The 144,179-nt window shown below is 38.9% G+C and overlaps 1 protein-coding gene across 1 annotated transcript; it reads left to right on the top strand.

The window, feature by feature from the left end:
• Positions 1-39,308: 39,308 nt before the first annotated feature.
• Positions 39,309-139,323, top strand: ENTHD1 (ENTH domain containing 1; the record flags this gene model as incomplete). The annotated part of the gene is made up of 6 exons (XM_082850467.1): positions 39,309-39,657; positions 55,966-56,109; positions 77,475-77,593; positions 96,921-97,044; positions 126,024-126,422; positions 138,725-139,323. 6 exons carry the CDS (start codon positions 39,309-39,311, stop codon positions 139,321-139,323), a joined length of 1,734 nt encoding a protein of 577 aa, XP_082706593.1.
• Positions 139,324-144,179: the final 4,856 nt, after the last annotated feature.

Genomic DNA, 144,179 nt, shown 5'->3' with positions numbered 1-144,179 from the left:
TCAATTGAGCTGAGACTTGTGGACAGGTAGAGGGCACGTACATCACAGATAGAGAGAGAGGTGTGTGCAGGAAGGAACTGGGGAACCCAGTGTGTTCATTATAGCCATCGGGAATTGGCAGGAGGCGGCGTTGGTGTTTCCATTGGGGGCAGGTCATGGAGGGCCTTGCATAGCATACCAAGGACGTTGGACTTTATCCCAAGGGTGATGGGAACTCACTAAATGTTTTGATAATATTTGCATTGGAAAATGTTTAATCTGATGGCAATATGAAGGATTGGAGGGCAGGATGAACTGGAGATGAAGAAACTATTACAGTAGCCTTGGCCTGAAATGATGAGGGTCTGAAATAGGACAGTGGGGGGCTGTGCTCTTTCTCTTGGCATTGGGCCTTTGCACATGCTTTTGTCTCCATAGTAAGTGCTTTACATGTATCCTCTCACTTAATGGTGTCTGAACCTGAGGGGTAAGAACTAGCATTATATCCATCTGACAGATAAGGAAATTGAGGCTCAGAAAGATTAAATAATGGCCCAGGTTCACATGTATCAAAAGCTGGTGGAGCCAGGATTCAAATCCAGCCTGTGCACGTCACTGATATTGTATACCTTGTCTTAACTCAGGAGAATCACTGTGACTTTTTGACCAATTAGGAGTGGCTAAAAGGCAGAGAAGAGTCTAGGGCAGCACCATCCAGTAGAAATATAATGCAAGTCACAGAGGCAAGCCACACATGTAATTGAAAATATTCTAGTAGCACATTAAAAAGTAAAAGGAAATTTTTCAAAATAATTTGTTCTATTTAATAAGTCCAAAATATCATCACTTCCATGTGAAATCAGTATAAAATATTAAAATATTTTGTCTTCTTTTTCTGAACTAAGTCTGGTATGTGGCTTACACTTACAGCACATCTCAGTTTGGACCAGCCATTTGTGAAGTACGTGATAGCACATGTGACCAGAGGCTGCAAGACTGGGAAGCATGGGTCTAGAATGGCTCTCGTTTTTCTGCCATGGACAATGTAGTAGATGGCAATGACATTTTTGGAGATAAGGGAATATAGGAAGAAATGATCACTGGGAAAGAGTTTGAAATGTGAAATATCTAAGTAGAGATTCCCAGTCAGGGGTTGAATACATAGGTGTGGATCTCAGCAAAAAGGTCTGAGTGAACATATACATTTGGGAGCTATTCTCATCTAGATGGTTGTTAAAACCCCGGATTAGAAGGAATCACATGGGGAGATTATGTAGAAGGATGAGCCTTTGGAAACAGCAGGAAGGCATGGATGCCTTGTGCAGGTGAAGGAGTTCATCTGTAGCAGCAGATGAGGTATCTCCCCTTGAACAGGAAGGAAGGAGGACAAGGTGAGTGCGGATACAGAGGGTAAGTCTGTGCAGGTAAAGGGTGTGGGGAGGGGCAGGTGGTAGGCCTTCTGACCCTTTGTTGCCAGGGGTTCTCCTGACTCATTCTGACTCATTCTACTTCTTTCTTCTCTTCTGTGGAGAAATGAACCCTAGCTTTTTATATCTGACTGCTCACAAAAGCTTTATGTGAAAAGGGGAGGAAGAGGAAAACAAAATATGAATATTTGTCTAGCTGGGGACCAAAACCAAGATGAGCATTCGTTTCTCCTAATTGCCACCCCATTCTCCTTCTCTCTTTCTTTCTCTCTCATTGAACTTTTTATTTTGAAGTAATTATAGACCCAAAGGAAATTGCAAAAGTAGTACAGAGAGTTCCCTTATACTCTTTATCCTGCTTCCCCCAATGGTGATAAAGGTATCACCATAGCATAGTATCAAAACCAGGAAACTGACATTGGTACAATACTACTAACTTCTTTTTTTACCACTTCCTAGAAAGAAGTAGCCTGAATAAAAGAATCAAAATGATGTAAGATGTAATGTCCTACCAGGTCAAGAGCTTTGTGTGTGTTCAAGAGGTTTTATCCCTGTAACTAAATGACATGCATCAGACACCGCACTAAATGCCCCCGAAATGCTCAGGCCAAAAATACCTTCTTACAGACATTTGTAATTTGCACCAACATTATTTGGTTAAACCAGACTCTTCTCTGTCTGTTTGGTGGTTATCTCATTATGGAGAACAGCAAAGAAGAATAGACTGTTCTGTTGTTCCCATCAGCATCTCTAACAAGGAATGTGTGGCTCAGAAAAGAGAAGCCATATGCCCAAGACTGCACCATTTTACGACCTGGGTCTCGCTGACTACAGCACTCTAGTTCAGTTTACGACATCGTGCTATCTCTGGGTAGATGGCTATTTCATGCCCCCATCTACACAGAGGAAAACCAATGGATTAGGAGGGAGTCAGCATTCAGATAAGTGACTCCATCCAACGTTCAAGCAGGGAGGATTTCAGAGGAACCCACGGCACCCAACACAATAGATTCCTCAATAAATACTAAGAGGTTAATCGAACCAGCTCACAAAACAAAGACCAAAAGGAGACAGGCACATTCCTCAAAAGCAGGATCAAAGAAAGAAACAAGAGTCTCTTTGCTTCAAGGAAACAAAAACCAACGAGAGAAAATTAAGCCAACTTGAAGAGAGCAGTAGCAGTCCATCCAACCAAGGTATGGCCAAGGCGAGTAACACATTTATTCACAGAGAGTGAGAGAGTTCTGTGGTATTTTCACTGCAAGTGATAATTTGTTAACGGGTAAATATGCAACGACTTTCTTTCTCCCTTGGAGATAAATGAGCTCACATTCTCAGAACAAAACAAAACAAAAATACAATATATCTGGCAAGAGGTAGAAGACAGAAAAAAGAAGTAACTCATCCATTAAGATCTGAAAAGCAAAGGAAATACATATTTCCGGTAGCTGGCTGAAAAGAGTTTAGCCTTGACAATTCCTGAGCAGCTGAAGAAGGAAAAATTTAGCAGGAATAGACTGAATAAGGGTGGTCAGGTGCCTTGAGGCTGAGCGATCTCTATAAAATGACATTTCTCCTACACGGGCTTCGTATTTATTTTGTGTATCTACACCTTCCCTTATATCACAGAGTATTATATGTGTGCTATCAGTAATAAAATAGCTTTTGTCAAATCCAAGAAGACAGGCTGAGAACAATTTGCAGCTGTGAAGACAAACTAAAGGGAACAGGACACAGGGAAGGGGTTTTGTAATGCATTGTAGCCACTGGAAAGGGTCTTCAGCCCTCAAATGCCAAGACAGAGCAGCACACACATGATGAGAGAGGAGGAAATAGCTGAAAACAACTCAGCTCTACAAATGCTGTTATCAAATAGTCAAGTGGAGGGGAAAGAAAATCTCTTGTTTGGTGGACTGCCTCTGCATCGACCGGAGTTCAACTTCAGCCAAGAGGTCTGTTTTGTTGTTGACCTCCCCCTAACCGTGCCACTCGGCCATTTATATCAGACCCCGGCCATTGGTTTGGGGATGAATGGATGCAGCCTGCATTTTGAAATCTGTGCAGATGCTCAGACAGGCCCTTCTCTCCAGGCAGACAACATGAACCCCACCAGATATGACTTCAGCTCGCCTCACTTTTTAGCTGTGGAAGTGTGAGAAATTCCTCCTATATCTAGTCCACTGCAGGGGACTATTTTTATCAGGGTCTTTCAAGCCCAGCTCTTAGACACATCAACAGATATTCCCACAAAAGTTCCATGAGTGGACAATGAAATAAACCCAATGCCAGACAGACATACACACCCAGGCAGGCAGAGAGGGTAGGAGTCTTGTCACAGCAACATTCCCCAAGATGACTCTGAACTGCAGATAAGCTACTGGGGGCAGCGCGGCCGCCGGGGCAGAATTAAAATGAGATCAGCGGGGCATCTGGTTTCCCGTCTCTCTGCAGCGTTCACAGAAGTGATCATGAAAAAAGGGAAGAAGCGAGGAGGAAAAATAAGGAGAGACATGGCCCCTTCTGGGGAAAACAATTCTAGTCCTGAATTCTCAGCTGTGCAGTCCACCTCAGAAGCCGGTGATGGCTTCTACTGAGCACCGGGTGACAGACATGCTGAATTAGAAGCAGGCTGGAGCCAGGCAAGGGGTGGCAGCTTCTGCCTCAATCTTTCTGCTCTCCCTTCCCCACTCCAGTCACGATAAATATATTTATACTCACTTGATCATGTCAGCCAGACAATGCTCCCCTAATTGGCAGTGATCAGGGTTTCAGAATTGCTTGGGTGACCCGCTGTCTCTCTATCAGGCAGAGCAAGAAGGGGCTGCTAACACGGTCCCCATTAACAATTTCCAGTGGAATAAAAAGTTCTCCCCCGACTCGTGCATGGCAATGAATTTTCCTAACAGCTCCTAAAGCCACCCCTTGAGGAACTCAGGCTTACATGAACCTGCCCAGCATAGAATGATTTTATAAGTCTTCCCCACCCCTGGGCTTGAGTGCACAGAAAAAAAACCATAGCCACTTCCTTCTGCTCAAGTTTCTTTTGTTCTTTTGCATTTTTTTCTCTTTTCTTTTATAGGGCTTATATGGAGCTAACTGTCATTTTTGGTTCTCGGTTCTTTGCAAATTTCGGAGACATCTGGCACACAGTTTACTGCATTTGCCAGCTCTGGTGTTTGTAGACATGTACGCAGTCGCTGCTGCGTGTGCATGTGGACACACCACATGCATAACTTATGCGTGCATAATTTGGAGCTTGAGTGCCTTGGTATATTTTGACGTGTAAGGGTGAACCGCAATACTGATCATAAGTAATTGCTCAGTAAATATTTATTAAATGAATGAATGAATGCACCAAGAAGGCAAATGCCATTCATTCATTCATCAGATATTTGAAGGCCTCATATGTGCCAGGCTCTGGGCAAGATGCTGGGTGTTCTGTGATGCATACTCAGTCCCTGCCCTCAGGGAGCTCACAGTTGAAGGGTGGGAGGCAGGCACATAAACAGGCAATTACAAGACGTCTAAGAGACACAGGGATACAGGCTCGTGTAGGGTAGCGCAGAACTCCAAGGAGGGAGACCTGAGTCCATCTAGGGGAGGGGCTGAGGCCAAGGGGTCTCCTGAAGGTGGTGAGGCTTACGCTGGGACCATAAAGGGTTCTGGACAAAGAAGACAGCACAATCCATGGCAAGACACAAGAAACAACAGGGTCTGAGCAGAGAACTGGAAGCCGGAAGATGCTGTGGGAAAGCACGGAGGCAGGGACTGGATCTGGGGGAATGGTTCTGGGAAGAGTCAAGGAAAGTAGCTTCAACTATCTCAGTTAAGGACCGGCTTTTTCTGGATTCTGCCAGAATGCCATGTACACACACACCTGAAAGCAGAATTTGGACCGGCTTTCGAAGCTTTGCTGGGGTGCAGTAAGGACATCTGGTGGCGCCCTGAGCCCGACGTTGACGAGCTGTGTGAACCTGAGAAATGGCCGGCCTCTGGATCAGTAAACTGAGGGGGTGGACTTCGCGGGCTCTGAGATTCCTCCCAGCTTTTATCCTGTAAGTTGCCTAGATTCTCTGAGGTTTGCAGAGAGATCACACCTGGGCCTGTTCCATGGACACACTGTGTGGCTCTAAAGGAATGAGGCTACTTCCAAGCAGTATCACAAAATCACTGTCTTACTGTATGGAGCCAGTTAGGCACATTGAGTGCAATTTCGCAGAAATCCCTAAGAAGCATTCACAGGAATGTACTGCATGATGGAGATGTCCTACTGTCCCCAGCCTGGGTCATGGTCTCATTAACTCAATTCTGAAGACCCCCAATTAAATTCATAGCATGGATCTCTGTTTGATTTAATTTCTGTAAAGCATTACTTAGCTCACATCCTTTCTGCTCCAAAATTCTCAACGATTCCACTTTACTTCTAGAATCAAGCCCCACAACCTTAGAGTGGCATTCAAGGCCATCCCCAATCTAACCCCTACCTTAGCTGCTACAACCTTCACCTCAGCCTGTGGACCCCTAGCAATGGCATCCAGGAATGTTCCTACCACTTTGCCCTTTCTCACTGCAGTCCCCCGCTAAAGGTCCAAGTCAAATTTAAGTCCATCTCCTCCAGGAACAACATCTGGTGACCACTGCCCTTTTCTGAATCCTGTGTAGCACTTACTGACCATGTAGTTCATTAGTGACTATTAATTTTACTTTGTGGTTTCTGTCTTACTGCCCCGGCTAATTTGTAAGCCCCAGGGGGTAGGAACCTTGCCTCTCTCCTCTTTGTAGTGTACAGGACCTAGCACAGTATCCAGCTCATGGAAAATATTTGCTGCTGCTGCTGAGTTTCCTACATTGTAGCCTCTAGGAGGCTACTGAGTAACATCCATGGGAAGTGTGGTTGCTATTACTGTTATCTTAGTGCTGTGCGTTGAAGTTTTTTTCCTTCTTGGAAAATAAGGAACCTCGGAGAGAGTGGTTTGGAGCAACCGTGTTGGAGTGATGAGAATGTGAAACATTTCTCCCACGATTCATAAACAGTATTTTACATGCATCATTTGGGAGCTTAAAGTTTATCCGGGAATGAGCTATTTCACAGATCAAAAGGAGCATATGTGCAATCCACCAGGAGGAATAATCTCTCTGCTAAATTTAAAGGGGAAAACAACTGAACACCCTAGCCTGAAAGTAGAAGTGGTTTAACATCACCAGACCAGAGAGGAACATGAGAGACTTAATTTCTGGCCCCCAGCGTTCAGGTTTTCTTGTACGTGTTCCATCGAACAGCACACAGGAATTTTCACAAAAGAGGAACTGGCATGAAATCAATAAGGAAAATCACCATTTCCTTACTGATCCAACAGCATTTAAGGAAGCTGAGCTCTGCCAATGTGTACAACTGTGCAGAATTTGTAACTGGGCAGTTAAAACCACCATCTAAGCTGGCAGCTGTGATTTTCCCAGAAGTAGAGCTTCAGGAAGAAAAATAGCTTTTAAACGTCAGTTCCATTTTTGCAGATTGGATCTGCTCATGAAAAATTGTTTTAAGTTCAGGGTTTTTTTTTCTTTTCTTTCCTCATTAGTAAAGGATATGATGATTTCTTTTTACCCGTATGGAAATTCATTCATTTACTCAACAAATATTTATTGAACAACTACCGTGAGGCAAACACTGCTTTAGGGGCTGGGGATGCAGATGTGAACAAAAGAGGCAAAGTCCTTGACCTCATGGAGCTTGTCTTACTTAATAAATAAGTAAACAGATAAGTAGATATCTTAGTGGTTATCAGGCACAGATAACCGAAATAATGCTAACATCTTACTGTATCTGGAAAATTAATTTCCAGAAAATTAAAAATTAACTTAATTTTTAATTAACTCCTACATGAATATTATCTTAGCTCATGTAAGTCACATATATTAAGGGGTCTTTCGAAAAGAATAACTAGTAGGGAATATATGTACTGCCCTCTGCATACAACATTGACATTCCCTACTGACCTTCAACAAGACTTACGTCTTTGAGGAGCATTTCTAGGAGAAGGATTTGTGCCAACTTGTATTCGCTCCATTACGGCGCAGTACGGCACTGAGGCTCTCACAGGGGTCCACACTGGAAACCTCGAATTCCTTCTGGGCTCTTCCTTCTCTTTTCATCCTATTTCCCAACTCTGGCACCCCTCTCTACTGGGTCTTTAAACCCTGTCTTTTAAATATGCCTAAAATGACTCCCTTCTTTCCTTCACCCTCTCCTTAGTGAGGCTTTACGGTCTCTCTCCACGACCCCAGCATCCTGCTTTTCCTCTCTGACTCCAGACTCAAATGCCTCCAGTCTCCCCTCTTCACTGCTTCCAGAGCGATTTGTGTAAAACACACCCGCCCCACTCTCCCTGGACCTGCAGGATGGAGCTCAGGCTTCTTGGGCTGGTCACGGTGGGCCCAGCCCCAGCCAACCTGGGCAGCTTTGTGTTTCTGCATCCTCCCCAGATCCTGGCCCCAGACATACCAGCACCACAGAAGCTAATGGTTTCTTCTTCCTTGAATACTCTCTTCCTTTTCTCCCCTGCCTCTCTTTTTTTGTTTTTTGGCTGCGCCGGTCTTAGTTGTGGCATGAAGGATCTTCGTTGAGGCATGCGGGATCTAGTTCCCTGACCAGGAATCGAACCCGGGCCACCTGCATCAGGAGTGCGGAGTCTTAACCACTGGACCACCAGAGAAGTCCCTCCCTGCCATTTTTAAATATGGCTCAAAAGTCACCTTCTCTGTGTAGCCTTCCTAGACCCACCAAGCAGGGCTGAATTCTCCCTCCCTTCTGCCCCAAGGTTATCCTGCCACCTTCTCACTTCAAGCACAGCATCTAATGAAAGACTTGGACAATGTTTTGTTTACTTCCATGTCTTCCCTCCCAAGCTATAAGCTCCTCCAAACAAGGCATGTCTCATTTGTAATCTTAGAGGCTAGCACAGTGCCTGGCACATCATAGGCCCTCAACAAATATTTGGTGAATGAATGAATGACTTCTGGTCCTGTCTGGTTTGGCTTGTACTGAATTATGCATTTGAGAATTAGTTGACTATGGCAATATGACAGAATAAAACCAACTGACAAATATGGTAAAGAACTTAACTTTGATCTTATGAACAATAGTTTTAAATATTTGAGCTAATGTAGATGATAAAGGATTCCAAAACCAAATTTGCCTAGACAATATTTCTGCGTGTAGTAAATCTAGAGATGGTTGAGAAGTTCAAATACATGATTACAGCATGTAAAACAGAACGATTAAGTAATCTGGATCACTACCGCAGAAAAGAAGCTTGAAGACACTTAATAATGGTTTTTAATGAAAGGAAAGATTGTACTCCGAGGATGGCTAAACACCTTCCTTCTGCACATACATAAAAGAAGAAGAAATAAGAAACTAAGTGCTACAAAGATTAAAGTGATGGGAATTCCCTGGCAGTCCAGTGGTTAGGACTCCATGCTTCCACTGCTGGGGGCCCAGGTTCGATCCCCGGTCAGGGAACTAAGATCCTGTGCGCCGCGTGGTGCAGCCAAAAAGAAAAAAGAAAAGAAAAGAAAAAAGATTAAAGTTAAAAACAAAAGAGAACTCAAGAGTTTCCTGTTGGGGTGTGTGAGCCCGTCTGAAGTTACTGCTCCAAATAACTCCCATATCTTGGGGGCTTGCTCTGAACCAGGCATTGTTCTAAACACTTTACTGCGTATTATTTCATCTGCTCTTCATAAAAAACCCACGGGCGTTAGTTTTTGTTATATTATTCCCATTTTACACGTGAGGAAATGGAGGCACAGGGTGGGATAAGTAACTTACCTGGGTTGTACAGCTGGAAGACAGACAATAGAGCTGAAATTCCAGCCTGGGGTGTCTGGCTCCTGAGCCTTCGTTCTTACCTACTCAGCTTACTGCCTAAGGCTGAGATCTGTGCCAGCCTTCCATCTGAGGATGGAGGCCTAAAGCCAACCTCACTGGGACCAGTTTAAATTTAAACAGGAAAATCCTGGAAAACATTAATTTTCCTTCGCTGCCTGGGCAACTGTCTTGTGGGCTGCATTACACAAATGTGTGGTGTGTGGTGTGTGTGTGTGTGTGTGTGTGTGTGTGTGTGTGTGTGTGTGTGTGTGTAGAAGTTAGAGTATCCATTTTTCTTTTCTTTATTCTGGTGAGTTGGCCTACCAGCTCTTGTCTTCCTAATGAGACAGTAAGTTGTTTTGTTTTCGGCAGTCAGCGTACATGGTTTAAGCATCCATGCACCAATACGTACGTGGTGCATGTATTTATCAGACCTGACATAAGTTGAATCAAATTTACATATTATGGTTTTACTTTCAGAGTGATGGAATTTACTCTTGGTGCTGAGAAGCCAGCATCTTCCTCCGTCTTATTTTTTTACAAGGCGACCTTGTTGAACTGGCCTCAGAGACATAAGCGGTGGGGTTACTGGTAGCACAGAGCAGGGGCGGCTGGCTGAGCAACCCTACCGTCTGTGCAGGAGGGAGTTAGCACTCGTGTGATCTGCAGAGGAGAGCGATCAAGCCCTGAGCTGTACTCGGGCTGCAGGAGCTGGGAGGCCGGCTCAGGAGAAGCCGGGCGGCCCTCAGGAGCCCTGTGAAAAGGATGTGGATGAGTCACCGGACTTTTCAGGTTGACTTAGATGACTTCTGTTGATTTTCTTCGAATTTAGATGTGTTATCAGTGTTCACACGTTGGGCATAACGGGAAGATGAGCGAACACTTTCTTGATAGAGACTGACGTTTGGCAGGGTTGTGATAAGATTTGGGGTAAGATGTGACTCTGCAAGAATGTCCCGGTCAGCACGTGTGGCATGTGTCCCCGTGTGCACTGGGGCCTCATGGGGGCACGTCAGCGTGTTCTGAGCTGGGAGGAAACCCAGCGTGACAGGCGCGAGTTTTTTCTGTCATTGTGCACAGGTTGGTCTGGGTTGATATTTACCATTTTAGGGCATCAGGAGGCACTGCTAATTTGTCCCACTTTAACTTCATGGTCTGGGAAAAGCACTTGCTTTCTAACCTCGGGTCCTCCACGATAACCAGAACCATGGTTGGTGCCTTGCTCAGGTGTTTGAGTTCTAGAAGCTCACTTGACCTCTCTGGCCTCAGTTTCCTCATCTTTAAAATGGATATAACCATGGAACCTACCCCGCTCGGGTCGGGTTCAATAGACAGATGTGTCAGGTGCAAGAACAGTTCCTGGTACTTAGTTTGCCCTAAATTCGTATGTATGTGAATGCATGCATTGTGGCCATACGACTTCGTATTTGACAGAGGCCGTTCCACAGCTTGCACAAAATAGGCGCTTGGTAAATATTTGTTAAATGTTGAAAGGATTAGAGGAACGGATTTAGTGGAATACCTGTGTGGTAACCTGTTCTGACTGCTCAGTAATCTGTAATTCAGGGACAGACCGACGAAATTGGATGTTAAGATTTAATCTCCCGTAGAGAAATAGATCAAAAAAGGCAGAGTGTTCAGCAATCAAACATCTCTGCAGAAGAGAAGGGAGACAGGACAGTTCTGCACGAGGATCACAAAGGAACTCGCCTGAAGAACTGAGTTAGGGAATATCACACTTGAAGAAGAGGTAGCAGGGTCCGTGACTCTAAATCAAATCAACAGAAGTCTCCAGTAGAGTAGAAAACAAACAAACAAAGAAACAAAAAAAAAAACCCTTAAAAACTACAAAATACATGCTATTTTTTGAGTCTACAAAAATAAATAAATATGAAAAACAGGAGTCAAATCCCTGATTTGACTGATTTTCTAATAATGACAGCTTCAACTTGAATCATTTCATTTAAAAAACAGAAAATGAACACTATAATATTTTAGGCACTGATACAGTATGATAAGAGTGCCTTAATTTTAGATTGAATCATATGAAATTGCCACTTCTTTTGGTAAAAAATGGTCAGACATTGTCAATTTCATATGGTTCAATCTAACATACTTAAGCTAATTGACACTGAATTAAAACTCTTAATATTATCTTGCTCTTTACTGCCTTTTGACTATGACTATAAAACTAAATTGGCCAATTTCCCCCATCTCCGCCTCTTTTGCCTCTTAGAAGTTGTGCACAGTAGCTGCTAAACAAATGCCTTGTTAATTGAGTAGTGTTTTCTTTTATCTTCTCTCAAAAATTAGGCCGAAATTTCGCTACACTACCTAATGCTGAGACTGCCCTTAAAATATAATTAACAAAGTGTTAGCTTTATTTCATGTTTCATGATTTAGATAAATCCTCTCTGTTCCTCGTTGGGACAGCACTGGGAAGCTAATTAATACATTACTGATATGCTGTAGAGGCAAACAAGACTCTACACACCCAGCCATGACCAGAATAAATTCAGGTCAGAAATATTTTTGCAAATAAGGAAAAATGTTACTATAAAAATGAGACATTAGTGTTTATATGACACATCTCTTTGCATTAAGACATATTATACACTCACAAGTGAAGCAATTAGTAGAATCAGGCAGCCTTCTTCTGAAGGTACCAATCACTTAGGGCCCGACATGGGCATCCAAAGTGTCCTGCGTTGAACTAGAAATGATCACCTTTGGGGCCCCAGGACTGAAGAGCATCATTATTATTCATATAAGGTTTCATAACAGTTGGGATTGGTCCCAAACTTAGGAGGGTTTACTGAAATAATTGAGCAGGCAGCATGAAATGGTTTTCAATTCAGAAAGTGAAGAGCTCCTTCTATGGCGGAAGAGACGGAGAAGTTCAAGAAGGAGTGTGAATTACCTGTGAGTTACTGCACCTCCTTGGGCCTCAGTTTCCCCATATTTGTTAACTACCTCCTAGAGGACAGTCATTCTTTTTTTTAATTTTTTTTTTTTGCATCTTTATTGGGGTACAATTGCTTTACAGTGGTGTCTTAGTTTCTGCTTTACAACAAAGTGAATCAGTTATACATATATATATGTTCCCATATCTCTTCCCTCTTGCGTCTCCCTCCCACCCTCCCTATCCCACCCCTCCAGGCGGTCGCAAAGCACCGTGCTCCCTGTGCTATGCGGCTGCTTCCCACTAGCTATCTGCCTTACGTTTGGTAGTGTATATATGTGAGGACAGTCATTCTTTATAGCATCTGTTGCTGCATGGGGTCATACCTTCAAATGCCATGCATTTCTTTGCGGGGAAAAGCTAGAGCTCTAAAATGTATTATTTTGGTTTTGGTTGACCCAGCGCTGTGAGAGCAGCCACATTGCGTAAGCAGAGTTCTGAGAAAACAGAGTTGCTTTCATTTTTCAAGCAGTAGAACCACAATCATCTCTATGTTTGGATCCTTATACAAATTAAATATATGGGTAAGAGAAAGCTCACAAAATCAGCAGTTTTAACCTTTCCCTCAATGCTGTGGATTTTTCTTAGAGGTATTTTTTGGAGCATGGAGCGTGCACAGTTCTGCTCGATTTGTGCCCTCTAATGAGATCCCAGCCCTAGGTGATGTGCTCCTACAACGATGTCTTCATGTTAATTACATTTTAGAATGGTTAGGGCAAGAATAGTTCCAAACATACTTGAGGTAATAACTAGTCATTTATCCAGAAGGTTAACAGTTCAATCAAAGAGAGAAAAAAAATTAGCATATCTTAAGAAAGAGTTCAAGTGGTTTTGTACAAGAACTCTCATTTAAGTCTTCAAGAATACTTAAAATACTGATAAGCTAGGTAATTCTATATTTCCTTTTTTAACTTGTTGAAAGCCCTCGATTTCAAGGTGCAACATCTGAGAACAAGAAGCGTCTGGCGGGCTTCCCTGGTGGCGCAGTGGTTGAGAATCTGCCTGCCAATGCAGGGGACACGGGTTCGAGCCCTGGTCTGGGAAGGTCCCACATGCCGCGGAGCAAATAGGCCCATGAGCCACACTGCTGAGCCTGCGCGTCTGGAGCCTATGCTCTCCAACAAGAGAGGCCGCGACAGTGAGAGGCCCGCGCACCGCGATGAAGAGTGGCCCCCACTCACCGCAACTAGAGAAAGCCCTTGCATAGAAACGAAGACCCAACACAGCCAAAAATAAACAAACAAATAAATAAAAATACAAAAAAAAAAGCGTCTGGCAAGTGAAGGGGAGAAAGTGTGTAGTCAGGGAAATTGGCTGGAGTTTTAGGTTAGGGGTCTGTGCCAGGACTGCCTCGCACAGAGTCTGAGAGTGGCGGGGTGGGCAGCTGATGAAAGAAGAGAGGCGATGCTAGAGAGATTGGCATTGGATGAGGGCTCTGGGCCAATCTTTTATTATAGTAACAACACAGCTTTAATCCACAATAACAATAAATCCCTCAAATAATTGTATATCAAATCACTATAAACAAAATTACAATCTGCTCTCATCAATGCAGTTTCCATAACAGGTCTGATATTTTCCCCAAATTCCCATTTTTCTATGATTTCTAATGAATACAAAAGAGCAGCAAGTGGAAGCTATACCCATTGCTGTTTGTTTTAAGTGACTGAAGTTATCTTTCTTTTAGAAAGGCATAGTATTTTAATTTATTTTAAAAATATTTATTGAGCACCTATTATGTACTTGGCAATAGTTATATGGCTAATCATTTTAGAGACGATTCCTAAAAAAAACTTTCTGCTCTGGCAAAGGTAAAGTATTAAAATAATAAAACAGCTCAAGGATTTTTTTTAAAGGTGCTAAACAGTGGTACATTTTATTCTCCAAGAGCCCCACCCTTTGCACAAGGAGTTCCTTTCAATATGGATGCAATGCAAGGTGGAATTGTGTGGATCACAGTCTGTGGACTATTGATTTCATTGGGTACCATATTCAGTAGATAAAATACAGCTAAGCTGTGGCACGAAGGATGACTTTTCTAATTTAAACTACAGGAAAACTTTGAGACTGAAAATCAGGTTAGAATAAAAGTTACTCAACTCACTAACTTTTATAGAGGATGGGGTCTTTTATGTTCATTTAAACATATGAAATAATTGCAAATGAAAAGTACGAAGAAGAATAAGAACGCTCTGTGTACCCACCACTCACAGGGTTTTTATGAGTCTACTTCATAGACCCTGTTCCATTTCATAGGGTCCAACAATTAGCTGTGCAAGTAAGTACATTATCATATCTGAGACCAGCCTCCGGGAATAAAGCCTTTTTGTAGGACATTTTTGGTCCGTGGAATTCTCTCCTTTATCCTCTGGCCACTTTACTTTGACCTCTTATGTCCATTTGTGGCGGGGAAGAGGGCCTGGCAGATGCTAGGATGGCCCTGCCCTTCAGCAGGTTGCAGGGAGATTGATACCCACATAAATAATTCTAAGGCTCATATGAGTGCTGGGGAGAAAATGATGAATTCTGTCTGGGTAAGAGCTGGGGATAGAGAGTGGGTTTGGGGCTAGCCCTTGAAGGTTGGCTGGGATTTCGGAAGGTGACTGTGGGGAATGGGGACACTCAGGTGGGAGTGAAGGCCTAGTTCCAGAATGGTGAGCAGACACAGTCCTTGGACCAGAGTGTATGTTCTCAACGGAATGGGTGTGCTTTGGCTGTAAAAAATGTTGAAGAATTCTAGCTTATTGATGAAGGGGTCAATGCCCCAAATTCTCTAATTTTCATTTCCAACTGGGTCACCAAGTCTTATTGAACTTTTATATATCTTCCAGCTGCTTTTTAAACCCTAAAATCATGCAATACAGTAATAATTTACTTTGAGAGAGTGTGTTACAGTTTACGAATGGCTTTTTCAGTACACATTATTACATTTGATCCATATAACAGCCCTGTGACACCACAGGCTCATCTCCACAAGCTATTTCCTTTGAAAGTAACCACTGGTTATAGAAACTACTAACTATGGAAATCAGAAATTGTTTTCCACTGGCAGCTTTATTGTGTTAGAAGCACAAACCAGCATAAAGTCAGCAATCTGGGAGAAATGAAAGGAGGGGTCCCAAGGTAGACAGAGATTGAGACACCCGGGAGAATGGTGAGATTGTGGTTTTGGAAATGGAGAGTGAAGCAGAGGAGACAAGAGCACAGCAGAACTTAGAGGATGGAGTGAGGGGGTGGTGGTCAAATACTGGGTGGGCCGTGGTCCTTAGCGCAACAATGAGCACACAGCAAGCGCATGGTCAATACCTGTTCACCCACGTATGGGCTTGTGTATATCTTGAGCAGTACCATGGGAAACACAATTCAAAGATCTACAATGGCGGCTTTTAGAACATGGATACAGAATGAAATTAATATTTTTTATAATATTTTCTCATTTTACATATCTGTTCTCTTTCATTCTACAACATTCCCATCTAATCGTAACTTTGATAAATTTTTTAATGCACATACTGAAATGGTGCACTTTTGCAACTACTTTATAGAAGCTAAAACAACCAGCACACTGTGATTGTTGTAATCAAGCGGGAATAAATCTTACTGACGTAGGATGTATCAATATATCCTTTTAGCCTGCTGCAAATCAGTTTACTTTTCTACTTAGAGACATGATGTGAAATGAAATTAATCCAGTCGCAGCAAAGCGAGTGCATTCAGTTGAATAAATCCCTTTACGTGGAAAAGAACTTTGTTTTGCAGCTCATTTGAAAGAAAATCCACATGGCAGTATAATGTCTTCTCTGGAACTGAACAAATGCATTTATCCCACTTTTATTTACAGTTAAATTCACATCAGAGATATTTTATATGACAGTACACTCTGTTGCCCTTAGGTGAAGGTCACAGTGAAAGCATTTACAGGACAACTAAAATTTTACAACAGAACTTAGCCTAAGGACCGTTGTTCCAACTAGACTATGAACTTGGCAAAGATTGACAACCCCTTCGAGAGAAAAGAGACGAATAAAAACCAACAAAACCATGTATATCCTTTTATATTCTTTCTTCTTTGTTTTCCATGGTCAAAAGGGCAATCTACACCCAGTGTATATATATATATATTTTTGTGTGTGTGTGTGGTATGCGGGCCTCTCACTGTTGTGGCCTCTCCTGTTGCGCAGCACAGGCTCCAGATGCACAGGCTCAGCGGCCATGGCTCACGGGCCTAGCCGCTCCGCGGCATGTGGGATCTTCCCGGACCGGGGCACGAACCCGTGTCCCCTGTATTGGCAGGCGGACTCTCAACCACTGCGCCACCAGGGAAGCCCCACAGCGTATATTTAATAAATACTTTATGATGGTGACTATCGTGAGCAGGCAACACTTGGAGAGGGTCCAGAGACAAACAAAGGGATGAAGAGGTTGGGCAGAGACTCTTAGGGTGACACGCTAATGGAACTGAGGTTCTTTAGTCCAGAGAAGAGAAGGCTGGGTTTGGCAGCTTGAAGGTAGTTGGCGTTATTTATCATTACTGAATGTTAGAAAGCACATCATATGCAGGGTAGGATGAAAGAAAGTTGACTTACATCCGGTAAGGTGGTTTAGGGTTAGGAATACGGAAGCAGTTTTGACTTAGATGGATTATAAGGCATCAGCACAGGTCCTTAAGAAATCTTACTTTGGAAGTTTTACAGTTGAAGAGTAGGTCGTCTTTCTGAAATGAGTTAGGTGCCGTGCAGTAGGTAAATGACTCAGAGGACCTCTCAAGTTCTATTCCGCTTCTTATCCTGTGACTTTTCAGCAGCCAGTATCAGGATCTGACTTGCTTCTTGCCCAACTTTCACCATAGCTGGAAGCCCTTGACCTCTTCCCGCAAGTCAGCCATACGGTACACTCAGCCCTAAGCCTTTCTTGGTTGGGAGGGATTTAAGAAGCTCACTCTAGCTGAACGCTCAGCTAACTGTCATCAGGTCACCCCCTGCTGCTGGCCTGGCTCTGAAGTGTCCCAGTTCTAGCAAGTGGGATTGCGCCTTGCACCTAAGTCCACTTCTTTTTTTTTTTTTTTTTTTTTTGCGGTATGTGGGCCTCTCACTGCTGTGGCCTCTCCGGTTGCAGAGCACAGGCTCCGGACGCACAGGCTCAGCGGCCATGGCTCACAGGCCCAGCCGCTCCGCGGCATGTGGGATCCTCCCGGACCAGGGCACGAACCTGTGTCCCCTGCATCGGCAGGCGGACTCCCAACCACTGCGCCACCAGGGAAGCCCCTAAGTCTACTTCTTACTGGATCTACCTGAAATCCACCCGTGTCTTCCTATGCTAACACCCAAAATCCTTTCTTGCTTTCCAGGTCTAACGTGATTTTGAGATCACACCTAACCTCTAGTCCAGGACTGAAGCTTTGTCTCTTTCCAGCCCCTCCCTCCCCCTACCCCAGCTCAGACATGGTGTCCAATCTCTGAACCCCAACCCTGCTACCTAAAGCTGGCAGTCTGTGCACAGAGCACTGGTTACAATCTCCCTGAGATCTCTCCTCTCACCTGTGGCTGGATTCTCTACTTCACTGCTCCCCAGGCCCCCACTGTCATGACTCAGGCCACTGCCAATCCGTTTGCTCTTCACTTGACCACGTGATGACCTGCCCCATGGCTTCATTCTCCTGCCTTCTGCTGTGAGCCGTTGCACATCTGAGTCCCTCTCTACAAACCACATACCTCTACAACAGGCCTCCTCAACCTCGTTGCCATTGACACGTGGGACTGGTTCAATCTTTATTGTGTATTGGGGCGGGAGGCGTCCTCTGCATTATAAGGTCCTTAGCAGCGTTGCTGGCTTCCACCCACCAGATGCCAGTGGTAGCCCCTCTCCCCCACCTCCAAATTGTGACAACCAAATATGTCTCCAGGCATTGCCCAATGTCCCTGATGGAGAGGGGGTTTCAAAATTATCCCCTGTTGAGAATTCTTGCTCTGTAAGAACCCAGAAAGGCAAGAGCATTTTAAAACCAGTTATAGATACTTTGAGAAATAGCTGGATGTATCTAGAATATTTAAATGCAGATTAAAAAATTTAACTAACAAATCTAAACTATTAATAAACACCAAATGGAGTTTTGTAAGTTTTGTATTACGACACAAGGGGTAAAGTGGGTAAAATGGGGTTATGGTGGGTAAAGTGGGGGGAAATCCCTTCACCCTAGATCCATTCTCCTCACATCTTATTGTGCAGAAGAATCACAAGAGGACTTTTTTAAAAGTTCAGATTCTGATTCAGTAGGTTTTAGGCAGGGTCTGAGATACTCAGTCCTAACAGGCTCCCAGATGATACCAATATCATTGGTCCCTGGACCTCACATTGAGTAGCAAGGCCCTAGATCAAAATCACTACTGAGAGGTGGGGGAGGGGCTATTCGAATCTTAATGATTACAAGGTCATAAAAGCAAGATTCAAATTTGCATTCGGAGGACAGACTATAAAAGTGTGACTGTTCCCTGCACTCTTCTATAATGAATAAAACTGTTCTCAGAGATGTGTTTTGAAATGTGACATTTCTATTAGCTTGAAATTATAAATATTATACAAGCCACCTGCAAAAACCTGTGGACTGCTAAATTAGCTTGGCAAGACTTTGAAAGGTTTCCAAAACTCTGATGGAAATCTAAATTCAAGGTCTTTGTAGTCCTTGTTTTAGGGAGGAAGAGACTAGGGGTGAGGATGGGCCTGGGGGAGGGGATGGAGAGAGGAGAATCATTTTAAACAGGGCCTTGCAAAGAAACAGATTCATAGAACTTCCTCAAATTACAAATAATCGTGTGCTGAAATTATACTGACACCACATGAAGTTACTGCAACCCCAAATCAGATAACTCAATTATAGCTATAAAACAGTTGCAAAAATGAATGCTATTTACTGTAACGTATAGCGATCAGGGTAATCAAATCTTCTGAAGGCTGTCAAAAGCCTAATATGAAAACTTCCTCCTCTCATATAATACTGCCTCTGAGTAACTTTGACTTGGAGTTTTGCAGACATCTGACTCACTGTTGCATACCCTTGGGAAGGAAAGGGCTATTCACATTTGCTCCTAGTTTACAGTTAGAAAGAATGGGGCTCACCAGTTTCTCTAAAGATGTAGATAATAAAGTCCTGACACTTTTGAGGTCTCTTCCAGGCCAGTGTTGAGACTATCTATGCCCTCATGCCAGCAGCTAAGTATTCACCTTGGGGAGGGAGAACTAATATCCTAGCTCTGAGATGTATTGATGGGCTGTTATCAATTTGATCAAGCGTAATAGAGTTAAATGTCTCTCCATTTAAAACTCTGTGTTTTCTTTTCTTTCTTTCTTTCTTTCTTTCTTTCTTTCTTTCTTTCTTTCTTTCTTCCTTTTTTAAGAAAATCAATAATGTAAGTACAGAATAAGGATGAACTGGCTTAAGAGTAGTGCATGGGAACTCACGGGTATGAGTTGACCACAATTTCAGTATGTTCACAGTCAGCAGTGTGACTGACATGAGTGCCAAAAAGGCTAATGCAATCTCGGGCCATATTAATAGAAATATAGGGTATAGATCAAGGGAGGCAACTACCCCATGGGATTCCGCATTGGTCAGACCACTCCTGGAGAGCTCTGTCCCATTCTGAGCACCATGGTTTAGGAGGGGCCTTATGTTGGAGTGCATTGGAGGTGAACACTTAAAATGATGAGAGCATGTAAAACCACATTATAGGAGGAAGAGTTAAAAGAACAAAGGATATTTATGCTTGAAAAAGAAGACTTAGGGGGACATGATAAGAAGTGAAGGAAAAACAGGTTATCTGGGAAAAGAGCTTGAGGTACAGTTTCCAGTGGCACAAGTTTAATATCTGGATCCCCAAGGAAACAAATTCACAAGAGCCTTCTCTACTCCTTGCCACTTGCAAAACAAACAGATCTTCAGCAAAGAAGACTCTACTCCTCCTATGATATCCTTGAAGTATGAAAATTTGTGGATAACTTTATGCCCCTTTGCCGAGCCATCTCTATCTGCCTGCAGACGCACCTCCTTCAGGAAGCCTTCCCTACAAAGCCCGGCTTTGGGCCACTTACCCTATCTCCTGGGTGTTTGCCCTGCGGTAGCGTTTGCTTTCGTTTGTCCTAGTTTCCCTAAGAGCTTGTTAGCTCCTTAGGGAAAAAGACCCTGTTTTCTTTTTGTTTTTATTACCCTAAATGTTCTCAGTACCTCTGGGTACTGTGAATTAGGGACTGAGGGGATGTCTGCTGACAGTAGCCAAAAGATGAATTAGAGTCACCAGACAGGTAATTTTTTTTATAGCGTCTACATGACAGAGCATTACAGCAGGCTCTCTTGATGATAAGAACACCTAATTGACCCTTCACTTTATGGAGTAATATAAGCTGACAAAGTTGGCTGTGTAGTAAATCTTACTTTCCACTACATCTTGCATTTTAAAATCAAAGTTGTGTGTCCCTGCCACTATTTAAGAGCCCCATCTTCCTTGTGTCAGGTCTTGGGAATTACTCTCCAGCTAGGAGAGTATCTGACTTCACCCTTCCTCTTTCTTTGTTTATCTGGATATTTACAGGGTACCTGGTGTCAAGCCACAGCATCACACAGTATCTGGTTTGTGAAATGAATGAGTCGTCTATTTAACAATATTGGTCTAAGAAATAGAAATTCCACAAATGAGTTTAAATGAGAAAGCACCATGTTATGCATTTTAAAAATGAGAGATTGCACATTTATGTGATGTCAAAGATATAATAAACATGCTTTGGGGGTAGCAAGGCACGACTCTTCTTAAGTCTCCTGTGTAGTGGGTTAAAGAATGGTATCGTTTCACTCAAGGACAGAGGCATGGACGGGGCGCTCTGAGTCATCCACGAAGCTGAGAATAGAACCCAGAACACAGGAGCTAAGTTCATGCTCTGTCACTCTCATCACTGGACAGTATTACCTCCTAAAATCCAACGACCTGACACGGTGCAGAGCAAATTATACACTTCTCTTCAAGAAGGTGAGAGAACTCCACTCACCAGCCTAACGTTCAGTTAGAGGATACAGCGAGCAAAAAGACAGGGCCCCCAGTTTTCTATCATCGGCTGTTAATCATAAATAGAGACCGATGCCTTCCTGGTTACTGAGGTAGCTAACCTGTCTGTGCTCATAGCGCTTGGCTCGGGTGATTCAAACGGCCAGCAGCAGGGTGGCTCCTGTGATGCGTAGAACACCTTTAGTTCTAAGTTTCCACCGTTTGACAACTGATATTATAAAACCTTGGTTTACTGACATACGGAGCATGAGAATTTTCTGCTTGTTTTATCTTCCTGGAGAGACCCCAAATTAAACTGGGGTTATATCATGGATTTTGTATACTTGGCAACATGCACTGCAGACGCTTTTTATAAAACTGTAACAGAGGCTAACGTACAAAATTGTCCTAATTATACTGACCCAAAGATTCTACAAATACCCCCAAAGGAAAGGGCTTGGTCATGTCCTTTCTTGTCTCAGGGCGTCTGTGTTTGGTGCTGTGGGTTCTCTCACGACTCTCCGATTTCCAAGCACATTTCAAGGACATTAAAGGAAATAACTGCTAATGACGAAAAATCAGGTGGAAGATTTGCGTCCTTCAAGAGAAATAACGTTTTTAGAAGGATAAGGTCTATCAGCCCCAAATAAGTCCATCAGCAGTCTTTATTTCCATATTATATTCTGAACTACCCAAGAAGAATCATAAACTATCACGGCACGTCTGTCGGATGCAGAGCACAGAGTTAGAGCAAAATTGCTGTGAGACAGCCAGCCCTGCAGGAAAATGAGGCAACCAGCAGAACGACACACCAGCAGCCCACAAAAGCACTGTCCATGTTGATAGTTTCTAGCAGGATCTGGACGTTGAAAAGGAACCCATCTAAACTGGACGCCAGCTCTAATGACCTACAGGGCAGGGTGAAAGGTCTTGCCATCTATCGCAGAGAAAAGTCATTTCCCTCTGCTCAGACTGTGGGGGGCGGATTAGGAAGTTTGCAACAGAGAATGGAAGGGGCTTCCGAGAACATGTGATCTAACCTCTCACTCGGCTGAGAAGGAAACTGAGGCCCAGAGAGGCCACAGTGTCATGTTCAAGGTCACGCAGGTAGTTTCCAGTAGAGCCAGAATTCAGATTTCCAGAACCCCCATCAAGGGTTCCTGTGTCTCCAGAATGCTGTGCCCAGACCAGAGTAGTAGAAGGAGCCCTGGGCTACAATTTCACAGCCTAGGTACTGAGTCTTGGCAGACGTTAGCAAAATTACCTTTAGCAAGTCACTTAAACTCGCGAGCTTTGCTTTTCCCACTCTGCAACATGAGAGGCAAAATATGCGGTCTGTCTGCCTCAGAGATCACAGGCAGATCAAATGAGGTAATGTGTGAGAATGCTTTTTAAAGCTTTATAAGGCTGAGGGCAAAAAAAAGACTCTTCAGATAAAGGCTGTTTTTCCTTCTGAGAATATATGGATGGACTCTTGGAGGAGGAGGAAGGAGATGGTCCACTGGAAATGCTGTGTAAAGGTGTGTGTGGATGAATGCTAGACGTATGTTTTACCCCTGCGGAGAGTTTCTGTAGCTTTCATCAGCTTCCTAAATGTGTCTCTGAAACTACTGTTCACCTCTAGCTTCACCACCGCCAGTAAGAACCCCTGTGCTATGGATATCAACACATTTATGATCAACCTAAAAGGTTGATATAATGTATTAAAATATGATTTAATGTATGGCTGGGATCTTCCTGCTGGCTTTACTAATTCAACAATTCACATTTTTAGAATATAAATCCGTTTGGGGGAGGGGAGCTAATCTGACCTCACACTTTGCTCGGTAAACTGCTAAAAATCTATCACTTATAAAATGATGATGAAAATTCAAATTATAAATCAACCAGGTTTTTTTCTAATAGTGTACTTCCTTAGTAATATTTCCTACTTATTTAAAGACTTTTCTTTAAAATCATATTTAACAAGAGAAGTATCTACTTATTATTTACTGGGTTCCTACTGAGTTTCCAGCAGTTTGTTTCCAGTATTTTCCCATAAAGCACTGGACAATAGACACCAATCATAAACCATTTGGAGGCTGCTACATTAAGCTCGTGGTTCTGGAAGGCTGAGAGGTGTGGAGAAAAACAAATGAAAAAGTATTATTCATGACCAGTTGGTCAATTAGCCTGCTTTTCATTAAAAAACATAAAAAGGCAGAACCAATTTAGCAATGACTATGTTGGAAATGCATAAAAACATTATTAATGTTGGACTTTTTTTCTCACTTATTTTTAGTTCTCTTTAGAAAATTATACTTGAGAGCTTTCTGTAACGGCAATAGAAAGAGTGAATAAGACAGCACTGGAACCATTTTTTAATGCTAATGAAGGGGTAGGGACCAACACCTGGTTTGTGAGGCCTTTTCTGTGTACAGTTATGTGTTTCCAAAGCCATAGACTGACTTATGGAATATCTGAGTGAGTGAGATAACCAACCAGGAACGTTACCTACTAACAAGACTCATCCATCGTCCCATAAAGAAATCCAGTGTGGTCTTTTACAAATCTGACAATGGCTATACACTTGTGTTTTAGTGGTAAAATCTTACACAGTACAGTAATGTGAAAAATAAGAGGTTTTTTTTTCCCCCTTGACTATATCAAAATATCACCTTTTGCCCCAAGGCTCTGAGATCTCCTAACTCCCCTCTTGTATTATTCCTTTCAGTTTTTTTTCCTTCCTCTTCCTTTATAGTTTTATATTTTTCAATCCTAGCATTATCTCTGCTGTTTAAAGTTTCTTATACATAACCTTGAGCTATAGAAGTGCAATAAGCCTACTCATCTGTGCTTAATAGAGTGCTATTATCAGATGAACCAAACCTAAAATACATTTTCGTAGCAACACTTCCAGATTTTCAGTAACTTAAAATAACTTAAAACTTGGGTGGTGATAGGATGGGGTGGGGGCAGGAGGCTATAACTGATTTTCTTTCAGTTCCAATTGTGTTCCTTCCCATCCCATGTGCCAGGAGTCTTCAAGAGAATGCTCTGGAATCAGACCGCCTGGGTTCAAATCCAGGCTCTACCACATACAAGTTAAGTGACCTTGTGCAAGTTACTTAACCTCTCTGTACCTCAATTTCCTCACTTACAAAAGAAGGGTGATATTAGCCCTTGTTTCATTGTGCCGTTAGGAGAAGCAAATGAGTTAATACCTGTAAAGTGCTTGGCAAATAATAATAACAGACACTGTTTTAGAAAATTTATGTATAACAGAGAAAGACAAATATCATATGATATCACTCGTATGTGGAACCTCATATGTGGAACCTAATTTTAAAAAATGATGCAAAGGAACTTATTTACAAAACAGAAACAGACTCGCAAATTTCAAAAACAAACTTACGGTTACCCAAGGGGAAACATGGCAGGGGGGAGGAATAAATTAGGAGTTTGAGATTAAGATACACACTCTACTATATATAAAATAGATAACCAACAAGGACCTAATGTACAGCACAGGAAACTCTACTTAATATTCTGTAATAACCTATATGGGAAAAGAATTTGAAAAAAAATGAATATATGTATATGTATAACTGAATCACTTTGCTGTACAACTGAAACTAACACAACAGTGTAAATCAACTATACTCCAATAAAATAAAACAAAAAACAAACAAACAAAAACCTGTACGTGTATAAATTATTTAATCTTCAACACAATATGATGAGATAGGTACCAATATCACTCTCATTTTATAGCTTAAGAAACTAAGGCACAGAAAGACTAAGTAACTTGTCCCTATTGGCCTAGTTAGTAACGGAAGGATTGGCCTCGAACCTAGACCATCTGGCTCCACAGCAGCACTCAGTAAATGTTACTTATTACTATCATCATCATCAACATCAACATCATCATTATCATCAACATCATCATCATCCTTGTTATCACCTGAACTTAAACACTCAATAAATATCTGCTGTTGCTGCGGGTAATGATGAATGCGTATGTCTAATCCTTCTTCAAACTATACTAAGATGTATATGACCCCCAATGGAATAGTTGAGTTAGGCAAGGATTCTAAAGACTCACTAAAGCTAGTGAGTGAGGTTTGTTAGGAAGTAGGATATTACCACAATGCCTAAGTGTGATCCTGTCAGATCACTTGTTAATTGCAAAGGGATCCCTGGAGTGAGATGACGACCTTGAGCCACAATCAAACTGAGTGTCACAAATAGAGGGACAATCTGGCACTAAGTGTCTCCTGATGAGATGCAATATGGAGCACCTGTAAAATACGTTCATTTGAAATCTAATCAGTGCTTCAGTTCTAACTTGGAGTTTACAGGGAAATACAGGGGATAGAAGAACAAATTAAATGACACCATGAGACAACAACAAGTCCAGGATGTAGGACATTCTACAAGATAATGCCTAACCTTTTCAAAAATATCCAATGTTGAATAAAAAGACATAAAACCCTAATGCAAAAATGTATTTTTCTTTTTAAAAATTAGATCCTAGTTTTATGGACAATATTTGGGGGATAATGGTTAAGGTTAGATATGGTCTAGATATTAGATGATATTAATGAATTACTGTTCATCTTCTTAGGTATAATGATTGCATTGTGGTTATGTAGGAGAATGTTCTTATTCTTAGATGTTTACTGAATTATTTAGGGGTGAAGTATCATTTTGTCTGTAACTTACAAGTAGTTCAGAAAGAAATACATATAGATAGAACAAATATGCCGAAAAGTTAGCAATCGTTGAAACTAGGAGGTAAGTATAGAGGTATTCACTGTACAAATATTTCATCTTTTCTTTATGTTTGGACATGTTATTCACTTTCTTCGTAAGATGTATGTCTTATATCTTCTTTGGAGGGCATGTAAGACTTTAATCTTCACGTACTTAGTAATAGTTTCTTTTAATTCTCCAAAATGTTTGCTGCGAATGCATATTTTTTAAAAAACCTGTTTTTTTTTAAAAAAATTATTTACTGAATTCCTATTGGCTCAAGCTTATTGAAACCAATAATATTAACATTGTTGAAGAGAACTCAGTGCCTAGCACAAGGCCTGACACATAGTAAATGCACAATAAGTGTTAATAAATGTTCATTTGTTAAATGAGGCTATATTTTCCTAAGAATTGTAAAGAGGCAAAAAAAAAAAAAAAAGACATGCACACACACACACACACACACAGAGGGCTGTGTTGTTCCTTTACAAATCGAGATATGGTGGGCAAGTACTTGAGATGGACAAATGGGGGTCAGTCAACCCCATCCTTTGATTCAAATAGCTTAGGTCATAAAGATTCTTGACCAAGTTTTGAGTTTGTTTTATGAGGGCACAAAAATGAAGCCTGTCCCTAGGACTAATCCAGCAGCAACTCTTGCTTGTTTAAGAAATCCTGATGGAATCACACTTAATGACACATTTTTGAACAATTGTGGACTTTTCTTGAGCCAGGAAAAGAAGCAAGTTCTGCTAGAGTGCAGGCGTGAGCCCCACAAATCGCCAATACCCGCAGGTGTTGTTCTCTGAGAATCAATAAGTATGTGGGAACTAGGCCATTTTCAGCCCCTCCGGAAGGCAAGGGCTCTGAAAGAGACGGCCTCAGGCGGTAAGTGAGATATATTTCATATAAGAAGTGGGAAGAAAATGATCAAGGTTCAAAGAGATAACTGATACTGATATTACCCTGTATTTTCACAGCGCCTTTTTCCTAAGCCATTTCATATCTATGTTAACTCATTTATTCTTACAATATCCCTATGAAATAGACGTAGAACAATTGAAATTTTAAAAAAAGATAAGGAATTTTCATCAGAGCCCAAGATATAGAAGATATTCAAAAGGATATTATATTAGCAATGGAAATACTTCTTCATTTCGAACAAATCGATCACCTCCTTCCCCTCTGCTTCCGTAAAGTCATTTTAAAAAGATGAAATCTATTACAATGTAGGGAGAATCAGATTACAGTTTACTACATGGGAGACACTCCAAGTTCAATCTAAAAAGATAGTTTTATTCAATGATATAGGGCTGTCTCCCTTTACCAGAAAAATCCCTAAATTTCTCCAAAAGGGTGCAAATCAATTTTTAAAACTTGAAATTGAAATTCACTTAGATGGTTCTCAATTTACACAGTGCCCTTTATTTAATAATGGATCCTTTTGTGAAGAGGATCACTTTAAAATTATTTTTAAAATGTGAAGTTTTATAAACAATCCTGGGTTGTTAAAGCAGGGTACACGTATACTGAATGTTCTTTCAGAAACCGAAAGGAAGGAAAAAAAAAAAAAAGAAAGAGGACCCACTAAAGAACAAGTAAGTCTATGATAAATGTAGTTGTAGAGGATGAAAGGTTTTTCACCCTGAGGTTTCCCACCCTCAGATGACAGGACATGAGCACATGTAATCTTTCCTATTGGAGTTTTAGATCCTAAACATTTTCCCACCTCTTAATTCCTCTGGGGGTGTATATTTTCAGTAATGTGCAGATGAAGTTACATATACTTTATTAACAATTCCAAGTATGTAAAAATGATAGTTTTAAGTTGGCTCAAACTTTGGTGTGTGTATTCAATCCTCAGGTTTGAGGGCGGGTGGGGCAGAGAGTGTCAGAGAGTTGTGTTCAGGCTCAGTGCCTGAACTGGAGACCGTCTTAGGGACACAGTGTTAACTGTTAATAAAGAGACAAAGACAGACAACACTCTCTCAAAACCTATTTCAACGTAGTTTTCTTTTTGTAAAGGAACCCAAACTGGTGTGCTTTGTAAAGGCACCATAAATACTAACAGAAGTAGAAATGCAAGCCCCAAGAGAAATCCTGACCACGCAGTACTGGTATTCATTCATTGCTGCTCCGCCTTTCACCTGCCGCCCTCCGCTCCCCGCCCCCCCAACCCAATTTGGAATAAATGCTGACACTGGTGAAGTGGAATTTCACCTCTGTAATCCCAGGATCCAAAGTCTTTTCCTGAGATGGCTCAGAAGCCAATTAGTGGAGTCTTTTTGTGTAACGGGCTGGGTAAGGAGCAGCCTAGTTCATTCGCTAGAAGTCGAATCCTATCACCACAAACACTGTTACAGAAAAAGATGTAGAGACTTTTGGTGATGAACCGAAAATTAAAACCAATATTTACAGAGCCCATGGGATTCATTTAATTAGATTGACTCCTAGAGAACATTGTGCAAATAATAAAACTATCCAAGATCTCTAGAGCGTGTGGACTGATGGTGTATAATAACATACCTTTCAGAAGAGAAGAGGTTGAGTCTATGCCTTTGACACTGAGTTATTAGAATCCTTTCTTGCAACAAGGAAGATGAATTCCAACATCAAAATGTCTGCATTTCAGAGTACAGATCCACCTTGTGCTGTCTTCCAAGTACCACACTAACCCAGGGCACAGGCTCGCAGATCCATTGAGTGCCTCCTCCTCCCCGGCTTCTTCTTCCCTCCCTCAAACTACCCCCAGCCGGCCCTGCAGTCTGTGTGCAAACCACACAGGAACTAGCAGATACAGGGCTCCAGAGAGTTGGGCGTGAGCCTTAGGTTATGTGGTTTTGTCTTCTTGCTGCTGGAGTAGAACTAAAACGCAGGAGGTTCACTGAAACACTTTTGCTTCCTTATGCTTGGTTTCAGTTTTAACAAGTTCGCCCCGAACGATTATGTTCACATAAGAAAATTTCTAATCCTAGAGATGGTCCGTCAGCAAGATGCTGCTGGTCTTAAGGAAAATGCATTTTCTGAGTCTATCCAAGCACCCAGAGGAACATTAGGACTTCTTAGTGGAACGTTGTTAATACCATCCCGGATCACTCACAATGTTAAAATCCCAGAAAAAAGAAAATGCTTTCTTAGTGAACTCAGCCCATAATATTACCCTTAAGTAAAGACAGAAGAAAAACTTACACCAGGATGAGTTCTAATCCCAGCTTTGCCATAGTCAGGTGTGAGCTGGGGCTTGTTACTTAGATTTGGGGGATTTCATTTTCTCCTGAGTAGGTTGGACTAAAATATTTCTGGGATTTGAAGATTTTTCACGACCTAACGTTTTTGTCACCTTCAACTTCCTTAGCTCTTACCTTCAAATTTATAGCCAGCTCTCTTCTTTAAGCTCCTTCCTCCCATACCAAGTGTAACTTGCGAAGGCCTCTTCCTCTGTCTTTGCCCTTGTTAGAAAACGGATTGCCAACGTTGCATATTTTGCACAAAATTAGAGACATTGCTACGTGCTAAGTGGCACCGTTCAGCATTGGGTGACTAGACCCAAGATAAAGAGGGAAGTACTGGCTGACAAGATGTTCCCAGTGTGAATCCCTTAAAGGCTAAGAAGGATGGTATCAGATAAGACAACTTGGGAGTCTCTGATTTAAACCTATTCTCCATTGTGAAATGGTATCCTTTTCTATCTCTTTGCCCCTTTATACCTAAACTTTGCTCAAGATTTTCTTTTGGGGGGGGGGAATTTCTCCTTGGTTATGATCACTCAACATTTTTATTGAAATAGAAAAGAATCTGGTGTGGAGTCACTAGAGTACTTGGTCATAGTGGGTGCTCAGTAAATGATTGGTCAAATGACTTAAAGGAAGGAATTTGCTCCTCTTCCGTCTGTAATAAAGAACTTCCTTTTTATTAATGCAAGTTTGTCAAATGTTCTTAAATCCAAATTGCATCTGAATAGGGTCCCCACTACTTCCACATGTTATAAAGACAGACTTTTCAAGATAACAACGATTTTAAAACAGCATCTCCATGTTGGCCTCAGTGTTCTTCAGTCTCCAGATTCTAAGGGCCTTCTTGGTGGGATCACCCGACAGCTCCATCGCTAGTTTTCAAACACTGAAATCCTCTGGCCACAGTCCTTATCCCGAGCCAGTGGCTTTGAAGTGGGAAGGAAGGGGACTGTTGACTAGGGCTGTACAGGAAGTGCCGTGGTGTTCTGAGCACCAGCGGGGAAGCTGCTTTCCCACAGGGCAATGCCCCCAGGGAGCAGAATACAACCCTTTCCCCTCCAAGTATGGCGCCGACGGCAGAACAGGAAGATCTCACAGAGATGTTATTTTGGTAGTAATGATCTGCAGACATGTTACAGAGCATATTGGGCGGGAAGCAAGGCCCCTTTAGTGGTTAATTTCATAGCAGCTCTGTAACTGAACTGGTGCAAAGGCAGAAACTGAGAATAAAAACCCTCATGTAAGATGCCAGCAACTCAGTCCTCACCATCACAGGACGCTCATAAAAATATAAGCAAAATCAGGAGGATTAAGACATATATGAAATCTGGACTTATCCACCATGGAGAAATTTTCATTTAAAACCATACTTGTTTAAAATTTTCCAGCAATTCCTTTTGACAGGTCATTGTTGCTATCAGAACTTCTTATTTATAATTATGTTTAATTTAAGTAAAATGTGGTACAATGTGTACTTTTCATCTAATAGTATGGATTCAGACATTCTCTTTTTATTCATTCAATAGATAATGTTTGAACACCTACTCCTCGTTAGGCGTGTTCCAGGTACTGGGAATGTATCAGTGAACAAAACATAGTCCCTGACCTCCTGGATTTCACATTCTGGTAGAGGAAGGAATAATACATACATCAGATGGCTGTACTGCCACAGAGAATTATAAAATGGAGCAAGAGTCATAGACAGTGTGACTGAAGCAGGGGTTGTGATTTCATTAGGGGATCAAAGGATATTTGAGCAAAGTCCAGAACAAAGTGAGGGATCCGGCCTGATGGTTCTTTGGGGAAACAGCTTTTGTAGGTATTGAGACTCGCAGGGGCAAAGCCTGAAGGTGGAAGCAAGCTTGATGCAGTGAGTGAGGTGGCGAGGAGTCGAGATGGACGTCAGAGAGGGAGCAGGGGCCGAAACACGTAGGGCCTCACTGGCTGTTGCAAGATCTTTGGATTTTATTCTTGAGTGAGATGGGAGCCAATGGAAGATTTTGAACTAGAGAATGATATGATCTGACTTGTGTTTTAAGTTTTTCAAGTCTCATGCTGATCACTGTGTTGATAATAGATTGTACAGTAAGAAAGCAAGAGAAAAAGCAGAGAGAGCAGGTGGGAGGCTACTGCAACGATCCTGGCAAGAGATGACGGTGACTTAGGACAGACGTTGGAGAGTGATTGAATTCTGAATATACAGGGTGACCATAAAGTCTGGAGCCATAGATATTATTTTATGTGTATTAGAAATGTGGCATTGATAAACCGTTTATTATCTATGGAGCACATGTAACCCAGACTTGGTAGCCACCCTGTGGCACAGGTGCACTCACGGACACGATGTGCAGTGTGAGAGACAAAGATATACGTCAGTGGTGACCCCAAGGTTCGTGGCCCGAGAAACTAGCAGCAAGGATGTGTCATTTCCTGACACAGGAGTGACTGTGGGGTAGCAGGTCTGAATTCCAGATCAGGAGTTAGATTTCGGACATATTAAATTTGAGATGTCTATGAGACATGCCAGTGGGGCCGACAAGGGAGTTAGACATATGAGTCTAGAGGTCGAGAGAGGTTAGGGCTGGCGATGAAACCTTGACTGTTGTTGAGAGACGGAAGGGTGTTGAAAACTATGAGACTGGATAAAAACACCCCGGAAATGAATACAGACAGAGAGCCGACTCCTCCAAAGTCGAGAGGTCAGAGAAATAAGAGGAAAATTGCCAAGGCGATGAAAAGAAGCGATGTCCTGGAAACCAAGTGAAGAAAGCTTTGTTCTCTTTTATAGAACTCTGAGTTCAGGAAAAAAAAACAAAACAAACCCACACCAAGTTATCGTGGTAAAATGATGTCTGTATTTGGTGGATGCTACAGTATTGCAACTAAATTATGGTGCCCCCAAATGGAGGAAAGCAGACAAGAAGAATGTCTTTACACAATGTTTCTCTAGTGGAGTTAAATCCATAGGTTGGTAGCACGTGAGCCATTAGCCTGCCTGATCCACTCCGTCACTGTTACTGGCCTCTCCACCTGCATGGAGACCACCGTCTTCGAGTTTGCTCTGTTCTCTTTTTTCCATCTGCCCCTTCAGTCAACTCCTATATGCTGGCTACTCTCAAGTCTGTGAGCCCAGCCCAGAACCTTCTCCTTTATTCCAGTTATTTCTACTCAGCTGTCTCCTGGGCATCTTCCCATGGTCGCCCCCAGACACCTCGCATTCAAAATGTCCAAAACAGAATTCAACATCTTTCCTGCCAAATCTGTTCCTCAGAACGTGTACATATCTAGGTGAACTAGCGACAACCATTCACACGAAACAGAAACTTGAGAGTCACTGTAGACTCCTTCTTCTCCCTCACTCCCACATGTATCTGGAGCCAAGTCCAGTAAATACTACGCTTTAACGTCATATGCAAAAGTCCGCGTGTCAGAGAAGAATGAGCAGAGCGGAGTATGGCACCAGGCCCATGACTTCTGCTTTGGTTACGGCTTTCATCACTTATTGCCAGAACTATTATAAACTTCTATTCTATTTCCAATCCCTCTGTTCCTGCTTCCAATCTATTTTTCTGAACACACCAGGAGATTTGTTCTAAAAGGAGGAAATGAATGGGTTTAAAAAGAAAAAATTGGGGTCTCTGACCTCAAAATATAACAGGTAGACTTGTGACTGAGAAGGTCAATGAACCTCAACATCAAGGACAAAGGTTGGTTCTCAGCATAGGGGAAAGAGCATAGGATTGCATGCAGGAGATCTGGGTTCAAGTTCCAGGTAAATCCTTGCTAGTTGAATATTACTGGGGAAGTCATATAACCTATTTGTTCCTGCAAACTCAGCTCAGGTTCACTTCCTCCAGGAAGCCTTCCCTAACTGTGTGGTTTGGACAAATTCCTTTTTGACTCCCATAGCAATCTATACTTGCCTTTATCATGGTAATTTGTCACATTTACTGACGTATTCCTGTTTATTAGACTATTAGATTATAACTTCCTTATATTCTCATGGCTCAGAATAGTGCCTGGCTCTAATGTAGAATGATGGCATGTGCCTCAAACTTAGCACTATTATCTGTAAAATGGGATAATAACACCTACATTTCAGACTTCCTTTGAAATTTACATAAGATATGCATACAAAAAGTCTTCATAAACTATAACTCTAGGTAAAAGATACTTTTGGTTTATTCCTCACTCCTTTATAAGTCCAACACCTTACCATGGCATTCAAGGTCCTGAACCACCCATTTCCAGGCCATCTTTTCAATTTCCCTCTGGCTCCTACCCCCACCACTCTATATTACAGCCAGCTAAGTTGGTTATAACGTAACAACTTCTTTCATATCTCCTATCTTTTTAAAATATATTTATTTTATTTATTTATTTTTGGCTGTGCTGGGCCTTCGTTGCTGTGCGCGGGCTTTCTCTAGTTGTGGCGAGTGGGGGCTACTCTTCGTTGTGGTGTACGGGCTTCTCATTGCGGTGGCTTCTCTTGTTGTTGGGCACTGGCTCTAGGTGTGCAGGTTTCAGTAGTTGCAGCACGCAGGCTCAGTAGTTGTGGCTCATGGGCTTAGTTGCTCCACGGCATGTGGGATCTTCCCAGACCAGGGTTCGAACCCATGTCCCCTGCATTGGCAGGCGGACTCCCAACCACTGAACCACCAGGGAAGCCCCATATCTCCTATCATTTTGTATTACACTTACCTATCTACATGTCAGTATCAATAATGCAGGCTGTTATTATAATAATTATGATTGAAGCAGTAGGAACCAAAAACAAAGGTAACTTTCATTTACTAAGCATTTTCCTATTCTCTAAATCTCTTTCCTTCCATTCCAGTCAGTATTCCACTCAGCCACCACGGTTCTTTAAAACATGGGTTTGATTACATTTTCAATGCCTACTGGATAAAATCACCTGGTTGTACAGACAAGGTTCTTCATGATCTGAATTTCCTCTGGCACTTCATCTCCCTGTGCTGTTTCACTAATAGTCTGTGACAGCCACGGTAACTACAGTGCTTGTAGTTTTACCAAGATAATAGGCTCTCTCAGCTGTCAAGCCGTTACTTATGACGTGCCCTTTGCCTCTAATGGCTTCCTCTACTTTGCCTATCTAGAGAACTCCTGTCATCCTTTAAGATTCAATTCAGATGTAAACTGTTCTCTGAAACCGGCCCTCAAATACTCCTTGGTAGAATTAGATGCTCTCTCTTCTCCCATTATGCTATACACATCTTGTCGCAATCTTCTGGGATGGTGCCTGTCACCTCCACTAGCCTCGAAACTCACCCAGCATCGAACTCTGTCCTCTCTGAGTCCTTGCTGCTTTCGGGGGTGCCTGACACATCGTAGGTGCCCAGTGAAGGTCAGTCGAATATTTCAAGCACTACCCATCAGTGGTACCTGAGGCCCTCATCGGAGGCACTCCGTCACTGCCCATCACACACACTTTTCATCTCTAGTAATCTACTACTAGAGATTACATTCTTTGTCCTTTGAGATGAAAATCAGCTGTGGACGCTGTTTCCAGTCAGTTAAAATTACACTAGTAACACAAATTGTAAAATTTATTATTTGAATGAAGGATTAGGGCAGTGCCACAGCCCAACAGATCATGAAATGAAGACATTTGCCGTCAAGCCGCGGGATACCCTCAAGCGGGGCTTATTTTAACCCTCGAGAGCCCTCTCCTCCGAAGCCCTGGGAGCGGCAGACTTTGCCTCTGGGAAAGGCCGGCAGCGAGGGGTCGGAAGTGAGGAAGCGGAAGTGGGAACGGGCGTGGGCGCTCTGGCCCGGTTGGAGGAGGCGGGGCTTGTGTTGCGGAGGGAAAAGCCCGGAACCGGGCGGCTGGACGTTCTCCTCCGGTAGGAGCCCCTAGTGTGGGGGTGGGGAGGGACGGGGCCTGGAGGAGACTGGAGGGGTGCTATCCCGCTGCCCATCCCGTGCTGCTTCCCTGCTCCGGCCGGAGGCAGGCGGGAGGGCGACGAGGCCCGCAGGCCTGCGTGAGGGAAGGTCATTATTGTGTGACGCCATCACGTCACTCCCTTCTTCTAGAAGCTTCTCCAAGCCTCCCGCTCGCAGTAAATTCCCTGAGGGCAGTCGCTGGGCTGAGTCGTCTGTGTGACCCAGTGCCCTCCACAGGGCCTGCCTGGAGCACAGTGGTTATTCTGAAAAGATTGTTGAATGAATGAAGCGAATGCCAAGGAACGACCCTGGCTACAGGCAGTTGATTCTCCCTCTGCCCTTCACGTTAGAAGTTCTTTACAGGACATCTCATGTCTTCCCCTCAACAGTCTTCCCTAGGTGATTATTCCTTCTGCTGCAGACGGGGAAATTGAGGCTCAGAGAACTCCTTAAGCCCGAATTAGGAAATGGCAGAGCAGGACCTCAAATCCGTGCCTCTGGAATCCTAATTAAAGTAATGAGATGAGGTACTGAGTGCCTAGGTGTGAACACGTTGTGAGCATTCAGTAAAGAGTAGCCATTTACTCCAGAGGGTGGGGACTGTGTCTTGTGCACCTGTTTCTCCATTTCTTGGAAATGGAGTCTGTCACATGGTAAATTCTGGAAAATTAATAGTTGAGTGATTTAATGAACACACAGGAGGGACTCAAGTTAGTTTGACTCTTGCAATGTTCTTTCCATCAAAACAGCAACACCTTCTAATGCTGAGATAGTCTCTGTAATCCTTCTTCTATAATGATCTTGGCCAGATCTTATTTTCTCCTGAGTTGATCTCATGTCTACAGGCAGAACCTGTGTAAACACAAGAGCTGTGCTGTCCTCATAGCACTACCCTAAATGTGTCTTTCCAGAGATGCGTCTTGGTACTCAGCCTCTTAGATGCTGTTGTCATTGTTGTCCTAAATCTTTGGAAAACGTCAGTTTAGCTCCGCAATCTTTTATTCTCAATTCTGACATCCAGAAAGTTTGAAAACCAGTTTTTTTTCCCCTAACTTATCTGGCCACAAGATCTGAACTGAAACAGCCATTTGTCTTTACTTATTCCAAATATTTGCAAATTATTTTTGCAGTCATGTTAATGTGTTTGATTGTTCAGACCTTGCTTAATTTACCCCAGATCTCACTGTGCGTATCATGTAATATGTGGTTGTAGGCATGGCATTACCCTTCAAAAGTTACCCCCCCAAAATTGAGTTTGAATTCCATGACTCATTTGGCCTCAAAAGATTAGATAAGAGATTGTGGATCCATATTTTAATGTCACTTGACAACTTAAATGCTCTCCTGTTATGATGCAGGTAAAGTTGGGGGAGAAAACAGCCTTTGCCAAAGAATTGTGGAAGTGGGTAAATGTAATAAGAAAATTAAGAGATCTTTTTATACCTCATCATTTGTTTATTTTAGAATCATTTAAGGGAGAAAGCTCCTTAGCTAAATGATGTTTTTGAATGTAAGGAGCATGTTTTATATTTCTTATATCCTCCGCAAAGCCATATAAATGGTAGGTACTCAAGAAATACTTGCTGATTGATTTGAAAATGTTTGCTCAAAACTCTAGAGTTTTACTTGACAATTACAAGAGCTAGATTATATATTTTAAGTGTCATGTTTATAATTAAAAGCTGTAGAATCAATTCAGGTTTATCCCAAAGCAGTATCACTCTACCACTTGGTCATTCACTCAGTGACCTGTTTCTTGAGTGCCTGCTATGTGCTAGGTACCTGTTTACACAGTAGGATTACACTGGTAAATAAGACAGTCATGGTCCCTGCTCTCAAGGAATTTCCAGTTTGGTAGTGAAGAAAGCCAAGAGAAAATAACAGACATATAACTATGCATCCTGATAAGTATCATGAAGGAAGTAAACTGGGTGCTGAAAAGAGCATGATGGGTAGACCTAAGTAGTAAGTGTGGTGGGTGAAGGCCTGTCAGAGGGGGCAACCCAGGTTTATGATATGAAATATCTTACTTCTCTCCCTTTCTAAATATTACAGGGATTTGGGTAGCCAGACAACCAAAATTCAGGTGTGAAAATTTACCCTCTTGGGCACTACTTTTGTCTGAGATGTCACATCACTGTATTTATTGATATAATCTCAAAATTTTGAAGGACTGAGTAAACTGAGCATTTGCATATAGTCAGGTGTCTAAAACACATAGTAAAACAACATATAATTTACAACTAACACCAATTTATTGAACTCCTTGTTAGCTTGAAAAGATTTCACTAGTAGAATGGTGTCTTACATATTCTTTGTTCATGTCACAAAGTACTGTACGTTAGTAAATGATACTAATTCACTTATCCAGATATTTTTCCTTGTGGTTTTTTGAATGGTTAGGAATATGTTTAATTTTGGTATGATGTCCAGCACATCCATTTGAAACTACTCTATTGGATGGAAAGCTATTATGTAGATAGTTTTCTTGGGCAGAAAGTTCATTTATGAAAACATTTTTAAAAATTTTAAAATGAGGGTTAGAGAATAGAGGAAAACCTAAAAATTATTTTGTCCCTCCAAAATATACATAGGTATATGTATGGATATATTTTCTGGATAGGTAGTTATCCAGAAAAGAAAAAGAGGGTTTTAAAAACTGTTGTTTAATTCCAGCAAGTTATGATTCTAACAGGGTTTTGTTTTTGTTTTTTTTTTAATAGACTTGTGAAGAAACAGATCAATATTCGTTGCTCTAAGCCAGTGTCACCGTGTATCTCTGCATTGAGTGAGCTTGGTAGAGGGGGAGAAAAGGACAATAGAAAAAGAAAACCCTTGTGATTGAAAATTTTAATAGCTTATTGAAACACATTGTAAATCGAGTTTTCACTGCAGGATTGAGTCAGATAAAAATGTCTGTGCTTGAAGTGCAAACAAGAGAGAAAATCAGAAAATTGTAAAAACACATAAGTTCTCTTTTTCTTCCTAAGGTTGATGATAGTCTCTTTTGGAGAAATCTTAATTAAACAGATAGATTTTCTATCTTGTTTATTTGAGGATGGGTTGGACTTTTACCAAAAAAGATTACTTATCCCCTTCTCTTATTTTTTAAAAAAGAAGGGATAGTTTATTTAGGATGCTTCTGAAAATTTATGTCTTCCTTAAATACATACACAGAAATTAATCAAGCCTGAGCTAGGAATTGAGAAGGTCAAGGAAGAGAAACAAAACTAAAAATAACAGACAAATTTGTTATGGATTGTAACATTTTTCTTTTGTATGTGTGCAGCGTCTCTAGTAAAATCTGATTATGGATTGTTGAGGCTTCAATGGGTCTGGATGCTCATCAGGGCATCTTTTTCTAAAGCTGCGTAAAGAAAGTAATTTAACCTTTTCCTTAAAGTTACCAGCCTTACGAGGACTAAAATATTGGTTTAGGGTGCCATGAGTTAGCTGTGGAGTGCACTAAGGACAATTACTTGTCTTAATAGTTGATGACCCTCCCCTCTTTTAGATTAACAAGAAAACAGACCATATTTCGGTCTGATTCTAATGACTTGTAAGTTCTAAAAGGGATACAACCATAGGGTCAGTTGATGATTCTAAGACTCAGTTTTCACTTAATTACTCTCAGGACATAATATTTTTATACATAACAACAAATCTTAAGCAAGAGATGTCACAGTGCAAGTTCCATTTTCTTATAGTAACTTGTCCACTGTCCATGTAATGCTTTATAATAATTTTATTTCTGGCCAAAGAGGTTCAGTGATACTTTCAATGGAAACTTTTAGGTCTAGAAAGACCACCTATATTTCTTTAAATAACATAGGCCAGTCCCTTGTGAGAGATTTTCCCATATCAATCCTAGGAACGTGTATATCGTACCCTCAATTCTGGCTGATGTAAGTGAGGCACTGATTTGGAAACTAAAGCTAGCTTTTTCAGACTGAATTGATCTTCTGTAGACATTTAAAAAAATATTTAACTTACATATTGTTTGTGCCTTCCTTTGCAGGAAATTGATACCTTGTCAAGGTGGAGATTAATCATTTGTATTTGGGAGCAGCAGACCTGGGGACCAACTACCTCTCAAAGGTTTTATAAACCAATCACATAAACTCCTAGTCCATGGCTCTCAAGCCCCATCTCACCTTCAAATTTGTCTTACCTATGGCATTCAGGAGGCAACTAAAAAACTTTGTGAAAAATTACTCAGATGCGGAAATAAAAGTCAGGGAAGCAACTTCTAATGACCCTTGGGGTCCTTCTAGTTCTCTGATGTTAGATATCAGTGACCTGACTTTCAACACAGTTTCTCTCTCAGAGATTATGAGTATGTTATGGCAGAGACTCAAGGACCATGGGAAGAACTGGCGCCATGTGTATAAATCCCTTACCCTAATGGATTATCTCATCAAGAATGGATCAAAGAAAGTTATTCAGCATTGCAGAGAGGGGTTCTGTAACCTTCAAACACTAAAAGATTTTCAACACATAGATGAAGCTGGAAAAGATCAAGGTACCCGTTGAAGTTTATACATTGTGCCAGTAAAGATTAAGAGTTTGGGAGGGGATCATTTTAAAGCAGGAGCTGGGGGAAAGTTGTTCTTAAATGTACTAGCTACCTTTCCTCTAGGACAGTTATGGTTTTCAGTTTAATCCTTTGTGTTGACTCTTGAGTGCCTTAGAGAACAATATTTTGTTTTTCAAAAGGATGTGTGAAACTAACACACTTATGTATCTGATAAAATGCTGTCTTATAGATGATGACCATATAAGAGAGATCGTATGGTATTTGTCTTTCTGTCTGACTTATTTCACTTAGCATAATGCCCTCGAGGTCCATCCATGTTGTTGCACAAGGCAAGATTTCATTCTTTTGGACCTCGAGGGCATTATGCAAAGTGAAATAAGTCAGACAGAGAAAGGCAAATACTGTATGATTTCTCTTATATGTGGAGTTGAAAAAAAAGCTCATAGAGAGAACAGATTAGTGGTTGTCAGAGGTGGAGGTTTGGGCGGGGAGAAATGGGTGAACTGATTTGTTTTTGTCTAAATAAATTGAATTTAAAAATAAAGTGAAAAAGAATAAATACACCAAAAAAGTTAAAAAGTTGGACTTGAGGTCCTACTGAATTTAAGTATAGCAAAAATAGTAATGAATAATTTTCCATGAACAAACTTCATGATTGAAGTCAAGGAACTATGTCCTTGGAGTTAATATGTTATTTTGGGGAGCTAATCCAACCTTTACCCCCAGTACCATTTTGTAAAGATCAGTATATCATACTAAGATATATATCTCTTTTATAAGTTAAAAGCTTCGGAGTCTGTCATCAAATAGTGTTGTCATTCAACCTGGGGTTGAATCCTGACTCTGCTACTGCCTAGCTGTGTATCCTCAGGCAATTTACTAGATTACTTGAGGCCTCAGTTTAGCTCTCTGTAAATTGGGATAACAACAGTATCTGTCTCATAGGATGGTTGTGAGGAGTGCAAATATGTTTGCCTATTTTTCCCCAATAGATGTCAGCTCCATGAGGGCAGGGACTTTGTCTACCTTGCCCATTGCTGGGTCTTGGCAGGAGAGGAGCCATCGACATTGGTTGAGTGAGAGAATAAATGAAAGAAAGAGAGTGAATATACAAAATGGTCAAATTTTGTTTAAAAACTTATGTTTATGTATATAAGATAAGAGTTTAGCAAGTGGTACTGGTAGTATTAGAGATGATTTTTAATTTGTTTTATATAAACTTGTATATTTTAAAAAACATTTTATAATTAGACCAAATAAAACCAAGGTGGCAATGTGAAAAAGAAAGAACAGAATGAATAAAATAGGAGGCATGGTAATTTGATATAATAATGTCACTGTAATTATAATTAGACTGGAATTTAGTCATAAATGTAAGAAAGTGTTTCTAAAGACTATGGAATCTTCAAAAACTATGAAGGAAGTAGTTTTATGAATACGGAAATTTAGGTCATTAAGTAATTTTGTTGGGGGTGGAAGAGGAGAAGTAGGGAAAGGCTGTACAGGATACTGAACTGAGAAGATTCAGTAGTGCCTGATATTCTGCAATGGTAAAAGAATCAGCACTTCCTCCCCATCTAATGTAAAATTATAGTTTGTTAAAGTGAATAGTCTTATGAATTATGAGAAGAGGATAAAATTCAGTGCAATCTCTGTGTTAAGTATACATTTTTAAAATAGTCTTTTTTAGAGCAGTTTTAGGTTTACAGAAAAATTATGCAGAAAGTACAGAGTTCCTACATACCCTTCCCCACCCACACATGGTTTCTCCTATTAATATCTTGCATTAGTGTGGTACGTTTGTTACAATTAAACCAGTATTGATACATTATTATTAACTAAAGTCCTTAGTTTACACGAAGGGTTCACGCTTTGTGTTCTGCAGTTCTATGGGTCTTGAAAAATGCAGTGTGTGTGTCTGCCATTCCAGTATCATGCAGAGCAGTTTCACTGCCTTGAAAGTGCCCTGTGCCCCACCTATCCATCCTTTCTCCCCTGCCCTGAACCCTTGGCAACCACTGATCTTTTTATTGTTTTTATAGTTTTGCCTTTTCCAGACTGTTATATAGTTGGAATCATTCCGTACATAGTTTTTTCAGAACGGTTTCTTTCACTTAGCAATATGCATTTAAGATTCTTCCATAAGATTCTTTTACAGCTCGAGAGCTCATTTCTTCTTCTTCTTCTTTTTTTTTTTTTTTTGTGGTACGCGGGCCTCTCACTGTTGCGGCCTCTCCTGTCACGGAGCACAGGCTCTGGACGCGCAGGCTCAGCGGCCATTGCTCATGGGCCCAGCTGCTCCGCAGCATGTGGGATCCTCCCGGACCGGGCCACGAATCCGTGTCCCCTTCATCGGCAGGCGGACTCTCAACCACTGCGCCATCAGGGAAGCCCTCATTTCTTCTTTTTTTTCCTTCACTTAAAAAAAAAAAAAAGCTTTATTGAGATGTAATTCATATATCATACAGTTCACCCATTTAAAGTGCACAATCCTATGGGTTTTGGTGTATTATTTTTAAAATTATGATAAAATAAACATAACATAAAAATTGCCATTTTAAGCGTACAGTTCAGTCACATTCATTACATTCACACTGTGGCACAACCATTACCACTGTTTATTTCCAAAACTTTTTCATCACCCCAAACAGGAGCTCTGTAACCATCAAGCAGTAACTCCGCGGCTTGATCTAATCTACTTCCTGTCTCTGTAAATTTGTCTGTTCTGGGTACCGGATATAAGTGGCATCATGTAGTATTTGTCCTTTTGTGACTGACTTATTTAACTTACCATAAAGTCCTCTAGGTTCAGCCATGTTAGATGATGTATCAGAACTTCATTCTTTTTATAGCTGAATAACATTCCTTTGTATGTACTTACTACATTTTGTTTATCTATTCTGTTGATGGGTTCTTGGGTTGGTTTCACCTTTTAGCTATTGTGAATAATGCTGCAGTGAATGTTAGGGTACAAGTATCAGTTTGAGTCCCTGCTTTCAATTCCTTTGGGGGTATACTTAGGAGTGGAATGGCTGGGTCATATGTTAAGTCAATGTTTAGCTTTTTGAGGAACCACTAAACTGTTTTCCTTAGCAACTGTACCATTTTATGTTCCCACCAGCAGTGTAGGAGGATTGCTGTTTCTTCACATCCTTGCTAATCCTGTTATTGTCCATCTTTTTTTTTTTATTATAGCCATTTTACCAGATGTGAAGTAGTATCTTATTCTGGTTTTGATTTATGGTTCCCTACAGACTAATTATGTTGAACATCTTTTCATGAACTTGTTTGGCCATTTATATGTCTTCTTTGGAGAAATGTCTATTCAACTCCTTTGTCCATTTTTAACTGTTTTGTGTTTTTTTTTTTTAATTTTAAAGTTCTTTATATATTCTGGATACAAGACCCTTATCAGATAGGTGATTTGCAGATATCTTCTCCCATTCTATATAGGTTGTCTTTTTACTTTCTTGATTAAATTTTGAAGAAGTCCATTTTATCTGTTTTTCCTTTGTTTGCTTGTGCTTTAAGTGTCATATGTAAGAACTCATTGCCTAGTCTAAAGTCATAAGGATTTACACCTATGTTTTCTTCTAAGAGTTTTGTAGTTTTAGCTATTACATTTATCGTGGGTCCATTTTGAATTAATTTTTACATATGGTGTAAGGTAGAGGTCCAACCTCATTCTTTTGCATGCAGATATCCAGTTGTTCCACTACTATTTGTTGAAAAATCTGTTCTTTCCCCCATTGAATTATATTGGCACCTTTACAGAAATCAACCATAGATATATGGGCTGATTTCTGTACTCTTAATTCATTCCATTGATGTATATGTCTAGTCTTATGCCTGTGCCACACTATTTTTATTATTGTAGCTTTGTAGTAAGTTTTGAAATAAAGGAAAGTGACTTTATTTGCAACTTCAGCTTTGTTCTTTTTCAATATTGTTTTGGTTGTTCTGGGTGCCTTGCATTTCCATATCAAGTTTGGCATCAGCTTATCAATTTCTGCAAAAAAGGCAGCTAGAATTTTTCAAGATTGCATTGAATCTGTAGATCAATTTCAGGAATATTGCCATCTAAATAATATTATTTCCTCAAATCCGTGAACATAAGAAATCCTTCCTTTTATTTAAGTCATCTTTCATAAGTGTTTTGTAGTATTCATTGTACAAGTTTTATACTTCTTTTGTTGAATTTATTCCTAAGTTTTTTTTCTTTCTTTGGTACTACTATAAATGAAATTATTTTCTTAATTTCATTTTCATATTTTTCATTGCTGATGTATAGAAATTCAACTGGTCATCTGAATTTTATATATTGATCTTGTATTCTACTGCTTCGCTGTAATATTTTCTGTAATAATTATTAGCTGTAATAGTTTTTTTTGTTTGTTTGTTTAGATTCCTTTGGAGTTCCTACATACCAGATTATGTCATCTGCAAATAGAGATACTTTTACTTCTTCCTTTCCAATCTGGATGAATATTATTTCTTTTTCTTGCTTAGTTGTCCTGGCTAAAACCTCCTGTACAATGTTGAATAGAAGTGGTTAGAACAGACATCCTTGTCTTGTTCCTGATCTTAAGAGCATTCAGTCTTTCACCATTAAGTATGATGTCAGGGATGGGTTTTCATAGGTACCTTTTATCAGGTTGACAGAGTTCTCTCCTATTCCTAGTTTGCTGAGTGTCCTTATCACGATAGCGTGCTGACTTTTTGTCAGATGCCTTTTCTGCATCTGTTGATGTTATGTGTTTTTCCCCATTTATTCTATTACTTGGTGTATTACATTGATCTTCATAGGTGAACCAACCTTGCATTCTTAGCATAAATCCCACTTGGCCATGGTGTATATCCATCCTCTCTTTTTTTATGTGTTTTTTTAGGTCAGGTTTGAGGCTTAATGATGAAATTGGAGAATATCTTCTTGGGTTTTGAGCATGCTACGCTTCTTAATCCAGAAATTGTAAAGACATCAACTTCCGTTAGGGTTAAATTTATTATTAAAATTAAATATTAATTAAAATTTTCCATGCCCAAGAGTTAGGTTGTAAAAAGGCATAATTTTTTGGATAATAGTGAATGAAATATAATCATTTTTGTACTTTACAGAACAGCTATTTTATCACTGTACTGAGCAGAGCACTATGATAATTTCTTTTTAAGTAGAAAGAAAGGGTCAGCCCCTGCTTTAAAGAGTTTATGAGCTATTTTGAGCATAAAATAGATAAGCATGCAATTATAAATATACAGAAAAACCTATTTATTCATTTATACCTTTTATATGTACAGGTATGGTATATATGGGTATGTCTGAATACACTATCATAAAGGTCTTTCAGATTCCCTAATGGTTGAGCTTAGTATTAAAGAAGTACAACTATGCTGTGTTGGACTTTATAAATACTCTTGATGATTTGTTAGCATCAAGAGAGAGAGGAAAAAAAAAAGCAAGTTAGAACTGAATTGTCAACAGAAGCGTAGTACAGTTGACCTTTGAGTAATGTCGGGATTAGGGGTACTGACACCGCCCCCTCCCCCACAACGCACAGTGGAAAATCTTCATATAACTTTACAGTCCACAGTTCCACATCCTCGGATTCACCCAGGCACAGATTGTGTAGTACTGTAGTACATATTTATTGAAAAAAATCCACATACAAGCGAACCCTTGCAGTTAAAACCCATGTTGTTCAATGGTCAACTGTATATTCATTTGTTGATTATGGAAGGTTGATTGATAACATTGGTGCACACTATTAATTTAATAAATATTAATTAACGAAAAATGATTCCATTGGGGAAAATATTACTCATTTTATTTTTATCTTTTATACACTTCTCTTTTTATGTTTGTTCCCTAATGAGTGTAACATATTAGAATAGTAGCTCTTGACATAATTTAATTTATACATAAATAAATGTATATATATATTTGGGGGTGGATGCATGCACAAAAATTTGTTACTGATGGTGTGTTCAGTTGAAATAGTTCAAAACCACTGGTTCTCAGGACTTCCCTAGTGGCGCAGTGGTTAAGAATCCGCCTGCCAATGCAGGGGACACGGGTTCAATCCCTGGTTTGGGGAGATCCCACATGTCGTGGAGCAGCGAATCCTGTGTGCCACAACTACTGAGCCTGTGCTCTAGAGCCCATGAGACACAACTACTGAGCCCGCGCACCTAGAGCCTGTGGCATAGCACAAAGAAGAGTAGCCCCCACTCACCGCAACTAGAGAAAGCCCACGCACAGCAACGAAGACCCCAAGCAGCCAAAAAATAAATTAATTAAATTAAATTTTTTAAAATTGTATAAAAAAACCCCATTGGTTCTCGTGATAGAGTCAAGACTCTTAGTGTGTTCCCAATCTACCTTTCTACTCTTATTTCCTTAGTCTTCAATCTAGGACATTGCATCACCAAGCATTCTTAATATATTATTTGCTTATACATTGCTGTGCTTGTATTTAAGATGTTTCTTCTTCCCTGTAATATTCTTTCCTTGCTATCTGCTTTCTGAACTCCTATTTAGTCTTCAAATCCTAGCTCAGAGGCCTTTTCCTTTGTACCCCCAACTCTCGTCTTTTCTTCGCTGGGCAGAATTAATTGCTGCAACACTTTATTCATAATATAAGAGTGGTATTTTTTACAGTGTATCTTATCTACTATATATATCTCTCCTTAGCTAAATTCTGAGGGTGTATACCATATGTTAATCATCTTTTTACCATCAGGCCTTGGCACATAATAGATAATCAATAAATTTTTACTAATGGAAATCATAAAAATAATAAGAGACTTGAAGAAAGGAATGTGATCATTGAAAAACTAATCAGTAAGAATGATTTTGTTCAGTCCAAGAAGAAAAAAAGCAGAGAGTGAAGTCTGTAATGGGAAATTAATTGAAGAGAAATTGTAGTGATCCAAGTAATCAACAGCTGGATCCTACCCTAGAAACAGGTTATCAAGAAGAGATACAGAAAAGATAAAAGTAGAAAATATTATAGAAGAAAGTCTTTTTTTTCTCCATTGGTCTTTACACTTGCTGTTCCCTTTGCCTGGAGTCCCCAGATACCTGCAGTGCTTTCTGCATCCTCCGGATCTCTGCTCAAAAAGTCATCTTGTTAATGCGGCCTTCTAGATGTACCTTATTTATAAAAAAGCAGCCCCACCCATTCTTTGTACTGATATGCCCTAGCCACCTTCTCTGTTTTCTTTCTCTTCATAGTATTTCTTATCTGACGTAGGGTATGATTTATCTTATTATTTGTTTATTGTCTGTCTCCTCCTACCAGAAAGTAAGTTTCATGAGTGCAGGAACATTTTATGTCTGCTTCGTCCATGCTCCATCTCCAACATTATAACAGTGCCTATCATATAGAACATGATCAATAATTAATAATAGTGATACTACAGGGGAAAAAATTCAGAAAACAAGTCACAGTAGTTGGGAAACAGGAGAAATTTATTTTCAAATAGTACATTAGTTAACATTTTCAAATAATGTTTTCAATATGTTTTTCTTCAACTTCCAGACAGCTTTTCAGGTGAAGTAAATTTAAAGCAATGAATAATCTCAAAAACTTTACAATAAATACATGATTTCCCCTATGTTTTCAGACTTTTGGGACACTGTATTATACTTATTGTAGTTCTTTTTAAGGTTAACAGTTGGACACATTACTTTATATTTCGCGATATTTCACCTGAAATACTGGAGGTATATTGTGAGGTAAAGTTCTTTCTTTCCTGTATGGTAATCTAGTTGTTTGAGCATTTTTAGATTTTAATAATAGAGCATTTCCATGTATGGTATCTCATTTGATCCTTACAACATCTTATGAGGAACGTAGGATATGTCTTATCTTTCTTACAGAGATGATGAGTTAACACTCAGATTAAGTTTTTTAGGTAAGGTTGCACAGCTAATTAATGGCTGAACATGATTAAAACATATATATCCTAATACTGTTTAGTTCTATTCTATTATTATGCTACACAGCCTCTCTTAATTTTTAAGGAGTTCTTAAAAATATCCTAATAGTTTCATTGAACTACCAGAATGAACTTAATTAAAATTGTCTGAAAAATACCTGGTTGAATGTTTCATACTACTAAACAATTTATTTAAACAAATTATAGTATTCTTTTTATAAAACCAATTCAGATTCTCAGAAATGCATATTTATAACTTTATGTACTGTTTTATTCTCAATTAGGTAAGTCATGAAATTGTGGTTAATTTCACTTAAATGGGCCATTTTACATTTATATAAAGTAAATATATTTTATACACATATATTTAAACTAAAGGTAGATTTTTAAAAGGTACATTTTAAAAAACAAATTTTCAGTGTTGTTAAAAAGTTACATTAAGCTATTTTACTAGAAGTAGCATGCCTTGATGACATTACTGCCATTTTAGTTTTCTGCTGTCATTATCAGTCATCTAATTTAGGAAATTAGACAGTTCACATTTATGTTGATGGCTGATTTTGTATAGGCTGCTTCTCTGTGTGTCTTCCAAAACTTGAGGATGAACCCTTACCATTCACCTACCCATTTGCTCACTGAAGTCGTAATGTCTTGGGGTAAGAACAAAGCCTTTTAAGCCGTAGTTAAGAAATTAAAATGTGAAAGGTAAATTTTCTGGAATATGTAATACATTTCTTTATATTTACACTAGCTTATAAATGATTAAAATCAACGTTTTTTGAGAGGGAGTTTGTTTTTTGAGTTCAGGTACTCGTAGACGGAGAGAAAAACTCAGGTATTTAGGCTTAGAGAAAAAGGGAGCCTGGGCAAATAGGAGAAAAAAGGAATGATAGGGATTTTCTTTTCAAGGCGACTGAAATAAACTGAATAGAGACAAGATACCTGGAAAGAGAAAGTTCAAGAAAAAGAAAACATTTCAAAGTAAAAATATTATTTTAGATCTTGGTTAGCTGTGTTAAGGCTCTAAAAGTCAAAAAACTAAAATTTGGAGGTATTACTTCTCTTACAGGAGGGACTGGATGTGGAGAGTGGGAAGCAACAGTTCCTAGGCAGTGTGATGTAGTGACTGAACACTGTGGAAAAAACTCTAGCTTCAAAGGGCACAGACTTAATTTTTTTCTACAGCTGTCAGACAGCAGTAGTCAGAATTCTCTAACCATTGAACTCACCTGCTAGATGTTGGTGGCTTGACTAATTAATGCAATGTAGGTGTGCTGATCTATCGAGAGGCTGGTTACTTAACACAATGCTGCTGAGTTCATTTATAGCTTACGTGAGCAAATGTGATTTCCTATGACAAACATTTTTGTAGTCTTGATGAACAAATGAATTTCCTTTAACAACCATATTATAGACTTTTGGGTCATGATAAGCCTGTTCTGTTATTGTTAAAAGTTATATTACTGTGAGTTTAAACAAAACCTTTATACCTAGTTGAATATTTTGGATCGTCTTTTGCTCCTTTTCAACAAATAGAGTCATACTGATAATCATAGTAGCAAGAAGCAAATCATGAATTTATATAAAGTTAACTGTTCCCGTCCAGCCAGTCTTCCCACAGTGCTCTTTGTTTATTGTACTCATATGGACAGCAGACAGTAAACACAAAAGGGCCAGTAACCAGGTTAGGACTTCAGTGCTGTGTCAGCAGAATCATTCTCTTCTCAGATTCTCATCAAATAAAATAGCTTGCATTTGTATACTAAAGTCAGTCAAATTAAAGTCTATATTTTGTTATTTTTATAGAGCCAATCTATATTTTCTAGTTTATCAACTTTATGACTTTGGGAAAGTTTCTTACCCACCCTAAACTTTCTTTTCTCATCTGTAAAATGTACTTCATAAACTCTGAGGGTGGTTGTGAGGATTAGAGATAATGTCTGAAAGTCAGGCACATAGTAAGTCATAAGTCAATGTTAGGTAAAAATATTAGCCATTGACATATTTTTACTTTCATTGTTTCCTGCAGTGTATATTCTTGTTCAAGTAAAGCTTCATGCAAAATGCACCAGAAGTGCTTTCCCACTGCCTGTGGAGTTCACCCATCCGTAGTGCTTTGTCCACATGTCCGTGGTAGCATGCATGGCTCTGCTGTAATGACTTATTTTACCTCAGTCCCTTCACTGGACTGTGGGCGTGTGGAGGGCTGAGATTACTTTAGTTGTATCTCTGTTTCTTCACCTAGTTTGTGGAGGTGTCGAATAAATGTTTGCTGACTGAGTGGCCAGTGGGCTCTTGTAGGCCCAAAGAAGGGATTGGTAGCTTTGAGTTTCTCTTTATCTTACATGTTCTTCTGTTTTTCTACAGTGTTTCTAGGTATTGTTTTATTTTTATTTTTATTTATCCTGCTTGGTGTTTGGAGATCATTTTTGACGTGAGGATTCTATGGCTTTTCTGTAAAATTCCCAGCTCTTTCTGAATATTGCTTTTTTGTGTGTGTGTGATTACTGTATTCTTCTTTTGAAACTTCTGAGTGACTATTGGGGTCTTGCAATCTGTCCCTTATGACTTTTAGTTAATCTTTTTAATCTTGTTGCCTCTCTGTGCTGTATTTTGGAAGAGTTCCTTAGTACTATTCTTTGATTACCAATTCTCTCTTCAACTGTTAGATTTTGGAGTTTGCCTTGGGTATTGAGGGTTTTTTCTTTTTAATCCCAGTGACTATAACTTTCATTTCTAGGATTTTAAGTTGGCTCTTTTCATATCTATCTGTTCTTGTTTCATTTCTGCCTATTTTTGTTTTGTTTCATAATTTCATATTCCTTGTTGTGAATGTGATTCCTGTGTTAATCTTTATTTAGTATTTATTTAAGTTCTGTCTTAATACTTATTTAAAATCTTTGTTGTTAGATTTTTAAATCTTACAATAATATAGAATATTGATTTATAGAAGATCCTATAGAATCCTATAGAACATTGATTTCTTTTGGAATGAATATATGTTTTTTTGTTTTTTTAAAAAATTTATTTATTTATGACTGTGTTGGGTCTTCGTTTCTTTGCGAGGGCTTTCTCTAGGTGTGGCAAGCGGAGGCCACTCTTCATCGTGATGCGCGGGCCTCTCACTATCACGGCCTCTCTTGTTGCGGAGCACAGGCTCCAGATGCGCAGGCTCAGTAATTGTGGCTCACGGGCCCAGTCACTCCGCGGCATGTGGGATCCTCCCAGACCAGGGCACGAACCTGTATCCCCTGCGTTGGCAGGCAGACTCTCAACCACTGCGCCACCAGGGAAGCCCGAATATATGTTTTAATTGCTGCATTTCCTGGCCATCTTAAGATTTTTTAAAATCTATTTTGGAATTTCAGTTTTCAGGCTTATTTTGGGTGAGAGGTTCTTCCCCAGCTAACCATGTTCACTTTTCCATTTATGCTGATTTTTCAGTTTCCACCTCCAGTACAGCGTTATAAAGGTAGCTCAGGGGTCATGCCCTGTGATGATATGAGGGTGCCACAGATTCAGTTGCTGAGCCAGGGGGTGGCTTAGTTGAGTTCCAGGCCTTAGGGCTGCATTGTGTCCTTCTATTCCCACAGCTACAAATATGTTACAGCCCAGGAACCAATTAGTGGCTGTTTATTTTTTTTCCTTTTCCTTTTTCTTTTCTTTCCAGCCTTCTCTCACAAGCATGGATACCCCCTAACATCAAAGAGTGAGACCACCTCTGGTTCCCTAACACCTGAGGGGCTGAACTCCTGGCCTCCAGATCAAGAGCCCAGCAGCCCTGTGGCTTGAGCCCTGTTCAGTGCTTTTTCATTTCTCTGATATTTCTGGTTCTTGGAGGTTTTTATCTTGTTTTTCAGAACTGGTGATGTCTATTATTGCTGTGCATTTGGAACAGAGCAGAAGGGTACTTTGAAGCATGAACTGACTGTGCCAACTTGACTGAAGGTTTTTTATGAAAATAACTTGATCAGCTATACCGTTTGGGATACTTCTCCTCTTCCTCCGCACTCCACCCCATCCCCACCCCTGAAGGCACTGTGGAGGGTAGATCGGAAAGGAGACTGCAGATGAATAAATGATTTAGAACATCACAGGCCTGAACTAAGAGAAATGGAAAGGAAAGCATGGAATTAGAAGATGGTTAGTAGGTGCAATCAACAGACATGGATTACTGAGTCTGGGGAAGTGAATGTTCATACTTCTGGCTTAGAACGGAAGTAAAACTCACTGAGAAAGGAATATAGGAAGAAGAGTAGATCTTGGCAGGTCAGTGGGTCAGGAACGGAGAGAGGAGTATTATGATGTTTTATAACAAGAAGCCCAATATGTGTTTTTTGGTTTTAAGTCTGGTATGTGTCTTTCTTGCTGATGCATCTCAGTGCCCAATATCTTTGAATTTACCATATTTCCAAACCTTGTTACATGACATTCGGTTGTGAATTTATATAGACTCCTCCCCTGCATTTAGGAAATTTGTCCTCAGCATATTATTTAACAAACGTTTCTTAAGTATCTCTTAAGTGAACAAGTACACTTCTGGCATTCGTGGATGTTATAGTCTAAAGGAGAAAAAAACATTTATCACATAGGCAGTTAAAAACTGTGGAAGCACTCTGAAAGACAAGTGTAGGTGCTGTGAGAGTGTGTGAAAGCAGAGCCTGGCCATCGAGGCCCTGATGTACATGTAGGGCGAGGCGGAAGAGGGGTTGTTATCTCTCAGTAGAAGGCTTTCCTGAAGAAGTGGAATCTGGGCTGTTCCCTCTGCCTGTATGTCTGCACAGCTGGCTTTTTCTTGCTGTTTAAGACTCAGCTGATATGTTACTTCCTCAGTAAGACTCTCCTTGACTGCACCCTGAATTGATGTTAGCATGTCCCTCTGCTTTATTTCCTTTAGAGCATTAATTTTTATCTGAAATTATCTTCATTAGGGACCTTGTCTCTTTTTTCCTCACCTGTGCCCCCACTACTTAGAACATTTCCTGAAACTTAAGTGTTCAGGAAATGATTAAATGACTGTAAAAGTTAACATCCTTGGAACTGGTCTGTTGCATAGTTGATCTAGTGATTTGTATGTCCTTGTCCTTTCGGTTTGGGAGGATTGCTCAAATTGGCTTTTTCCTCATTCATTTTTCTATCTTGTTGACCCTCCCTCACTCCATTGTGTCTTTCTAATGGGGGTTGCCAATGGTAGCATTCCACCCTCTGGCCACGGTGATGAGTATATGACTTTCAAGCTGGGCCACTCAGTGTCATTCTCCTGGATGTTTCAGATTTGAATAAATGAAGAGGGGGACTTCTCAGGTGGCAGCGTGTGAAATGAGAATCTGGAGCTGTCTGTGGTAAATATCTACATTCAGATTGAAGAAGTCGACCTGCGAAAGGAGAAAATAAAGGCATTACCCAGGGAGAAACAGAGGTGGGAGGCGGAGGGTCCTGGTAGTTTTCCAGTCTCGGCTTCATTTGTATTTGAGGCCCAGTTGCAGCCCCTGGTTTTCCCACGGCCCGTTCAAATTGAGTTTCTGTCACTTATAACCAAAACATTCACAATTAAACAGTATATAGCTTTATTTTTATTTTAACCTTTACCTCAACCAACAAGCTTTTCATCTTGATGTGTTTTACATAGTGTCTTTGGATATTGATCTCTTAACATAGTTTAATTTCTTATTTCAGAGAATCTGTTTTCTCCCTCCCGCCCTCTCCTCTCTTTGTCTGTCTCCCTCTCCTTGCCTCCTTTTCTCCCTCTCCCCCTTCCCAGTTCCCTTCCCTAGCCCCCTTTTTTTCAAACACAAAGCAGTTGTTGCCTAAGTTTATTCTATTTTCGGTACTATTCTATTTTAGTACTATGTATTCATTCTTTTTTGAAACGTATTGGTAAGAAGTAAGTAGATGCCATCTTATTGCTATTGTTATTTCATATCTCATCTCTGTTATTTATCTCAAGCAGGTTTATTGGGCTCTTAGATTTTTTTCACTTTCAACTTTGACGCTTTAAAACATCCAGGTTCCCGCTCTCCAGCATCTCGAGGGTGGTGGGAGGCAGCTAGGGCAGCGGGCAGCTTTGAATGGGAAGTTCACTTCTGGGTGATCTCTCCTCTGTTTTCTGTAAACTCCCGTGGCCCCACCGTGCTGATGCTGCAGGGAGGAGCCCTCCATCATTGACTGGCATTCTGCTTGACATACCTGCTCATCCCTTGAACTACTGCAGCTGTCCTCAAGTTCCACCAATCCATGCAGACTCCAAGTAGAGTATTCCACATCTGTCCCATAATTTCTAGTTGTAACCTTTTCTAATTAGGAGTGTTGTAAGAAATTATTTCAGGCCAAGCAACTTTCTCAGGCAGCTAAGTTATAAATTGTCAATTAGTATTTTTCATCTATCTGGCTCCACTTGTATTATGTCAAGGAGAAAACTGAGACTTTTTTGGTCATTTGCTCCTTTATTGATTCATTCACTCAGTAAATGTTTATTGAGCATTTACTATGTGCCAATCACTCTTCTAGACACTAAAGAGTCTCTGCCTTCATGGAGCTTGTATTCTAGGCGAGAAAAGAATAAACACGTAAACAGATAACTATATAGAACAGTATTAGGTAGTGATCAGTGCCAGGTTGAAGAGTAAAACAGGGTAAGGGAATAGAGAGTGATGGGGGTGAGGCTGTTTTAGAGAGGATGGACAGAAGGAAAGCTTCTCTGAGGAGGTGACATGTGAGTAGAGACCTGAATGAATCAGGGGTCTAGTCATGCCAAGAGTCCCTGGCAGAAGCAACGGCCAGCACACAGCTCTAAGGAGGTAAAGAGTGTGGTGAGACTGCAGAATAAGGTGGCCAAGGTGGCTGGAGTAGAGGGAGTGAGGGGGAAAGTGGAAGGAGATGAGTCATGAAGCGCAGAATGGGAAGGCAAGTCCCCCCACCAAATCAAGCTATGTTAATTATCCGGGAGAAGGTAGTATCTGGTGTGTTGTCCCCAAAGACTGATAGTCACAGCAGGCTTCTATCATGCAGCAGAGTGGTAACCCAAAACACGTGGGATTTTTTGGTTATTGACTGCAAGCCAATCATAGGAAATTAAGAGTGCTGAGTATGATGTGGTTTAAAGCAGTTATCAGAGAAGTTTGGAAGGAAAAAATGGCTAAGAAGTGAGATTAGATAAAATAATCTTGGAAAAGATGGCAACTTGAGCAAAGGTTTTTGACATTGTCCATATCAATCTTAATGAAATGACTGGCACTTAGAGAACATTGGTGGCCCCTGCCGTCTACATATACCCTGAATTTGACTATTTCTCACTACTTCCACTACTGGTAAATTATAGCTGGAAATATTAACCCTTTAATTCATCACACTTGGAGCCCAAAATGAGCATAGTAGTGAATCTTTAGGGACTTTCAGTTTACTTCTGGAAGACATGAGATGTTAATATGAGTTGGTCCCAAGATGTGGAGAGGTATTTCCTTTATCATTTCTCATGGGAGATGGTTGAGAATAGTACTAGTAATACTATATATTTGAATGAGTATAATTTTATATCTGTGAATTAACCTGAAGAGGTATACAGTTTTCAGATAGGAAACTCAGGCTTAGACAGACCACCTAACTGGCTCAGAGTCACTCCGATGGTTAAGGACGACAGCAGCATTATTAGAATTCTGGTCTTAGACTGTCCTCTGGCACTCTATTAATGGCATCATGTTATTTTGATAGGATGTTATGTCAGAGACAAGCCAATTGCCCTCCCTTGTCCTACCCTAATTGTATCCCTAAGTTATACACAATGTTGATTGTGTATATACACAATGTTGTGGGTACACCTGCCCATCCATCATCCATCCATCCACCCATCTTTATATTTCTCTATCTGCTTCTCTCTTCTATCTATAACGGTTTATTTTCCCCTATGCTTTACAAATTTGGATCATGCTATGCATATTACTTTAAATCTTTAGCCATATGTCATGGTCATACATACATACAGTATGTCATACATACATGACATACTGACCTAGAAGGTCAGTACATCTAGATCTGATTCATTCCTCTGTATGCCTGTATTGTTTGATTTATTGAAGAGTATATATTGCTTTCAAAAGGAAAATCCAATACCATATTTAAGGTGAAAAATGTAATGTCAGTGTGTGATATGATTTCATCATATGATTATTTACTTCTTAGAGCATGAGAAAAGGAGTACAGTTATTGACAATTTAATGAAACTTAAATTTCCCTCTACATTTGCTAGAGAATATTTTGCTTTGCTTACATTTTCATTTTTTCCTAATTTTCTTTAGAATAAAACTTAATTGTAGCCTTAATTAATATTTTCTTTTCTAACCCAATTAATGTATTTTTCAGGTTATTATATCCGGGAAAAGTCTAAGCAAGTTATAACGTTGCTGACGAATGAACAGTTGCTGCATAGAGAGAGGAGAGTAGCATGTCGGACTAGACAGCGTACCTCCTACTCTGTGACATTTCCTAAAAGATTACCTGGTACGGGTAACTCACCAACAGCATGTGCTTCTGCTCCCGCACCAGAAATCCCTGCTTCAGAGAAGAAGTGTAAGCTTCTTAAGGCGGCAAGGCTACATAATAAAAGTGCGTATAATGGGCATTGGCCTAGAGTGCAATAGGTATCATTTAAGAACAGCTAAAACATATAAAACATTAGGTTTTAGTACTGAAGCATTAATACTGTATTAGTACTACTATTACTGTATTAGACATTATACTGCAGAGAACAATGATGAAAGATACTATTCAGTAGAAAATTTTATGACTATTTTCTGAATGTGTTTATCTGGGATTCAAATAAAATGTTTTTGAGCTTTAAAGGTATGAAACTAGTGACTACCCTATTTGGCATCGTGATTCAGTTTTAAGATGTTAATCATAACTGGAGAGTGAAGAACTGTTTTCTGAGACTAGGGGTCTGGTTGTATGTGCATTTGCACTATTTGATCCTCCAAATGAAGAAATTGACATTTTAAAAAATGTGCCTCAAAATTCTGAAAGTGCTCTAAAACTCTTTGAGGACAATACCCTGTGTTATATAACCCTTTCCTTTGCCTAAAACTTTAAATCTGGACTACTGAACCTGAAAAAGAAGGCACTTATTTATAATGTTATAATAGAAATCAGCAGGAAAATGCAGTTATCTTTTCTACTGAATTTGCTAAAACATAAAGGAAAGTCATTTTGCTCTAACTTCTCTAGTACAAACCCTGTTATTAAATTGTGTGTAAAGAATGGACAGTTTGAGGAAGCAAAAACATTAATGAAATGTGACTTACGTAGCTGTCCCTTGAAAGGAACTACACTTTGTGCCGTAAGTGAGGGGCATAGTAGGAGTAAAGTAGAGTTAAAAGCATTTTCAAAGGCCTGCCTCCCAGCTTTATCATGTAATTCTATTAAGCAACATCTTGAAAGAGAGATATTCCAAGTGTCAGTTAAATATTGAAATTTTAAAATGTTAATAGTAATACCAACACAAACCCATCCTGCTAAAAATCATTAAAGTACTACTGTAAGTCAGAAGTTCTCAAATGTTCACTCAATTTGTACTTGTGTGGACTGGGGCAGTTGAAAGATAGTAAAAGAGGTGGGCATTGTAATTACAATAGTAAATACCAACCAAATGCTTCTGAAAGTCACGGAACCTCTTTCTTTAGGGTACCCAGTACTTTGAAATAAATCTCGAAAGAGACACATTCTGAAATTTTCTCATAGAAGCCTTAAATTCAAACTGATACTAGAAAAAAGTAACAGAGTAAAATAACCAATTATGACTCATCTAGAGTTTCTTCACCTCTTTTGCTACTTCTCTGTTACCTTTCTTGTTCTTCCTTCCTCCATTTCTTTTCCTATTCTTTTCTTTCATTATAAACATATTTATTAAATTTATAATTTGAAATTTGGATATCTAGCAGAAATTTGGAGCTATAGCAGTGAGTAAAACAAAGTCCCTTTCATCAAGGAGCAAATATTCTAGTGACAGAGATGGATATTAAACACACGTAAACAAAATAGATATAAAATATTATGTCAGGTAGTGTCCAGTCCTATAAAGAGAAGAAAAGCAGTGACAGGACAGAGAGTGACAGGGATGCTTTATTTTAGGTCAGGTAGGGAGGGAAGGCCTTTTGGAGGAGGCAGATATTTAAACAGAGACTTGTATGAAGTGAGGGAACAATCCAGGTATATCTGGGGTGTTCCGGCAGAGGGAACAGCAGGTGCAGACGCTCTGAAACGGGAGCAGGCTTGGCTCACTTCACTGTAAGCTTAGGAAATGAGTCCCTAAATTGCTACAGAACTAGCTCAACTCTGAGCCATTATTATGATCCATATAAGAAAATCTAGCTTATTGCTTTATAGTCACTGCTTTTAAAAAACCCAAAATGGTATTTCCCCACTTGGTAACAGCTTCTTATTCACTAGGCTGAGCTCTGAATATCTTTTGACTATTTAAAAAAAAATCAATCTACTTGCAAATGAAGAAGTTTTGCTGCAATTAATTTTTTTTCATACCACAAACATGTACTGAGTACCTACTTACTATATGCCAGACACTGTTCTAGGCCTGGTAAGCAAACTGGGTGTATTTCTGCTCTCATAGAGGTTATATCTAGTGATGGGCTTTCAGTCTGTTTCAAAAACGGTGTTCGAAAAGAGTTTTGGTGAGTGAGAGCATCGTTGAAGTGCATCTGCAGTAAGATTTAAAGTGAGTAGTGGATGTTTGGATATAAAACTGTAGTAAGTTTGTTAAAAATCTGTTACATTATTTTAAATTTTCATTTATCCATTACTGTGTATAATACACATACATAGTAGACATATAAATGTGCGTGTTTGTGTTCAAAAAAGAGAAATTAGAGTAAGTAAGCTTGGCAGTACTAACCATATCCACGTAGGCATTTGAATCGGAAACTGTATTTTAAAAGAAGAAAGAAAACTGACGGTTTGGTTGAGTGGGGGGAAAATAAGAAAATTTACTAGGTGGGCATTATTAATGGGTTAGAAGAAGTAGCAAATGAAAATTTGAAGGTGGGTAGATCAGTTAAAGTTAGGTGCACCCACAAGTGACAGTATTAGGCCACAAAATTGGTAGTGGTGTAAACATAATAGGAATTTCGCTCTTCTAAAATAATCCAGAACTAGGTATTCTAGGATTGATGTGGCTCTCCATGATGTTAGGGCTCTTTCTGTCTTGTTGCTCCACCAAACTCAGCATGTAGCTTACACTTTAGGTGGAAGGTGGCTGCTTGACTCCAGCCATCACATCTGCCTTCTAGCCAGTAGGAAGGAGGAGGGGTTGAAAATATGAATGCCCTTTCCCATTAATGGAAGTTGCCCGTGACATTTTGGCTTACATGCTACTGTTTAGCACTTAGTTACATGGACGCTCCCAGCTTTGAGAGAGGCTGAGAAATGTAGTCTTTATACGAACCAACATGTGCCCAGATGAAAGAAAATCTATTGTTAAGGAAGAAGGAGAGAATAAATATAGGAGACAACAAATAGTCCCTACCATAGTAGGAAAGAATACAAGAAATGAATTAATCGTGGTAACGTATGGTTGTCAGATTAAAAGGCATAGAGAATATAAATTTTAATATGTAGAAAAATGTGGGCAGATAGTTGAGAGTACTCAGCACAGTTTATAAAGGACATAATGAACAGTATTTGGAAATTTCAATTTGATATGACTTGCAACTAGGATCCATTGTAGGCCTTGGAGAACAGAAGGGATGTTTAGCTTAGTCACAGAACTTAGCTTTCTTATTACTGAAAACAGCTGTTGGTGGGAGATAATTCTTACTGCTTTGTGTAGACATGAAGGAGATACAAATTTGAGGGAAGCTTTATAAGAGACAGTTATTTCAATCCAGGTATCCAGGACCTGATCTAGGGTTATGGAAATGAGGGACAGGTAATGTTTAAAGACAGAATTTAGAAAGGAAATGGGTGGGTAGATGATGTATTGGAGAAGAAAGGGAGAAATTGAAAATGACTCTAACATTTAAGTTAGAGAAAATGGAGGCAAGTGATGGTATCACACAGGTAAATTTCCATCAGAAGGAATTTAAAGACTCCTCTAAATAATTTAGTTATAATGAAATGTAAAATTGAATGCATTGCTAGAAATCTGATACCCTGGCTTTAGGATCCAGAGCTGAAACAGCTGTGCCTCACTTCTTTGTGGTGAATTAGCAAGGGAAAAAAAGGTACTTTAGGGAAGGTGTTATACACACATCACTACTTCTACTTCTTTTTACCTGTTCCTGGTTGTTTCCCCCATGTTAATTAATTCTGGTAGATAGCTTGGGTAGTTTTTGTTTAAATGATTTTGTTGTTCGAAGGAAGAGATGAGCTGAAGGATAATTGCAGCTTGATTGGTAAGGCAGAAAGCTATATAAAGCACAGTGGTAACTCAGCTTCTCTGAGCTGTAAGCATCAGACTTAGGTCCTTTCCTTAGAGGTAATAATTATAAAAACTATCACCAGAGACATTGCTTACAACTAGACCAGCAAAGCATGACCTCTGTGGATCATCCAATCTTCCATAAAGAGCTTATGGTACAAATGGTGGTTGCTACTAAAACATTTACGTTGGTGAATGTTCAAGCAGTGATTTTTTTTAATTTAAAAACAAATGTATAAAAAAGAAAATAATAATAACTTATACCCCTACCCACCCTAAACCAACTGCTGTTAACATCTTAGAATATTTGCTTCTAGTCTGCTTATTTTTCTTCTTTTGTTTTTGTTTCAGAAAAATCCCTCTTGTAAAAAAAAAAAATACAGGCCGATTGTAAAGAATTAGTCACTTCCAATCGCATCGCTGAGAAATAGCCATAATTAATATCAGATGAACATAAATTCTAGGCATCTTTCTATCTATTCATACATATAGGTATAAAGATGAATAACTAGAAAGAAATTGTTTTTATAGAAATGGAATTGTACTAGATGCTAAGTTTCACTACAAATATTTCAGGTCTACTTCTGGCAATAACACTTACTAGGAGCTCCAAGAAACTCATTTATTGCACAACAATCAAAGACTAGAAATGATACACTGAGACATTTCTGGCCTCACCAGAGGTATGGGAAGTCCCTAAGGATCTCTTCTTCTAAAATTTTTAATTAATTAATTAAATTAAGTAAATGAAATAAGAACAGGACACGTGAGCTCAGGTGAAAGTGACTTGGAGCTGCAGGTGGGACACTGCAGGTGACTGCAGAGGTTGAGTTGCTTAAGGGCAGTTATTAGTAGTTAAGAAAATGAATTTTGGGCCTGCCTTTAGCATTGGGAAGGAAAGCATGGGATTACTGTGCTGAACCCAGACCCTCAAGAGGGGGCTGAATTGATTCTGGGTAGTTCTCTCTGCAAGAAGAAAACATGTTCAATTCACGTTAGGTCCATAGGATTCCCACCAATTAAAGTCAGGCAATGAGCTCACGATCTGTTTCACCAAACACAGGAGAAAGTAATTAGCAAAGAACATATCTAGTCCCCCACAGACTGTAGATATTAGAAAGGTTGAATACATAATGTAGAAGAACTATGTATTTAAATATTTAAATAAATAAAGGATGTAATCACAGTGTTGATAATGGGGGAGGCTATCCATGTGTGGAGCAGGAGGTATATGGGAAATGTCTGTACCTCCCTCTCAATTTTGTTCTAAACCTAAAACTGTTCTAAAAAATAAAATCTTTAAAAAAGAAATATACAAAAGCACAACTGTCAAAACCAGACTTGCACTTTTCTAAATTAATCCAATTATTCAAATGTCAGTTATGTCTCTCACAGCCTGGGTTCTTCGGCTGAACTAAACTCTTAAGAATTAAAACTGTTTTACTTCAAAAAAAAAAAAGATTATTAGGAATGAATGTATGAATTTGAAAAATGGGTACTTACAGAAATGAGAAATACCATCGAAATAAAAAACTTAATTTAGTGAACTAGAGGATATATCCAATGTAAATAGAAAATATGAAAGCAATGTTTAGACATAGAGGATACATCTACAGAGGAATGACAATTACCATGCCAGTAAAAGTAAACTCTTCTTCTCCATTACAATGGAGGCCAAAGGACAATGATACAATATATTCACAGTGCAGAGAGAAAATAACAGCCTACATTTGTGTACTCAGCAAAACTATCATTCAAGGCTGAGAGTGAAATAGTCATTCTCAGATAAGTACAAAAACTGAGAGTTTACCACCATGAGACCTATAATTAAAGAATATACTTTAAAAAGAAGGAAAATTATTCCAGAAGAATGGTTGGAGATGTAAGGGGGTGTGATTAACAAATAGTCAACATGTATATAAAATAAAATAAACACTTTCTGTGTAAAATAATAATGTCTAACTTTCGAGTTTAAAAAAAAGACAGCTAAAATAGTGGATAACCATGGGAGTGGGTCTACAGAATTATAGTATTCTAAGTTCCTTGTATATTTTGAGAAATGGGGAAGGATATTATTTGATGTTAAACATTTAAAGGTAAATGTGCATGATAAACTTTCAAGGGTAAATGCTAAAAGAAGAGAAGTAGAGTGTGTAAATTCCAAAGTAGCAAGAAAAAAATGGAATGAAATCTATTTTTTAATTTTATAAAGGGTAAGAAGCGTAGATAAAGTGGGGCAAATGGAAATAAAAATAAAATGGTAGAAATTAGTCCAAATATATTAATAATCACAGTAAATATCAGTGGGTTAAATTCATCTGCTAAAAGGCAGAGATTATTAAATTGGGGGAAAATAAATCCAGATATATATATGCTGCAAGCGTAAGTTCACATAAAGGTTGAAAGCGAGTGGGTGGAAAAAGATAAACCAGGCATTATACTAAGGAAGCTAGTATAGCTACATTAATATCAGACAAAGTAGAATTTAAAGCCAAGAGCATTATTCACGAGAATGATAAAAGGTTTAATTCCCCTGGAAGACATAACATTTCTAAATGTGAATATAACCAATAAAATAACTTAAAAGTATATAAAGCAAAAATTGGTAGAACTACAGGAAGAAATGGAAACATCTACCATTATAGTAGATGATTTCAAAATCTCTCAATTTTTGATAAGTAAATAAAACATTTTTTAAAGTATGGATTTTATAATTGATTATATGTTATAAAGAAAGTCGTAACATTTCAAAGAATCTGTATCATGCAGAGCACTTTTTCTAGCAAAAATGCAATTTAGTTTGAGTATTAAAAACGTAAATAAAGAATTTCCATACGTTTGAATGTGGAGGTATTCTATTTAGAATCAGGTAGAAGAAAAAGTTCCCATTCTCCTTCTGTTCAGTTTTATACTGGAGGTTCTAGCCATGACAATAAAACAAGTAAGTGAAATTTAAAACATAAGTATTGAAATGGAAGAAATAAATTTATTTGCAGATGAAAAGATTTTCATACAGAAAACTTGAAAAGATCTACAGACATATTAGAAATAATAAGAGAGTTTTAGCAAAATGGCTGTCTGTAAGGTCAAAATAAATTGTTTATTGAAATAATCAAAAATATTAAGTATCAGTTGTCTCCAAATTGCATAAATTTAGCGGAGGGTTTCTCAAGCTTGGTACTATTGACATTTTAAGTCAGATAATTCTTTGATGTGGGGACTGTCCTGTGCAGTGTAGGATGTTCAGCATTACCTCTGGCCTCTACCCACTAGATGCTATTAGCACACATCCCTTCCTTTTGTGAGAACCAGAAGTGTCTGCAGACATTGTCAAATGTCCCCTGGGGGCCAAAATTGCCCCCAGTTGAGAATCACTGATTCAGTGCATTTACAATCAGAGTCCCAAAGGATTCAAAAATTGAATTTGATCAGCTGATTCCAAAAATTTATCTGAAAGGATCAGAAGCTCAAGCATATCCAAAATGTTCCTGAAGAAGAATAAGGTGGAGAGCTTGCCTTTCTAGATAACAAGAATAAAGCAACAGTAATCATGGTAGTGTGGTATTGATGCAGGGATGGGTGCATGGCCAATGGAACAAACTATAGAGCCCTGAAAACAGACCTGGGCAACTATGTTATCTTAGTGTATGACAGAGGTGGCGTTTCACATTGGTGGGGAAAGGATGAACTGCTTAATAAATAATACCAGGGAAATTATTTATCCATATTGAAAAAAATGAAATTAGGTCTCTACCTCAAATCATGCACAAGAACAAATCCTGGAGGAATTAAGAACTTAAAAGTGAAAAAATAAAACTTCAAAATGTTAGAAGAAAATATAGGAGAATATCTTTTTCACATTGGGATAGGGAAGAATTTCTTAAACATAACCAAAAATGATCAAACTATTTTAAAAAAAGTATTTATAACTTTGACTATTGTGATAGGTAGAATTCTGTGAATAAACCCCAATGACCCTCACCTTTATTTAATGCCTTCCCCTTTGAATGTGAGCATAACCTGTGAAGTATGATGAATTATCACTCCCATGATTATGTTACATTATATGTCAAAAAGGGAGTATCCAGGTGGACTTAATGTAACCACATGAACCCTTTAAAGGCACAGTTTTCTCGAGCTGGTGTTAGAAGAAGTCAGAGAGATTCCAAGAGTGAGAAGGATTTGATGCACCCTTACTGGCTTGAAGATGTAGTGATGAGGAATGTAAATGGTTTCTAGAAGCTGAGAGTGATCCCTGGTTGCCACCCAGCAAGGAAATGGGAACCTCAGTCCTACAACCATGAGAAACTGAATTCTGCCAACCAGCTGAATGCTCCTGGAAGTGTTTTCTTCCCCTGAGTCTCCAGATGAAAGTCCAGCTTGGCTGACACATTGATTTTGGCCTTGTGAGACTCAAAGCAGAGAACCCAGTCAAGCCTGCCTGGGCTTCTGACCTACAGAACTGTGACATAATAAATAGATGTTGTTTTGAGCCACTAAGTTTGTGGTAATTTTTGGCAGCAATAGAAAACTAATAAAACTATATTAAATTTAAGAATTTTCTCCTCATCAAAAAACACCATATAAAAAAGTGAAAAAGATAGTCACAAACTAGGAGAAAATTTTCTGACACGTATAACTGACAAGGATTAGTTTCCAGAATACATAAAGAATTCCTATAAAACAAGAAGAACAGGGCTTCCCTGGTGGTGCAGTGGTTGAGAGTCCGCCTGATGATGCAGGGGACGCGGGTTCGTGCCCCAGTCTGGGAAGATCCCACATGCCGCGGAGCGGCTGGGCCCGTGAGCCATGGCCGCTGAGCCTGTGCTCCGCAACGGGAGAGGCCACAACAGTGAGAGACCCGCGTACTGCAAAAAAAAAAAAAAAAAAAAAAAAAAACAACAAGAAGAACAGCCCATTTGAAAAATAGGAAGGAGATATGGAAAGCATTTCCTAAAAGAGAGGAGGAAATATGTAAGGCCAGGAAACATATTTTTTTAATGCTTAACGCTGTGATGTTATATAGTACCAACAAACAATTATAAAATGAAATATATGAAAACACACAATTTACAATAATTTCAAAAACCATCTAATGCCATATTGTGAGGAATTTCCTTCTGTTCCTTGTGCTACATTTTCTTCTACATTTGGAATCTTTTTTTTTTTTTTTTTTTGCATACCATCTCTCGCTCTCTTACTCCTCGGCTCTTTTCTTTTTTTCTACTGGAATGTATTTGTTTGGTTGCCAGGTCATTTCTTTACATCTGATGATGCTCAGGCAGCTCTGACTAGGCACTGTTTTGAAAGCAATAGAGAATCCTGGTTAAGCACTCAGGTTCTGGAGTCCTACTGCCTAGATTGGAATCCTGATTCAGATTGTGTGGATTGTATGACCTTGGACATGCTACTTAAAACTTCATGCTGCAATTTCATCTTCTGTAAAATGGGGATAATACAGCTCCTATTACAGAGTTCTTGTAAGAAGTAAATGGGTTAATAGAGGTACTGTATAGCACAATAGACTTTGTTGGTTATTTGCTCAGGTGTGATTTCTTGACTCTTTGTACCATATCTGAGGCCAGTTTGTTTTCTCCACCAAGTTGCAGTTTGTGGGCTATTTATTTTATCCACTTTTCTGGAGCAAGGAGGAATGGGGGCCTTCATTAGGCCATATGCAACCTTGTTTAGAATATGGGACTTCCGAGTCTTTTGTACAAGATCCTGCTCATTCTATCAAGTTGGGAAATGTGCCCCATTCCCATCAGGTGGGGAGAGACCCTCAACTTCAGATCCTTCACCCAATTCAATGTGAAACTATGGCTTTCACTTTCATTTAAATGTCAGCATCTTTATTTACTAACTCTGTTACACCTATTTTTTTTCTTTAGCTGTTTCCACCTCTTTTCAGTCATAAGGAAGGAAAATAGCATTGTCCATTCAGTTCCCTTTTTTTTTTCCAGATATGAGAATATTGATGAGAAATCTCAGACTCTTGTCAACTCATCGGTATCACCTTTGGGAGAGAGGGGATGTCCTAGATTTTGTTTCTTTCCTTGGCCACCAGTTATTTATTTTTTTCTTTTAAAATTACCTTTAGGTACATCTGTTTCCATGTCAGATTGCTACTGTAAATTTTTTGGATTAGCTTTTTTTTTTCTTTTTTCATCTTTATTGGAGTATAATCACTTTACAATGTTGTGTTAGTTTCTGCTGTACAACAAAGTGAATCAGTTATATGTATACATATATCCCAATATCCCCTCCCTCCCACCCTCCCTATCCCACTGAGGGTAGTTGTGCACGAAGGCTCTTAAAAAAGAGGGCAAAATCCCTTGATAAAGCAGTTTTGATGGTTTCTAATATATTTTTTTAATAGAACTTTATTGGAGTATAATTGCTTCACAATACTGTGTTAGTTTTTGTTGCACAACAAAGCACATCAGCCATATGCATACACATGTCCCTATGTCCCCTCTCTCTTGAGCCTCCCTCTCATCTTCCCTATCCCACCTCTCTAGGTCGTCACAAAGCACCCAGCTGATCTCCCTGTGCTATGCAGCTGATTCCCCCAACTCTATTTTTCTTTCTCAGCATTGCTTTGGCTATTCAGAGTCTTTTGTGTTTCCATACGAATTGTAAAATTTTTTGTTCTAATTCTGTGAAGAATGCCGTTGGTAGCTTGATAGGGATTGCATTGAATCTGTAAATTGCTTTGGGTAGTATATTCATTTTCACAATATTAATTCTTCCAGCCCAAGAACATGATATATTTCTCCATCTGTTTATGTCATTTTTGATTTCTTTCATCAGTGTTTTATAGTTTTCTGAGTACAAGTCTTTTGCCTTCTTAGGCAGGTTTATTCCTAGGTATTTTATTCTTTTTGTTGCAATGGTAAATGGGAGTGTTTCCTTAATTTCTCTTTCTGATTTTTCGTTGTTGGTGTATAGGAATGCCAGAGATTTCTGTGCATTAATTTTGTATCCTGCCACCTTACCAAATTCATTGATCAGTTCTAGTAGTTTTCTGGTGGCATCTTTAGGATTTTCTATGTATAGTGTCATGTCATTGGCAAACAGTGACAGTTTTACTTCTTTTCCAATTGGTATTCCTTTTATTTCTTTTTCTTCTCTGATTGCTGTGGCTAGGACTTCCAAACTGTGTTGAATAAGAGTGGCAAGAGTGGACATCCTTGTATGGTTTCTGATCTTAGTGGAAATGCTTTCAGTTTTTCACCATTGAGTATGATGCTTGCTGTGGGTTTGTCATATATGGCCTTTATTATGTTGAGGTAGGTTCCCTCTATGCCCATTTTCTGGAGAGTTTTTATCATAAATGGGTGTTGAATTTTGTCAAAAGCTTTTTCAGCATCTATTGAGATGATCATATGGTTTTTATTCCTTAATATGTTAATGTGGTGTATCACATTGATTAATTTGCATATATTGAAGAATCCTTGCACCCCTGGGATAAATCCCAGTTGATCATGGTGTATGATCCTTTTAATGTGCTGTTGGATTCTGTTTGCTAGTATTTTGTTCAGGATTTTTGCATCTATGTTCATCAGTAATATTGGCCTATAGTTTTCTTTTTTTGTGATATCTTTTTCTGGTTTTGGTATCAGGGTGATGGTGGCTTTGTAGAATGAATTTGGGAGTGTTTCTCCCTCTGCAATTTTATGGAAGAGTTTGAGAAGGATCAGTGTTAGCTCTTCTCTAAATGTTTGATAGAATTTGCCTGTGAAGCCATCTGGTCCGGGACTTTAGTTTGTTGGAAGATTTTTAATTACGGTTTCAATTTCATTACTTGTGATAGGTCTGTTTATATTTTCTACTTCTTCCTGGTTCAGTCTTGGAAAATTGTACCTTTCCAATAATTTGTCCATTTCTTCGTGGTTGTCCGTTTTATTGGCATATAGTTGTTTGTAGTAGTCTGTTATAATCCTTTGTATTTCTGCAGTGTCAGTTGTGGTTTCTCCTTTTTCATTTCTAATTTTATTGATTTGTGTCCTCTCCCTTTTTTTCTTGATGAGTCTGGCTAAGCTAAGGGTTTATCAATTTTGTTTATCTTCTCAAAGAACCAGCTTTTAGTTTTATTGATCTTTGCTATTGTTTTCTTCGTTTCTATTTCATTTATTTCTGCTCTGATCTTTATGATTTCTTTCCTTCTATTGACTTAGGGTTTTCTTTGTTCTTCTTTCTCTAGTTGCTTTAAGTGTAGGGTTAGATTGTTTATTTGAGATTTTTCTTGTTTCTTGAGGTGAGATTGAATTGCTATAAACTCACTGCTTAGAACTGCTTTTGCTGCACCCCATAGGTTTTGGGCCGTCGTGTTTTCGTTGTCATGTGTTTCTAGGTATTTATAAATTTCTTCTTTGATTTCTTCAGTGATCTCTTGGTTATTTAGTAGCACACTGTTTAGCCTCCATGTATTTGTGTTTTTTACAGTTTTTTTCCTGTAACCGATTTCCAATCTCATAGCTGTGGTCAGAAAAGATGCTTGATACGATTTCAATTTTCTTAAATTTTCTGAGGCTTGATTCGTGACCCAAGATGTGATCTATCCTGGGGAATGTTCTGTGTGCACTTGAGAAGAAAGTGTATTCTGCCAGTTTTGGGTGGAATGTTCTGTAAATATCAATTAAATCTGTCTGGTCTATTGTGTCATTTAAAGCTTGTGTTTCCTTATTTATTTTCTGTTTGGATGATCTGTCCATTGGTGTAAGTGGGGTGTTAAAGTCCCCTACTATTATTGTATTACTGTCAATTTCTCCTTTCATGGTTGTTAGCATTTGCCTTATGTATTGAGGTGCTCCTATATTGGTACATAAACATTTATAATTGTTATATCTTCTTCTTGGATTGATCATTTGATCATTATGTAGTGTCCCTCCTTAACTTTTGTAACTTTCTTTATTTTAAAGTCTGTTTTATCTGATACAAGTATTGCTACTCCAGCTTTCTTTTGATTTCCATTTGCATGCAATATCTTTTTCCATCCCTTCACTTTCAGTCTGTATGTGTCCCTAGGTCTGAAGTGGGTGTCTTGTAGACAGCATATATATGGGTCTTGTTTTTGTATCCATTCAGTCAGTCTGTGTCTTTTGGTAGAGGCATTTAATCCATTTACATTCAAGTTTATTATCGATATCTATGTTCCTATTACCATTTTCTTAATTGTTTTGGGTTTGTTTTTGTGGGTCTTTTTCTCTTTTGTTTCCTGCCTAGAGAGTTTTCTTTAACATTTGTTGTAAAGCTGGTTTGGTGGTGCTGAATTCTCTTAGCTTCTGCTTGTCTCAAAAGCTTTTGACTTCTCCATCGTATCTGAATGAGATCCTTGCTAGGTAGAGTAATCTTGGTTGTAAGTTTTTCTCTTTCATCACTTTAAGTATATCCTGCCACTCCCTTCTGGCCTGTGGAGTTTCCACTGAAAAATCAGCTGATAACCTTATGGGGACTACTTTATATGTTATTTTTGGTTTTTCCCTTGATGCTTTTAATATTTTTTCTTTGAATTTAATTTTTGTTAGTTTGATTAACATGTGTCTTGGTGTGTTTTTTCTAGGGTTTATCCTGTATGGGACTCTCTGTGCTTCCTGGACTTGGGTGACTATTTCCTTTCCCATGTTAGGGAAGTTTTTGACTGTGATCTCTTCAAATATTTTCTCAGACCCTTTCTTTTCCTCTTCTTCTTCTGGGACCCCTATAATTCGAATGTTGATGCATTTAGTGTTGTCCCAGAGGTCTCTGGGATTGTCTTCAATTCTCTTCATTCTTTTTTCTTTATTCTGCTCCTTGGCAGTTATTTCCACCATTTTGTCTTCCAGCTCACTTATTTGTTCTTCTGCCTCCGTTATTCTACTATTGATTCCTTCTAGTGTATTTTTCATTTCAGTTATTGTGTTGTTCATCTCTGTTTGTTCTTTAGTTCTTCTAGATCTTTGTTAAACATTTCTTGTATTTTCTCAATCTGTGCCTCCATTCTATTTCTGAGATTCGGGATCATCTTTACTATCATTACTCTGAATTCTCTTTCAGGTAGATTGCCTATTTCCTCTTCATTTATTTGGTCTTATAGGTTTTTACCTTGCTCCTTCATCTGTGACATATTTTTTTTCTGTCTTTTTTTTTTTTTTTTTTTTTAATGAATGGGATTGTGTTCCTGTCTTACTGGTTGTTTGGCTTGAGGCTTCTAACACTGGAGTTTGTATGCTATTGGGTAGAGCTGGGTCTTGGTGCTGAGATGAGGAACTTCGTGAGACCTCACTCCAATGAATATTCCCTGGGGTCTGAGGTTCTCTGTTAGTCCAGTGGTTCAGATTCAGAGCTCCCACTGCAACAGCTTTGGCCCAACCCCCAGCTCATGAACCAAGATCCCACAAGCCATGTGGGGCGGCAAAAAAAAAAAAGAACAATAACAAAGTAAAAAAATTAGACTAGGAAACTACCAGATATGTTAGAAAGAATATAAAAATAAAAATATAGATGAATCAACAACTGGAACGTACATCAGTACCACAATAGTAAAAACGAGGAGGAGGGAAAAGAAAGAAAAAGGGGGGAGGCCTTGACTGTGGAGCGCGGGGCCTAAGCAAGGGCGAGATTTGCGTGGTGGCTGGGGCCTATGCTTAGGACCCACAGGGCTGGAAAAGGCCCTGAGGTGTGTGGGAGGTGGGGCTTAGGCTCAAGGAACAGAAGGGGCTGAGGCGTGCCCCTCACCCCTGGTCTCAGAGGGCCTCACCTGGGAGCCCAGCAGGCTTCCTGGACTCGAGTGGGCAGGGCAATCGCCCTCCACTTCTCTCCTGTTCCTCCTGGAGGGCCTTCCCGCCTGCCTCTCCTGATCTCCCCAGCCTCAGGGGTGCCGACCCTGTCTGGCCTCCACTTCTTCTCCCCCCTGAGTCCCCCCCATGTCCTGCCGGTTCACTCTGGGGTTCCTCCCGTCTCCTTGGGCGGCAGAGTTCCCCACCAGCGGCTGGCAGTCGCCCTGGTTGTGGGGAGATGCTAACTCTGCATCTTCCCACACTGCCATCTTGACTCTGCCTCTGGATTAGTTTTGACTTTTAAGAAAAACATCTCATTAAGTATTCAATATTTTGTGATGGAAACTCTGTATTGCAGCTTCACTGTGTTACCTTAACTCAGGAGTCAGCTACTGAATATTTAGACTTGCTTTTGTAGGGACTGTTCATTTCTTCTTGTCCCTGTAGCTGAGTATATAATACAGTTGTGGGTTTTCCTGTTTACCATTATTATTGAGTAAGAACTACTGGCAGTGTCTCAAATTTTGTATGCTATTGTTAGCAAAATGCTGAAATAAAATTGCCTCAACTCCCTTTTTAAGATCTCCTGAAACATACAAAACGGCAGCCATAGAGAGTTTGGAGTGCTGAGGTCCTGCGAGACTAAGGCTTTCTTGCTCCTGGGCATCGTGGCCTGAGTCCCTCCTGACCCTATGTTGCTTCTTTGAGGGTCCGGCAAGCAGAGCCTGGCTCTGGGGTGAGGCGCAGGGCGGGGTGGCCCCGGACGCAGCTGCAGCTGCTCAGCCACAGGCGTTCAGGTGCTCCCTGCGCACACACCGGCCTCCACAGCTGCGGCCCCTCCCTCCGCCCAGAGCCTCAGGGCATCAAGGGGGTGAGGAATGGCAGCAGAACCGGGGCTCAGATCCAGAGGAGGAAAGTGGCGCCGTCTGAGCTCAGGCCTGGGGGAGTGTGCCTTTCCCCTACTGCTTTCTCTCCCTGTACAACTAAGATTTTCACAACTGAAGACCTGATTTCTACACATACTCATCCACCCTTCATTTTTCCCAGAATAATATGACTCAAGAAAGAGGTTATACTTTCAAAGGAACTTTTAATTACCATTATTAGGAAGTTTGTCATTAGGCCAGTGTCCATGGGGAGATTTTTAGCTCATGGAATGTGTTTTCCGGCAAAGATCCAGTTAGAAAATAAAATGCTACTTTGCAAAAACAAAAACAAACAAACAAACAAAAAGATCTCCTGAAACAAAAGTTTGTCCTTTCCCATTATTTATTAGCTACCTATTTCCAATTTAATTTAAAAAATCTACTTAAACATCTCTGCTTTCTTATTCTTTATCCTTTCTCTGTTTTCATTTTTTAAAAAAAAACATGCTTTTCCCCACTAATTTCAAAATTCACCTTTCAAAAAAGATTTATCATACTCGCATCCTATCTCCTGTGCCTCTGAAGTATTTGTCATGAGTAAATAGGAGCAGAGTAATAAAGCGGAATAATAGAGGTGCCGTATGTAGTGGATGCTGTGGCGTTTCCCACATTCCCACTTCAAGATCAAGGCACTTATTCCCTCGGCAGCTGGGAGACTTGGTGCCCGAGGGGTCTCAGCTGAGTTCTTCTCTTCAAATTCCCAACAGCTGAAGAAAGCCTCTTTACCTAAGATCATGCCCTGTCCCTGAGAGAACCTACTTTCAATGACTTATGGAAGTGGGCCGTCCCCTTTGCTTCAAGGCAGGACAACGGGGAAGAGCCATTCCAGCCCCAGAGCTCCTAGTAGGATTGGCTGAGGCCTCTGCCGCAAACGCATCCCAGTTGAATTTCTCCCTTGGCCCAGTCCTGCCTCCCTCCCTACTCCCAGATGTGGTTTCTGAGAGTACTCCCTAATGAATCCCCTCGTACAAATCTGGGTCTCGGAGTCTGTTTCCTGGGGAATCCAACCTACAACAATGGCTTTGCCTCAAGATTTATGATATAGGACAAAGATACGTACATAAATGAGGAGAGAATTATAAAGCAAATGGGACAAAATGTTAACAATTGGTGGATCTGGATGAGAATTCTTTGTGCTATTCTTGCATCTTTTCTGTAAGTTTGCTCCAAGATAATGAAATTGTTAAGGTTCTAAACTCATGATTCTGCAAAAGTTAAATATAAACTTAATCACTATGAGGCTTTGAAATCTTACCAGTTCTTCATTAGCCCATGAATGTTTTCTAGGATAGATATACTTGTTCATTTTTAAAAGTTAATTTTGCTAGGTAAATGACTTAGTTTACTTCAATTACACCTAAAAGGACACTGTCAATACATAGCAACAATGTCTAGTAGATGCTAAGTAATACATAGAACAGTTTGGGTATTTATGGAGGGTTTCAACTCCAAAATGTGCTGTCACATTGTTAATGTCTGAGAGTTTGAACGTCAGTTTGGTATCTCATCTGAGAAATATCAAAGGGTTCACCAGTTCTGCTTTGTGGTATTATCTAGTGATACAGGCTCAATGAGATCTATAGCTTCTCTCCAGATAGCTTCTGCCAAGTACCTACAGCCGTGGTATCTAAGCACTCATCTTCGAATGACTCAATAACATCGTTTCCTGCAGCATCTTCGCTGTTTCCTTTGAGGTTTCTCATTCACATACTAGTACTCCTTGACTGTGACTTCACAGTCTTGATTGATAAGCAGCTTGTGATATACAGGGTACTTCATTTCCACTAAGGAACTAAATGTGTGAAGTGTGTTCTCCCCCTCCACTTGCTTGTGAAAACCCAGGAAGCAATGTTGTGTAATCACCTAATTTAATTAAGCACACCTCACTTCCAGTGTTGTGCTGATGCTAAAATAAATGTCTAAATGAATTTCTGTACACTCAGTATATTCTAACTGCCTTCCTTCTTGCTCCATAAGATAATTTATTATAGGCTTAAAACATTTTAGCTATTCTAGGCTAAAATGCATCTCCAAATATGCAAGATATTTTTTTCTTTCAAATCCTTACTATTCTTCAGTTTTCCTCACACTTTACTTCACAATTGACTTCCTGAAATTTTTATTAATCTACTTCTGTGATGTCTAAAACTTAAGTCCATATCATTTCAAGGATAATTTGTTGCTGAATGCTCAAAGAGTGATAATAAAGATAGTTCCTCATTAAATCACTTGAAAGTACATAGATGATCTAAGCCTCAAACTACTGCTGTTTGCCGGTATTACTTATAAAATCTCCAAGTCCAAAATAAGCTCACTTTAATTATTCATTTTCATGTGAAGTTACAAGAAAATGAAAAGTTAGAGCCATAAATGCAAAGTTCTTATTCTTCAGCATCTTTGTCTTATATCATACTTGCTCCTTTTGCCCATGTAGTTCCTTCTGCTTGGAATAATTTCTCCCTCTGTATTTATCAGGATCCTAGCCATCCTTCAAAGCCTTCTTCACATTTTACTTCCTGTTTGAGGCTCTTTCTGATTACTCTGGTACACATTGATTTTTTTTCCTCCTTAGAATTTCTATTCCTAAAGTTAGTTATTTTAAGAAAGTTTGACCTGTAATTGTTCTCTTCTAATTTTTTCCCATAAGTCTCTGTATGTTAGACTTATCTCACTAGTCAGGCTATAAACTTTTTGAAGGCAAGGACCAGGCTATTTTTCTTGTATAATTCCTAAAATGATTTTGAAAAATTATATGCCTCCTAATATGTTTTTAACTGACGTGTGAAATTTTGTCTTAAGTATAGCAAATGCAAAGGATATAATTCAAAATATTGACATTAAAGACAAAAGAAAAGAAAACAAGCAAAACTTTCATGAGTCTTTTAAGAGCATCTAAAGGAATATAAATACTATTGTGATTCATATCTGTAGTCATTCATGAAACAATACATGGTCTTCTTTAATTATTGGGCATTGTACATCATTCCCTTTTCTCCTTGAAGTCATATATCTATTCCACATCCCTCACAGAATTTTATCCTGATAGAAAGTATGTTTATGCTTGAAAGTTGTCTCTACATAAAATATGTATATAAATTGAAATTATTTTTCTAAATTATCTGTGACAAGAGGCTTTAAGTGGCAAAGTAGTTCTTCTAGATTGACTTACTGTTACAATTATTTTTAGTACAAAGTCGATCAAAACCACATAAATGGGGGCTTCCCTTGTGGCACAGTGGTTAAGAATCTGCCTGCCAATGCAGGGGATATGGGTTCGAGCCCTGGTCCGGGAAGATCCCACATGCCACGGAGCAACTAAGCCCGTGCACCACAACTACTGAGCCTGTGCTCTAGAGCCCGCATGCCACAACTACGGAGCCCACATGCCACAACTATTGAAGCCTGCTCGCCTAGAGCCCGTGCTCCGCAACAAGAGAAGCCACCGCAATGAGATGCCCGTGCACCGCAACGAAGAGTAGCCCCCCGCTTGATGCAACTAAAGAAAGCCCATGCGCAGCAACGAAGACCCAATGCAGCCAAAAATAAATAAATAAATAAAATTTTAAAAAAAGAAACAACCACATAAATGTGGTTAAGTACTTATTAAACATAAAGAATAAAATTTTATTGGAAAGACATATTTTTTATGAGCTACATGGAACTGTTCATTTACCCATATATGAATATTACTTAGTCCTTGAAATAAACAGGGTTTAGCATAAATTCTGTTTCTGTTTTACATTTTTAGAGATGTAAATGCTGAGAAGATTTGTTCACCTAAAATTGGGTGGGGAATAGAAGGTGTTTTATTATAGCAATGTCAATTAATTTTATGAATTCTTTCCAAATAATATGCCAAAAATTATATAGTGATTTATTATAAAAATGTTTTTCATCTCTTGTCAGCTGTTAACTTGATTAGATCTTTCTTTAATGTTGTTGAAAGCAAAGGATTGGAAACACCCCACTTAGAAAAAGATTTGTTAAACAGTCATTGGGAGCAATTTATGTTCTCAATTTCTGGAAATAATACCAAAAACCTTTTGCTAAAATTTACCAAATGACTATTAATTATTCTGGTTACATTTTAATTTAACCCAATATACTCAGAATGTGTGGGAAAAATATAAACACTAATTGCAGTGTACCCGTCAATACAAAATTTTTTGAGAAAGTGATTTTATTGTGTCATATGCTTTAAATGAATTTTCATCAAGTCTTCAGAACTGCAGATTTGTTTCATTCAATTATTGGAGAATATTTACCATATTTACCTAGTTGTCAAAGTCGGCCCTCATTGTGAAAACAACCAGTAGAATCAGATTTAAAGTTTCTTTCAGAAAACATCTAACATTATTTAAATAAACATGTAACCAGACATCACTCTGGTTGTATTCACACTCCTTAGTTTTCTTAAGATAAATAGCTAAGGCATGAAGACTTGCCCTAAGTATGTTGCGTTGGTGAAATAAGGTGCCCCTGCCTCTGATGCTTTCTGTGCTCTTCTGTTATGGGACTCTTACTCAGGAACGATGCATTCTTCGACAGTACTGAGGAATGGAAAGCACAAGGACATTAGATGAGACTTATCAGCTGTCCTGCTCCTCCACACTGTGATATATCTGAGTACCACACATCCTGGTGTGGACCAAAAGAACTGTTGCTTGTGCCATGCTTTGCGATTAAAAGAAATATGTATAAGACAGGACAAACTTTGAAGCTCTACTTTGGGTTTTTCATGCCTTGATTAAAGGAAGCTTCCCTTTACCAGTCGTTTTTACTATTGTTTGGTGCCTTAGAGACAATTATGCTTGTATCTAAGGGAAGATGCATCATAATAATATGGGTAAAGAAAATGTCTTTCTTTGTAAAGTGGGAGAAAATTGATTATGAAAGGGAAAGGGGAAAGAACCAGCCAGATGCTTCTACACAGTTGCATTCTCAGGCAGATCAGTTTTTGGTAAGAATGTATACAGAACTTGTGCATCTAGAAATTGAGTCCTTTAAAGCTATCTATGCCCATAAAGCTATCTATGTACTTAGACTTGGGAAGTCTTCAGGTACCCCCAGAGGTGTGCATATACCAGTTTGAAGATAGATTTCTTATGCTTTTTGTGGTCCCCAATAATATGCTGAAATATAGTTACTGCTAATACTTTTGTTTACATAGTAATTAACATAGGAAGGAAAGTGATATTAAGACTACAAAAACATTAAATTCAGCAAATATATATAAACAGATATATCAGCTTATCTTCATTGGCATTTCTTTTTTGTTTAAATTTTGTTTCAATTTTCTTTTTATAAAATAATCTATACATTTCTGACTAATTTTGCCTAGAACACATGAAATTCACACTGCAGGAATAAAGTTCTTTTAAATATTATTAGAATAATTATAATTGTCATTCCTGCTTTGCTAAAATTTCATTTGAGTAATTTTCATTTTCAAACTCTATTTTCTACACTATATTATACTTTATTTTAAAAATGTTTCAAATAATAAAACTTAAAATTGAATCATTGATGGGAGAAAGGGCTAGAATTGAATTTGTATTTTTAAAATCTGCCTGAACTTGTCAATTATGATAAAGGGATATATTAAATGATTAATATTCATAGGTAACCATTGGCACATGATGTATATTTTGTAGACAAAATGGATCTTCAGAAGTGATTAACTTAAAAATTGTGAGCTGATGTGAAAACATTACTATTTCCTGTCAAAGTAAAATCTTAGCTTTATGTTGTTGACAGAAAACACTTCCAAGGCAGGATTGAAACAAGAGCAGTGTCAAGACATTCAGTTGCCTGGCAGAAGTGTGTCGTCCCAGGAAATACTACCCCTCAAGATTAATGCTTGGAAATCAGCAGAGGTAAGTCATTATAGTAGTTTCCTATGGCTACTCTAACAAATTACCACAAACTTAGTGCCTTAAATCAACACAAATGTAGTATTTTAGAGTTCTATGTGTTAGAAGTCTGACCCAGGTCTCACTGTCCCGGAATCAAGGTGTCTGCAAGGCTGTATTCCTTTCTGGAGGCCCTATGGGAGAATTTGTTTTCTTGCTTTTTCCAGCTTCGTGTGTTCTAAAAGAAACTGTGCTTGTCTTTTAACTTTGTTTTTGATGTCTTCTGTTACACAGAATTTTAAATAAGAATAAGGTTAAATTAAAGTTTTCCTTTATAGTTCATGCTTTTTAAAATCTTATTTAAGGAATTCTTTTTTTTAATCCTAATATAATAAAGGTGTCTTATTTTTTCTTCCAATGTTCAAATTTTATGCCCTCTAGAATATATAGTGTAATATAGGGGTCTTATTTATCCCCCTGTGGATAAGCAATATTTAATTTTTTGAACAGTCCATCTTACTCTACGCATTTAAAAAAGGTTTTTATTGCGAAATAATTATAGACTTATAGGATGTTGCAGAAACAGTACAGAGTCCCATGTACCCTTCACCCAGCTTTCCCCTGTGTTGACTTCTATATAGCTATAGTAGTACAATATCAAAATCAGGAAATAAACATTGGCATGTTATGCTAACTAGACTACAGACCTTATTCAGTTTTCAAATTTTCAATTCAGTATTCATTTTTTTAACCTGCATTGTGTGTGTATGTGTTCTATGTAATTCATCCTAAGTATAGATTCCTATAACCAGCACCAAAATCAAGATACAGAACTGTTCTATCACCACAAAAGAAGTTCCTCATGCTATTCACCCCATCCCACTCCTCCCAACCCCGTATACGGGCAACCACTAATCTTTTCTCCATCTCTGTTGTTTTGTTATTTCTAGAATGTTGTGTAAATGGACACAGACTATACATAACTTTTTGAGATAGATTTTATTTTTCACTCAGCATAATGCTCTTGAGATCCACTCAGGTTGTTGCATGAATCAATAATTCATGCCTTTTTATTGTTAAGTAGCATCCCATAGTATAGATGTACCAGAGTTTATTCAACCATTCACCCACTGAAGGATAGTTGAGTGTTTCCAGTTTGGGGCTGTTTATGAATAAAGCTGCTGTGAACATCTGTGTACAGGTTTTTGTATGTGAAGTTTTCATATATCTGGCATAACTGTCCAAGAGTGCGCTTGCTGGATTGCATGGTAAGTGCATACTAAGTTTTTTAAGAAACTGTCAGACGGTTTTCCAGTGTGGCTGTACCGTCTTACATCCACCAGCAGTGTATGAGAGATCCAGTTTCTCTGCATCCTCACCCACTTTTGGTATTACCACTATTTTAATTTTAGTTATTCTACTAGGTTTCTGGTGAGATCTCATTGTGGTTTTAATTGGTGTTTCCAAAATGGCTAATGATATTGAACATCTTTTTATGTGCTTATTTGTGCCATCATAACTTCTCTTTGGTTAAATATATATATTCATATTTTTTGCCTATTTTCTAACTAGGTTGTTTTTTACCATTGAGTTTTGAGAATTCTTCATTTATTCTGGATTCAAGTCCTTTGTCAGAGAGGTGACCTGCATATATTTTCTTCCAGTCTGTGGCTTGTCTTTTCTTTTTAACAGTATCTTAACAGAGCAACAGTTTTAAATTTTGGTGAAGTCCAATTTATCAGTTTTTAATTTTGTGAATCGTGCTTTTGGTGTCATATCTAAGAACTCTTTGTCTAACCCAAGGTTGTGTAGATTTTCTCCTAAAAGCTTTATAGTTTTATGCTTTCCATTTAGGTCTGTGATCTATTTTTTTTTTTTTTTTTTTTTTTTTTGCGGTACGTGGGCCTCTCACTGCCGTGGCCTCTCCCATTGCGGAGAACAGGCTCCGGACGCACAGGCTCAGCGGCCATGGCTCACGGGCCCAGCCACTCCGCGGCACACGGGATCCTCCCGAACCGGGGCACGAACCCATGTCCCCTGCATCGGCAGGTGGACTCTCAACCACTGCGCCACCAGGGAAGCCCTGTGATCTATTTTTTTTTTTTTTTTTGCGGTACGTGGGCCTCTCACTGTTGTGGCCTCTCCCGTTGCGGAGCACAGGCTCTGGATGCGCAGGCTCAGCGGCCATGGCTCACGGGCCTAACCGGTCCGTGGCATGTGGGATCTTCCCGGACCGGGGCACGAACCCGTGTGCCCTGCATCGGCAGGCGGACTCTCAACCACTGCGCCACCAGGGAAGCCCCTGTGATCTATTTTGATTTAACTTTTGTATAAGGTGTGAAGTACAGGTTGAGGTTTTAAAAAAAAAAAAAAAATTTCTTTTCCCTACAGATATCCAATTGTTTCAACACCATTGTTGAAAAGACTTAAATTTTACTCTAATATGCTTAAGTATGATTTTCCTTCTCTCTCTTCTTTGTCACCCAATGAGACTTTCCAGTGGGAGGTCTTTCATCTTTATTTAATTCTGAGACAGTTATCTCTGGTTCAAATATTTCTTACTTTATTTTCATTTTCTCTCTTTCTTATATGGGCTCTTCTTATCTGGATATTAGTAATTCTCTTTCTATCTTCATATCTCTTAACTTTTCTTTATAGTTCCTATTTATTGTTTTCTTTTTTCTTCCTCTAGAGTTTCTCAATCTGATCTTCCAGTTTAATAATTTGTTCTCAGCTATGTTCATTCCACTGTTTATCCCATCTGTGTTCTCTATTTCAACATTCTGTTTTTACATTTGATATTTAATATTTCTATTGCATTCTTTTTATTGTGTTTTTTCCTGTTTCATATTGCTTATCCCTTTCCTTATTTATTTTAGTATGTGTATTAAGTTTATTTTAAATTCTTGGTCCATCTTTTCTAATATCTGTGCTTCTGAAAAAACCTGTAATTCCGTGTTTTTTTTAATAGTTTTGATCCCCAAATGACTGGTTACCCCTCCGGGTTATGGCTGCTCTGTCTAGGATTGCTAGAGGTTGCACCTTAGTCTGTGTCAGCCCTATCAGCTTAAGTGGAATGTAGGGGAAGTGGACTCTACGGTGGAGAGCACCTCTCTACCCTCCCCGTTCCCTCCAAGAATACCAGAGTTAATCATTCCTCACTCTGAGGATCAATGCCTCACATTAGATCTTTATCCTTAGCCCCCCAAGAAGAAGCAGATTTAGAGGGAGACACTCCTTAAATTGTAAACCACCTGCCCTGGGGGATTGGAAAAGGAAGTGTGAAGAAGCATCTTCTCAAGCCTACCTAGTCAGTCCCCACTGAGTGTTCTTACCTCCTCAGGGCTCTGCACTCACCGGAAGCACTCCCTCCTGAGTTTAGCTCTCTGACTCACAGCAGGTGCGCAGGCAGGTTCCAAGGCATTGAGTGGGCAGTAATTCCACCAACTCCTTCCTTATTTTGTTCAACCATTGCACAGGCCACCTTCTGCCCCAGGCTAAAGCCAACTAGACACCCTCACACCCCTCACACACAAACATACCAGTTCAGAATAGCCACGCCATCTCTCCTGCGGCCCCTCACTGTTTTCTTCTCATTTAAAAAAATTTTTTATTGGGGTATAGTTGATTTACAATGTTGAATTAGTTTCAGGTATACAGCAAAGTGAATCTGTTATACATATACATGTATCCAACTCTTTTTTAGATTCTTTTCCCATATAGGCCATTACAGAGTATTGAGTAGAGCTCCCTGTGCTATACAGTAGGTCCTTATTCATTATCTATTTTATATATAGTAGTGTGTGTGTGTGTCAATCCCAGTCTTCCAATTTACTCTTCTCCCCTTCCCCCCCAGTTAACCATAAGTTTATTTTCTACATCTGTAACTCTGTTTCTGTTTTGTAGATAAGTTCATTTGTAGCCTTTTTGTTTAGATTCCACATATAAGCGATATCATATGATATTTGCCTTCCTCTGTCTGACTTCACTCAGTATGACAATCTTTAGGTCCATCCATGTTGCTGCAAATGGCATTATTTTGTTCTTTTTTATGGCTGAGTAATATTCCATTGTACTGTATATATGTATGACATCTTCTTTATCCATTCCTCTCTTGATGGACATTTAGGTTGCTTCCATGTCCTGGCTATTGTACATAGTGCTGCAATGAACATTGGGGTACATGTATCTTTTCAAATTATGGTTTTCTCTGGATAAATGCCCAGGAGTGGGATTTCAGGGTCATATGGTTTTAGTTTTAGTTTTTTAAGGAAACTCCATACTGTTCTCCCTGGTGACTGTATCAGTGTAGGAGTACACTGTAGCATAGAAGGGTTCCCTATTCTCCACCCCCTCTCCAGCATTTATTGTTTGTAGATTTTTGAAGATTGTCATTCTGACCAGTGTGAGATGATACCTCATTGTAGTTTTGATTTGCATTTCTCTAATAATTAGTGATGTTGAGCATCTTTTCATGTGCTTTTTAACCATCTGTATGTCTTCTTTGGCGAAATGTCTATTTAGATCTTCCTCCCATATACCTAGGAATAAACCTACCTAAGGAGGCAAAAGACCTATACTCAGAAAACTATAAGATACTGATGAAAGAAATAAAAGATGGCACAAACAGATGGAGAGATATACCATGTTCTTGGATTAGAAGAATCAATATTGTGAAAGACTGTACTACCCAAAGCAATCTACAGATTCAATGCAATCCTTATCAAATTACCAACGTCATTTTTCACAGAATTAGAACAAAAAATTCTTCTCATTTTGATGTCATCCCCTTATAGTATCTCCAAGCTTGATCCTGAGGGAGGGGGCCACTGAATCAGAACTGGAACCTGCTCTGTTCTTCAGTGTTCTCTGACCTTCCCAGACATGCACCTACTTACTTCTATTTGTACTTTCAGATAAGAACACACATCTTTAATTCTGGCATATATAACTCCTCAAATAATATTTTTTTCTCTATTTCCTTGACATTTTTTTTTTCTGATTAATTTCTTTTAGGTATATATTGGGCCACTTAATCTCTCATTTTCTGTGTCTTTCAACTGCTTTATTTTATTAAAATTTTTATTGAAATATAGTTAATGTGCAATATTATGTTAGTTTCAGGTATACTACATAGTGATTTGACATTTGCATACATTATGAAATAGTCACTGTGTTAAGTCTAGGAACCGTCTGTCCCCAACAACTGCTTTTAAAAGTAGATTTTTGTAAAAAAAATAAAAAAGAAAAATGGTCATGAAGAACCTAGGGGCAGGACGGGAATAAAGATGCAGACCTACTAGAGAATGGACTCGAGAATATGGGGAGGGGGAAGGGTAAGCTGGAACAAAGTGAGAGAGTGGCATGTACATATATACACTACCAAACGTAAAACCATAAAACCGATAGCTAGTGGGAAGCAGCTGCAGAGCACAGGGAGATCAGCTCAGTGCTTTGTGACCACCTAGAGGGGTGGAATAGGGAGGGTGGGAGGGAGGGAGACGCAAGAGGGAAGAGATATGGGGATACATGTATATGTATAGCTGATTCACTTTGTTAAAAAGCAGAAACTAACACACCATTGTAAAGCAATTATACTCCAATAAAGATGTTAAAAAAAAAACTTAAAAAAAAAAAAGTAGTTTTTTTTTTTCATTATGTCTCCATGCTGCATTTTAGGTAATTAATCAGAACCATCTTCCAGTTCATTTTCTTCTCCTTTCACCTCTGTCCACTCTAGAATTTTCCCTGTCCATTAAGTGTTTTATTTCGATAGCTGTTGCCTTGCTTTTTTACAGGATATTCATTTGTACTCATTTCATCTCTGCCTGTTTTGGCTTCTTGTTTTTTTTTACTTCTTTAAATTAATGCTATCCTTTCCATTTTCTTTTTGAGAACTAAATATACTTAGTTTTATATGCTTTTTAGATTTCTTAGTTTCATTTTGTCAGGAGTGGGTTCAGTTTTCTTTCTGTGTTTTGGAAAACTGGTTTGTAAGCTCTCCTTGAGTGGCTCAAGTTTTTTATCTTTCTTTTTCTCTGAGTGTCCTTAACCTTTCCTGCCTAACAGTTTTTCATTTGCCTCCTCCTGACACCTGGGACTACGTAGCACATTCAGAACCTACCCAGGCAGCTTGGGGCTCCTTTCTTTTGCTCATGTCAGAGATATAGCAGATCCGGTCCCCAGACCACAGGATGCTGTGGCTCAGTTGCTAGTGAAGTTTAGTTCTTACCTGCTTGTATACTACTTTTAGAAGCCATAGTCCCAGGCTGTGACTGATGCCAGGTTATTTCAGCTTCCTTTGTAAGTAGTGAAGCTCAATGCCTGGCGTAGTTTCAAGCAGTGAGCCCATATTCAGCACTCAGATCTTGGATGGTCAGAAACTAACACACCACAGTGGTAAATCTGTGTTTACCACTCTGGAATTGAGCTTCTGGTTTTCTCTGCTTTTTTCTGGACCCAAACTCCCAAAGGTCCACAGCTTCAGCCTCCTTACCATCATGTGTTTTGTGTTCGTGCTCTCATCCATGAAGATGTTCATCTTGTCTTTTAGCATGACTGTACCTTTAATTCTCACCTTTGTATTTTCTCTTTCATTACTATGTGTTTGGAGAACACATATCCCTGAAATATGAACACATAGAACCATCTTGACTGGAAACCTGTTCCACTCAAGACTGTATGAAATTATCTCATTGATTCATTCTTCTGTTTTATGTGTGTTTCTCCTACTAAAAGGAAAGATCCTCTTCAGGTGCTTTAGAGACCTTTCTAGTCTTATTCATTATTGAATCTTCAGTTGTCAAATTCTTGTTAATGAAAAGTGAAATGAATGAATGAGTAGACACTCAGTATTAGCTCCCTTCCCCTCTTTTCCTGTGATACAGGCTTGTTTGGCCTTCTGCTCAGAATGCTTGTTTAGTGTTCTGCCACAGTTCCTATGAGGGAGGGTTGAAATTATTTCTTGGCCTTCTGTTCCCAGCCCTTTTCCCCAACCAACTAGGTATTGGATTTACAAGATTTTCTAGCAGCTCAGAAAAGTATATAAAATTAAAATTTCACTGTTTCTTAATTGCATAATAGTCCACAGATTGAAAATACGTAGGTTATTTTCAAAGGTATGACATTAAGTCAAAATGATTTTAAAATCTGTGATCAGTTTATTTGCTCCTGATTGCTTTTAAAGAAGAGAATAGACTTGAATAATCTTATATGCTTTAGAGGGTAACAAAGACATAAAATATCACCTAGTGTTTTTTTTTTTAATCAGTCTTTAAATTCTCATTATTATTGTTTTTTCTTACTTTAGAAGAACCCACCGTAATTGGCTTACATCATTTCACGTCTTGTATCTGTGAGCAGAAAATGGTACCCTTATCTCAAAAGAAGTTTAAAGCTAGATTTTCCTTTTTCAAAGCATTACTATATCAGGACACTATTCCATCATCCTACTGACAAGCATTACTGTTATTACTGTCATGAACATTTGATGCAATCCAATATGTCCTCTTCAGTAATCTGCTTTTGTAGCATAAGACAAAACCTACCAAGTTGAGTAGTAAATCTAATTGTTGTTGCCAAATGTACTGCATCTACATTAAAATTTTCATGTTTTTAATACAGAATGAGAAAGATATGATATCGTTGATTGCTTAGGAAAAATGAGGAGTGCTTAAAAAAATCTTTTAAAAACTTTAAATGGAAACTTCTTTAACTATTTTCTTTCTACAAATGTGAAAATGATCTAAAAGCAATAAATAAAATTCTTAACAGAATAGGGCTTTCAAAAGCAGAATAGTACTTGCCTCTGATACCGTCAAAACTAAGGAAAGCCTTTAAATTTATGACACTTGGATGAGTTTTCTCTCTGTGTACTGTCCAGAATTTTTATTATTAAATTTGTTAATTAATAAGACTATTTGTAGCTTTTCACCAGCTCAAAAGACCTTCCTCTTTTCTTGCTTGAGGAGATTCAACAATGAGGTTATGATTTTTTTGGTCTCAGTTGTTTCCATAGCAACAGTTAGGGATGCTATAAATTGGTTCACACAAAAGTAAATCTGACCGAAGCCTTCAGTGTAGTTGTGCATTACTAAATCGCTAGTGACAGAAGATAACTGTTTACGTCTTACTGCCTCTGTTTATTATTTGTTAGGTGAGGAGTAAACGGTTTTTATCCTTGGATCTATTAGCATATCATTTATTATATTTGCAAAAATTTGAACTCATCAAAGCTGTTAGAGAAATGGAAATTATACTTATTCTAATTATGTTAATTCACCATCCTTTTACCGCTTTTCTGCATCATTGCTTTGTGCTTAAAAGTCCTTTGTTTTCATGTTTGGGCTTTTATTCTTTTTAAGTTAGAAAATACTTGTTGAAAAAAGTTTAAACAATATAAAAGGGTAAAGAGTGAAAAACAAAGTTTCTTCTTACTTCTCTATACTCTTTCAGTTCCCTTCCTCAGAGGCAATCATTACAAAGATTTTTATGAATTTTGGGGGGGAAATTTTCTGTGTCCATACATTTTTTACCTAAATGGATTCATTCAAGATATACTGCTCATTCATTCAAGATATACATACTTTTAACTAAATAATATATCTTCATGTTTCTCTATAATAAATGCAATCATTCGATGTAAATTGTTCCAAAATACGCTTTTTTCACTAAACTATATATTATGGACATATTTCTATATTAGTACATATAGATTGCTGTATTCTTTTGTCATTATCACCATTATTATTAATTTTTCAAAAAAGATTTAAACACAAGGAGGGAAAGAACAGGGGACTAATTCACACACTTAATAGAAGTCTCAGTAATCAACTTCTGTTCACAAATATTACAACTTCCCTAAGGTAGCTACTAGACACATGTGACTATTTAAATTTAAATTAATAAAATTAAATGAAAACTTTAGTTTCTCAGGCACACTAGCCACGTTTCAAATGCTCAACAGTCACATATGGCTGGAGGCTACCATGTTGGATGGTGCAGACTAGAACATTTCTAGTATTGAAGAAAACTCTGTTGGACAGTGAGGGTACCACCCTTGCTGCCCTAAGACCTGGAGGTAGAGAACTTGCAGAGACAGAGGCCAAGATGTCAAGGGTATGTGGTTTTCCTTTAAAATTGTAAGGGATTTCCAATGCAGCATCAAAAAATGGACATTTAAAAAAATCTCTTCATCTACAGTAAACATAAAAATTAGTTCTTATCACAACTTCAAATAGAATGCATAGCTGCCGGGAATTTTTCTCTTTCTTTTCTTTTCTTTTTACATCATGAAATGATTACCACAGTTAGGGTTAGTAAGCATCCATATAGATACAAAATAAAAGAAAAAAATGTTTTTCCTTGTGATGAGAATTCTTAGGATTTACTTTCTTAACAACTTTCATATATAATATACAGCAGTGTTAATTATATTTATCATGTTATACATTACATCCCTAGTACTTATTTATCTTGTGCTGTATTCTTTTTTTTTTTTTTTTTGCAGTACGCGGGCCTCTCACTGTTGTGGCCTCTCCCGTTGCGGAGCACAGGCTCCGGACGCGCAGGCTCAGCGGCCATGGCCCACGGGCCCAGCCGCTCTGCGGCATGTGGGATCTTCCCGGACCGGGGCACGAACCCGTGTCCCCTGCATTGGCAGGCGGACTCTCAACCACTGCGCCACCAGGGAAGCCCTGTGCTGTATTCTTGATGTATAAATGAATCTTAATTTAACCAATCCCTGTTGGTAATCATCTTGGGATTTTTTATGTTTTTTTCTCTTAAAAGCAATGTTGCGATAACAACCTTATACATACGTTTTTATGATGCTGTCCCAGAAGTGGAATTGCTGAAAGGTCATGTTTATTTTTAGTTTTGAAAAGTACTGCCAAATTGTCCTCCCAAAAGTTGTACCAATTTATATTCACCAAATGTGTATCCCCTCATCTTTGCAAATACTGAGTATTATCAAATTTTTACCTCTTTGTCAGTCTGAGGTAGAAAAATTTTGTTTTAATTTGTTTTATCTTAATTGTATATAAGATTGAACTACTTTTCATGTGTTTATTGGGCATTTGGGTTTCTTTTTATTTATTATCTCTATTCGTGTCCTTTGCTCATTTTCCTGTTTGGTTTCTCACCTTTTTCTTTATCAGTTTCTAGAGCTATTTGTTAAATATTTAGCCTATTATCTGGTCCTTTGTTCATTTTTAGTTTTTCTGTTTGATTTTTCACTTTATTTATGGGCTTTTTTTTTTTTTTTTTTGCCTTTGTAAAGGAAAAACACATTATTCCTCCTGTGTTTCTTCTTTACTGTCATACTGCTACCACATTTCACTTCTAACACCAGAGACATGGGTTTTCCACACCTCAAGCAATTTTCTGACACCAGCTGGGTGTCCTACAATTTAATTTATTTCTGACACTGTCTACCTGGAGACAGTGTCAGATCCCACAGGTTAAGGGCTCAGTCCACAAGACTTCCCTCTCCCCGCCTCTGTTTCAGATACCAATTGCAAGTCCCAGGTTGTCACCTGTACTTCTGGCTGACCACTGTAAATCAGTGTTCCAATGACCCCTTCCTTAGGTTCGATCATTTGCTAGAACAGCTTACAGTGCTCAGGGAAACATTTACATTTACTGGTTTATTATATAAACAAGGATATGATAAAGGACACAGATGAACAGACAGATGAAGAAATACATAGGGTGAGATCCAAAAATGCATCCAAAATGGTTTTGAGTTCAGGAACTTCTGTGCCTGTGGAGTTGGGGTGTACCAACCTCCTGGCATGTAGATGTGTTCACCTACCCAGAAGTTCTTTGTACCCTGTAGTCTGGGGATTTTTTATGGAGGCTTCATCATGTAGGCATGATTGATCATTAACTCAATCTCCAGCCCCTCTCCCTTCTTGGAGGGTGAGGGTTAGGGGCTGAAAGTTTCACGTTTCTAATCATGGCTTGATCTTTCTTGTGACCAGTCCCCATCTTGAAGCTGTCCAGGAGCCCACCAAGAGTCACCTCATTAGAACAAAAGACATTCCTATCACCCAGGAAATTCCAAGGGATTTAGGAACTCTGTGTCAGGAACCAGGGTCAAAGACCAAATGTTAGAACAAAAGATGCTCCTAGTACTCTTACCATTTAGGATATTATAAGCATTTTAGGAGTTCTGTGCCAGGAACCACAGACAAAGACCAAATATATATTTCTTACTATGATCACAATATCACAGCCTTATAGAAATCTAATTTTAATGTAGTCAAATGTGCCTTTTTTTAACAGCTTCTAGATATTAAGTCATTTCTAAGACGACTTTCTCTAGCCTAAGACTTTATAAAATGTCACCTTGGCTTTTTATTTTAACAGACTATTATTTAGATCAGTTTTAGGTTCAGCAAAATTGAGAAGAAGGTACAGAGATTTCCCTATATACGCCCATCCCCACCCCACACACCACTATCAGTATCCCTCATCAGAGTGGTACATTTGTTATCATCAGTGAACCTAAATTAACACTTCAATATCACCCAAAGACCATAGTTTACATTAGGGCTCACTCCTGGTGTTGTATAGTCTAAAGATTTTGACAAATGTATAATGTTATGTATCTGCCATTATTATATAGAGAATAGTTTCATTGCACTAAAAACCCTCTGTGCTCCACCTATTCACTCCTTCCTTCCCGCTAACCCCTGGCAACCAATTATTCTTTTACACTCTCCATAATTTTACCTTTTCCAGGAAGTCATATACTTGGAATTATACAGTGTGAAGTCTTTTCAGATTGACTTCTTTTACTTAGTAATATGCATTTAAGATTCCTCCATGTCTTTTCATGACTTGATAGCTCATTTCTTTTTAGTGCTGAATAACATGCCATTGTTTCGATATACCACAGTTTATTAATCCATTCACCTACTGAAGGACATCTTGCTTGCTTCCCACCTTTGGCAATTATGAATAAAGCTACTATAAACAATGATGTGTAGGTTTTTGTGTGGACATAAATTTTTAACTCCTTTGGGTATATACCAAGGAGCGCAGTTGCTGAGCTCTGTGGTAATAGCGTGTTTATTTTTGTAAGAAACTATCCCAGTCTTTTTATGCTTTAATTTTAAAAATGTATTTAAATGCTATCTATCAAGAATTTGTTTTGATAGATGGAGAGTGTTAGAGATCCACTTTAAAAAGAAAAAATTTATTCAGTTGGTTGTTCTGGGGCTTAGTTGTGGCACATGGGCTCCTTAGGTGTGGCATGTGAACTCTTAGTTGTGGCATGCCTGTGGAATCTAGTTCCCTGACCAGGGATCAAACCCAGGCCCCCTGCATTGGGAGCATGGAGCCTTATCCACTGTGCCACCAGGGAAGTCCCTAGAGATCCACTTTAAAAATTTTATTTTTACGAATGATAATCAGTTGTCTCAGCATCATTTGTTGAATAATCTATCTTTTCCCCATTGATTTGAAATGTGGCTTCAATCACATAATAAATTCCCATTTATATTTGGCCCCATTCCTGGATTTTCCATTTGTTTATATTAAAGAAGTAACATGTAAAGATAAACCATAACATTAAAAAAGAAAGAAATACAGAAAAAGAAAGAAAAAAGAAAAGAAAGAAGGGAGGTAGGGGACAGAAGGAATAAGGTAGAGAGGGGAAATAGCTAGATTTCTTTGATTATACCTTGTTTTTAGATTTGTCATTGGAACCCTGGAAATATTTTGCACAATTATAAGACAAAAGTGAACTAAAGAAAATAATCCCTAAAAATGTAAAATAAAATTTACCTTTCATTCAGTTGGTATTTTTATTCTGAGATGTTGGTACTTTTTATCTGAAATTATGTGAGTATAATGTGGCGTGAATCAAATAATAATCATGTGGTACTTTATTTGCTTCATCTTTGGTGTCCTTGACACCTGGGATTCTGAGTATCAGAGAAAGAACATAGGGATGTAAGCGAGAAGAGATTGCCGGAACCCAACAGATCAGAATTGAATTGGGTGAATTTTACCTTAAAATTTTTTTGGTAATTGAAAAACTTCTAAATTATCCATAGGTCAAAGAGGAAGCTCAGAGGAAATTTTAAAATACATAGAGCTAAATGAGAAGGCAACACAACATATCAAAATGTATGAGACACAACTAAAGTAGAGGTGAGAAGGAAGTTAGTTTATAGCCCTAAATGCTTAAATTAGAAAAGAGGAATATAATTTTAAAAAAAGAGAAAAGGTCTAAAATCAATAATCTAAGTTCCTTCTTCAAAAAATCTAAGAAAAGCAAAATAAACCTATAGGAAACAGAAGAAAGGAAATAGTAAAGAGCAGAAATCAGTGAAATTGAGAACAGGAAAGCTGTTAACAGAGAAAATGAATGATACAGAAAGCCAGTTCTTTGAAAAATATGTAATTGATGAACCTGTAGTAACACTGACAAAGATAAAGAGAAAAGATCCAAATCACCAATATCAGGATGGAATGGGATATCACTGCAGTTCTTGTAGCCATAAAAGGACAGTAAAGTATTACTACCAATTTTATGCTCATAAAATTGACAACTTAGAAGAAATAGAACAATTTCTAAGAAAGTACAAACTACTAAAACTCAAACAAGATGAACCACAACCTGCAGCTGTTACAAAAATTGAATTTATAAGTGTCCTGAAAAAAAAAATCTCTGGACCCAGATGGTTTTACTGGAGAATTATATCAAACTTTTTTTTTTTTTTTTGGTCACACTGTGAGGCTTGTGGGATCTTAGTTCCCTGACCAGGGATTGAACCCATGCCCCCTGCAGTGGAAGCTCAGAGTCCTAACCACTGGACTGCCAGGGAATTCCCTACCAAACTTTTAAAGAAGGATTAGCATGAGTTTTACATCCAGAAAATAGGAGGGAACCCTTCCCAATTCATTTTATGAGGTGAGTATTACCCTGATACCAACACCAGACAAAAACAATATGAGGGGCTTCCCTGGTGGCGTAGTGGTTGAGAATATGCCTGCCAATGCAGGGGACATGGGTTCGAGCCCTGGTCTGGGAAGATCCCACATGCCACAGAGCAGCTAGGCCCGTGAGCCACAATTACTGAGCCTGCACGTCTGGAGCCTGTGCTCCGCAACAAGAGAGGCTGCGATAGTGAGAGGCCCGTGGACCGCGATGAAGAGTGGCCCCCGCTTGCCACAACTAGAGAAAGCCCTCGCACAGAAACAAAGACCCAACACAGCCATAAATAAATAAATAAAAATTTTAAAAAATATATGAAAAAAGAAAATACAAACTATTACCTCTCATGAAATTATACAGAAACCCTCAAAAAGACTTATCCAGTTGAATCCAACAATGTATAAAAAGAATTATATACCATGACCAAGTGGGATTTGATCTAGGTATGGATGGCTGGTTCAACATTTGAAAATCAGTCAATGTAATTCGTCATATCTACAGATTAAAGAAGAAAAAATCATAGGATTATGTCAAGTGATGCAGAAAAGCATTTGACATAATTCAACACCCATTTAAGATAAAAACTCTTAGCAAATTATAAATAGAAGGGAATTTCCTTAAATTGATAAAGATCATCTATACAAAACCTACAGCTAGTATAATGGAACAGGACCCTATGGTCTATGCCCTCCATGTCCTCAGCTTGCCTTTTGTCTGTGGAAAAGCTTTAGCCAAAGAATAACTTTAATCAGAGAAGTGAGAAAATGCAGAAACAAAGGAAAACAGTCAAAGAAGACCAAATAATAATAGTTTAGTCATCGAGCATAGTCAAGGACCTTTAAGCTCCTTCTCAAGGGCTATAGATAATATTCTGAGCCATATCCTGTGAAGTGTCTTATAGGTACTGAAACCCCCACCAGGTGGAAGAGGTTAACTACATGATGACCAGACTGTAGCCATGACATAAGCTCGTACAACTCCAAGAATTGGCCCCAAGGAAATGGGAACAAACTGATCCTGGAACTGAAGATTAACTGTACTTAAAACAATCAAGATGACGCTGATCAGACCACCAATGACCAATTTCAAGATGACTGTCAGAGTTGACTGTGCTGTTTCTGCATGTAGCCCCCTCCCTAAGCCTACAAAAGCTCCTGCTCGCTGATTGTCAGTGGTGGGGAGTCGACCTTTGGACAGACGTCCACCCTCCCCTCCCCAGTTGCTGGCATCCAAAATAAAGCAAACTTTCCTTTTCACCAGTATGGCCTCTTTATTGGCTTTTGAGCGGCAGCTGGACCCCACTTTCGGTTACACTGACATCATAAATAAGGGTGAATGCTTTCCCTCTAAGATAAGGAACAAGGCAAGGCCTCTTATTCAACATAGTATAGGAAGTTCTAGCCACTGTAATAAGGCAAGAAAAAGAAAGGAAAAGCATGCAAAATTTAAAGGAAGAAATAAAATTGTCCTTATTTACAGGTGACATGATTGTTTGCCTAGAAAATCTCAAGGAAATGATACAACAAACCTCATAGAACCAGTAAGTGAATTCAACAAGGTTGTAGGATATAAGATCAACATACATAAATCAATTGCATTTTTATATACTAACAGTGAACATATACTAACAGTAACTGAAATTAAGACATATGCCATTTATAATCACTTCCCTGGAATGAAGTCCTTAGGTATAATTATAACAAAACCTGTACAGGATCAGTATACTGAAAATTATAAAATACTGATGAAAGAAATTAAAACCACCCAATTAAACACCTACCATGTTCATGGATTGGAAGACTCCACAAAGTAAAGATATCATAGTAAAACTGCCCCTAATTACTCTATGGGTTTGATGCGCTTCCTGTTAAAATTTCAGCAAAGTTTTTGTAGACATAGATAATAAGCTTATTCTAAAATTTGTATGGAGGGACTTCTCTGGCGGTCCAGTGGTTAAGACTCTGTTCTTCCAATGCAGGGGGCATGGGTTTGATCCCTGGTTGGGAACTAAGATCCCACATGCTGCACAGCATGGCCAAAAGATTTTTAAAATAAATAAATTTTGTATGTAAAGGCACAGGGCCTAGAATAGCTTAAACCATCTTGGAAAAAAAAAAAAAGTGGGAGTAATCACTCTGCCTGATATTAAAGCCTACTGCATAGCTACTGTAATCAAGGGAGTGTGGTATTGATAGAGAGACACTTAGGTCAGTGGAACAGAATTGAGAACCAAGAAATAGACCCACACAAATATAGCCAACTGATTTTTGACAAAGTGCAAAAGAAATTCAAAGGAGAAGGATAACTTTTTCATCAAATGATATTGGAGCAGCTAGACATTCATAGGCAAAACCATGAAACTCAACTTAAACCTTATACAGAAATTCACTCCAAATGGATCACAGATTTAAATGTGAAATGAGAAGCTATAAAACTTTAAGAAAAATATTTGAGAAAAGTCTTGGGGTCTAGGGCTGGCCAAAAGCATGATCCGTAAAAGAAAACAAAAATGATGTCAGACCTCATCACAGTTTGAAAACTTTTGCTCTGTGAAAGACTCTGTTAAGAGGATGTAAAGGCAAACCACAAAGTGGGAGAAAACATTTGCAAACCACATAACCAGCAAAGAACTAATACCTGGAGTATATAAAGAAGTCTCAAGACCCAACAGTTAAAAAACAAACAATCCAATTAGAAAATGGGCAAATGATATAAACGGTCATTTCAGCAAATACAGGTAACAGATAAACAGATGGAAAGATCAACATCATTAGCCTTTAGGAATATATAATTTTGAAATATGAAATATCAAAATAGCTAAAATAAAAAACAGTGACAACACCAAATGCTGGTGATCATGCAGAGATACTGGATCCCTCATGTATCACTGGTGGGAATGTAAAATTGTACAGCTACTCTGGAAAACAGTTTGACAGTTTCCTATAAAACTAAGTATGTAGCTACCATAAGACCCAGCATTTTCACTGTTAGGCATTTATCTCAGAGATATGAAAACTTACTTTCATACACTGTACACTGTGTTCACAGCAGCTTTATTATAGCACAATTCTGGAAACAATCTAGATGGCCTACAACAGGTTAAACCAACTGTGATACATCTATACCATGGACACTACTTGACAATAAAAAGGAACAAGTTACTGATACATGCAACAACTTGGATGAATCTCCGGGAATTATGCCAGGTGAAAAAAGCCAATCCCAAAAGGTTACATCCTGTATGATTCCATTTATGTAACATTCTTCAAATGTCGAAATTACAGAAATAAAGAATAAATTAGTAGTTGTGGGGAGCAGAGCATGGTAATAAAAAGGCATCAGGAAGGAGCCTTATGGTGATAGAAATGTTCTGTATTTCGATCATATCAATGTCAATATCCTAGATATGATATTGTACTATAATTTTGCAAGATGTTGCCTTTAAGGGAAACTGGATAAAGGATACACGAGATCTCTCTGTATTATTTCTTACAACTGGATATGAATCTACAATGACTTCAGAATAAAAGCTGAATTATGAAAAGTGGCAAATCACTTGGAAAGTGGTTTGACAGTTTCTAATGAAGTTAAAAATAAACCTATCCTATGACCTAGTCATCCTACTCCTGTGTAAATATCCAGGATTAATGAGTGCATTTGGCCCCAAAAAGATTTGTGCAAGAATATTCATAGTAGCTTTATTCATAATAGCTGAAATATGGAAACACCCCAAATGTCCATATGCAGGAGAGTGGATAAACAAATTGAGATATTTTCATGCAATGGAATACTTCTTACAGAAAAACAAACAAACTACCGATACACACAAAATATGGATGAATCTCACAAATATTATGTTAAGCAGTGGGAATCAGATACAAAAGAATATATAGGGTATGATTACATTTATATGAAGTTCAAAAACAGGCAAACTTATTGATGGTGATAGAAGGTAGAATACTGTTTACTGGTGGCGGGGGTATGGTATCAACTGGAAAGTAGCTTGATGGAACTTTCTGGAGTCAAGGAAATGTGGTTATGTAAATATACACATAATGCTAAAAGTTACTGAGCTTTACACTTAAGGTTTTGCATTTACTATATGTTAATTATACCTCAATAAAGTACGGCAAAAAAAATTATCCCCCATTCATGGGGGAAGAAAGACAGGTCAACCCATTCATGGGGGAAGAAAGACAGGTCAACCCATTCATGGGGGAAGAAAGACAGGTCAACCCATTCATGGGGGAAGAAAGACAGGTCAACCAGTCCCACTGTGTAGACTTTGTTTGGATCCGGTTCCAGACTAGCTGTAGAAAAACCTGTTTATGATACTTAGGTTAAATTGAAAATCTGAACAGTTTATAATTGATGACATTAAGGAATTATTGTAAAGTTTACAGGTGTAAAATAATTATTATTGTTAAAGAGTTCTTATCGTTTAGAGATACATGTTGAAATAAGTGATATATCTAAGATTTGCTTCAAAATAAAACACATGAGTGGTAAATAAAACAAGACTGGCTGTGAGTTGATTGTTGTTTAACCTACATGATTGGATTATTGTCTACTTTTTACTCCGTGATAAAAAGTTTAAAATTTTAAATATGGATAAAAGATACACACAGGTAGCTTTGTTATTACCAATAAAACAGAATAATTGGCCTCTGAGATAGTATGTTATAAGGATGCTCAAGGAGTGGTAAGGAAAGTTAATGCCCCAAACAAAATCATTGCTTGTCTGTACTAGGTGTCTTTAGCAAGGAGTGAGAATCTTTTTTTATACTTGGAAGGTATAGTTTTTTATTATTTATTTATTTCAATTGAAGTATAGTTGATTTACAATATTATGTTAATTTCAGGTGTTTAGCATAGTGGTTCAGTATTTTTACAGATACACTCCATTAAAAGTTACTACAAGATAATGACTATAATTCCCTGTCCTATACAATATATCCTTGTTGTTTATCTATTTTATACATGGTAGTTTGTATCTCTTAATCCCATACCCCTAATTTGCCCCTCCCCCTTGCCTCTCCCCTTTGGTAACCACTAGTTTGTTTTCTATATATATGTCTGTTTCTGTTTTGAATATACGTTCATTTGCATTATTTTTTAGATTCCATATATAAGTGATTTCACTAAGTATAATATTCTCTAGGTCCATCCATGTTGCTGCAAAGGGAGTGGGGATTCTTAAGCGCAGAATACCACCCAACACTAAGTGGACACCCACGTGTGGATAACTTACGTGCAAGTTCTTTCAGTCAAAATGTATTTACGACGATATTAGCACATAGAGGCACATTGTATCTCTATAAATTGTCCATTTGTTGTAGCATATTGAAGCAGTGGGGTTAATTATTTTTCTACTTTCATGTGTGTTTTCTTGTTTTCCATAAGGACCTGATGTTATTTTATGAGGATGATCCAAAGCCAGTTTTGCCGACAATTCCTTCTTCCATTATCTCGTCAACTACATGGTTGTCAGAAGGGCAAACAGATGTCTGTAACCTCTGGGATGCAGGTAAATTAGGTAAAGAATAAAATTTTTACTCAGAAACATGAATAAGAAACACTGGACAGGAATTGTTTTTCATCAGATTTTATTTTGTTAAATATAGCAACAGTGGCTTTAATTTAACTTTGGTCATGAGGGACCAGGTTAGCATGGATAAATTCAACCCACACAGGATCAGGATCCTGTAACCTTATTTTACCATTTGTTTCAATGTTTTTTTCTCTTTCATTGTGTTATTTCAAAAATTATTAACTACAAGCCTTAAATCTTTTATAAATTTTTTTAAAGCAGAAAATTTCATTTTAGTTCCTTCTCGTTTGTATTAATCTTCTCTTTGATGAAGAGTTTAAATTATGATATTTTTCAGAAACAAGCATTAGATGAAAATATGAGAAAGCATGATGCATGGTATACCACAAATTGGTTAATCATCTCTTGAGTAATTAACATTAGAGAATGACACAGTATAAAATTATCCAAAACTGGCCTCCAATAAATTATGGTATCAAATTCCAACTGGGCTCTACTGCTGCTCAAGATCTGATTGATCCACTGTCGAGCCACTCCATCCCATCTATCCTCCATGAACTCTCAGTGTTCAATACATTCTTCCTCTTGATTTTCTCAGAAAATAGGATGAAAGATCTGCCAAGATGAGAACAAAACGTTCTCAGTAGCTTTTATTCCCTTGTATATCTTTGCTTTTATATCCATCCAGGCATCCTTTTCCTTTTCACAGAGTTGGCTCCTTACGTTCTGAGTTACATCTTCTCCCTCATCTTTGGACCATGCACCTCAATTTTCCCCTTATATAGCACCCTGATATCCAAAATATTAAAACTGAAGTTTATTAGTATAGGTTTATATTACAAGTTCATATGTATATAGTTCATGTATATGTATATAGTTCATGGCTTTCTTATAAAGCCAGTTGTGAGAATGATGAGGATATTTTAATAGACCCCAAAACAAGAAATTGTGGGTTATGGTGATATCTGTAGTACAAGGTTGGCATTATTCACATGAATAATTGGTTATAAGTGGTTACAATACACTGATCCAGATCCAGAAGTTTGAAAGAAGAACAGTAAGGAAAATGTTTTTGTATTTTAATATCTCCTAACATTTCCACCCCCTAATATTTTTGAACAGACTTTATTTTTTAGAGCAGTTTTAGGTTCACAGCAAAATTGAAGGAGAGTACCAAGATTTCCCCATATAACCCTTGTCCCCAAACGAGCACAGCTTCCCCACTATCAGCATCCCGCACCAGAGTGGTACGTTTGCTGCAATCAGTGAACCTACTTTAACACTTTTTTTAATCACCCAAAGACCATACTTTTCATTTTGGTTCATTCTCAGTGGAGTACATTTTATGGGTTTTGACAAATGTATAAGACATGTATCTACCATTATAGTATTGTACAGAGTATTTCTTTGCTCTAAAAATCCTCTGTGTTCTGCCTATTCATTCCTCCCTCCCCTCTAACCCCTGGAAACCACTGATATTTTAACTGTCTTCATAGTTTTGCCTTTTCCAGAAAGTCATATAGTTAGAATCATGCAGTATGTAACCTTTTCAGATTGGCTTCTTTCACTTAGTAATGTGCATTTAAGGTACCTCCTTGCCTTTTCATGGCTTAATAGCTCGTTTCTTTTTAGTGCTGAATAAGATATACTAGAGTATTTATGTATTCACCTACTGAAGAACATCTTGGTTGTGTCCAAGTTTTGGCAATTATAAATAAAGCTGCTGTACATATCCTTGTGCAGGTTTTTGTGTTACATGTTTCTCTCTTCCAGCATTTTAATACAAGTGAATTTGAGTATAAATGAGCATCAGAGGCAACCCTTAAGAGGAAGAAGGTCACAAAACATGTCACTTGAGGGATGATTCCACCATTTTACTTGTTTAGGACTCATCTTAATTGGAGGAGGTTTTCCTACTTTTGAGTCTTTCTTTTTTTCAGTCTTTCCTTCACACTGATCTCAGAGATGTCTTGCAAATGTAGATCATAGCATTTCATTTTCCAGCTTAAAAACTTTCAACAATTCTCCACTGCCCATAAGTCTATTTTTTTATACTGTCATGTAAGACTTTTCATAGTCTGGTCCCAGCCCACCTTTTTTGGCCTCATCACCCAATACTGCCAGTATTCACAATACTTTATGACATTCTATTACTTTCTCTTTAGAATGTCTTTGTTCCAGTTACTTCAGCTGTGTAACACATTGCTCTAAAACTTTTATGGCACAAAATAACCATTTATTCTGCTCATGGATTCTCTGGGTCAAGAATTAGGACAGGGCACAGTGGGGATGACTTGTCTCTGTTCTGTGACATTATGTCTGGGCTTCAGCCTGAGAACACAAATGCTGGGGACAGGAATCATCTGAAGCCTCATTCACTTATGTGTCTGGTAGTTGATGCTTTGCTGTGTCAGCTGGGGCCCTCAGTTTCTCTCCACATGCACCTCTTTATGTAAATCTCTCCACATGGGTTAGTTTGGGCTTCCTCATAGCATGGTGGCTGGGTTCCAAGGTTGAACATCCTGTGAAAGACAGGACCAGGCAGGAGCTGAGTAATCTCAAAGTCATGCTGTGAACTTCCTCCCCATTGAGTTTATCAAGGCAATAGAAAAGACTTGCCAAAGTTCAAAGGGAGGGTACGTAGATGCCTACCCCTCCATGGACAACTGTCAATGGCATATTGAAAGAAAAGCATGTGGGATGGGATGTGTATTAGCACGGTCATCTTTGGAATATACAGTCTGCCACAATTCTCCATCAAATAATGTTTAACAAAATCCTATTCAAACAGCAAGGCCCAGCTTCTTTCTCAAGATTATTTTGGCTATTCATCTTTTGTGTCTTCAAACAAATTTTAAAATGTTTTGTTCTAGTTCTGTAAAAAATGCCATCAGTAATTTGATAGGAATTGTATTGAATCTGTAGATTGCCTTGGCTAGTATGGTCATTTTAACAATATTGACTCTTCCAATCCAAGAACACAGTATATCTTTCCATTTGTTTGTGTCATCTTCAGTTTCTTTCATCAGTGTCTTATAGTTTTCGGAGTACAGGTGTTTTGCCTCCTTAGATAGGTTTATTCCTAGGTATTTTATTCTTTTTGATGCAACAGTAAATGGAATTGTTTCCTTAATTTCTCTTTCTGATATTTCAGAAAGTGTATAGTTAGTGTATATTATTAGTGTATAGAAATGAAACAGATTTCTGTATGTTAATTTTGTATCCAGCAACTTTACTGAATTCATTGATGAGCTCTAGTAATTTTCTGGTAGCAGAAGTTCTCAGTTTTAATGAGGTAGAATTTTAGTCTTTATAGTTTGTACTTTTTTGTATCTTGTGATTTTTAAAAATTCTTTCTTATCTCAAGATCATAAGATATTTATATGTAGGCTAAAATTTTTATAGTTTTGCTTTCCACAACTCTTAACGCAGCTGGAGTTGGGTTTTGTGTATGATTGAAGCAAGAGTTCATTTTTACTTCTAGATGGATAACCAGCTGTCCCAGCATCATTTATTGAAAAGTCTGCCCTTTCCCCTGATGAACTGAAATATACCATCTATAGCCTAAAGCAAGTTTACACATATGCATGGATTTGCTTCTGGGCCCTCTATTCTGTTCCATAAGTTATTTGGTTATCCCTGCACCAACAGATAGTTTTAATTACTCTACCTTTATAATAATTCTTGATGACTTTTCACTTATTAGTGTTTTGTCTTTTTTTGACCCTTTGCTTTCCCACAAAAAACTTGTCAAGTTCCTCGAAAAAAACCTGTTAGAGTTTTTATTGGCACTACCAATCTTTAAATCAATTTGGAGAAGTGACCTCTTTACGATATCAAATTATTCTGTTTAGTTAAGTCTTCTTCAATGTATTATATTTTATAGTTTTTTTCCCCATACAACTCTTATATAGCTTTTGTTAAATTTAGTCCTCGGTACTTTATGTATTTTTTGTTGCTACTGTAAAATATATAATTTTATAAACTGTATTTTCTAGCAGTTTGTTGATTGTGAAAATGAGTGGAACTAATTTTTTTTTTTTTGGAACTAATTTTTGTATATTGATTTTATAACCAGTAACCTTGCTTAACTAACTCTTATCAATTTTCCTAATTTATTTGTAGGTTTGTCTAGATTTCTTATGTTGAAAATCATATCATCTGTGAATGATGGCAGATTTGTTTCACATTTGTAAACCATACTTTGTATTTTGTTTTCTTACCTTGCCATGCTAGGCAGAACCACTCAGGCAGTGCTGAACAGAAAGTGTGATTGTGGCCTTCCTAGATTTGGTCTGAATCTTAAAGAGAATGATTTCAACATTTGCCATTAAGGCGGGTTTACTGTATGTTTTTTGCAGATCTCAATTTATAATTTGTTAACGGTTTTATCATGAATACATCAATATGTTGAATTTTATCCATTTTTAATATCTATATTGATGGTTATAGGTTTTTCTCCCTTAAGCTGTTAATTTTGTAGGTTAGTTGATTTCCAAATATTAAAACAACCTTGAATTTCTGGAATAAACTCAATTTGGTGATGATATATTATCTTTTATATATATTGCTGGGTTTGATTTGCTAATGTTATATTTAGGAGTTTTGCATCTGTATCTACGAGTGAAATTAACCAGGACTGTCTTTTCTCATATTTTCTTTGTTATGTTTTGATACTGAGATGTTGCCAGACTCATAAAAAGATTTGGAAGGTGTTTGCTCTTTCTTTATACTCTGGAATAGTTTGTGTAGGGTTGTTTGTGAGATGATGTGAAAGTAGATAAGGTATTCTGTATGTTCACTAATGGTGCTGGCAGAAGGGCTGCAGGCAGGGAAGACAAATCTGCACCCGGAATATGTGTGTCTCCCTATGAAGACAAAGTACTACTCCCTTTATAATGGAGGAGTCCAATATAATCAACCTGACACCAGGTAATTAATTTGCTGTTTTCCCTGGAAATGGTGCCATGCTAGGGGTGTAGCATTAACCTCTACTCTTAGCAGGTTGGGCATTTCAGAAGTTGTGGTAGCCCCTGCATAGTCTCCACCCCTGCCACACTGCAAAAGCCCGTTGTATAACCACGAGAGTGACTAAGGAAAGAGGATGGTTGACATCCATTAAACAGAGCATCTTGCCCATCTGATTTTTGAGAACCTCTTCTGCAGTGAAATGTCTTCTGGCAACCATTTATATAGGACATGAACATCTTCACACAGTGTGCACATACATCCTGAAGGTTCATCCACATATTTCTTCGTCACCAGTGTTCCAATCTTATTCTTTCCAAGTCCCTGATAGCACCCATCAGCCATGGATTGCATCTTGCCTTCCATGTGAAGTGTGCATCTGTTTGCAATTCTGTCTACTAGGAAGATTTTCCTACTGTCTTTTAGGGCCCTTCTGAGTGAGGCTCTGATTTAGCAGTTAACCACTTCTGGCTAGTGCCAGCATTCCTTGCAGATATACCTGTAAACCGGTCCTATACTTTTCTCTCTTAACTGGCAGTTCTCCATGGAGCTATAGGTGTAAGTTGAAGGGGAAGCAGTAAAAGAATGGGAGCAGGTTCCATGGAGTCTGAGACATCTGCTTGAATAGTTTACATGGGCCTTCTGGCTTGGTCTGGTCTCATCTATTCCGTTTGATTTTACAATACAATGCTGCTGTGTGTTCTGTGGATCAGATAACACCCATTACATGATGGGCACGTAGTCATTTGGTGTCCTGTGGTGTAGGCAAAAGAAGACATGGCTTTACTCCAAAGCCCTAGAGGTCAGCTTTGTGATTTTCCTATTGGGGCTCATGAGAGACTCTGCTTAACATCTTTCTCTGCCTTGGGCACTAGCACTGGTTCTAGGTTATAAGGTCCACCTGGTAGGGCAGCTTATACAGTGGCCTGGGCCTGTTGCAGAACCTTTTCTTGCTTTGATCTCCACTAAAAAATGGCAGGAAATGGTCAGAGCATCACACCCAAATGTGGTATACGTTGCCTCCAAAATTCCAAGACACCCATGTTACTGTGTTTTTTTTTCTTTGTGTTGGACAGTTCGAGGGGCAGCAGCTTGTCTCTCACTTCCAAGGGGGTATCCTGACACATTCCAGACCATTGAATACTCTGAAAACTCCACAGATGTGGCAGCCCTAGAACTTTCCTAGGGTTTATCTCCCACCTTCTGCATGCATGTAGCACCAAGAGGGTTTGTTACTTCCTGCTTAATAAGTCCAGTTAGCATTGTGTCATCAATGCAATGGACCAGTGTGATGTTCTATGGGATATCAAGAAAATCCAGGTCTGTCTGGTCTCTGTTAAAAGACACTGTGAGGCAAGACAGTAAAGGTTTACTGTGTCCCTGCCACACGAAGCCTGATTCTAACTATCTTTATTAATAGAGATTTTTAAAGGAACATATCTAGACCAATAACTGGACATTAGATGCCAGGGGCTGTGTTGATTTGCTCTAGTAAAGATACCACAGCTGGAATTGCAGCTGTTACTGGCTGATCACCACCTGATTATATTTGCAATAATCTCTGGTCATTCTCCACAAACCATCTGGCTCTTCAGAAAAACAAGAATCACCACCCCTACAACTTTCAAGTCTTTGATGGTAGCGCTAATGTCTGCAGTTTCCCCAAAAATATTTTTTGGAGTGAGGAGGTGTAATTAATTCTAGGGGTTTCTACCTAGTCCTTCTAAACGTAATAGCCTGAACTCCATGGGTTGTGGAACTAATGTGGGGATTCTGCCAGTTACTAAGTGTATCTATTCCCATTATACATTCTGAGACCGTGGAAATAACTAGAGGTAGGTCTGTGGTTTTACTGGACCCATTGTGACTTGGAGCCTAGGCAGAGACTTCATGTGCCACCTGATTTCCATAAATCCCCACTTAGTAGAGGATAATGGCATTGTTGGATCTCCAGAGATTAGTGTCAGTTAAGAGCCAGTATCTAACAAGACCAGAAAATTCTGTGTATTTCCCTTTCCAAGGACAGTCATTGTTGTAAATGGCTTCACGTCCTCTAGGGAAGGCTTAGGGGAAGATTTACCATATATACCTGTGGTGGGCATTTCAGGATTCTTTCTCAAAGGGATCTGACCTTCCCCTTAATCAGGAGGTTCTGGCTCTGTGAACTGGCTTCAGTTTAGGAATTGAGTAAGAGGCCGTGACTCCTCCCATGATGACACTAATTAGGTTTTCCACCTATATATATCAAGCAACACTTAGTAGGCTGCCCACCTATTTTGTATCCATCTTGTGATTCGTTAACCATTACTATACATCCCTAAAAGTAAAAAACATCAAACAAACAAAAAACTGATGTCATTGCATCCCTGTGTCTACTATGGTTGTCGTGCCTAGCTTGTCTCTACGAGTTAAGCGGTAGCATCTGGCTATTACCACTCCGGGACGCCATTATTCCCACTGAGATCAGAGAACCCAGTCCCACTGTATCATCCCTATGGTCATCTCTAGCCCACAGATGACAAGCACTACAGGCTCTTCAATAACGCTTGTGCCCCATCACAATACATTTTTTAGCGCGTTGGTGAAGAGCGTATATTCCAAGGCAATTAGAAGGTATCTGAGCATGCTGTACATAATAATAGGATCGTTCCAATGGTCCCATCTCCTGGAGCCTTTAAACTTCCTTTTACAGCATGCCAAGGAAGTGCCTTTTTTCTGAAGGCCACTTCTGAGTCCCACACACATGGTGTTCTCTCTCTCACTCTCTGGCTCTCACTGTCACTCTTTTCAGGTCCTGCTGAAATGTTACAGCCTAGGGAGGCTTTCCTGAACACAGTATTACAAATTGGCACTTCATCACTTCCCCTGGCGCTCCCTCTCTCTTCCCTGCTTTATTTTCCCTGTAACACTTATCATCTGATGTGCTATATTACTTATGTGTCTATTTGATTTAGTAAGAGGATTGTTTGATCCAGGGGTTCTGCAGACCACCCACAGGTACCATAGTGACTCTGCCACTGCCTTAGCTCTGACTTTGAGCTCTGCTCTTTGCCACTTCTAGGTGTGTATGATGCTGTTCAAGCAGGTGCTCATGAGTTGGGTGCATTACATTAATGGCTTCCATTTTGAGGGCAGTTGCTATATGCTTTCGCATTTCCCTGAAAGTATCTTTCTATCAGTCATCAGAGCATTGCAAAGCATGTTTTTAATTAGAGAACTGACTACAGAAATTTGAGAGGTTATCAACATAGTAACTGTGTATTATATGGTTGGTGAAGAAATCCAGTTAAAATCTTTTCTTAAATTTAATTGTTCCCACTTTTTTACTTCAAAAATATGGAAAACATGATTTGTGTGTGAAAAACAGACATAAATGAAACTATTAAATGGGTTTTTCTTGAAATAAATAGGGCAAAGCCACAATCATTTGCAGAAGTCAGTTAAATAATTAAAAGACTAGAAGGATGGTAACTACATTTAAAGATGCCACCTTTTATTTGCCATGCAGTAGCCAACTTTTTTCATCATTTTGATGATTAAAAGAGATACTGACTTTTGAATTATTTATGCATTTTAGGTCAAGAAGCCATCCCACCTAAATCTTTTTCTATGTTACTAATGAGTGTGTGTATTATAAAAAATATGATATAACCCTTAGACATTTCAAATTAGGAGAATCAAGCTCAATGTAAACTAAGGTGACAAGTTCTTCATCAAATGACTGTGACATCTCAGGTGTATAAGTCCCAATTTGACTTTATTTGAGTGAAACAAATGGCTATATATCTATTTCCAAGAGTGAGCAAATTATGCATCCTACAGCTATTTACTGAATACCTACTATGTGCCAGGCACTGTGCTAACTGCTGGATATCCAGTGATGACAAGATCCCTGCCTTTATGTAGGATGGGGTAAGAGGAAGCTGGGCAGGTTTAAAGAACTGAAATAAATTTAGGAGGGCCTTAGGATTAAGTGGATGATAGGAGAGGTGCCAGATGAAACCAGAGAGGTAAGCAGAGTCTTATCAATAAAGGTGACCATATAATTTTTTTGTCCAAACCAGGATACTTTTGAGAGTGAAAGGAGGCACAACTAATAATTATGCCAGAATAATAGATGTAAATCCAGAGCTTCCTGGGCGAGGTGGTCTTGCTATGGTCTGAATGTTTGTGTCCATCCCCAGTCATATGTTGAAAACCTAATGTCCAAGTTGATGGTATTAGGAGTGTTAACCTAAAGCAGTAAAACAGCTGGTTATTTTATTGGCAAAGCAAGTTAGTCAAGAAAGCAAAGAACTGCAATTTGGACATGCAACATGCAATTTGGACATGCAACATGCAATTTGGACAAGCCATATGCAAGTCTAGTAAAGCAAAGCAGAGGAAACTCTTTTATAGAGGGGAAGGGGAAGTTGGGAGGGACTGTTACAAACAAAAAGTGCATTGGAGGAAACTGGAAGTTCAAAGTGTAGTGGCTTTTCATTGGCTGAGTTGTGACAGTCTCTCACTGGCTGAGCTGCTGCCAGGCAAGGAGAAATTCTTTCTTCCTCCTGCTGACTCTAGTAAAGTGGTGTCACTTCCTGTGGAAGATTCAAGGTACGTTTCTTCCTGTTGGGATCTGTGTTGATGTTGAGTGGTATGTGCCTGAGGGCTCTTCCTTCTGGTCTCCCGACTTTATTTTAGTCGTTTCCTCTAAAACGACTTTGGCCTTTGGGAGGTAATTATGTCACGAGGATGGAGGTGAATGGAATTGTTGATCTTATACAATACAAAAGACCTCACAGAGCTCCCCAGCCCCTTCCACCGGCTGAGTACACAGTGAGAAGTCAGCAGCCTGTTACCAGGAAGAGCACCTTCACCAGAACCCGACTATGCTGGCACCTTGATCTCAGACTTCAGCCTCCAGAACTGTGAGAAAGAAATTGCTGTTGTTTATAATCTCCCCAGTCTGTGGTACTTTGTTACAGCAGCCCTAACAGACTAAGACCGGCATGTGTGCCCGGTCTCCTTATAAGCCATGCTGAGGAGTTTCAGTTGTGTCTGGAGAACGATGGGGAGCCTTTGAAGTGTTTTAAGCAAGGACATGATATAACCAGATCCTTGCTTTAGGAAGACGACTGCGGATGCGGTGTAAAGAAAGGATTGGAGGAGGGCAAGTTAGGAAGAGCAGTCAGGGGTCAGAACAGAACTAGAGACTAAGAACATTTCTAAAATGCAACTCTGATGTGGTCAGAGTGCTGAGGAGCTCCCCTTAGGATGAAGTCTAACGCCTTAGCCTGGCGGATAAGCTCCTTCTGGCATTGGCCTCTGCTCTCCTCTCCAGTCTACCTTTCACCTCCTTCCTCCTCCATCACACGCAGTGGTCTAGCTATGGATGCTGAACCACTTGCCGTAAAGGCTGCCGTAAAGGCTGTGTTCTCTCACACTTTGCATATGCTCATTCCTCTGTTCTCCATTCCTATTCATATGAATCCTTGGGGTTCAGCTAAGATGTGGCTTCTCCCAGGAAGCCTTTTCTGACGTGCTGGAGGCAGGGTTATTGCTCCTCATCCGGGATCTCATGGCACTCTGCGTGTGCTCCAGATCCGCGCTGATTCTGCTGTATTGTCACTACCCATTATTTCCTCTGTCATCAAACCAACTAGACTATGATTTTTTTTTTTTTGAGAGAAGGTCTGTGTCTTGTGTGCTCTGCCTCTGATCCAGTGCTTAGTCCATAGTAAGTGCTCCACTAAATAATTGTTGGCTAAAAAAGTATCATTTGAAATGCCCCTAAATTGAGTATCGTCATCCTCTTGCTCTTTCTGTATTTTTTGCATATGCTTTTAAAAGTGTCTTCAGAGAAGATTCATCACAGTTTTTTTTTTAACATCTTTATTGGAGTATAATTGCTTTACAATAGTGTGTTAGTTTATGCTTTATAACAAAGTGAATCAGCTATACATATACATGTATCCCCATATCTCCTCCCTCTTGCGTCTCCCTCCCACCCTCCCTACCCCACCCCTCTAGGTGGTCACAAAGCACCGAGCTGATCTCCCTGCATCACAGTTTTTTAAAAGAAGAGCAGCATAACGTGTGTGCTCCAAGTTCACCAGTGAGGTTCGCTACCAGCAGTTACCTTCTGAAAATTTGTGGGATTTCCCTCATCCCTCATTGACACTTGATAGTTATATTAGCTTTAAAAAAGTCTATTTAAAAGGAGGAAGCACATACAATTTAAAATAATGTTCATGGATTTAGAGAGGGAATGCATGTGGGCATTGGTGTTGGTCCAGATATTATTTATGTAGCTTTTCCTTTCATATCATTTCAAATCTGGTCTGAAAGCAGGATCTGTCTGTGGTGTGGCAGGAACCCAGAGACACAGCATGGACGATCCTCCCCCACGCCCCCCCCACCCCCGTTTCCTAGATGTTGTTACTCAAGTTAGTGAGTTTTAGAGGGAGGAGGGTCTGGAGGGCAGAGAGAGTGCCGAGGGGCTATCTTAGCGGTGAAGAAAGACAAGGGGCTGTCAGAGAGATGGAAGAGCCCTCAAAGGCAGAGGTGGCATCTTAACTCGTGCTTGAGTCGCCGGCATATTTTCAAGCCATGACGTCAAGTGTGCCAAAAGGAGTAGCTGTATTTTTTTTTTTTTTGGTAATTCAAGATAATCTTAAATTTCCCGATGGCAGAGCATATAACCTCTCACGCAGTGGGAGATTCTGAGTGGCTGACTCAGATGCCCTCTTCCCAGACCCGCTACTTGCATTTCTGTTCTTCTGCTTCCATCCTCTTCTGCTGGTGTGAGGTGAAGATGGGTGGGCATTCCAAAATGTTGCTTACTTTTCCAGGCTCCACCTGGGAAACAAACAGAAATCCTCTTCACCCTTAGAGTGAAAGCAGGGAAAGAATTTTTCTCTGTTTTGTTCATTGCTGAATGCTCAGTTCCAAAAAGAGCTAGCTAATGGTAGGTGCTTGTTGGATAGATGGATGACTGGCCCTTCCTTGGTTTCCCCAACTCCCAAGACGACCCTGGACAGGCTCAGGATGCAAGAGCTCCCTCTCCAGTACCTAACTCTTGCTTCTTCTGTTTATCTCCCCTCTCAGAAGATCTTTAGTCTCAGGTAGATGCTTGGGAGGAGGGGGGAAAACAAGCTAAACCAATATTCTCCCCAGATTCCCTCTGTTACAAGTTAATCTGGCTTTTGTTTGTTTTCAATTCAAGTCTTTCATCTCCAGACTCACCATGAAACTTCCTGCTGGGCAATGGCAGCTTCATATTTAGGTGACTGTGCTTGGGGAAGGGGCCTTGGGGACTCGGTATGTGTGGGACTTGTGGGGAGGAAGACTATGTCTGTTAGCACTTCACTCATCATCCTTTCACCCTTGTAACCCCAGTTTCTAGCACAATGCCCAGCACATAGTAGGCTCTCAATTAATCTTTATTGAATTCAATAATGGATGAGTCAGAATTGGTAAGATATTGAAGAGAAAAGAGCAGAAGCTTGGGGATGTGCTCAGGGTAAATGTGGAATGAAATAGATATAGAGGGAGGAATACTCAGTATTGATTCTTTATTGAAACAGAATTCTATTCAATAGAGCCACATATTTTGTTAATTTTGATACTAATAAGGAGTGTTGCTGTTATTTTTATTGTTTGTAATGGTATGTGCTCTCTAGAGCACATACCAACTTAGTAAACTACTTCTCTAAATTAGAGTCAAAACTCAGAGACTGTCCAACTTTTCATAAGCATAAACTGAAATAACTATTAACGAGTAGATACTAATTGCTAAGTAATAGTAAAATTCTAGAAGGGAGGCTTAAGAAATTTGGTTTAAATCCAGCAGATACTTACTGGGTTTCCACTGTGTGTCAGGCGCTGTGGTAGGCATGGAGATTTGGCAGTGAGCCAGGCAGGCCCTGTCTGCCCTCAGAGAGCTGCTTTTCTGGTGAAGGTGATTGACAATGAACAAATAAGATAATTATAGAGTGTAAAACACGCTGTGAAGGAAGTAAACAGGCAGCTTCAGTAAAGTGAATGAGAGTCTTAACTTTAGTTAGGGTCATCGGAGAAAGCCTCTATGAAGAGATGATAGGATGTAAGATGAGGATGAAAAAGCCTAGAAAGGAACATTCCAAGCAGAGGGAATAGCAATTTCAAAGGCCCAGTGTCGGGAAAAACTGGTCAGCTTGCTCCTAGAATTGTGAGGAGACCAGTGAGGCTAGGAGGAGCAAATGAGGGGAGGGTGGTATGAAAGGAAGTCAGAGAAAGGTGGGCAGGAGCCACGTCACACAGGACTGCGTAAGTCACGGGGAGCTTTGGATTGAATTCTGAGTACAAAGGGAACATTTGAAGCAGAAGAATGGTATCGTCTGATTTATAGTTACCTAAATATAAACTGGGGGGAAATGCATTGTGGGAGGAAGCAGAAGCAGAAAGACCAGTGATGAGGCTTTGTAGACTGTCCAGGTGACCATGGCTGAGGGTGGAGGTAGTGGCTATGGAGAAAAGTGGGCAGGTTTGGCACGTATTTTAGAGTTCAGCCCTCAGGATCTCCTGACGGTTGGTTGTCAGCATGAGGAAAAGGATGGAAACAAAAATGATTACTAGTTTTCTGCCTTTGGGTGCCATTTACTGAGAAGGGCAGGACAGGAGAGAACAGGTTTGAGGATATATTAAGAGTTACATTTTGGATATGTTACACTTGAGGTGCCTGTGAGACATACATTGAAAGTTCTGTATTTGTTCTGGAAATATTGAATATCAGGACACTAAAATAACTGAATTCGAACTTAGACGATTGTATTTCCTGTTTCTTTAATCAGTCTCTCTTTCCTTGAGACACCTAATTAAAGATTCTAACTGCTTTCTGGATGGTGGTTATGTCTGCTGTGCATTTCAGAGATCTGAGAATTTTATTACTATTTCAAAAAAGCACAACAAACCTTGAATGTAAGTCATCATCAGACACGCCTGATCCCTTAATAAAACTCAGAGAGAAATCTAGTAGTTAATCTTTTTGCCATTCTTGTTGATCACAGTCCAGCGTGTCTAACATGTTCAAGCTACAGTTTTGTTTCCCTGAAGTTAGCAGTTTTAACAAAATGGAAATAGTGGTGCTTGATTTTCCCTCTTCCTGTTACTACCTTCTGTAAACAGGGTACATGGGCACTTTAGAGGACTGGATGAAGTAGATAGTGAATGACCTCGTGTGTAATATGATAGCACTGTTGTACTGCGAAGGCACTCTGAAAGTGCCTTAGAGTTCTGTAGCAGGTGTTTCTTTTGGACCAGCATGCAGTGTGGCCTTGAGACAAGATAAGCAAAGGGCTACAGCAGTTACAAATCTTGATAGCTGAGTTGTGGCTCATGCCAAGGTCAAATGTTTTGAATAAATATGGATTTAAAAAGGTGTTTTGCTTCCTGGAGGTATTTGACTCAATTAATTTAGAAAAGAAAAACCCAGAAAGGAGCACTTAATACTTTGATACTAATAGTTACCAATCCTTTGCTACCCATAAACTTGGGAAAAGATTGATTATTCAGAAATATTCAATCACTAAATTGCGTCAGTTCTATGATAATCTTAGGAAAACTTGGGAAAAGATTGATTATTCAGAAATATTCAATCACTAAATTGTGACAGTTCTATGATGATCATATCTTAACTGTTATCTCTGCCCCTACTGTGTGGGCTCTTGTCATCTGTTACCTGCACTGTTAGAACACCTTTGTCAGTGATCTCTTTGCCTAAATCTCACTCCTGTCTATCTTCCACATAGTCTCCACAGCCATCTGTATAGCACACAAATCCTCAAAACAGCCTTTAATGGCTTTTCATTATCTACAGGGTAAAAACTGTACTCCTGACTTACTTCATTTTCAGCAATGTGGTGGACTAGACACTCTGAAGGTCCTCTTGCAACAAACAAACAAACAAAACCTCTAGATTCTGGAATAAAAGATACTTTTTAATGCACTGTTGGGTTCATGGGAGCTAAAGGAAATCTCTAAGGGCAAAACAGAACAAAAATGCAAAAACCAAATGAACCCGAGAACTGAAACCTGATTAGAGTGGGGAGCTGAGAGTTTAAAGGAATCAAAGACAGTTTTCCCTGAAGGCAAATGCTGATATCAGCATCCACAATCAGAAAACTAAGGCTTGAATGAGTCTGTGGCAAGGGAGGGAGTGGAGCGGAACCTCAGACTTCTGCATTAGCTCAGGGGCTAAAGTGCTTGAGGTCTGTTGTCCCGGCTCCCGACAAAAACACAGATCCTTTCTGGAGGAAAGCATGCCCAGTTTAGACCCCACTCTTACAGATTAACCTTGGCCAAACGTGATGTCATCATCAGTGACCACCAGAACACAAGGAATAAGCCTGCATGACTGAGAGTCAACAAAGTCGCGAACAGCAGATATAGCTTCCAAGGATTTCAGACATGAGCTGAGTATGAAATGTTTAAGAAAAAAAAAATGAAAACAGTAAGGGACAGATGACTAGACAGATTTGGGAAATAACCAAATAAAACTTTCAGAAAGGAAAAATAAAATTATTTCAGAGTAAAAACCCAGTGGATGTGGATGGATTAAACAATAGATCAGATAAAACTGACATGAGAATTACTGAATTGGAGTGTGTATTAGAAGATATTCCCTAGAATGCAGCAAGGAGGCAAAGAAGATGGAACATATTAAAGAAAACTTGAGACACAAATGATAAATGAAATTTAATATAGCCAATTACAGTCCCAGAGGGAGAGAATATATATGTAGAAAGAGAGACAAAGTTTGATAAGATCATGGGAGATAATTTTTCCAGAACTGATGGAAGACATGAATCCAAAGATACAGGAAGCATAATATATACCAAATAGGATAAATAATTTAAAAAAATTTTCAAACTCTCATATCATAGTGAACCTGTGGAACACCAAAGAAAGAAAGAAAGACAAATTATTTATGAAACAATACCAAAGCAGACTTTTCAACAGCAACATTAGAAGCCAGAAGACAGGGAATAATACTGTCTCTATTCTCTGAGAAAATATCTGTCAACATAAAGTGTGTAATCATTTAAGAACAAGAGTGAAATAAAGTCCTTTTCAAAAAAAAAAAAAAAGACACTTCAAATAAACAAAAACTGAGTTTACCACCACAGACCCTCAGTAAAGGAACTTATAAACATATATTTCAGGAAGAAGGAAATGATTCCAAAAGCAAAGTCTGAAGTTTAAGAAGGAATGGTGAGCAAAGACATTGGTAAACATATAGGTCAATCTAAACAAATACCGTTTTTAAAAAATAATTATAACATTTAATTTGTGGTGTTAGAAGAAGAACCAAAATGCTAGTTGTAACAACAGCATATAACTGAGAAGAGGGGCAAGTTAGATTACAGGGTTCTAAAGTCTCTGAATAATGATTCAGAAGGTGGGTTAATATATTAACTTTGGACTCTGCCAGGCTACGTATGTGTATTCAGATGTTAAAATGGACTCTTTCTGACTCTCTTTTGCCTTAGGAGCTAATAATAAAATAGATATCATATACCAAATCCATATGTGGAAGTATTTATTTATTTAATTTATTTTTGGCTGCATTGGGTCTTCGTTGCTGCGTGTGGGCCTTCTCTAGTTGCAGTGAGTGGGGGCTACTTTTCATTGCAGTGCACGGGCTTCTCATTGTAGTGGCTTCTCTTGTTGCGGAGCACGGGCTCTAGGCACACGGGCTTCAGTAGTTGTGGCACACGGGCTCAGTAGTTGTGGTTTACGGGCTCTAGAGAGCAGGCTCAGTAGCTGTGGCACAGGGGCTTAGTTGCTCTGTGGCATGTGGGATCTTCCTGGACTCATATATATATATATATATATATATATGTGTGCAGAAAGCTATAAGAACAAGGACCATCCCCCTTTGCTGGGGGGAGAGAAAAGGTACCTGTCATCAGGTATTCAGTAAGGTGTTTTCCAAAAGGACATAGATTATATAATACTTGAAGTTTTAATAGGTCAGGGTTTTGTGTATGCTTATTTTGAGTAATGGAGCACTCATGCTTCATGAGAAATAGCACTTCACTTGAATTCACAATTTAAATGATATTTAAAGGTTCGTTGCGGTATGGCAGACTTAGACATGATTTATACTCAGTACTGAGGTAAAAAAGTTTATTATTGGTCTGTACATCTAATGGGGAAAATGTTTGAGAACTGTAGTTCCTCACCTCATCGTCATCTTTCCACGGCACACCAGGTCTCTTGGTCTCAGATACCAAGAACCAGTGGGTACAAAGAGCATGCGTCGTGCTTGTGGTCTGTGAATACAGAAATTTCTGGGGAGAAGGGAGAGTACTGGTGTGTTCAGGTTCCAGTCTGCTTCCAGGCAGGGCCATGGTGGGGACTCCCTCATAATGCCAGCTCTTTAGACTGTCCCAAAATACAGTACCTGTTTATTCGTTTACTGTAGGCCGGATACCATTTCAAACATCTCATATATTTAATTCATGTCAGAATTAAACGTCTGACCCAATTTAGCTTAATATTTTACTCTCCTGGAGTCACCTGTAGGGTTTTATTGTCATTACAAGATTTGGTTGGATGGTCACAAACACTTCAGGCACCTGCCCATCTTGGTCAGCCTAGAGTGTGCCCTGTAGCACGTGGAGACCTTAGCATGCCAGAGACCAGATCCACTTAAACTCTAGCCTAAAAAACAGAAAAATGGACATAGGTAATGATCACCAGCTTCCCGAAGACATTTCCAGCTTCAGTTTTGATAACGATACTCTATTGAGGGAAATTATAGTTTTTATTATTGTTGGAACCATAACTATGGTGTAGAATTTAATAATGAGCATCCTGTATCTGCCTATTTTATAATCCATTCATTGTGAGCCATTTTCGTGGCCTGAAAGTCTTCAGCCGTCCCACTTGAAGATTTTTAAAGAAAAGCACCTTAATTTTAAATGTGTCCATATTTTTCTGTGAGACGCTAAACCATTATCTCAAATTTATATCGAAAGAAGTAGTAAATATACTTCGCATATTTCATAGCTGTATTTTCCAAATATGTTTTCTTATGTTAATACTTGGATATAATATATACTACAGTTAAATATAATGATATACGATAAAAAATTCTCAGAACCTACAACTGTGTGTATATACACCCACACATACACATATGCATACACACACTTATCATAGATCATATAGAGAGTATAGCTATTCTAACTTATGATTATTTGGGGCTTTATATATATATTGTAAGGTAAATATAAAGATTTTCATATCAAACATGTTATTTAACGTTCACATTAAATATCCATTTTAAATTAATGGCCTGTCTACTTTAAGCCAATATATTAATGAGCAATTCAAATCACCCCTCCATGTTAATAATTTATAACTCTGGCCTCGTAGCAAAATGGCCTTATTATCTTTTTTTTTTAACATCTTTATTGGAGTATAATTGCTTTACAATGGTGTGTTAGTTTCTGCTTTATAACAAAGAGAATCAGCTATACATATATCCCCATATCTCCTCCCTCTTGCATCTCCCTCCCACCCTCCCTATCCCACCCCTCTAGGTGGTCACAAAGCACCGAGCTGATCTCCCTGTGCTATGTGGCTGCTTCCCATTAGCTGTCTATTTTACAGTTGGTAGTGTATATATGTCAATGCCACTCTCTCACTTCATCCCAGTTTACCCTTCCCCCTCCCCGTGTCCTCAAGTCCATTCTCTACGTCTGTGTCTTTATTCCTGTCCTGCCCCTAGGTTCTTCGGAACCTTTTTTTTTTTTTTTTTTAGATTCCATATATATCTGTTATCTGTTTTTTTTAGATTCCATATATATCTGTTTTATTTTAGATTCCATATATATCTGTTAGCATATGGTATTTGTTTTTCTCTTTCTGACTTGCTTCACTCTGTATGACAGACTCTAGGTCCATCCCCCTCACTACAAATAGCTCAGTTTTGTTTCTTTTTATGGCTGAGTAATATTCCATTGTATATATGCCTTATTATCTTCAGGTCCTATTTGCTTTGGTTAACATAATTACTAAAGTAGAAGCTCCTTCAGTTACACAGTTTTAAACTACAGAAGGACGTATTTTGGCATCCACCTCTTGTCATGCATGCCCACTCTCTGCTTTGTAGCTATAATTGGATACTGTGTATCAGACTAACAGGAGAACTGATCACAGCAATAGCTCTGCTGCAATATAACACCCATTATTAGATTCACAATATAATAGAATATAAAATAATTTGCAGTGATTATAGTACCTGAAACAAGGCAGTGGAATTCTTGAAAAATGAAAAAGTGTTACCAGTATGGGAATGTTCCTATCTGTAGGCAAAGTCTCTCAACTCAGAATTAAATCTGATGTTCTCTTTTAAAAATGATTTCATCATTGTCTCCGAACTAGCAAAAACATTTTCAGTACCTTCCATAGCATAGCTATTTCTCTTTTGTCCTTAGGCTCAAAGCGTGGAGGTGTGTTGGTGGTGGGTTTTTTTTTTTTCCTTGCTTCAGGCATTTCGGTGATAAGTCTGCATTTAAATATGCTGTCTGATGTCTTGCATAGGGAACAAGCTTCTTCCTAAAGATAACTGTCAAGAATATCCAAACCAGCTTTAATATGACTGACATTTCAAGGTCCTATTTTGCATTAATCAAGTATATTAGCAGGTGTAAATCACTGTACAATAAAGAGACTGGGTACAGTCTCATAATTTAATACTGGGCTTCCCATCCAGGAGTCTGCTGGATATATACTTGAGAATAAAGCTTTTTGACATTCAGGTTTAAATTGAAAGAAAATGAGAAACCAGAGAAAGCAAGCCAACCAGATTAGTTAACTCTGTGCTCCTCTCTGCCTTTCCAGTGGAATTCAGAGAAATTCTCTCCCAGAGAAAGCTGGGAGGCCCTCACGAAACAAACCCTTTAGTGTTTACAGAGTATCCATTTATGCACTTTGTGTTCAAACAAAAAGACATTTTGCTGTTCTCCATCAAATCCCCACAGGTTCTCCTGGGCTTCAGAAAATTCTCCATAAATGCTGTTCATTCTTTATATGAATCCAAGAAAAAATCTACGCCATATCCCTTCCTGGGAGAAGACAAACAGGCACAGATACACAGGCCAGCTTAACTCTGTCCCCCTCTGCAAGGCCCCGCATCCCTAAAGGCAGCCCCAGGGACAAATGGCCTGAACCCAGTCGCTTCACAGTTATGCACCATTACAACAACTGTGGTAAAGAAGTACTTGGTGCAGCTGGTTCTACCACACTCTTTAGTCCTTCTTTTACTCCCCTAAAAAGAGCATTGGTTTAGAATTCAGGAATCTGGGGTTCTAGTCCTACTTCTGCCCTTTAATCATTATGTGATCCTGGCCAGTCACCTAATCTCTGGAAGTCTCAGGTTCTCCTGTGTATCACGAAGGGACTGAATTAGAATGTCTCTAAGACTTCACCTGTCCTATAGTCAAGTTTCTTTTAGTGACTAGATCATCCAGATAATGATTCCTTGAACAAACATTTATCAAGTGACTGTTTAGGTACTCCACCGGTCAGTTACAGGTTGAACAAGTTGAACAGGATGTGTGCCCTGAGCGGGTGTTCAGCCTCCAGGGGTGCCAGAGCTGTCAACAAGCTCTAACAGGTCGTCAACCATAGATTTGTTTATTGCTGATACCAGAGCTTAGTGCCTGCCACATACTAATACGTAATAAATATTTGTCAAATGAATGAATAAAATTTGAAATAGTAAGTGAAAATATGAATATTCACATTGTAGTATGCAAAAGCAAAGAAAAGAGGGATTCATTTTAACTTTGAGGATATAGAAAAGACTTTACAAAGGAGGTAGTATTTGAATTGAGTTTAGAAGAGTGAAATCGTTTTTGATAGAGGAGGGTAAGGATGAGGATATTCTGGACTGAGGGAAGAGCATGAGCAAAACCAGAGAGACGTGAAAGTGTATGTCCGCCTAATGGCCATCGCGCTGGAAGCTGGAGTCAGGTATAAAGAGGCCCAAGAGCATTTCAGGCAGGAGGAACAGTGTGGGTGAAGACTTGGTGCCTGGAAGGAGCATGGTAAATGTGAAGAACCGGGAGAAGTTAAGCATAGCAGGATCATACGGTTTTAGGAAAAGTAGTACAAAACGAGACGAGAGGTAAATGGGGACTGATTTATGAAGAGCCTTGTAAACCATATTAAATAGTTTGAAGAAGTATTGGAAAGAAAATGATCAGATTTTCAGTTTGGAAATGTCACTCTGGCTGTGCTATGCCGATTGAACTGAGGGGACAGGGCGGGGAGACCTTTTAGAGGCTGTGGGAGCAGCTATGCTCCAAAATAACCTGTGTGACTGGGAGGTTCATGGTCATATTAATAGAGGTAGAACAAACACCCAAGGATGAGGAGGCTGGAGGGTAGTGAGACTGCCCTGTGCAGAGGCATGACTATGTATTTAGGGCTGAAACTCGGCAGAAGTCAGAGCTGAGAATTAAAATGTGTGAATTACTTGCTTACAGGTGATAGATCTCATCCTCCTTTAAGTATGGTAATAGATGACGTCACCCTGGGGTATTGCAGAGGCAGAAAAGAAAGGGGCCAAGGATAGACTGTCTACATTTTAGAGGAAACAGAGCCAGGGAAGAACATTGAAAAGATTGCTTAGTGAGATGGAGGAGCCAGCAGAGTTCAGCTGAAGCAACCACAGAGGAATGAGTTTCAAGGAGTGTCTTGAGATTTCAATTTCCTTCTTCCTCATCACTCCTGCCTGTCAGTCATGCGGCCCTCTGGCCCTGGCTCCTTCCTTTCCCTCCAGATTTCACTCCTCCCCTCTGCCACACACTTTGCTCTAGTACCACCGAATGGTTTGTATCTGCCCTGCTTTCCCCCGCCCCACGCTGTCTGTAACCTTCATTGCTTTGCTGAGGTTGTCCCATCTACTTGGACACCCTTCCCATCTTTCTCATCTTGGTTGACTTCTCCTCCTTTCAGCTCGGCTCAAACACTGCCTCTTTCAGAAGACTTCCTTGAACCTCTTTGACATATTTGTACCTCTAAACCTCACACAGTGCCTGAATGTGTAGTTTCGTGGTACTTGTTTTGGTATTAAATTAACCTTAGAATCTGAATTTCTCTGGTCTCCTGGTTGCTTTTCCTTATTTCTATTCTCTCCCAGCCCTAGAGCATTTAATTTAAAGATATAGCAATAATTTACCTAAAGTACTGTATCAGCCCGAATCCAGTAAAGAGACAAAACGGTGTACCAGTTATGGTTCTGGCAGCTTTACTGAAGTATAATTATCATACAATCAATGTAAATATTTAAAGTGTATAATTTGATAAGTTTTGACATATGTATATACCCATGAAATGACAACCACAATCAAGATAATACTCATCATCCCCCAAAGTTTCCTTGTGCCCTTGGCAATCCTTACACCTGCCCTTCCCTGCCTTGCCCCTTCCCTGTTCCTGTGTAATCACTAATCTACTTCCTGTCATTATAGATTTTACGGATTTTCTAGAATTTATATAAATGGATTCATACAGTAGGTGCTTTTTTGTCTGTCTTATTTCACTGTCTGGCCTAATTATTTTGAAGTTGTGTGCATCAATAGTTCACTCATTTTTGTTGTTGAGTGATATTTCATTGTATGGGTATACCATAATTTGTTTATCCGCTCACCTATTGAGGGACATTTGGGTTGTTTTCAGGTTTTGTCTGTCAGAAGTCTTGGGAATTCCCTGGCGGTCCAGTGGTTAAGAATCCACGCTTCCAATGCAGAGGGTGCGGGTTTGATCCCTGGTCGGGGAACTAAGATCCCACGTGCCATGCGGCTCAGCCAGAAAATTAAAACAACAACAACAAAAAAATTCCAACCAACCAAACAAAAAAACATTCATGAAGGAGTCTTTGTGAAGACTTAAACTTTGTTTTCTATTGGCAAATACCTAGGAGTGGAATGCTGGGTCAGCCAAACTGTTTCCCAAAGTAATTGCACCCTCTTACATTCCCACCAGCAATGTGTGTTACTCTAACCAGTGTCCTGTGAATGATGAGGTCTCCCACTGGCTAGTGGATGCATGAACTCCCCACCCGTGTGAGCTCTGAAGATCACACCTACTGTTCCTTTCAGGAGGTGCATGCCCCGGCTTCAGGTAGCTTCCTCACCTGCCTGCACTGATCAGCAGATCTCCAGAGGTCTCTCTGGTACTCTGCCCTACACACTCCTATCATCTTGGCCTCCACAGATGCCCAGCTCCATCTCCTCAATTCGGAAACTACTGCACTCCCCCTGGGTTCCCACTTCCTTCTCTGTGGCCTGGAAACCCTCTCCAGGCAGTACACTGGGAAAATTCTTAGGGCTCACCTTCTTTATTTCCTTCTTTCAGGATTCACTGTCCTGTATTGCCTGAAGTTCACAGTCTGGCAACACTGTTTCATTAATTTTGTCCAGTTTCTCAGTTGTTTTAAGCAGTAGGTTAAATCCAGTCTCTGTTCCATCTTAGCCAGAAGAGGGAGTCTAATCAGCACCAGTTATTTTAACAGAGTTTCTTCTTTGACCTATGGGCATTTGAAGTGTGTTTTTATTTATTTATTTTTTTGACTGTGCCACACGGCTTGTGGGATCTTAGTTCCTTGACCAGGGATTGAACTCGCACCCTAGGCATTGAAAGCGTGCAGTCCTAACCACTGGACCACCAGGGAATTCCCTGAAATGTGTTTTTAAATCTCCAAATATTGGGGAGTTTTTTCTGGGTATATTATTATTTATTTCTAATTCAGTTCCACTGGCCAGAGAAGTTAATATAAGATTTCAAGCTTTTAAAGTCTATTGAGATTGTTTCATGGCTCAGCATATAGTTTATCTTGGGAAACATACCATGTAAACTTGCAAATTTACCAAAAAATGTGTATTCCGCAGTGGTTAGGTGTGGTGCTTTATAGATGTGATTAAGTCAAGATAGTTGATAGTGTTGTTTATGTCTTCTGTATCCTGAGATGTTGTGTATTCTGTCACTTGCTGAGAGAGGGGTATCAAAATTGCCAACTGTGATTTGGTTGGATTTGTCTAATTCTCTCTTCAATTTTATCAGTTTTTGCTTCATTTAGTTTGAAACTCTGTTATAAATCTACATACACATATTATGTTTATATCTTCCAGATGATGGACTCTTTTGTCATTGTGAACTGTCCCTTTTATTCTCTAATAATACCCTTTGTCTTGAAGCCTGTTTTATCTGATCTTAATATAGCCACTCAGCTTTTTAATGCTTATTGTTACATGGTATGTCTTTTAAAATCCTTTTACTTTCAATTTACTTGTGACTTTGTTTTTAAACTGTGTCTCTTGTATATGGCATACAATTGGATCTTGTTTTTTATCCAGTCTGGAAAATATGACTGAAAAAAACACTGGTATGGTTGGATTTAGGTCTACTATTTTATTTTCTGCTTGTCCCATCTGTGTTTTGTTCCTCTGTTCTTTCCTTACTGCCTTCTTTTGGGCTAATTCAATACTTTTTAGAATTCCATTTTAATTTATCAATTGGATTTTTAGTTATACCTCTTTGTATTAATTTTAGTGGTTTCTCTAGGGATTAATTTATATATCCTGAACCTTGTGCAGTCTCATTGCATCACCACTTTGCATAAAATGTAAGAGTCTTGCAACAATATAGGTCTAATTTACTACCCCATCATTTATGCCATAATTATAGTATAAATTATATTTACATTTGTTGTACTACTTCACACTGTGTTATAATTTTTTAAACAGTCACATATATTTTAAAGAAGTTAAGATAAAAAATAATATTCTATATTTACCTTAATATTTCCCATTTCTAGCACTCCTTATCCTTCCCAAAGATCCAGCTTCCCATCTGGTATAATAATTTTTCTTCAGCCTGAAGTACTTCCTTTAGCATTTCTTGTTATAAAGGCCTGCTAGCCATTAATTCTCTTAGTTTTTGTTCATCTGAATATGTTTTTATTTTGCCTTCAATTTTAAAGGACATTATTGCTGAATATAGAATTCTGCATTGACAGTTTTCGTTTCCTCTCAGCACAATATATATGTGTGTATGTGTGTGTGTGTATATATATATATATATATATATATTATAATCTGGTAATTAATACAGTTTATTGGCTTTTGCCCTTTTTCGTTTTACCTTTCCTACTCCCTCACTTGTGCTCTTGGGATCACCAGCCAAATCAACTACCTGCATCTAAGTCTTTTTTTCAGAGTCTGCTTTTGGGGGAACCCAAACTGAAACATGTTCAATTTACGGTATGTAAATCTGTATACAAATATACATACACTTTCTCTTTTTTCCATGAAAAAGACCATTTGCTAAACAAATGTATTCTTTATATTCACTCATTTATTGAGAAGCTGCAGTCTCCTATACATTGTGAAATTGAACTGGTAACTTGTATTATTAGTTATTTTTATGTCTTTGGCACTTAGTGTGTATATGCATGCAAGCATGTATATATATTCTTTCCTTCTACCTATCTACTTATCTATCTCAATAAAATACACACTTGCTCTTAAGTTCATTGACAATTAGAACTATGACTTCTTAAGTATGTCTCTAAAATCTAATAGAGTTCAGTGCAAACAGTAGGTGCTCAACAAGCGTTTCCTGATTGATCATTCTTATTTTTAGGCTTCACATACACTATGCATTGTTATACACAAAGTCAACATATAAAATTGATATTAGATAATTTACAAATTAAGGAATTATTAAATTTAACAAGTATTTGCACACCTCCTATAGGCAAAAGCATGGTGGAGGCTGTGAAGTCAGAATGCAGGAACATAATATGGTGTGTGATAGGCTCTATACAGCAAATAATTCAGTGAAAAAATGAGTTTACAGAAATAAATACTATTTCATAGAAGGGAAGGATTAGGATTGAGTGATAGACATGACTGGAAATAGCTTCCAGAAATAGTAATTATTTGAGAAGGACCTTGAGGAATAGGTAGGATTTAAATAGACAGAGAACGGGGAGGGTGTTCCAGTGTTGGAGTGCAGGGTAAGAAATCAATGGTAATAAAGCTAAAGAAAGATGAAATAACACGGAGAATGAGGATGAAGGGACCTGAATGAACATGGGGTGTGTGAGTAACCAAGAGAATGGCCTGACTGAGGGTTAGTTTCCTATTGAGTAACGATAGAAAATAAGCAATGAAGGGCCTTTAAACCCAAGGCATGTAGACTGTCACTAAAACAAGAGGGAATTTTTGCAGGATTTTTTTAACGTGAACTATAAATAACTAAAGTAGAGATTGAATTGAAGAGGATCAGTTTGGCATGTTGCACAGAAAGAGCAGGGATGAAACACGGCTGATGGCATAGAAACCCAGTACAACTTGCTGTCTAGAACCTTCAGGCCTCTTTAGCTTTCCGTTTAAGTGAAGATTTTTCTCTTTTAGGTAATCTGTGCATTTAAAATCATTATTTTCCATTTGTCATCATGCTTTCTCTTTTAGATCATAGTATTTTATTCATTTAAAAAGGTTATCAGTTTTTTAAAAAGTCTAAGTAACCAGAAGATTGCATTCTGTTCTTTCTGGACTATTGAGAAAGGGGCCTGATAGAAACATAATGACTCCAGTCTGGTTTTTTTCGTTGAATTTTAATATTTTTTTTGTTCTTTTGTAATTTTAAACTTTTGTACTAAACTTTAAAATTATGGTTATACAGATGACTTTATACATCCCAATTCTGAGATTTAGATGGAGTGTTACTATGAATATTGTCATCAGAAAGTCACTGTCACTCTGAATTATCTTAGTTTACATATTGCTAAATTTCAAGATGCTTTCATTACTTATAGAAAGACTTTCCTCCTAAGAAAAATTAAAGTCAATGGAAAAATATTTAACTAAAATTCACTTTTTGGAATGCTTTTCTGTCAGTCTGGTGATGTACACATGCACTTTGGGATACCATTGATCTCGTATTCTACTAAGAATATGTTAATTGTTTAAAGAATGTTTATCAGCTAGGTATATAACTTGATCATATGCACATCAGGAATATTTTAGAAGTTATTAAGTAGTTAAACTATATTCAATTTAAAAAACAAAGGCATTACCTTTTTTTATTCTTGTGCTTCAGTTTGGCTTTTCACTCAACAAGCACTTATCAAACACATCCTATGGGAATGGCACTGTTGTGTGCTGCGGTATAAAGAAAACTCCTAGTAAGGTCTCCTCAAGGAGCCTGTTTTCAGGTAGGCAGCCAGACTTGTAGTTAACAAGATGAAGTGTTACAGCTGCTCACAGGGCTCCAAACAGGATATGGTAAGATAAACAATAATAGGATTAGGCGAGGAAAAACAATCAGGGCAAGCTTTATAGAGAAGGTGAGAGTTGAATTGAGTTTTAAAAGATGAAAAAGTTTGGAGATGAGAGGTCTGGGAAAAAATGGAATTCCTGGTAGAGGTAATGATTTAGGTTTCTTGAACTGTCTGATTCTGTGGTGAACTAGCAGCACTTTTGCCCAGGTTAGCCTCCAACTGTGGATGAAAATGGAAAGGAAGGTTAGAGTCAAAGAGAATTTGTTTTTCTTTATAATAACTCAAAGCCTGCACGTGGGCTTCCCTGGTGGCGCAGTGGTTAAGAATCCGCCTGCCAATGCAGGGGACACGGATTTGAGCCCTCGGCCGGGAAGATCCCACATGCCGCGGAGCAACTAAGCCCGTGCACCACAACTGCTGAGCCTGTGCTCTAGAGCCCGCGAGCCACAACTACTGAAGCCCACGCTCCTAGAGCGCGTGCTCCATGAGAGAAGCCACCGCAGTGAGAAGCCTGCATACCGCAAGGAAGAGTAGCCCCCACTTGCTGCAACTAGAGAAAGCCCGTGCACAGCAACGAAGACCCAACGCAGCCAAAATAAATAAAATAAATTAAAAAAAAAAAAAAAAAAAGCCTGCACGTGATGATAATAAGCATCTCACTGCACACTGTGAGGTATGTTGTGATGCACATTGTGATATGTAAACACGTGATAGCAACTTACTTAATTCCTGTTGCCTCCTCTCTTTTGGGACCTCAAATGAGACAGTCTTCCTCTTGCCCTCTCTCAGTTTTCTTTCTTTCCATATCCAATTTCAGATGAAACTATCTGAGAGCAAGTCCCTAGCACTGACAGTGTTGATAACAATTTGCATCTAGAAACTTGGACCAGGCTCATAATTCATATTCAGTAATATTTCCATATCAGACCTACCCTAAATTCCAGATCCTCTCCATTCTTTCAGTTCCTTCAATTTGTAATAAATATTATTTGTCTGTTGTATTCCAGGTACTTTGTCTGTTATATTCTAGGTACTTTGGTAATATTAATGAATAAAAGGGACAAAGATCCCTGACCTGATGGAATTTACATTTTAGTAATCATCACAACTGCTCTGGAAAATTGCTTTTTTTCTCCCACAGAGATTTATCATGAAAATTAGGTTGCTATCTAAGAGAGTGATTTTCTTTTACGGGCTTTGTATAGACACTGGGGTGGGAAGACATTTTTTATTTCTGGGGAAAAAGGCTTTTTTGTAGCTGGGGGTTCTGTAAGGCTAGACCAGTATGATGTGGCATATTTTCTCTAGTTTATCTTGTAAGAGATGAAGGTTTGAAGGCACTAAAAATATAGTGGTTTCAGAGACAGATAAGTGGGTGAAGGGAGAAATATTTAAAGACAAGTTATTTGAAGCTTTCCTTGACTTGGCTTCAGTGAGGAGAAAGAGAGAGAAGACAGCCACCAAATGACTAGTGCATCAATTATAGCTTGGGTATACTTTATACAGACAGAATAGAAACATAGTAAGAAAGTAGAAACGACTAAATAGGAGAGAATTCTGTTATGGCATAAAAATTCCAATTATTAAAAACGCAGTAAATTCGAAATAGAGTATTTTCAGTTTTATTTTTTGTTTACAGTTCTTATTTGTTACTTCACAGATGCTGTGCCTGTTCCCTCAGAAGAAAGCCCATCTTTGCAGACAAGTGTGAGTTTCGACAAGAAATCAGACAGTACCATTACAAATACTGTAATAGAAAACCCTCTGCAAACGTCTCTAGCAAAGCAGCCAGCTGCAAAAAGTTTTGAAACATTGACGACGTTACCAGCATTTTGGCCATCTAGCAAAGAAGAGTTCATCAACCCTAATTTAAGGATATCAAAGTCGGATTCTACTTTCTATAACCAGGGCTCTGTGGAGACACTCTCTGTCTCTCCCTCATTCAAAACACTTGACCCAGTGAAACAGACTGTAATAATCAGTAAGGACCATCAGAAACGAACAGAATCCGGCCTGGTTCAGATGGAGGATGAAAACCTCAAGACCTTAACCACATGGGGTGAGTCTACAAAAAACCTCTTTTGAAGTACTCTTCTTTTACTTTTCTCTGCTTTCTGTCTCCTGTTTTTGTTCCCTCGTTTTACTCTCCATCCATTGGTATTAAGAGATGAACTTGAGCTGGGGAAGTCCCCTTTTATTAAAGGGCTAATAGCAGTTCATCTCTGTGGATTACAAGTGCTTGATTGAAGCACACGTTCTGAACAGTTTTGATGCAGAACAAATTAGAAAGAACTAGCATTAAAGAAGAGCTTCCTGTTAAACATTTAGGCTAGTTATTAAAAAACTATATGAAAAAAATTGTTTAGTATGTATATCAGTATGTATACACACACACCCACACACACACACACACACACACACACACACACACACACACACACACACACACACACACATATATATGGGAACACATGCATATGTGTGTGTGTGTTTTCCCTTTTTTAAAAGAGTTGTGTGCTGATTCCAAAAACATGTGGAGAATCTCTTCCTTTTCTGTCTTACAAAACATTAAGAGGGTTGCAGTATTCTTTAGACTGGATGATAAAGGATAAAGCCAGTTGAGATTCCAGGTCGTTGGCCATCAGATATTAAATCCTACATTTTTATAATTATACTTTCTTCTGTAAAGTTAATTAGTAAAAGAATAACTTGTTTGCTGGTGCATTTTTCAAAGACTCAGTAGTTTATTCTTATATATGATAATGCTAATTAACTCATATAAATATAAAGTTTTTAATATAAATCCTATAAACTGCCTCAAATTCAGGTCACAAGTACAATATAAATACAAACAATGGAAGCCAAAATGTTGAGGTTAAAGAAATTTATCTTGGTGCTAGTAAGGCCAGTGAATAACAAAAGACTCTTCTTACTGCTCTTTCCAGAATGTTTTGAATTGAGTAGCCTAAAAATAAGACTAATTCTTAGTTTTGTCACCAGATCAACTTTTCTGCTGAGACTGCTGATGGAGAACCCAATTAGTACTGGTTATGATGACCGGGTTAGTTTATGTTCATGGCTGTCCCCTGGGAAGTTATTTTGATTCATTTCTTTCACAAATACCACAAAAAGAAAATTGAAAATAAATTTTGGTCACTGCTTGTGTACCAAGTACATTTAATTATAAAAATTAGCAAGAAGTTCCTCTAAAACCAGTTAACAAGGAAGACTTCTTCTCCTACTTAAAATGAAGTAGATAGCATTAGTCTAATCCTCCCCCAAAAATACTGGTTAAAGCTGGAAAACTATTAGAAGTCATCGTAAAACAACCAAGGTAGAAAACACATGATGGGTCAGGATCCTAGGAAAAAGGATTGTGATATTGTGATATAATAAGAAATATATATTTGGTCTTCATCAGTGATTCCTGGCACAGAGCTCCTGAAACCCTTGTAATTTCCTGAGTGATAGGAGAGAGAGGAGCATCTTTCGTTATTCATAATAAGCCCTTTCAAGCCCACCCCTGACCTTTGGGGAGAGGAGAGGGGGTGGATGCTGAGTTAATCATCAGGGGACAGTGATTTGGTCAATCATGCCTCCGTATTGGAACTTCTATAAAAACCCTAAACAACGGGGTTTAGAGTGCTTCCTGGTTGGGGAACACATAAAGGTTCTGGGAGGATGGCACACCTGGAGAAGACACGGCAGCTCTGTGCCCCTATCCCATACCTTGCCCTATGCATTTCTTCCATTTGGCTGTTTCCTTATAAACCAGTAATAGTAAGTAAAGCATGTTCCTGAGTTTTGCAAGCCATTCTAGCAAATTATCAAACCCAAGGAGGGGACCATGGGATCCTTCAACTTATAGTCAACAGATCAGAAATAGAGGAGGCCTGAACTTGCAATTGGCATCTGAAATGGGGGGGCAGTCTTGAGGGTTTAAGCCCTTAATCTCTGGGGTCTGCACTAACTCTGGGTAGTTAGTGTCAGAATTGAATTAAATTGTAGGACACCCAATTGGGTGTCCACAGAGCACAGGAGAAATCCTTCGTGTGGAAAGCCCACACGTTTGGTGTCAGAAGTGATGTGAGAAGACTAGGAAACTCACCACATTTAGTTGGTCCCACATTCACCTCAGTTTTCCCTGCTTGCATCATTTGCTTATTAGCAGAGCAGGATGATAGAAGCTGAGGGAAAATTAGAGGCCTGGGCTTTCCACAGTCTCACTGAGCTTGGGAGGTAGGGTTGGAGTTTTGGACTTCCAAGGTGTCAGGGACTCAAGGGGCCAATATTCCAGAGGGGAGGGAATCACAGAGAAAAAATCCATAAGTCTTTGTGTAATTTCTTACTGTTACATTTGCCTGCTGCTAAACTGCTCATGTTCTGGATAAGATGCCAAGAAACGAAATGGGAAGCAGCCAACCCGTTCAGCCAACCTAAATGGGAAGAGGCTGACGAGCTAATCAGAGATTCTCATAATCTTGAGGCACTGAGACAGAGGTTGGAGTTCAGGATATGCCAGATTGCAGGGGCTCTGGTAAATACTCTGTGCTTTCAGCTGGGCTCTCTAACAGGCTACACCCTAAGCATCAGAAGTACACTCTAGGAGTAAGGACAAGCCAGAAATAGAACTACTGAATAGAACTACTCCCAAATGCTGAAACCGAACTTCAACTACAGCAAAGTGTCTGGAAGACAATGAAATCCTTTCTTGAGAGCTGCTACAATTTTTCATGCATAATGTTTGGCATTCAACAAAAAATTACCAGGCATACCAGGAAATGACCAAATGACCAGAAATACAGGAGAAAACAGACAACAGAAAGAGACTCACAAATAATCGAGATCCTGAAGTTATAAGATAGGTACTTTAAAATAATTATGATTAATATAATCAAGAAAACAGAGGAAAAGATGGGGATTTCATCAGAATAGAATACTACTCTCTATAAAAAAAGAGTCAAGTGAATTCATGAATTCCAAAGCTGAAAAATATAGTAACTGAAATTAATACCTTGAGGGTACTGTTCAGTGCACATGGCCTGAGATGTCAAAAGAGAGAGTTCAGCACTGGCAGAGAAGCTGAAAATTTATGAGGGAAACCCTGAAAGGGAGGGAGACTCAGATGGAGTCTCAGATTCCATTTATAAACTCTGCCCAAATCCTTGACTGACTGCTAAACTGTATGTGTAAGGGAAGACCCCAGTGACTCGTGGAAAAAAAAAAGAACACTGGAAATTATAAATATGTGGGTGAATATAAAATACTATATATTTTTTTAATTCTAATTTGAAAAGTAACATACAACTCTTTTTTTTTTTTTTTTTTACATACAACTCTTTAAAGCAAAAAATTTTAATACTGTATTTTGGGTTTTAAAACTTATGTAAATGTAATTACATCACAACATAGCGCAAAGAATGGCTGAATTGCATAGTTGTTAATGGCACAGGTTCTGGAGTCAGACTGCCTGGGTTCATAATCTTAGCTCAACCACTAATTGTGTGACCTTAGGCAAGGCCCTTGACCTCTCTGCATGTCAGTCTCTCCATCTATAGGACAGAAGTCATGATGGCACTGCCACATGGAACACAGAGGCTGTTATAGGAAAGGATTTGAGGTGAGAGAAAGGAGACAAGAGCCGGTGGGTGAGGTAGGGGGAGAGATCCCAAGATGGAGCATGACGTGGGGAAGGCAGACAAGAATCCAGACCAGAAAGAGAGTCACCTCATGCTGCGGGCCTGTAAGGAAAGAGGAGAAAGGCTGTACCAGATGTGAGGGAAGGGCTTTGTTGTTTTTAATAATTTAAATGCGTTGAGCCTTCGTGGGCCACACTCTATGCGTCATGGCCTCAGTGTCTTATTGTCTGAGGTCACCTACCAAGCCTGAGGGTTTGGAGTGGTGAAAGGGCTGTGAGGAGACTGGAGATTTAGAACAGCCAATCTAGAGGATGGAGGAGGGGCTGCTAAGACACTGAAGACGGAGGAGGAGTAATTTGTAGTCCAGATTTGCAGCCGCCTGTGCTTTTCTCCTGTAGTGCTGAGCATCCCAGGGATAGGAATGAAGAGGGTAGATATTTAAATTGAAATAGGATTAGGACAGGGATTGGGGAACTGCAGCCTCTTGGTCCACAGCCTGTTTTTGTAAATAAAGTTTTATTGGAAAACAGCCACACTATTCAGCTCGCATATTGTCTTTGGCTGCTTTTGTGCTACATCAGCAGAGCTGAGTAGTTCAAACAGAGACTGTATGTACCACAAAGCCTATAAGATTTACTCTCTGGTCCTTTATATAAAAGGTTTGCTGACTCCTGAATTAGGAATTAGTAGCAGGTAAGGCAGAAGATGTGTTGGCAAGGGGGTAGCTAGAAAATGGCTGAAGTGATGGATCCTGGGATTCTAGACTGGACAAGAAAGGAGCCAGAACTAGGAGGCACTGATAGAAAGAAAATAGAAGGATCGTTGCATCTATTGTCTCAATGAGGCCAAAGTGTAGATGTATTAAAAGGAATGTAAAAGGAATCTAAAAGGCTGGAAGTAATTGAGAAGAAAAGTAATCTTGGAAAACAAGATTTCAGAGTAGGGCAGTTGTCAGTGATGATATATTCTAGGGAATACTCAGAGGAATGGCTGAAGGTCATTGTGGTTGAGGAATTCAAGAAATGATGAGGCTAGGATGGATGGCTAGTCTCAGATGATGGAGGATAAAGAAGATAGTACCTATTTCCTGGTTTTCTTTTAAGAAATATTTGTTTACATGAAGGCTCCAGGTCTGATGTTATAAACTCTTTGGAGATAATGAGCTGGGCAAATTAAAAAATACTTGCACACTCGTATTTTAGCAGTTCGCAAATATCAGGGAGGCTGTTGAGGCAGCCACCTAATACACTTTAGTGTCTTTACTGAATGAGAGGGTTGGATTTGCTGCAGCGACCTCCTTTGACCCTTTGATGATAAAAATAACTGTTCCTAGAACAGCCCATTCCTTCTGCTCCTCTGTTTATTTGGAGCTCAAACTATTGTTTTAGGTTGTTAGTTTATCATGCACGCTAAAAAGGAAGCAGGAGCTAGTAAGTACTAAGAAGCCAGATCTGGTGGCAGGCAGCTTTCATTATAGTCTCATAAGCCACAGTTAGGGTAAGTGTGTTAGACGCATTGGATTTTACTTTCTAATTTGGGGGAGGAAAAGACAAATCTATACATTCTCATGTTGGGATAGTTGTGAGCATTCTCACTGGCTTCGTCCTTTCTTTCTGTCTCATCGGTTCCGTTTTCTTACTCTGAATTTCAGCAGTAGTTGTTCTTTGTAGCTGTGTTTCAGTTCACCTTTGCTGGGGAAAGAAACCAAACATGACACACACACAAAAGACTCATTAACCATACCTTTTTCTTTTGGGCTATAAAAGCCTTCAGAGCTAGAACAATTAACAGTTTCCCTAACAAATGGCGAAAATGATAGAAAACAGTTCTGCAGACAATCTCAGCTAACTCTGAGCTACTGGTCAGGCTGATTCAGAAGCACCGTGCAGAGCCGAGCATTGAAGGGAGAGGGGAGTCTTATCACCTGCCGGGGAAGTCACAGCGCATATGCTCCCTGTACCCCAGACACGGCCCGACAACGCTTCCAGCTGTGCAGCCCCTGCCTGCTTTTGTACAGACAAAAAGACACACTGATTTGATTTTTTTAATTTAGTGAACCAAACTTATACTTCATAGGTAAGTGAGTAAACTCACCTTTAATCCAGTAATCCAATTTTCCTAATACAAAAGTAGCATAAGTGATTTATAATCACTTATAATGAGGCAGACTTATTAGCATTTCTCTGTGTTACTCCTAAATCTGGTTCTTTTGTGTAGCTTATTTATAGTAATGGCATTAAAAATAAAATTTCAAATATTACATTAAAAAAATTGAGATCTAATTCATGTACCATAAAATGCACCGTTTTAAAATGGACAATTTAGTGGTTTTCAGTATATTCTTAGAGTTGTACAGCCATCACTACTGATTCCAGAACGTTTCCATGACCCTCAAAAGTCCTGTACAGGGACTTCCCTGGCAGCGCAGTGGTTAAGAATCACCTGCCAAGGCAGGGCACATGGGTTTGCGCCCTGGTCCGGGAATACCCCACATGCCACAGAGCAACTAAGCCCGTGCGCCACAACTCCTGAGCCTGCGATCTAGAGCCTGCAAGCCACAGCTACTGAACCCTCATGCCACAACTACTGAAGCCTGCGTGCCTAGAGCCCATGCTCCGCAACAAGAGAGGCCACCATGATGAGAAGCCTGCACACCGCAACAAAGAGTAGCCCCTGCTCGCCGCAACTAGGGAAAGCCTGCGAGCAGCAACGAAGACCCAACACAGCCAAAAACTCAATCAATCAATTAATTAATTAATTAATTAAAAAAAAAAAGTCCTGTACACGTGAGCGGTCACTCCCAGTCCCCCTCACCCCAGCCCCTGGCAACCACTATCTACTTTCTGTCTCTCTGGATTTGTCTATTCTGGACATTTCATATGATGGAGTCATGCAATATGTGGCCTTCTGTGACTGATTTCTTTCACTGAGCATCATGTTTTCAAGGTTTATCCATGATGTAACAAATCAGTACTTCATTCCTTTTTATGGCCGAATAATATTCCAATGTATAGATAAACACATTTTATTTATCCCTTCATCAGTTGATGGACATTTGAGTTGTTTCCACTTTTTGGCTGTTACGAAGATTTTTGTAAATGTCTCATTTTTTTAACCATAGAACAAAATCAGAATAGTTTAATTCACATGTGTAGGTAACTTGACAGCCATTATATATCAGTGAGGAAGACTGAAAGAGATGAATTGGAGAATGAAAAAAAAAAATCCCTCTGTTGTACAGTGAACTGTTTAGTTGACCAAAGACCTGCTGCTAGCAGAAAAATTTCCATTTACTGCTAAAGAGAGTTTTTAAATATTTCCAGAAGTGTATTTGTCATTTTACTTTTACAGCCCAGTACTTCCAAATGCTTTTTAAGTTTAAAATTGTAATATGATAATTAACAGACCCAATGTTATTCGTGAGTATAAAAAGTTAGAGATAACACATCAGCATTTGGAATAATTTTGTCAGTGCTATATTCAAGTGAGTGCAGCATTCATTAGCATGCATGTATCACACAGTGAGATTTTTATAACCAGCCATTTACAGCAGCTTATTTGCAATATTCTCTGCATTTCAGCTCTGGGGGGTGGACTGTATGAAGAGGATGCTTGTGAACAAATAACCTCCTCAGTGAGCCAGAGAAGGGTCACTAAACAGGCAGGGAGATGCACCCTGAAGTGCAGTGTGCAGTGTCTGGTACAGCTGCAGCGTGTTTGGAAACAAAAGTAAATTGGCCTGCAGCAATTAGAGATGAAGTGGCTTTTTATGAGCAAAAGGATCCTGTAGCCTATGAATCAAAGCTGCAGAACTGTAAACAGTGAGAAGCTATTTACTCAGCAGTTGTAGCTACGAAGCAGGAGAAAGGTGGGCATACAGTAAAAAGCAGTGATTCTCAAACCTGAGCATGCAACAGAAATGCAGGTTTGTTAAAACTCCTGAGCCCAACCTATCCTCGCAAGTGTCTGATTCAGTTGGTCCGGGGTGGGGCCCAAGAAGTTCATCTCTAACAAATAACCAGGTGATGTTGCTGCTGCTCCTGGTTCAGGAATCACACTCCGAGAAACACTACACATAAAGTGGAATACCAGATACTCATCACGTCATACACGTGTGACTATCATAACTGTGTTATCTTTACATATATAACATTATATTAATATTTGACTCCAATATTATTTTCTTCCTGGCCTTCTTAAATGTTCCTTATGAAATCATTCTTCCTGACCAGAGTGAATTATTTCTAGAATAGTTTCTTAGTACTCTTAACATATGTGTTTTGGGTCCTAGAATCTTAGAATCTCACCAAGGATAGTTCTGTCACATGATGCGTTGATCTTGCCTGAAACATTCCTGCCAAATGGTCATTCAGGCTGTGCATGAGCTCCATGAGTACCAAGAAACTCACCACTTCCCAAAGCAGCTCATTTCATGTGTGGAAAACCATGACTATTAAAAAGTTGTCTTTTTAAAATTGGGCTGAAATCTCTTTTCCTATTACTTTCACCTGTTAACCCCAGTTCCAACTTGTGCACAATATGAGAAAAGGGAGATAAATATTACTAAGATTTTGTGACTATTTTCCAATAACCAAATATAGCCTCTTACCCTTTGTCCTCCTATCCCTTTTTGAATAAAGATGTGCATGTCCATCAACCATTCCTTATGTATCCTTATATAAGGAATGGTTGTCATATTCCCTCATCATCCTGGTTGCCTGCCTTCTCAATTTTATATCCAGAATTTAACATAATTCTCTAATACTGTAAAAATAATTATAATATAGTAGAATGGTGTGGACTTAGAGCTTAGTGGGTTAGATTATATGGTTTAACATCAGAGACTAGAATTTGAGTCTCATCTCTGCCCCTTTTTAGTCCTGTGATCTTGGGAAAGTTTCTTTGCCTCTTTGAGATACCTTTGCCTCATGTTTTAAATGGGGTTATAGGGACTTCGCTGGTGGTGCAGTGGTTAAGCATCTGCCTGCCAATGCAGGGGACACAGGTTCAAGCCCTGGTCTGGGAAGATCCCACGTGCCACAGAGCAGCTGAGCCCGTGTGCCACAGAGCAGCTGAGCCCGTGTGCCACAATTGCCGAGCCTGCACTCTGGAATCCGAGAGCCACTACTACTGAGCCCACGTGCCACAACTCCTGAAGCCTGCACGCCTGGAGCCCATGCTCTGCAACAAGAGAAGCCACCACAATGAGAAGCCTGTGCACTGCAGCGAGGAGTGGCCCCCGCTCACCGCAACTAGAGAAAGCCCACGTGCAGCGTGCAGCAACGAAGACCCAACACGCCAAAAATAAATTAAAAATAAATTTATTTAAAAATAAAATAAATGGGGCTTCCCTGGTGGCACAGTAGTTGAGAGTCCACCTGCTGATGCAGGGGATGTGAGTTCGTGTCCCGGTCCGGGAGGATGCCACATGCCACGGAGCGGCTGGGCCCGTGAGCCATGGCCGCTGAGCCTGCGCGTCTGGAGCCTGTGCTCCACAGCGGGAGAGGCCACAGCAGTGAGAGGCCCGTGTACCGCAAAAAATAAAAATAATAAATAAATAAATAAAAATAAATGGGGTTATAAAGCCTACTCCACATGTTGTTATTGGAGTGTGGTGCTGAATAAAGAGAATTAGAAAATAGTTATTTGAAAAGCAATTTAAATCCTTAGACTTTTCCTCCGTGCCAAACAGATGAACAATTGCCCTGAATATTCACCCACTCTCACAACCTCTGGCAGAAGTCTGGAGATTTGTTTTCTGGAGAAGGTAGGTGGAGGGTCTCTGAAATGAGAGATGCTAGGTAGAGTTGAGTGTGCAGGTCCTATAACAAACACTACAGGATTAAGTGACCATATGCAAACCAAATGCTGAATGCTGAGAACCCCGTCTCCTTTCCCTGCCAGACTCCCAGCACACTGAGAGCCAGATCTTTACCTTCTAGGCAGGAGAGAGAAACTGTTCTCACAAGAACCTATAACCCTCAGAGGAAAGAACCAAAGATACTGACATTAGTGGTTCCCCAACAGATGACCCACTGAAATGACTATGCACTGAAGCTCAGTGTTGACAAGTCTCACACTTACACTCAGAGCTTCCAATCAACTTTGTAATTTTTCACTCTTAACCATAAGCAGACAGCAAGGTGTTCCAGACATCTGAAAGAAACTTCTAACGTGGAACATTGAAACAAGGGATAAGAGAATATGTGGCACCCATGAAACAAAAACAGGGTGGTACAAAAAGAATTTCTGAGAACCCCCAAATAATAGCTCTTGGAAATTAAAAATATAATAGCAGAAATTAACAACTCAGTGGTAAGATTGAAAGCTAAAGTTGACAAAACTCTCTGAGGAAGTAAAGCACAAAGACAAATGTAGGGAAGATGGGAGACAAGATTAGAGGACTAGTCCAGGAGATCTAACACCTGGACTAGTTAGAGGTTCAGAAAAAGAACACAGAGAAAACAGAGAGGAGAAAATAAATTATTAAAGCAGTAAAGAAAAGTTTCTAAAGCTGAAGGAAATGAGTTCCTGATTAAAAGTCAGTTGACTTTCAGTTGACCTCAATGAAGTCACCCTTGGGGCACACAGAGAAGCCTCCAAACACGGTGGACAAAGAGGAAATTCCATGAAACTTCAGAGAGAAAACCGTTACATACAGTTATGTACAATGAATGGAATGACTCCCACTCCAGAGCAGCAACACTGGAAGCAAGAAGACAGTGGAATTCTGCCTTCACAATTCTGAAAGAAAGGATTTCTGGCCCAGAATTTTATACCTAACCAAATATCATTAAGCCTAAAAGTAGAACACAGACATTTTCAGACACGCGAGTTCTCAGAATTTTACTTCTCGCGCATCCTTTTTCAGTGAACTACTGGAGAACGTGCTACTCCAGCACGAGAGTAGACCAAGAAAAAGAGAAAGACCTGGGATATAGAAAACAGGAGGATGGCGAAGGGACATGTCAGGTGACAGCTGTGAGTGGAGCTCAGAGTGTCGCTGTGTGACTCAGAACACAGATATGCTGAGGCTTTTGTCATTGGCATGCCCATTACCACATACCCTCTTTTTAATCCAAGGATAGAATGTCTGGATAGGCCTGACCTAGAGTCCTAAGTGTGCTTGTCCTGTCTTGACCGTGTGTGCATGAAGTTCCTACTTTCCTTTTTGTGTCCTGCTGCTGCATCAGCTGAGAATACTCATTTCACCCCCCAAAAGTTTTGTGATGGGAATTCTTTCCTGAGAACTGGAGATAGGCCTCAGAGAGCTTTGAAGCAGAAGACAGAACCTGCCTGCCCTGGCCACGTGTTCTACAGGAGGTCCAGTTTGGTTTAGAGGGGCATGAATATGTAAAATAAAATTACTATAGAAAGATAAGTGCTAAATGGTAAGCATTAATTCCCGTCTTCTATGACTTATAGTGAATACGTTTGTTTTGTTTTGTTTTGTTTTTTAAGTAACAAGCCCAGAGTTAGTTACAAAGACTTCAGCACTGGAATTTGCCAATTTTTACCACCTAAGACATAAGTGAATGTAAATAGACATTCCAAGGAGACAAGAAAAAGTTCTGTGCCCAAGAAAGTTTGGAAAACACTTGAATAAATTACAGGTGGCCCTGGAACAACATGGGTTTGAACTGCATGGGTCTACTTACACATGATTTTTTTCAATAAGCATGTAGTACAGTACCACCGGATCTGAGGTTGATTGAACCTGCTGATTCAGAACCTCGGGTATGGAGGGCCAACTGTAAAGTTATACAGGGATTTTCAAATGTGCAGAGGGCCAGCGCCCCTAACCCCATGTTGTTCAAGGGTCAGCTGTACTGTCGATTTCTCAGAACCTTAAATATGCTAACGGACATTGTTAATCTCCTAATGGGAGGCACAGTATGCAGTTGGCTAGTCTTGACTTTGAAGCCCTGCTCTCACAGAACATCTTTTTACATCTTAAGGAACACAGTGTTCCCCAGAACAGTTTGGGAAATAATGATTTGGAGTGAAGTGTGAAAGAAGAGATTTAATATGATTTTGCCTGAAGGGAAGTTTAACACGTTATCAGATTTTTAATTTTATGGAAAATAGGCTTAGAATGCTTTTTATTTTACTTACAGTTTCTTGGTGGAAAAAAAAAATTATATACATGTGCTGAAGTGTCCTGGATCTCAGATGGGTTGGACTCAGTCTTGACTATATTTGACCATTAAGAGAAAAAGATTAGTTTTATAACTGTGGGGTACTTGTAGTTGGTTGTTCATTTTGCCATAATATTTTCTGTCAAAAAAAAAAAAAAATGAAGGAATCTAAGTTACAGGTTTCTCACACTTTCTACTTTAAATGTCAACTTAAAATGCTGGCAGTGAGTAGAATACCGTGTAATACTTTACTTTTCTGCTGTCTCTGATAAGTGTAGTGTAAAAATATATTGGGCAACGTTTGAGAGTCAAGATGAATATTGATATTCCTATTTTAGTTTCATTTCTGTGGAATTATTGACACATAAACACAGCTTCAGATTTTCTCTATTTCTTGCTTTGGGTTTATTTGGGCTTATTATGACTATTTAACATATAAAATTCTAAGTAATTTATTTAAGTTGAGATAAGATTAGGATTTTACATCAGATAAAATCAGATAGGATTTTACATTGTAAAATTATTTTAGCTATTACTGTCATTTGTATGTTGCCTAATCTTTGTCTGTCATTTATACATTTTAGTTTCAACTGCCTCTAAGGGGGCATCCTCCTTTTCTACTTTATCCGTGTCATCTCCTGATTCAGCCTCTCCAAAGAAGTCTGTTCATCTCTCACCCCCAATTTTGGCCGGACCTTCCTTCTGGAGTTTGTCCCATCAACAATCTTCTCCTGCCTCTGTTAAAGATAAGACAGCCAGGGTTCATCACCCTTTTGCTCCTAGGGGCCCACTGTCCTCTGATGAAGAGGAAAATGACCACCTCAACCTACTGGAAATTCTTCCAGACAACTCTGATTCTGCCAAAAAGAAGACAAGTCCTATTTCTAGCAGTAATTGGGTAGCATTTTCCACCCAAAATGTAGACCATTTCACCTCTATGTCCTGTTCTAGTTTTCAGGCAACCAAAGACCTGCCTAGGGAGCCTGAAACAAATGATTCCACTAACGTTCTTCTAAGGGAGGTGAAAAATGCAGTAGTTAAATTACATGAAGATCTGAGCATGGTGATACAAGAACTTAATGTCATCAATAACCATCTGGTAAGCATGAGTGGGAATAGTCCACAAATAAACAAGTCTCTGCAGTCTCCCCAGTATTCTGAGGGGTGCTCACATCGAGTCTAACAATCTCAATAGCCATTTTTTTATAGAACTCATGTGGTGTCACTTCCCAAGGACTAAGAAATTAACCTTTTATAGTTTCTCATTACTATGGCAAAAATAGGGTTGTTGGTTTGATTTTTCCTTGTCAGGTTTTTTAAACAAGTATATTTCAAACCAATAAATTCATTTGGGTGGTTTATTTTTTACAGAGACAAAGAATCACCTTTGATAATATTTTCAGATTTAGATATTAGTTCATTTGAAACTGAAGAGAATTTCATTCTTCCACGATCTGTACTTTACCTCAAAATATGTTGAGCACTAATGAAAGTTGTGGTCAGACTTCAAACTGCAAATGACTGTTCTAGAGCTTTTGGATAAATTGGTAGTAAGAAGCCCTTCATTTTCCATCTGTGTGGAGATTCATTGTTAACAAACCTTTGCCTTGATTTAGAAGAACTGAGTCTGGAGTGTACATTTCACATGTTCTAATGTCAAGTTTCAGGTTCTGCAAACCAAGGGCCAGAAATCTTTCCCTTCTTGCAAATGCCACTGTTGGTTGAGAGTTAAGTTGAGACAAGTAGGACATGGAACAGGTGGTTTGTTGTTGTTGATGTATATTGCAAAGTGAATTTAAATGTGTACTCTTTTTCTTGTATTTTGGAAAATAAATTTGGTGTTTTTCATCTTACATGTATCTTTTAAATTCTTTAAGACTGCCTTTCAAGTGGAAATGTCTCAATTATTTATAGGGAAAATGCTCTGGTTTTGGGATTACAGACCGTTGTTTCTCAATCCTGCTGCAGATTAGAGTTACCAGAGGACTTCCCTGGCAGTCCAGTGGTTAAGACTGCGTGCTTCCACTGCAGGGCGAGTGGCCAGGGAACTAAGATTCCTCATGCCAAGCAGTGCAGCCAAAAAGAAAAAAAGAATAAAAAAAGTGGTAGAGTCACCAGAGAAGCTTTCGTTTCATTTCATATTTATTTGAAAGAATAGTGTAAAGGGCTCCATGTACCTGTCACTCAGTTTCAACAATTACTAACCAAAGGGCAAAATAATATCTGATCATTTTGAAGAAGTATGAGACATTTAAAAAGTATTCTAATGCCCTGGGTGCCACTCCCAAATCAAAACTGATTTTCATCATGCAAACTCGGTTAGGAACTAGAGGGGACTGTTAGTGCAGGGACATGGGATGAGACAGGTAAGCCAATCAGAAGGCTGTTGAAGTTAGCCAGGTAAGAGCTGATGTGGCTCAAACCAGCGTGAGCATAGTAAAGGAAAGTGAGAAGTGATTCGTTTAGGGATTTGCTGATGGGTTGTATAAAATATATGAGAAAAAGAGAGGAGTCAAAGATGAACACAAGGTATTGGACTAAGCAACTAAAATTCAGGATGAAGTTGCCATCAACTGAGATGAGGAAAGTTGAAGACAGAAAAAAAATTGAGGCATCCATTTTGTTAAATATCAGATATCTATTAGATAACCAATTAAAGATATCAAGTAAACAATTGGATATGAGAGTGAGTTTGAGAGACAGGTCTAGATTGGAATGGAGGCTGAGAGTTAGTAGTTGATTTTTATTGAGAGCTATGAGACTGGATGAAATCACCAAAGGAGTCAGTGTGAAAGTGGAAAAGAGTTGAAGGCCTGAGCCCTGGGGCATTCTAACATGAGATCAGGAAGAAGTTGGGGAACCAATGAAGGAGCTGAGAAAGAGCCACCACTGAAGTAAGAACAAAAAAATACAGTGTGTAGTGTTTCGAATCCAAGAGGGTTTTTCTATTCTTGGCCCTTTTGTCGTCTGTATGCATTACAGAATCATCTTGTCAAGTTCTTTCCAAAGCCCTATTAGATTTTGAACAAAGTTGCATTAAGTCTATTAATCAATTTGGGGGAATTTTTTAAAATTTAATCTTCTAATCCATGAACATGGTATATCTCTATGTCCATATACATGTTCTCCTAATGTTTTTCGATAGGCTCATTATTTCCCCCACATAGGGCTTCTATTTCTTTTTTAAAGACGTAATTCTTTGTTCTTGATATTTTTATGCTATTGTAAGTGCTACCATTTTGCTAATTTACCATTTTTAAATTTTAGAATAGAATAGTTCATAAAAATGTTCAGTGTACAGTTGTACATTGCACATCCATATAGCCTTTATTCAGATTCACCAATTTTTAACATGTTGCCATGTTTGCTTTATCTCCTTCTGCTGCTAAACACATGTATGTCTGTATACACATCATGTAGGTAGACACACACAAAAACATGTTTTGCTGAGCCCTTTGAAAGTAAGTTTCAGATATCATGACACTTTACAACAGAATACTTCAGCATACCTATTGCATGAATCAGGGTAATTATTTCCCAACCTACCTTCCAGTTAACTAATTCTCTCTTCAGCTATGTCTAATCTGTTGTTAAATCTTCCCATTGGATTTTTAATTGAGTTATTGTATTTTTCATTTCTAGAATTCTACTTGGTTCTTTTAAAATCTGCTTTACTGCTTTTCATAGGTCTATGTTTCTTGCAGATATTTTCAAGCATATCTTTGTTACTAGGAATGACAAGCAAACTAGTACAGAATTCTTACTAGTAAAAATAGTAAGTAAACTAGAAAGTATTCTTGATAGGAACTATTAAGAATGGCTTAATACATGCATTTAAGGCTATACATTTTCCTTTACATAGCTGCAATCCACAATTTTTTTAAATTGAGATATAATTCACATACCATAAAATTTACCCTTTTAAAGTGTGCAGTTTAGTGGTTTTAGTTTATTCACAAGGTTCCACTATCCTATTCTAGAACATTTTTATTACCACAAAAAAGACATCCATACCTGTTAGTAGCCACTCCTCATTTCCCCCTCCTCCAAGCCCCTGGCAACTGCTAATCTACTTTCTGTCTCCATGAATTTGCCTATTCTGAATATCCCATATAAATGGAATATATAATACTTGGCTTTTTGTGTCTGGCTTCTTTCATTTATCATGTTTTTTAGGTTCATCCATGTTGTAACATATATCAGTACTTCATTCGTTTTTATGGCTGAATAATACTGCTTTATATGGATATATACCACATTTTGTTTAATCATTCATCATGGACACTTGGGTTGTTTGCACTTTTTGTCTGTTATGAATTTGTGTGAACATGTGTTTTCATTTCTCTTGGTCATATACCTAGGAGTTGAATTGCTGAGTCATATGGTAATTCTTTATGTTTAACTTTTTGAGGAATTGACAAACTATTTTCTGAAGTGGCTTCAGCACTGAACCACAAGTTTTGGTAGGTATTGATAATATTTTCATTGTCTTTTGGCTCACAATATAGTCTAATTCCTATCATGAAGAAATGTAGAAGTGTGTTTCTTAATTTCCCAGCATATTGTACTCTCTGGTAATTCTAGCACCTAAGGTTTTTGCAGGTCTGTTTTTGTTATCTATTGCCCTGCTGATTTGTGCTCATGATGTTATGTTTCTTGTGTACCTGATTTTTTTTTCATAAATTTATTTATTGATTGATTTTTGGCTGCATTGGGTCTTCGTTGCCACACACAGGCTTTCTCTAGTTGCAGAGAGAGGAGGCTACTCTTCGTTGTGGTGTGCAGGCTTCTCATTGTGGTGGCTTCTCTTGTTGTGGAGCACGGACTCTAGGCACGCAGGCTCAGTAGTTGCGGTTCGTGGGCTCTAGAGCGCAGGCTCAGTAGTTGTGGCGCAAGGGCTTAGTTGCTCCGCAGCATGTGGGATCTTCCCGGACCAGGGCTCAAACCCTGGTCCCCTGCATTGGCCAGGTGGATTCTTAACCACTGTGCCACCAGGGAAGTCCCAACGTACCTGATTATTTTTGACTATGTGCTGGTCATGACACTTGAAAATTTATTTGTACAGTTAACACAAGAATTTGTTTTTTGCTTCTGCCAAGTGCCAGGTTCTGTTGCACCACCATACTGGTTAGGTAAATCAAGGTCATGGCTTGAAGTTTTCTAAAATACCCAGGTTAATCTCAGATTTAAATTCCTCATAAGAGATGATTCATTTCTAATTCATTCTCAATGCATAGCCATTAGATTCCACTTTGTTGTAAGGAGTATCTCTTGTTAGATGCCCCACCTTGTGTGCAGTAATTTCTGTTCCTATCACCTTTCAAGGCCAGCAAAATGGAAGTTGGAATTTGTTGAATTCAACAAGTTCTCTCAGGAAAAAGTGGCTTATGTGATCATTTGCCTATCAGGTCTCTGTCTTTTTCAGTGCCTGTTATTTATAAGACTCTGTACCAGGCCCTGGGGATACAGTGCTGAGCAAAATCAGATATAGTTCCTGTCCTCACACAGCTTGAGTTCTAGAATTCTGGAGAAATTTGATAGATTAATCAAATTGTTTTTTAAAATGTGAGAGGCTAATAGTTCTGGGAAAGAATATATAGGATTTGACCTGGTGAAAGAATTCTTTAAGGAAATAACTTTTGAGCTGAAATATGAATTCCAGTGTTATTGAAATAAATGCCACTAATGACATGTTGGGCAAATAAACTTCTTTATGAAATAAAGCAGAGCATAAAGTAAGTATGAAATCTTAAGACATCTTCTGTTGGCTTTCTTCATGCATCTGGGAGATCCACCAGTGGATTCTTAAGGGGCAGTAGGATACAATATCTCTTTTTTGTAGTGCCTATAGAATTTCTTAGTTGTACACTGCCAACAGTTGAGAAGAAAATGTTTCCAGAGATAAAGCATTCTTCACTCCCCAACCCCCATCACCAAGAAGTACTACGTCAGACATCTTGAAATTTACTTGTTTAGAGAAACCCCACGAATAATTGAGGCAACAAAAACTATCCCTTTGAGAAACTACTTTAGTTACTA

Source organism: Leucopleurus acutus (genome assembly GCF_964270905.1).
Source record: "Leucopleurus acutus genome assembly, chromosome: 11".
NCBI classification, from domain to species: Eukaryota; Metazoa; Chordata; class Mammalia; order Artiodactyla; family Delphinidae; genus Leucopleurus; species Leucopleurus acutus.
Note: the sequence above shows the minus strand (reverse complement) of the source record. Positions and strands in the feature narration are given on the sequence as shown.